Consider the following 144,179-nt stretch of genomic DNA (forward strand, 5'->3'; position numbering starts at 1 on the left):
TGATGAAATCTCCAGGAATTCATGCAACCAAAGTTGGCAACCCTAATCCTTAGGCAGCTCTAGGTTTGTTGTGGGGATGGGCCTCTGTTTAGCAATGTTGCATAATTCTTATTATGTGAACAGCAGGGCAGCATCGCTGAGGCCTGCGCTCATTTGAGCCCCAACCCAGTGCAGCACTTAACTATGTGCTTAGCTTCACTGGGGCTTAAAATTAAGCATTTATTATATGTGCTTTGATGAACCGGGCCTGTGGCTTTGACCTGAGTTTACCTAGTCTTGTGCCTCAATGGATTGCAGTATGTGTGAGCCTTTTGAAACATTGATGTCTTCTGGGCCTCTTTCTTTCTCCTCTATTCATTTCTTTAAACCAATCCCCAGTCAGGAGAGGGAAAACCCTATTAAATTACCCTAGAATATATCCCCCCATTTATGTCTCCATCCTTCCATTAACTTGGGACCCCCTGCGATAGCTTGCATCGGCAGATATGGTGTTGCGTTTTGCTCCCTTTCATCTGCTCGGTGACATTCACAAGCTGGCATAAGTGGCAGGAAAGGATTTCCATTTTTAAGGACGTTGATGAGATTCCAGGGGCTTACCATTAAAAGAGGGGGTGGGAGGTGGACAGAGAGGAATTCATCCTTCCCTCCTCCCCAGCCCCCCCAAATCAGAACTTTCTAATTGGTCTGAGCTCTGCAGGCTCCTCAGACCCCTTCTGGATTCCTGGCCCCATAGTGACCCCACAGGTAGTCCACACACCAGCCTTGAACAATCTTATGTCCAATGCCCAGCCTATATTAAGTTCAAGAGGATGGGGAGAACCCATAAAAGGAAAATAGGGTGCATGCTGTTTAAACATATATAAGCAAATGTGTGTGTGTGCTGTATGCACAGTACATCACACATTGTACACTGTTCTATGTGCAGGTATGTAATGGATACACTCAGAAGTTTCCTGCCCTTCCCAGGGTACATCTGCATTTCCCCCCTTCTATTTATGAGTCTCTCTTCCTCCCATTTCAGTCCCACTGGAGCCATTTGTTTCTGCAAAGACATGACCAAAAAGGTGGAATAAATAATTGCAAGGACCTGAAAAAAATCTTGCAGTGGGAAATACATTTGGGGGAAGGGGGGGAAAAAAAGCAAAGGTTCCCAAGAACCTATGAAGAAAACAAGGGCTCATCAGAGCATCCCAGAGAGACTGCGTTTCCCATTAATGGAGAAAGCAAATTGGAAGCTAATTGCTGGATTTGTAGATTTTTTTAAAAAATATTATATGAAAAAGATCTGTGTTATGATTCATCTGTTCTGCAGAATAAGCCAGTAATTTAAAGAGACAAGCTGCTTTAGCAATCATAGTATTACAACTATTAATTATAATAATTTCTTAGGTGGCTCATTATCGAGGCACCAGAAGTGTGCTAAAGAGTGGCTGGGGAAGATGACACAGACAACCCACCCCAAACTCCCCTTTGCCATGAAATTGCCCTAGATCAAAGAACAAATGGGCCTAATTTAAACCTCCAGAATTTGGTGGCGGGGTGTGGAGTGTCTGGATCTGGATCGGAACTTTGCCGCTTATGTTCATCTGTGGGTCAGATAGTCAATAAACATTCTTCTGGGCAGCTGCTCCTTTTTACACCAGCTGTGCATCTGGCCCTCTACATGCAAGCTGAATGTTAGCAGCAGAAGTGCTCTGTTGGCAGTGAGCGAGGAAGGGCTACTTCACCATTTGATCCCCACCTGCCTCTGCAGGGTGCTGCAGCTCTCCTGGTTCTGGCAGTGTGAGTCTTATACACTGTTTCACTGATTTGTAGAGGACTTACTTTTGAAAATCCAGAGCTCCTCTTAATCCCCTCAGCTCTTTTTAGGTCCTCTTAGCTCATAAGGGACAGTCCTCTTACACAATTCCCTGGCTTGCTCCAACTCCACCCATGGCATATTCCCCTCAACTGTCCTGGCAGTATGGCTGCAAAATCTCACTTCTCCTTTGTCCCAGCGTTTTCCTGACTGGAGCGTTGTCCAATGTGTATGAGGAATGGTGGGGGGAGATGAGGAACTAGGTTTCCTGGATTCTCATTCTAACTCATTGTTTGATGATGGACAAGTCACTTCACCACTCTTTATAATACTTCCCTACCTCCCCGGGAAGGGAGCTGTGAGGGTTAGCTAATTAGTGTTTGAAAAGCGCTTTCAGATCCTTGGTTGAAAGCATGATTTCCCTGGGAGACCTCTTCCTCCTGTTTATTCTCTCACTAATACACTAAACTGTAGACACGATGGGTAAGCTGTTCTAGCTGAGGGACCCTCAGCCTGTTGCGATGATGTGATAAGGGATTTATTTCTTTGCCATCATTCATTCTTCCCTGTCATGCCTATGGCAGGAAACCGTCTCCAGAGGAACTCCCAATGGCAAGAAAAGGGGATATTGCAGCAGCAAGGGGGAAACTGACAACATGCTAGTGGACCTGGGGAGGATGTGCTCCAACATATTTATTGCTCTTTTTGAAGAAAGAGAGAGAAGAGAAAGACCAAGAAGAGGGGGATGAAAAAGGGAAGGTGGATTCCACTGAGCATACATTAGTTTCCAAGGCTGCTTCTCAGGTGGTGACATCCCTTCCACAAATAGTTCGTGGTAAACAGATACCAGATGCTTGGTGGCTCTCTGTGGCCCTCACTCGAGCCTCATGATTTCAAATGGCTATTCTCCAACCCCGGCATGGGATCAATCACTCTGATAGTGAAAGGCACTGCAGAGCTGCCTTTTCTGCACTCGCCTCTCTTTGTTTCAGCTCAGAAACCTCTTCCTGCTTTGTAGGGAGTGAATTCCAAGGGTCCTGAAAGAGTGAGGCCAGTAACACTGGCTAGAGATAAGCATGAGGGAGAGCAGGTGCTGTGCAAACTTCCCCACAAAGTACTGTCAGTGCAACTCATGCCTGGGCAGTCAGTCCAGCACTCATCAGCAACCCTATAATAACAAACCAGTGCACACAGCCCAGTGCTGATTTGCTGTAACAAGGTAGTGTGTACAGCCCAACAATGCTGTAATGCTATGATTGTAATACCAGCTTTTATATAGCAGCCACAGAACCCAGAACACTTTACAAAGGAGGGTCAGAAGCACTATCCCCATTTTACAGATGGGGAAACTGAGACACATGCATTTGAAGTGACTTGCCCAAGGACAAATTAGCATAGCAAATTAGGGTGCAATACCCAGTGCCCAGGGCAACTCTGATATGATGATAAATAAATAGCCTGATGACAAATAACAAGGGAAAACCATTTCCATTTCAAGCCTCCAGGAAGTTAGTGACTGAAAAAGTAGACAACGATTGTATAGATTATGAAAAATACCATGGCAAAATCATTTTAATATATACATTTGTACTCAGCATCATGTAGGAAGTTGCTTTGGGAAAAAGTTTCATGAGGCAGAGGGACTATCTTTGGATTCTGTGTTTACACAGAGCCTAGCACAATGGGATCCTGGTCAAGACTAGGACTGCTAGACCCTACTGCAATACCAATAACAAAGGGTAATCCAAGAAATATCCTGCAGCCTGCTGAACCAACTAGCTTTTTCCTGTTCCTAAAATATTTGTATATATGTTAAATGCCAACTAATTATTAAGAACATATTTAGTGAGCATTAACAGCTATGTAATCAATGCAGATCTATTATGCCTAATTATATACATGTATCTGTTACATAGCTCCTAATCTTCTATAAATATGTTTTTCATAATCAGTTCATTAGCAGGTAGCTAAATTAATGCAAAGAATTCGCCACACAAGTTGGGTCCTGGCTAAATTCCAACTCAGGTAATTGCAGTCTGGTCTCCCTCAATCCCTCTGGCATTTCCATGGGGAATGTATTTATTTTTAACTTCCTATCCTAAACTGCCCAATAATGTCCCTGATAACCATATGCCAGATCCCACCCCAAAGGGGGTTGTGGAATTTCAATGGAGAATGAAGTGAGTGATCTCTATAGAGTAACGCTCAAAACATATCGTGTACGTTTAGTCCATCAGAATTTCAGATTAGGTTATTATTAATCTCCACAGTAGATCAATAGCAGTACTCTAGTCTGGGAGAAAAGACACTGTTAAATAATGAGATGGATTAAATCTATCAATCTGTCTCTCTCGGCTTTTATATCATACTCATCTCTGTGTTCCCTGCGTGCTGCTTGCCTTTGGAGACCAGGGCTCAAATCCTGGTTAGATTACAGTTTGATTGGTCTCCTCCAAGTCCACATTGCAGAATCTCCATACAATGTAGAGGAATTTAGCACATTTGGCCAAGAAAGAGGCCACTGGAATGGAGAGGTTCCTGTAGCTCAAGCCTGAAGTCCATTGACAGAGCTATGTGGAGTCCCAGAGATTGCAGGCAGGTGGACTGGAAAAGCTCGGGGGAGGGAGGAGATTTAGGATTAGAGTAGCAGGGGCTGCCACAAATCAGGGTTGAGGTGCATTGGTAGAGCTGCACGGAAGACCTAGAACTAGGCAGTGAACGTGTTGTACCTTCAGGGCAGAACTGAGGTTCAATGGCGTGGCTGCGTGTGGGAAGCTTGCATCCCACCGGCCTCTTACCAGTACTATTGGTTTCTCACTTCAGTAAGCACTGATCTCGGCTGATTTTTTTTTCTTTTTAGTGAAAATGACCTTGCCAAGCAGCATGATGGGGTGCGATCTGTCATAGCCGGTAAATGTGAAAGAGATGGCAGCTGTGCAAACGCCAGGCAGTCCGGAGGGCTTGGGAAGCAAGGAACAACATACATGTTTCACCACAATTCAAATTATGTTGGGGTTAAGTTTGGCACTTCAGTAGTCAAAACATCTTTCAAACGTCTCCTCGGGCTGGAAAGTCCCCTCCAATAGCCGCAGAAAGAAAGAAGCGTAACCCAATCCACTGCTCCAGATTATTCAGTGTTCAACCATGTAATTGAGATTAATCACTTCTTCCTGTGATCCCCGGGAATACCTTTCATGTCTGGAGCTCTCTTCCCCCTCTGCAAGACTTGAACTTTGATACTGTAGTGGAGATGCAAATGGAGGGAGAGAGAGAGGGCAAGGCAGGGATGCTTCCAACTCTAGGATGTATTCGACACATTTACCATGCCCACCGCACAAAAGAAAGGGGGCCTCTTGGCATCATGAACCAACCCTGAGGATCACTGCTCCTTTCAGCCACACTTCCTAGCTTTAATTAGAAAGGGGTCCAAGTCACGATGGTTAGATCTGGAATGGCCTTGAAGTATATGGATCAGAGAGCGTAGGTGCCGGAACTAGGGGTGCTATGGGGTGCTGCTGCGCCCCCTGGCTTGAAGTGGTTTCCATCATATACAGGGTTTACAGTTTGATTCAGTGGCTCTCAGCCCCCTCATATACAAATTGTTCCAGCGCCTCTGTCAGAGAGGAGGGGATTCAGGGGCCTTATTGTGACCACACCAGACCTGGGGCTTTAGTTACAAAGCTCCTAGCTGGAGCTGGATCTGCACATGCCACAAGGGGAGTGAGAAGGTGGGAATCACATCAGCTTCTCTCACATGGCGTTGTAGCTCACTGGCCCTGGGCCAGACAAAGGCCAGGCATTTGTAACAAATCTCATTGCTACCGGCCTGTCACAGCCATGTGTTTGGCCCATAGTTTTATGCAGAATGGCAGAGACAGTTTAGACATCTATCAAATTGACTTTGGCACATGTAGAATTCCTCTCTGTGTATGAATTAGCCAATTAATTGAAGACCTGACAGGAGTGAGTCTCCAACTACTGGAGTAGCAGGCCATGAGAAATGGCTCTCTTGCCTGCCTTCTGCTCCCCAGGAGGGTTCTGCAGTGTGGGAGGAGACAGTGCTCCAGGGGCATCCCCCTCTCTAGCTTGCACTCGGCAGCTGTAAAAAGGTCAAGTGCTTATTGTCAGGGGACCCCTGCAGAGGTCCCGGGGACACCCAGAAGGAGGGGTAGAGCAGGCGGCACGAAGGCAGGGGATGGGAAAGTCAAACAGGATGCTGTTTTGTTGGTTTATCTCATACCCTTCTGGAATCTGGTAACAGGAGACAGGGCGCTTGAAATAGCTTGGATAAGTGTCCTGGTTTGGCCAGCTCACTGGGTAACATGAGAAGAGGTCAGGTAAGCTGTTGTAGAGACCCAGTTTGACATCATTTCTTCCATTAGCAAATTGATTACTGCGTTATTGGGTCTGCTTTCGGGAAATACAAACTCACGCACTTCTCTGTCTTGTGTCGGGCCTAAGAGTGGTCTCTAGACTCTCTTGGGGCAGGGGTTCTCTCTCTTTTACATGCTTAAAGTTTAATAAAGGCATGAGAAGACAAGCAACATATGGAGTGTGGGTGAGGGGGTTGCAATGACTTATATACTGCTTATACACACACAGGTTTGTATAGAAATAAATGTTAATAGAGCAAATCATCATTTATCCCCACCTGCCCCTCAACCTCACCATTGTCAGGGGCCTGATTTCCTATAGAGACTGCCGCTGAAGTGGGTCTTGAGGAAGGATTTAAAGGTGGAGATTGTAGTAGCTTTATGGAGCCATTCATAAAGGGGCAAGATGGAAGAAGGTGCAAAGATAGCTGATTTAGAAGCATATAAATGAATTGTCTCGGTTGGTATCATTATCTCAGTGGGTGGGAGATGACTGAAATTTCTGTCCTAAATCGTTGCTGTGCACTGTTCAACAGATGCCGCACTCCAAATCAGAGGTGGCTGCACTTCCTTGGTTGATAAGCTAATTTCTATTTTATAGTGTGTAAAGTGCTTTGTGACTCTCAGGGCAAAAGGACCGAAGGAAACACAAGATCAATAGTGGTAAAAGCATCCCACTATATCTTTGGGATCCGTGTGGAAGCATCAGGCTGTGCTATGTTGCATCATCAAGGCATGGGGTTTGCCTCATGACACAACGATGCCACGGCAAGAGGCTATGATGCAACAGCTCTGTCCCATGGTTAATGACCCTAGATCTGAAGTTGTCTGATGGCATGCAAACTGAAGCAGCTAGACTCCAAAGTGCGGCATTCAACTGCACCTGCCATGGAGAAAAACATACAATACCAGGTTAATAAGAGAAACCCAAACAAAAGCTGTGTGTGCCTGCAAAGCAATTGAGTGCTGTGGAAATGAGTAAAGATCCTACAGAACTCACTAATGGCTTCCACCATTTGCCTCTGTCTCTTACAAGGCCTTCACTGTGCTAATTTGGACACATCCCGCATCCCACAGATCCTCATTATCCTACTTACGTTCACTGCTGTTCTCCATAAATATTTTATAAGCATCCTCTTTGCAAATCTTTCTCTTGGATTTGCCTGATGAAGCTTTTTTGCACTGAAAGATAAAAGAAAGGAGGGGGGAACAGTGATCACATTAAAGAGCGTTGCGGGCGGGGGCTGGGAATGGAAATAAACCTGTTATTTTACCCAGATAACTAGGTTGCCTTGTTTGTGCTGTCATTTAAAAGGTGAGTGCAGCCGAAACCTTTAATCAGAACAATCTTGTGTGGGGCTTGTTTTCAGGTGTGCTTAGATTCCTCTGTGTTGTGCAGGTTCCCTGAGGGGGCAACTAATCTTAGTACCAGCCATGCCAAATCCTGCTGTAGGAGGAGAATCTGGAATGTGGGCAAGGGAAACAGAGCTTAGATTTTTTCTTTCCTCCCTTCCCCACTCCCCCTTGGAGACCCATCCACCTGCTGAGCAGAATGTGGCTGCCAGACTTTATGGCTGGGAGCAACCCCGCAGACCCTCAGTAGCTCCAACAGATGGGAGCATTTAAAGGCACCTAATGCTGCACAAGATAGTTTCAGTCTGAACCCCCAGCCGAGCAGGGCTTCAGGTGCTCAGTCCCGCAGGAGAACTCAGCAGATGGAGCCTCTTGCAGCTATCACCTCAAAGGGCAGCAGTTCAACCAGCGGAAGCTGACGAACTTTCTTCTCCCAGCCAGCTTCCATAGTGAAACTCTTCCCTCACTGTGATGGAATCTGACCTTGCCGGCTTGTTTCCTCGTGCACATGCTGCAGCTCCAGAATACCTTCATGAGCTCTCCCTTTCCCCGCCCCACCTTGCCTCCCCCCAGCCCCAGATGCCCCAACTATTGGTCTCCTGTTTTTCTCGCTGTGGTTTCAGAGAAGAGATTCTAGGTGATGATTAGAAGAAACTTTTTCAGCGCTGCATGCTGGAGCACAAAATGTTTCAGAGATGGGGCATCCATGCTGCCAAGGCATTTGGTGTGAGGGGTTTTAGGAATAGATAGGAGCTGCTCTCCTGGAACAGAACAGTGGTTCTTCTAATCCAGTAGCCTATCTCCAACAGCTGCCTGTGCCTCGTGCTTCCCAGGAAGGTGAAAAAACATGCACCTGGCCAATTATGCAGTATTCCACCAAGGACAGAGGGGGCGGGGGTATCATTCAGTTTATGCCCCAAAGTTGAATCATTGGGGCCACTGATCTGTTGGTTTCCCATGTTCATTAGATGGGTCTTTGGGCTTGAAGCTCAATGGACTTTGTTGGTTAAAAAAAAAAAAGGGGAAGCTAAGAACCTGCATGTCAAGGGTAGTGAAAGTAGCTGGGATCTTTCCCTAAGAGCAATGCCACGGGTGCATGTCATCCAGGGCCATTAGCACTCGTGTGGATATTTCCCTACTGCACACACAGTTGTCACACACTCCCAGATGTACAAATCCCATCAGGTAGAGAGAGACACATATTACTCCATTCCACCAGGGTTCACTCCAGGGTTCTTCTCAATAGTATTTTCTCTAGGGCTTTGCCTAGTAAAGTTTTAAATGCCTCAAGTATTGGACTTTCACCTGTTCCCTTGGGAGATTACTCTACAGTCTCCTAGAGCTCCCTTCTGGGGAATCTGTTCTACCAACATAAATTTCTAAATAAAAAATTAAATCATTTCCAGCCTACTCAGCGAGAGGATGAAGTAGGTGACCTAATAAGCTTTTGCTGTCTCTGCTTTCTTTGTATCTAATTCTAATCTCACCCCAGTTTTACCACCCTTAACTCCATCAACTGCAATGGATTTACCCTCAATTTACTTTGATATAAGCAGGAGCAGAATCAGGGCCTTAGAGTAGAAATTTTCCTTTTCTGATTTTAATCCCATTAAACCTTGGACCTCACCTGGAACTGAAAAGGCCATAAAGCATGTCCATGTATCCCATGTTCTCCGCCCCAACCCTCATTCCCACTTCTACAGCTGTCAGGAAATGGGCTAATCCAAGATGCTTGTAAAGATGCCCATCAAGGTAAACTACTCAAAACAAAGCCAGATGACAGAGAACATCACTTCTAAAATGCAAAGCACTTTATTTTCAACCCAGACTCTTGACACCTATCCCTTCTCTGGGTTATGTCAGTGCAGTGCACCCTGTTTCATATGGTATAGTGCACTTGCACCTATAAGTAGGCCACATATCCAGAATCCATTCCAGGCCGAAAAATAATCCAGGAAAGGATTTATTTGTGACTGAAATGGAGGGAAACGTAATGATGTCCTCCTGACCAGACTGAGTCAGACATCAGTGTCTGGTAAATCACAGAGAATAAAAGTAGATCCAGAGCTGGATTTCTGTCACTGTTGGAATGGACTTGGCATCCCATTCATTTATTTAAAGGAACGTTTTTGCCCATTGTGCTTGTCCCAGCATTCCAGAATGTGTTTGCTCATTTGTAACTCCATCTCATTCTGGTCTGAGGGATGGGATGCTTTTCCTTTGATGGATCTTTGTTTCTGAGCTGAGCAAAAGGGGCATAGCTATTTTAGGACCTGAAGAAGCTCCTAAACTCCCACTGACTTTAATGAGAGCAGGGCCAGACCCTTAGAAAGGGAATAATAATGCAAGGAATGCTCTGTTATTCAGTCAACTGAAACAATGATTGCTGCCTGTTATTCCTGGCTTTTCTGAGAAGAATCCAGAGGTGTAGGTAGTTCAGTTGGGGGTGGCCAGACTGGGGTGGATAAGATAAGATCCTGTCCTGAACTACAACCTAAATGGATAAAGTTGGAGAGAAGCATCCCAGATTTCAGATGCTTCTTTATTTTATTTATTCACTGAGTTTTCTAAATCAGCTTTTTCCATAAAATATACACAAGTATTTTCATAAGGTCATAAAATATTGACCCTCCTGGAGAATTCACCTACCAGAAACATGTACACAAAACGTGCAAGGAAAAGTTTCACCAAATAAAATAGTTCTTGCAGATTTCAGGTTCTCCTGATCCTTTGTTATTCACCCCATGCTAATTTCAATAACATCCCCATAGGACAAGACATGCTATATGTGTCGCACATAGGATGTTCCTTGTATAGAATGGGCCAGATCCTCAGCTGATGTACGTGGGTGGAGCTCCACTGAAGTCCACTACATGGTGATTAATGCCAGATCATATCTGGCTCAGTATTTCCTAACGCACATTGCATGCATATGAATAAGGTGGATGTGAACAGAAATGTGGTGGAGGTTATCCCAGCTACATAGGGTATACAAGTCACTGCTTATTTCTAGAGGTACATGCCTGCATGTTGGCAGTGGTGAATGTTTAGTATAGCCAGTGCTGTGGCAACAAATTTTACATTGTCTGGATTGGTGGAATTATGGAGTTATAGAAGCTGAAGCCAGGTTACTAGCTTGTTCAAGAATGCAGATGCAAAGTCCATCTTCATCATCAGCCCCTCAACTCCCTCTTCCACTCCTCTCCTCCATCACTTTAATTGCTTCCTGAAGTATCCATCTCCAAATCCAGTTCTAAATTACCCTCTTGGTTTCCAAAAAATCTCCATGGATTTACTCTACTCCACCTTTCTGTCCTCATATCTACCCACTCTCCCTGCCCTCTGATCTTCCAGCCCCAGCTTCCTCTCAACACCCTCCCCACAATTCTCCACAGATGAGGGGTTTGTTTTTTCGCTTGTGCTGTCCTTTCTCTTTGCTCCCCTAGGAACCTGGCAGAGTAGAGGGATCTTGGAAGACAATAACAGTTCCTGTAACAGTCAAGACAGGAAGTGATTAAGACCCGGTTAAGTATTTCAGCAGAGGCAGAGCAAAAGCAGGGATAAATCTTGGCTATACCCCAGAGATGGTGAACAGGCAGTTACAGAAAGGAGGAGTGGAGTAAAATGAACGTTCGTGGTCAAGGATGTCTCCAAGATTTCTGGTCTTGAGAACAAAAAAATAAATGGTCTGAGTTAAGGAGAGAGGTGTCAGAGTCAGAGAGAGAATCTCTGAGTCTGTGATACAAAAGGCCCTGCTAGGTCTCAGACATCTGGTCTCTCTCCCTGGGGCCAATGGAGGGTTGTTCCTCACAGTATCTTTTCTAATGTTTTGTCCAGATTAATTTTCAAAGTCCTATATCAATGGGCTCCCACCCCTTGCCCTGGGTGATGGTTTCACAGCTTTTCACATTGCACTATCGGGAAGACATCCCTGAATTTTAACCCATGTTTTCCTTTCCTTAATTCCATCCTCCTAGTAACACCTCCTTATAGCTCCTAAATAACACCTCTCTCTCCTCAGTGTTTGCACTCTTAAACTGTTTGTAAATTGTGAGCCCGTTCATTCTCCCCTCCCCCAACATAAACATCTACATATTTGCCTCTTTTAATACCTCTTCACAACTCCCCCTCCAATGCCCTCCCCCAAAATACTCTCTACTTTCCATTCTCTCCAATTTGTCATGGAGTCAGAGGACTTTTTACCCAGAATTCTTTCTGCATCGCTATTCAATTGATGAGCCGGAAGGGAAGGAATTGAAAGAGCTTTTAGATGAGACTAGATTCCATGTAACCCCTGAAAATGCATGAGATCCTACCCTTTGGGTCAGTGTGACCTGATGGACAGTACTTTTACTCCTGCTCCATTCAGAAAGTCTTAGGCTCCAGACTCACACCAAGAGCAGGGATCAGAAGGGACGTGGGCTAACACTGCAGGGACATGGGCTAACACTGCAGGGACATGGGCTAACACTGCAGGGAGTGTGCTGAGCCATTAAAGGCATTACTCTTTGGATGAAATGTTAAATCTGGCTCATCTGGCTGTTCGCTCAGCAGGTGGGAGTGATAGTTCCAATGGCAATTTGCAAAAAGAGACAGAAAGACCCCCAGCTTCCTGACCAGCATCCCCTCTCAATAAAAAAACAAGTTCTAAGTTCCCTTTTGGGTATGGGTTATGGCAGTGTTGAATGTTTGCTGTGCATGCATGTGCTCTGCACTGTAGATATATGATTTGCTGTTTTGAACAGCACTAATTGTTCCTCTTAGTCAGAAAGGTGTCAGAGAGCCTGATGCGGTTCTCTCTGTCTTTCATTTCTCCCTCCGCAGCCTATCCACTTTACACCTGCACTTTGAGAAACCGTGACACATGCGGTCATTATGGCAAGCCTCCAAACACAGTGTCTGCACAAGTCTCTGCCTGGACCCAACCCTGACATGGTCGGAGACACAGCCAGGCATTCCACACCTTTGCACTTGGCAGGTGTTGGCTTTGATGCTCGGAGGTGTGTGGAAAGGAATGCTCTTTTTGAAGGCTGTTTGGATTAGTCACACCAAGGAGTTGTCCCCAGACAATCCCAGCCGGCTAGAACATCTGCCAAAGGATCCAGATGTTCCCTCTTTCTTACTTCTCCTCCTCGCCAAACCTCCTTGTGTAACGTTCTCGAAGCTCTGTGCTGTCTCATGTCCCCAGCCTGCTTCTCATATTTTAGTGGTCTCTCTCTGTTTATGCTCAGCAGCTAAATTCTTGTGTGTGCGTGTGTTTGTTTTTTGTGGTGCATTAACTATGTCATATTTAAAAACAAAAAGGTCTAGTTACTAATGGAAGACATACAGACACCAGCTCGCCCTGGGGCAGGGTGTGCTTTCCATTAGGGCGGCACTCTGTGCTGACTCGAGTCTGATCCCTGCTGAAATTTGTCAAGATAATTCATCGTGGGGTTTAGTGTGTGGGTGCTAGGTGGTGGTGGTGGCCTGTGATATGCAGGAGGTCAGATTAGGTGATCTAGTGGTCCATTCTGGCCTTAAACTCTGTGACTGTAATCAGTTGGGACACTTGTTACCTTGTACATCCCATTCCCTTTTGGTGTATAGTGCAGGGGCTTCCCCAGTTTGGATCTTTGCCATATCATTACCATTCATTATGCACCTGCAATCTGGTTGCTGCTGTTTGAGATATGATAACAAAGACAGTCCCTGCCCCAAAGAGCTTTCACTTCACAGGAGTGAGAGACAGAAGATGAGACACTGGGAAACTCAGAGACGGGAATAACTTTGAGATTTTAGGAGTGATTCAGTAGTTATTGACTCATTTCCTTTGGGAATCATGGAAGATGTGAGTTTCTAGGAATGATTTGAAAAAGGAGGATTGGTGATGTGGCTAACTGGGCATGGGGTGGCTTTCACACATAAAGGATAGCATGGGGAAAGGCTGCCTGTCCATCTGTCAGTCAATGGCTCCAAAGGGTATTTTGTTTCACTACATATAAAACCAGAAGGTTCGGCTAAACATCCTCTTCTCTGGACCTTCATCAGTCTAGATATCCCATGATAATCGGGCTCTCTCCTGAGATTCCTGGTAATATTTGGATCTGGCCAGACAGCAATATACCTTCAGAACAGCCCTTCCCTTATAGCACAGTATTTCTGGATCTCTGCTTCCAGGCCTGGAGGGAGTGCAGAAGTTCAGAGGCAGCCATCAAAAAGAAAAATGATTTTAAAAGTGTTGCACTAGCCTTTTCAGGGTCATAAAACATTCACTGGGCACCTGATTGGTTGATTTAAATTTGGAAAACAAAGGGCTCTGCTTCACAAGCCCAAAACAAAATTCATATTCCTAAACAGACTCTCCCGCATTCTCCAATCGCCAGCCTTCTCCATAGGCCATACATCCCTCAGCCCTCCCCAAAAGTGGGCTTGTGAGGCTCTGATTTTATCCAGGCTGGGACACTAAAACATTACCAAGGCAAAGCAGCTACAGAAGGTCGGAAGGCTGTAAGAGTGGGGGTACCCCAGGAATGTGTAGGGAAGGAGTGATGCCCAGGATGAGGTGGTCAGGAGACAAGCATCTGGAGGGGGAGGGAAGGAAAGAGGGCTAGAGCGAGAGTGGGGAGAGTTTGTCGATAGGGCTCATGTTTGGGCCCATATTCGTTTTTTGTCAAAAGCAGCTAGTTTCTTCTTTGCCCTAAGAAGGCTGCCACCTAACCCAGTTCAGTCTTGCCAAGCAATGGGAGGAGACAGCCCACACTGGAGATAATACATAGGGGCAGATTTCTGTTATGACATTTCCCTTCACTCCTGAGGAGAGGCAGGACAAGCTACTTGCGGCTGTTAAGCCACATGTGAGTTTGTGTTTCTCATGAAGATAAATTTCAGAGCAGAGCCCATTCATCATGTGTTATACATATATTTATTTTGGTTTGCTCTTTAAGCGTTTTCACTTTTGACAATTTGCTTTTGCACTTGGGGAAAATCTGAAGAGAATGAAAATGAGGGCTGGATTTGGGGACTAATCAGTCACCAAGCAGGGCAGGATTCCAGCCTCTCAAGGTGTAATGGTGGGGGGGAAATTGAGCAGTGCCATTATATGAAACACGAAGCTGTTACGCTGGGAACAGCAGGGGAGGGGAGCAGGGGCCAGAGGGCAATCTGAGTTTAGAAAACATTCTTCTTACCAAAACTATGGGATTGGAATTTCAAAACCCCACATGGGAACAACATTATAACAAAGAGCCAAGGAAACAAGCTGACACTGTATGTAGCAGAATCTGCGGAGTGGAATATGAGACCCAGGACAAAGGGGAGATGGGGCACAGTGGCACAGGAAGAAAATTCAAACAATGCATCCGCTGGTGGGGTGGAGGGACGGGGGGAGGTTTCATGAGCATCCTGCTTTGTAGCTCACCCATTTTTCAGTTTAATCCTCAAGTAAGGAAGATTCTACCCTTTTAAATTAAGTCTTACTGGAGAGCAAGGGTGAAATCCCGATCCCATTGGATTCAATGGGGCCAGGATTTTACCCCAATGAACAGACCAAGAGTTTGCAATAAAGCTGCTAGGGAATTGGTCCTGCTCCTATTTAAATCAATGGCTAAACCCTATTAGTTCAAGGGCCCTTTAGGCTGGCTCGTTAGGAGTTCTGTTATCCTGAGTGGGGAAAGATGAGGGGCTAGAGTTGATTGAAAATAGGGGTTATTTTCTGCCAAAAAACTCAAACAAAATGAAATATATTAGTTATGTTCAAAGAGTTTCACAGATTTGTGTTTTTTGTTTTCCCACCAGAACAAAACAATCAGTGTAGGAGGTTTGATTTTTTGGTTTTGGTTTTGGTTTTGTTGTTGTTCCGCTCCACCCACCCCCTTTCCCTCACTTTTTTCAATGGGAGAAAGGTGGGTTATGTGGGAGAGGGAGCGGTGCATGTTATCGCCCCCGCCGCCCCCCGCCCAGTTAATTGCATTGGGGAGGTATATTCGGGTTCTAGTGCTACCTCAGTATAGAGTGTCACCATTTGGATGGCTTTACTATTGGGTGTTTTCCATTGCTCCGCTACCCACTCCCCACCCAAAGAGTCAGAATGTGCAGGAAAAGGCTTCCATAGCAACGTGAAGAAGAAGAAGAAGCAGCAGTCAGAGAGAGGGTGTATCAATACCAGTGATTAAAGTGGCATTGGGTGTCCTGTGCCGGAATAGAAGAAAGGAAAGTGAGCCAGGCCAGAAAACGTAAATAAACAATCACATATGGTTCCTGGGACCCAGGCAGGGAAACCTCTAATCAGCTTCTATTTAACAAATTGTCTAAGTAACACTATGAGCTCATGCCTCAGAGACGTAGTAACTGGCTACATTAGGGCTGCCTGAGCCAATCCAGTCCCCTGAAGGCTGACTGAGACAATAATAAAACCACAAAGAGGCCTGTAAGCCTTTCCAGCTGCTTGCTGATAGTGCCTCGCTGTACTGTATACCTCTCAAGTGGAAAGGACACAGAGCTCCTGACCTGCCATGTGGGGCTAGGAAGGTTGTACCTGCCCAGTGAATGCAGTGCATTTGCTCTGTCTGAGGGATTGGCAAGGAAACCAAGTGCTCCTAACTTTGCCTGTGGTGACCAGTCACCAGAATTTGCCAGGAGCTGAAGCAATGAAGGGAAAAAAACCTGGCAGCTCATTTGCCAAAACAATCTGGTCCCCTCTTGGGAAACATGGGAAAAGACACAAGGAGAAGATGGTCTTGGAGGAATAGTTTTCTGGGCTGTAGCCCATCCGCTCTCCTTTTTTGTGGAGTGTTTGTCTTGTGCAGGATGCCAGTGATGTCTGGTGTTGCCAGAACTTAGCACAGAAAAATAAATGTTTCCACAAGGGAGACCTGGTTGATATTCCAGAGGGAAGTAGTGGTTCTGGGAGATTATCCCTGATGATACTAAACAGGGCACACACCTCTACAGTCACCACACTGTCAAACTCAAACACTCACCAGCAACCCCGCAGACTCCACATGGGATCAGAGACCAGCAAATTGCATGAGCTAAATCCATTCCCAGTGTAACTCCACTGAAGTCAACAGACTTACACCAAGGATGAATTTGGCTCTGCTTGCCTTTCTTCTTTTTTATTCCCCTTGTCATGAGCAGCAGCATCTTTGCTGCTCTCTGCTCCTTGTGGACCAGATTTGTGAAGAATCACTTCTCCATGAGACTTACATGTGCACAGGCAATTCCTGATCTACATGCAAAACTCTCTGTGTTCATGCACATGACTTGCACAGGCACCCTGGGAATTGTACATGGAAGCAGGGCTCACACAAAAGTGCATCTTTGAAAATCTGACTCTTGATGTTGGATTCTAATCAGGACTCAACATTTAAGGAACTGCATGGGGGGAACTCCTGTAGTCCACAGCATAAATCTGTCTTGGGGAGCAGATGTAGTACAGGCAGCCACTACAGATCTTCTCTCTTTGCTTCCAGATTTGGCACTGCACCCTAACACTGACTTGTGGGGTGGAGGTGGTACTACATGACTCTTACAATATAGTTCAGTTGTGATCTGCAATAGGTCCTGCTGTTCCAAATAGTTCCAGTGGTACACCACAATGGTAATCTGCACCACGCCATTGTTCTTTCATCCCTCAGTGTGCTAATCTACGCTGCCTCAATACAGACCTGCCCCCAGATTATACTGTCATTAGAGCACAGCCACAGCTCCATTCAGCTAAACCAGATTTTTTTATTCCAGGAACCTCTAACCAACAGCAGGGATCATCTTGCAAAGAGAAACCTCAATCTAGCACCCCAGCAGCCTGTTCTCATGACATCTAGCTAACTCCCAAGAGAGTTCATGTGACTGCAAGCACTGCTCAGTTACTACAGTTTTGGAACGCTTCCAGCAAATAGTTTGAACTATATTTTGGTCCATAGTAGGAATGGACCTGAGGCCAGCTAACTCATTTCCCTTGTGAGCTAAGCAAGGTTTGAGCCCACATCTCCGGCACTGAAAAGGCTGGGGCCCTAATCCCTCCACGCCAAGCAGCTCCTGACACTTTTTTTAATATATCCTGCCTAAATCTGGGACGAGAGCTGCAGACGGGCTGCATGACTTGAGTGGAGATAAGACCGTTCTCACATTACCCGAGCCTGGCTTTTTGTGACTTGATAATAATTATGACTTATTCTAACATAAAAGAAACCCTTCAGAAAGTTTCCCCTACTTTGCCTCTACCCCATGCTCCATCCTGAATGCACCCCTTCCCCCACAGGTCTTCCCAGTTTTCAGCAATCTGAGATACAGGGGTTTCTTTGAAAATGCTCCATTCTGGCATGTTTCCCAGCAAAGTTTCAAATGGCAGCAGGTAATATTCTCCATGCTCCTTTATGGAAACCAGAGATTCTGTCTCTTCCACAAGCTTGACGTAAATTCCCACACCTTAGCATGGCATTGGTGTGCATATAGGGAAGCCGGGGAAGAGTGGTTTCTTTGGTGGGGTTGGTCATTTATTAGCAGATATTAAACAAAGGGGGTTGTTTGCTAACATTCTACTCTCCTCTCCCTAAGGATTTGATGTCAATCAAATCTCACTCTAAAGCTGCTTAGGGATCCTTAAGAAACTTTACAAGTGTTTTTCCTCCACACACACAAGTATAGGATGGGACTTTGGCGTTGCTGTTGAATTTACTTAGAAGATGCTCAGCTACTACAGTGATGGGCAGTAGGCTAGATAGATAGATGTGTGGCTCTGGTCCTGTGCATTGAATTACTGCTTAGTCATTGAAATCGGAAACATATACAGGGCAGCTGGAAAGACACCTTTTCAATGGTTAATAATCAAGGTAGAATGACAAACCCACTCAGTGGTGTTGGGAATGGAGCACAAGCCAATTTCTGTCAATACCTCCAAAATTCCCTATTCTCCAGTACTCAGGGCTCTGAAAGTCACAGATCTCAGCATCAGATTCTATATTTCTACAGCCCCAAGAATGGGCCATGTCTCCTGCAGATAATATGACAAGAGTCCCATGCTCAGGAGTCTCCAGTCTAAATAGTAAGGAATTACTTTGCAAAAATATGGTTCTGAGAAGTGACCTGGTTACAAATAACAGATTCCCTTTGCCATGAATTTCCTTTGCTGTCCCTTCCTTCCCATCCCCAGCATATGGCTGCGGCCTCACCAAGTGGCCCATGTGTTCAGCACTGCACATAGATTCTTCAGGCAGTGAAGGGGAAGACTGTTCGGTCCTGTACGGGGTCATTTTGGAAGTGGATTCTTTTGGATTGTCCCATTAACACAGTTGGTGATATTATGGTGTTCTCCAGGGACAGCAGTGGTGCACTGAGCACACAGAGGTAACATAGGTACAGACGAAGCCTGCTCCAGTCTACAGCTGAGAGTGCGCCCATGTGTTACACAGTCCCTGAAAGATTTGCTGCTCTGTCACTGTCTCAAATTGTGAAGTTTGGATCTGGAATCAGATTTTAATCCAAATGTCCCCAAAGTTCGGGGGGGGGGGAGGGGGGCGGGAAGTGGATTCTCTGTGTCTGACCATTGTATGGTTCTGGGGAGGGATCTTTGAGATCCTGAAGGAAATCACAGAGTGGTTTCTCCAACAAGGAGAGGGTGTGCTCCAGAACCTGCTGTAATTTCCCTTTACACTGCTTCACTTGCCATTGGGCACCACCAGGGTAAAGACCATCGCAGTGCCAGGTTCTTCTGAGCCAACTCAGAATGACATCTCTACTTTTTTGCGGAGCTGCTGCTTCCAGCATGTGTTGGTGCAGGGACCCTGTGCGTGGTGGAATTGAGCCAAGAAAAGAGAGACGCCCTGTGTTAATGTAGGAAATGGGGTGTCATGTCCTCAAGGTACGTGCTCAAAGAGCAGGAGAAGGGAGTGTGCAGTCTTTATCTTTTAATGGAGCAGTTTAAGATGGTATCACTGGTTTATGTGCCAGCAATAAAAGTGAAAAGTCAATGGCAAGGCTGCTGCCCGGCTGAGCATGACATGACATCCTTCGTTGCCATATAATTTATAAACAGGCTTTGTGTGTGTAAAGATAACTGGGTCTGACGCTCCCAAGCACAATGTGAGGGGGGATAGATGGCAGAGAGGCGCCTGCATGATCCCTGCAGCTCTCTGGGAGAGGAGTTATTGCTCTCAAAACACAGGACGGGGAAGGAATAAAGTAGAAATTAGCTGAAAATAGCCGTTTAGTGCTATTAAATTCAAATTCAGCCCTGGCACAAGCAGGCACGGCTGTCATTGGCTTCAGCGTGGGCCTCATTGGGGGGTGCACACGCTGATGTCAAAGCTGTGTTTGCCCCTGCATCTCAGGTTATTTTCTTTTTAATTCGTGGGCAAGGAAAGAAAGAAAATGATCAGATGAACTAAGGACACAGGTATGAAATTCAGCCCCGGTTGGCTTGAAGATACGTTCAACATCTTGACCCATTAGAGCCAGATTCCCATTTACACTAAGGCTGCTTTGCAACACCATGGCAGCCTTTTGTGGCCTATACTCACTTTAAGCTGTACAAGTCTGTGCTCACTTTAAGGCTCCCTTGCACAGCCCACAGCCCTAGCATAAAGGAGAATAAGGCCCTTAGAATGGACTTAGCCCAGAACTGGATTCAAACTGAAAGTGAAACACCAGGGTGTGAAGCCAACTTGGAGCAAAGTTAATTAAAATCTTCCCTTAAACCCCTTTGAAGTTAAACGTCCAGGCTTCAAGCTGCTCTTAATCTGCATCACATTGAGTAGCCAAATACATTGGCAGCACAGTACAGCAGGACCTTGCTAATCTGCCCTTCATAATTTTGGACACACAAAAATGGCCATCTCTCTCTGCATCTCGACACAGGTTTAATAGCAGAGCCATCACACTCAAGGTCTCATACTGCTAAGACTTCATCATTTTGACAGTGATGATTACTGCATATTCACTAGGACATTACAAAGCATGAACATAAATAATTGAAACTAAGCTACACTTGTCACAGCGAATGTACAAAGTGCTTTTTGTGATGCCCTAACCTTGCTTCTTTATTTATTATGTTTGTTTGCCTATTCGTTAATTTGCAAAATGGCTCTCCAAGTCATCACTGCCAATTAGAGAGGTTCTACTCTCAGTGTGTGCATAGCAAACTAGTTGTCCTCATCATAAGTGAGGGACTGGAAAAGGCCTGTCATTGCTGTTTTCCCATGCAAATTGTACAAAATCCAGGCCCAACAGCCCCCCTGTAAAGATTGTGTGCAGTAGCCAAACTGTTTGCTTTGTGCTTTGTCACGTATATCCAGCTAGTCCTCATCTTCCACTCCCCATCTGTACATTAGCATTCCCCAAATCCTTTTAATGCAGTGACTCCGATAACGGATCTGGCTGTACTGGGGTTTTTTTTTTATTTCCCTCTGACACATAACCCAGCTGGCTGGGTGGCAGTTCAAGGAGGAATCAAACATTCAGAAACAAAAAAGTAAATCAAGTCACCATTTTACATCTCTTTAAGCTGTTTCCCTCTTAGAGTTCCCCAGATTCTGTCCCTGGTAGCAGGAGGAGTTATGATTTGGACTTGTAGGGAGGGCTTGCCAGAGGCTGTCATGCTTATTAAGAGGAGGAATGAGTTCCACCAGGCGGAAGGGATCTTTGTTACATTAGAGAGAAAGCTAGTGAAGAGTTGTGCTGGGAAAAGGAAAGCTTCAGTGGGAAGGGTCCAGTGGACAGCCAGTCATCCTTTAGGTTGCAGGTCCTGAGTCACAGACTAAAGTGAGGGGGAGAGAAGGGAAGGAGCAAAAGACAGCAGCTTCTTGTGGGCTTACTGTTGAGGAGGGGGAGACAGACAGAGAATGTGAATGCGAGGGAAAGGACGTGCCTGACACCCCAAGTAAACACAAGCAGGTACCTGGTTTGCATATTCCCCATTTACTGGCTTCCTTGGATACAGCTGGAACTTGTAGTCCCCACAGAGAAACTAGGTCCCACCCAGCACTTAGGGGCTCTCTTTCCTCACAGTCTCCGGAGTTCAGGCAGGCCAAAGGCTGAACAGAAGAGTAGCTCTCACAGGTGTCTGCCCAGCCTGGCTGTACACCAGGTTCTATTGTCTCACAGCACCTCGTACTTCCTCCCCACCAGACAGAGCTGTGGGGTGAGATCAGGGTTTGCCGCTAGAATGCAGCATGCTGTACCCTGTGATCGTTCGAAATTACTGAGGTTGGGATAGACTTTCCCAGCTTTTCATGCACAAGATAACAGCGAGTGGGGATACTTAGATAGCCATGCTTATTGTCATGTCATGGACTGTGTATCCACAGCCATGGGAGAAGCAAAGACCCCTTCAACACGTCTCTTCCAAGCACAGGAACGGACTGGCCTTGTTGCATGTGGTCACTGCTGCACACAGAGCCCTTGTCTTTGGGCATACCACACATCTAGTACATGCCTTTGGACACTCTACTCAGCTAGCCCATGCATTCTTCTTGCAGGCGCGAAGCATATGCTCACACTCTGCCTGTTTTTCTTGGGGGGTGGGGGACCTTTGGAGCTTCTGCTGGGCCTAATCATTTTTCCCCAAGTCACTTAATATAGAAACTTGTTGAGATTTCCTAATCTAAGAGATGATGATAACCTGAGGAATTTCCAGTCAGGCTTCATTGGCCATGGCATTTCACTGCTCTTTCAAAAATCCCTGGTGTTTTCCTATCCCAAATCACAGAAAAAACAGAAAACAAATCAATCCATGTAATAACAGCATGAACAGCTTCTCAGTAACCATGGAGCGGGATGGAGAGGAAGGGAGGAGAGGACAGATAGGGAGAAAAAGTACAGAGATGGGGAACAGCAGCATTTATGGACTCATTGGAAACTATCAATCATTATTAGTGCAATAGGCTATTTAGAGCTGGTGAGTATTAAATTCCAACAGAAAGGGAGTCAGTTTGATGAATAACAGAGGGAAAACACTCCCACTGGAAAAGAATAAAAACAAGAGTTCTCCTTACCTCCACACCTCAACTCCAAGCCAAACATTCCCCACCTGAGAGAAGCTACTACGGGAAACACTGAGTGTCTGAGAGAGGAGCCAAGAAGGAGGAGAGCAAGGGAAAGTGTGGGGAAATCGTATGGTGAAAGAAGAGAAAGCTGCAGAGAGTCAGTGAGCTCTGGGGACTGTGTATGTTGTTATGGGGACATTTAAGGGCCCCCATCTTTCACAGCCCAGACCGCCATCCAATGGGGAGGGGGTCATGCTCTACCTTAATTATTAGTGACTGCGGCAAGTTGGTTCAGAAAAGTTAAGACCCCCGTCTTCCTCCAGACCTTTCCAGGTTCAAAAATATTCAGTTAACCTGCTCTTCCAAGCAGGGTCCACATCTACATGTGTGTCTGTAAAGCATCATACATATCTAGAGTCATAAATATTGTTGAATGCCAAGACTGGCACGGCTCAAAGACCAAGAGAGACACTGTCCCTGCCCCAAGGAATGTATAATCTAGTTCAGACTCAGGCTGAGCATTCCAGGCCGATATAACACAGCTGTGTAATAATAAATGGAAATCATTTATAACGTTCTCTGGTGCCTCTGTGCTTTCCTGTTTGTGGCTGTTCTGAAGATTCACGACCAATGCTAGAAGGACTACCCTCACGACTTTTCCAACCCCCAACAGATATCTCACACTGGACTCCACACTGTGGTCACCAGAGCAAGTCAGTAGTAGCACCGCCACTTAAATACACCTGCTAGCAATGGGACCTGAATTTTTGCAGACCCTACAGACTCCTCTGACTTCAGCAGCATTTGGTTTCTGGTAGGCATAGAGGACTCTGCTGAGATTCAACAATCCCAGAGAAGTAAGTAAGTAAATTGTCCTAAAAGAACGGACTGAATTCAAAGGTTGGTGCCGTGCCTCTCCTTTATGTCTCTCAATAATGGACTAGGGTGTTGGAGTGCAGGGGATAGGGTAATGTTAAACTAGACAAATTATGAAAAGAGTGAATAATTACATTCGGGGTATTTGATTTTACAATGAAGAATTAACTTAGCACAAATGTAAATTTGAAAGGGAAAGGCTGAAAGAGCTTAGGTGACCTTTTCCTGGAGCCATGTGGGTTGTCGCTACGATGAACGGAACACAGTGTCAGCACAAAAGTTTGCTAAACAATAAGGGAGATGACCAGTGAGGCCAAAGGCTAGAGCCCAGCACTGCCATGGGGAGAGACGTAGATTCCAGCCTGGCTGCCCACTCTCCACCTCAGTGGGGATGGGATGTGAAGGTCCTTTCCAGGGTTGGTGAGAGAGGACACACTAAGGAATGCCCCTCCCCCTTTCAGCACCCACCACCAGCAGGGGGGTCACTGTAGAGGTGCAAGAGAAGGTTTGATACTGTCCATATGGGGCATAGTGGAGTCCTACAAACTAGGGTCAGGAGAGTGAGCTCAGGGTGGTGACCTAAGTCACTTGGTCCCAAATGAGGGCTATACTTCCCTGATGTTACTTTTCCATAGAAACATTTGCTGTAGTTGGCCCAGGGACACTGTGTAATCCCTACTGGGAGGAGAGGGCTCTGTGAAGAAACCTTTCCATTAAGATGTCAGCCACACTCTGAAGCAGTTTGAGAACTCATGACCCTTGTGATGTGCTCTGTCTCTGCTCTCTGTGATGTGATTCCACGTCACTGAATGCCAGATGCTGAAAGAGTGGGGGCTTCCCCTTGATCCCATTCTGGGGCCTTCCTGGATGTGCAGACCCTGCATGTGGCATGTGTAACTGCCATATGGCAGCGGGCCTGGGGACAGCTCTGGGATGGGACAAAGACTCTTCTGTGGGTGTGTTTCAAATTAGGACCATTAAAGTCCCACAATTAGGAATGTAACTAAACCATAGTGTGAATCTTTAATAGAAAACATCCACACATGTATAGGAGAGGCCCTAATGAAGATGCCGACACTCTGAAGAGCCTCTCTCTAGTTATTGTGTGAGATCTGGTGGGATGGCTCCCACATGACATAGGATCAAAGAGACATACTCCAATCCTGAGGTCTCTCGGCCATTTCTGCCAACTTGGATCAGGGTTTTCTTCTGACTCAGATACATTTTTTCACACTTGTTTCCCCAGTTCCTAAATGCCTGGAGTGAAACTGGAAAATCTGAGACAATTTCAGATTCTTTTGCAGCAAAGCCAGGGCCAGGACAATAGAACTTTGAAGTTATTGACATATTGGCTTGGAAGGTTGTTTGGGGTTTTTTGGGAGGGGGATAAGAGGGGCTGTGTTGTTGTTTCCCGCATTAGGACAGAACATGGGGCTGCTGCTCTGCTATGTTTTATTTGTAGGTGTTTGCACAGCAATTGGAGAACATAAAGTGCTCTAGGTGAAAAGAGTGATCCTTATTGTTATACCTTCCCTTATTCTCTAGCTGTATTTTCATTAGAGCGTTACAAAAAACAAAGCAATTTTAGTTTAGTTTATTTAAATGTAAAATAAAACTTCAGTGCTTATGAAAGGTGATGGGTTGACAGCCCTGGGGAGTGAAGGGTTCTATCTACAGAACAGGGACAGCCTGGGCACAGTAAGGGTAAGCATCCCCTCCTTTGTCACCCACTACCTCACCAATGTACCCTGGCGGGTCCCACCTCTTGGAGATAAGCGGGGAGTTCAGTCACCAGGGACCATTCAGTCCTTGGCCTCTGTGCTGAAACTGCCAGCAACAGGCCAATTGGCATCAGTCATGGAGGATGTTCATTTGTCATGTGGACAGCTGTTAGCTAGGGACTGGGCTGACTTCCATGCACTCGTTCCACATAAGGGTCACCAGGCAGCCACCGGAGAGGGATCACTTTCAGCTGCCACTCCTCTGGGCCGAAACCCTGTTTGCCGCGCTCAGAAAGCCATTCCCTGCGATGCTGTTTGGGCCTGACTGCACAGGGACGTTGGAAATGAAGTCCCACCTGTGAGTGAAGTTGGTTAAAGGCTGAAGGGGATGGAGAATGTAGCAGCAGCCCCTACTGATGGCAGAATAACTGCAGACTGGAAATGTTGAATCTTCTTTCTGTCACAGTGGTTGTTTTAATGGATTTAGTAAAATATTCAAGCTTATAAGAGGGAAGCCCTCACATTCCAAACCCCTCTCCATCTGGATGTTGCCCAAATCCCATATTCCAGAAACAAGACATGGCAGATGCTCCAGCCTATGATAAAACTGGGGGATGACAGAGCATGGGGTGTGCATACATTGCTTAGCCTGGACTGATGAAAGATCATGAGGAGTCCTAGCCTAAGGCAGAATTAGAATTGGAGGACATTCTTGCCTCGTTTAGGACTAGAGAGCCTCCTTTGAGGCTTTGACGATGGTCTGACAAGTAGTAGGAATGCTGCTTGTAGTGGGGGTGTAGTTGTGTTGGGTGAGGTAATATCGTTTATTAGACCTACTCCTGTTGGTGAAAGAGACACGCTTGTGAGCTACGCAGAGCTCTTCTTCAGGTCTGAAGCTGGTTGAGTAAAAGGTATTACATCGCCCACCCAGGTTCTGGATGGCCTTTTGTGAGTAGGAGAGGCAGGCATCAGTGAGAAGGACTGGAGAGCTTCCTACAGTAGGTATGTAGGTATCCCAGTGGTGCGAGTGAATGGCTTCCCAGTGTTGAGGGTGGCCCCATGTGAGACCCAGAGGCAGGCATCCCTGAGGCAGGCCTGCTGCACTCTCTCTTGTCTAGTTTGGGTTGTTGTTGTTTTTTTTTTCATTTGACTGAGATTTATTCTCATTGTGATTCCATTCCCTGCTGGTGATAAAACGTTTGATGAGCTGCACTAACAGCCCAGACTCCGGCAGCCCCACAACACCCCTCTCTTCTCCCATCCCTGCCCCCGTCAAATATGTTTGTATTTTTTAACGTTGTAGGCAACAATCTTAAACCAAAACAGATGTGACAATGGATATTTATCTGCAGCATCTCAGTATGGGATTTTCTCTTAAACTCGATAAAATAAACTGCTCATGCTACAGAACAACATTGCTCCGAATATACAATACACAAGGGGCAGGAGGGGGAATTAGCAGATGAACTCAGCATTAAACCCATTTAAAATCAAAAGAGCAGTGAGATTTATGTACAAGGAGACTGGTTGGTTGCTTTTAATGAGATCCTGTTTTGTTTCTGGAGGCATGTAAACTCAGTGCAAAAAGGTTATCATTGATGCTGAACGCCACAGGTAAAGAAAGGGCCCGTCTGTCCAGGTGGGGAGCAGGGGATGTGGTGAGGGGTGAAGAATAGAATACCCACTTCCCGTAAAGGAGCAATGAGTCCTGTGCAGTAGGGGGAAGGGAGTAACACACAGGCAGTTCAGGAATATGCTGACTGACTAAGGAACGGAGGCGGAGAGGAAGGGGAGTCAAAGGGGAGGCATGAATTAAAACTAGATGACTATGTCTGAGTTTCACATACAAGCCTGTTCTAGCGGCTGCGCTAAGCGCCTGAGGGGCAATTTCATTTTCCATTACTCTCCCTGCCTTCTGGGATTGACTCATAATGTGAATGGTTTAGCACGAAGTCAACTTAATCAGCACACTGGCTGCCAGTATTACCTGTAAATTCAACACCTCAAACTTGCCTCTTTAGAAGCTACCATGGGCTTAATTTAGGGGTTCGGCCACTAGGGGTATGTCTACACTGCAGCTAGCAAGGACCCTCCGGCTCGTGTAGACTGATTCACGCTAGCGAGGTTCCGGCTGGGACGCCAAAACTAACAGTGTGTCCACTGCAGCCAGGCAGCTGCTTCAGCTCTCAAGCGCACCCCACTCTCTAGGTCTGGGTCGGGTAGCTAGCCCGAGGCTCTGCCAGAGGAGCTATATCCACACTGCTGTTTTTAACATGCTAGCCTGAGCTCTGCTAGTGCACATTTGTCAACCCAGGCTGGGATGCTCGCTCCCAGCTGCAAAGGTAGACATGCCCAAAAGAGCTTGATTGCAATTGTGTGTTAAGAATTGTGGGGCTCATGCTATGCAGTGGGACAGACCCGTAGCGTGACAGTCGAAGGGGAGGGAGATTGCTGGGTTTTGCAGTTGTATTGGTCAATTGTATGGAGAGTGGATGGGCTTTGCAGTGGGCTATTGGCAGACCAAGGGGGAGACTCTCAGCAACATGGGCTACCCCAAACACAACAAACCTATCCTGCAATCCTGTTCCGGTTTCCCATAGAATTTCCAACCAAGATCAAGATCTTGGTCCTTATCTTGGTCCAGGCACTCCATGGCTCTGGGATGAAGCATTGACCACTCTGCTTCTGGGGCACAGTGGAAGTGAATACCAGAAAGGTAAAGCTGATCTCTGTGTAGGACACAGCTTTCTCAGGGGGGCTGGTCCCAGACTATGGGACTAACTCCCATGAGAACTAAGGGTCATCCCATACTTCACCGCCTTCCGCTCCAAGTACCTCTCAACAAAGTAGGACATTTAGTATGAAGTGCGAGGGACTTTTGGTGATGTGACTAGACTGACATCCACTCACTCATTTCACGCAGGCCCAGCTGGGTTGGAAGAGATGTAGTGAGAAGGGGACTGACTACTGATCTTGACCCACAGAACATGGGCTGGTTTTCTGCTCCTAGAAATGTGCTTCAGTTCCAGTCCACTCAGCAGTCCAGCCCACAGGGCTCTAGTCTGTCACCCCATCTGTTCAATGTGTTTATATGGGGCAGGAGAGGAGGGCTAGTGAGGAAGCATGGGCTGTGTGCAGATGGCATCAGCTTTATAACTACATCTCTTCTGACCCAGCTGGTGCAGTTGAGTAACTTACCCACACTGCACGGGCAGTAGAGATTAGGGTGCAGATGAGGGTGAACAGAGATGGTGAGGAGGAAGGAAGCTGATTATACAAACACCCATCATTAGTTATGCCCATATGAAGGGAAGCAGGTGGGGAGTGGAGCTATGTAATAAAAAGTAATGTAATTATCAGGATGAGTGTATACCTTACTGACCCAAACCTCCAGCCCCATCACTCCAGTCGCCTTCTCTCTCCTATGTCTGCTCTATAACTGTAATTAGTTATTGCACTTCAGCTACAGCCTATACACCTTCCTTGTCCTCTTCTGGGTAGGGACCTACTCTGTGTGTCTCTCTGTGAGGTTCCTACCAGGCTTCTGGGTGCTTGATAAATAGTGAGTCGATGAGAATAGGCCACGATCAGTCTGGGGGAGAAGTGGGAGGAGATGTGAGAACTACCTACAAGCAAGGGCATGGATATTCCAAGCAGATAGGGATTGGTTATTCTCATTAGTCAGGGAAGGCAGAACAAGCAAGAATGGATTTAATCCACAGTAGGGAACATTTAGGATGAGTATTGTATTAGAAGATACTATATAATTCTAAGGAAGAAGATAAACTGTCAAGGGAGGTTGTGGGATCTCCTGCATCTGAGATACTGGATTGGTTGCTATCACCAGAGAGTGTAAGAGAGCATCAAATTCAGCTGCCAGAAAAGGCAATGAAATGGGGTAGCTACTGCCACTTCCCAGCCTCTCAGAGTCTGTTACCATGGCAGAAGATTTCCTACAGGGCTCAAGAGGGAAAGCATGTGCCAAGTGGGGGAGTCTTGGTTTATTCTGAAGGTCCATCAAAAAGGAACATCCCCCTGGGGTTGCTTTGCCAGCTGTGAACATTTGCTACTGAGGTGTGGGGGAATTGAAGTGAGTGGATAGTCTCAGTATGGGTTACATTGATTTGCAAATGGTGTGCTCAGGAAACTGGGAGCGGAAAAGGGCTTTCTAGAGCCTGGCAAAGTAGTGTGTAAGCTTCTCTCCATGGCTCTGCCAGTGCACCTGAGTCCTGACCAACCACCCTTTTGTAAAGGGACCACTCAGTGCTCAAGAAACACTACCTACAGTACTGCGGGCTGGGAACGTGCTGCTTCAGACAACCGTATACAACAGGGTAGGAGGAAAACACACACTAACTAAAACAGGATGGAAGGAAGGGTTGGAGTATGACCTCAACCCATAATACTCTGTGTAACCCAGTTAACCCCTTGACGACCATTCTACTACATGTCTCATTTTCTATGGATGTCCTGTGCTCTCACACAGCTCTGCCCATGTCACTCAGTCCTGACCTGCAATTCCCCCTGCTACTGCTACTCTATAACTAGCCTCCCCGAGTACGTACCTGCCAGACCCCCTGGGTTCATACTCGGGGGCCCACCTGAATTGCTACCCATGCTACCTGGGCTACACTGCTATTTTTCGTGGACTAGCTCAAGCAGAGCCAGCGTAGGTACAACTATGCAAGCTGGGAATCACACCTCCAGCTCGAAGCGTAGAGGCCGCCTATGATCCCACACAGCTGCGCTAATCCCTTTCGATTCTGTCTTGCAGAACCCCCTGCTATTTGAGCTCTGGGCTCCCCGCACCACTTCCAGGGGGGTTGGCTCAGCCTTTGTAACAGTATGTCTGATCCCGTCAGTTTGAAAGCAGCGCCCCGGGACACTGACTGATACTACCAGCCTCCAGCCTGCATCCAACATCCTGAGATAAGTTTCTCTCATTCCCCAAACCTTGTAAAAGTTGTCTGATGTTATGATGTAGCCGCATAGCATTCCTTTGTAAGGAAGTGAAGTGTCAGGGGCACAGCTGTGAAATATATGCCCAGCTTTCTCTAATTCGGTAGCAAGCACAGGGCAGAGAGAGGGAGCGGGTTCCTGTTTAGGTTTTCAGTTACTATGTTTCTAAAATATTTATTTTTCTGGGTGTTTCTATCATAGCCTTTTCAGAGTCTAAATATTTGGATGATCAGGCAGTTGTGGCCGGATTCAGAACGCTGGCCTCGGCATTTCGCTGCTCGCTGAGTTACAATATGTGTCAGGCATGCCAATGCCCCCCGCTCTGCACTCTCATTCCACAGGTCCCCTCAGTTCTTGCATAAAGATCAGACGCTATTTAAATGTAATCTCTGGGGGTGGAAAGGGTGATGTGAGGAATTGAAAGGCCTGATTGGGGGGAGAGAGAAAGAAGCAGCATATAAATGAATAAATAAAAAAAAATATCACTGGAAAGCAATGGAAATTCTTTATGGTGCATTAATGTGTTTTCTCAGCTGTTCTCTGTACTTTCTCCTAGTTCTCTTGGTTCCTAACCCAAGGATGCTTTCTGCTGGAGAGCGGCGGGTTCAGGAAAACTGCAGTTTATTGCTTTGCCCACAGCCACCTTCCTCTCTGGAAACAGCTATTTTCACACTTTGCATTGCAGTGACAGAAAAACATCAAATGCCACTGAGAACAGACGCCCTAACCCTGATGCGTGGACAGGAAAGGTGACTGCCAGCAGGTATGGCAGAGCTCAGAGTAGCCTTGAAACCAGGCCCAATCCTGCAACACTTACACACAGAGGCGTTTGTGTGTGTAGGGCCCTTCTCATGATGGTATGGGGTGGGCTAAAATGAAATCCCAAGCAAGGCATTGTAACAGTGAAGCTTGGGGGCAAAGCCATTTGGGCTGGCGTGAGACTGGAACTCTGGCCTCTGCTTCTGGGATGGCAGAACTGTGAGTTCTGGGAAAGTAGCTTGCCCAACTCTTGCAGGGTGAGGAATGCCATTCAGTCTTCTGTGCCAGCCGTCTGGCCTGTTATGGAGTGGTGGCTGGCTCCAGAGAGGAGGTGGATTAGGCCTTGGTCTGTCAGAAAGCCACATACTATTTATTTTGAGTAAAAGAGTAGAGTCTGCTTTATGGGTGGGACAAGTAACTGAACAAACAAACAAACTAAACACTTAAGCAATGACACTGTCAAGAATAAAATGTGACTGGCTGTAGTCCTCCTGCTTCAGGGCACAATCTAATCACCTCTAGCTCACCTGAGGGTCAGGAAGAGGCTTTCACCATGGGATAATAGTACACACTCAGGAGTATTATGTGGGTTTTACTGCTTCTTCCAAAACAACTGGCATTGGCCATTCACTGGCAGAGACAGGGAGGGTCCATAGCTGAGAGAGTTTGTGCAAGGAGATGAAGTTTAGTGTCACAACTTTGTGATGTCATCTTTGTGTGATGCAACATTAGTCTGTGCACTGAGGATATCATCTCACTGAGTCTAGATGTTACCATGTCATGGCCTAACATTGCAATATAATGATGTTTCATAAGCTCTAAACTGCAATTTGGACACCTGTGAATGTTCATAGGGTACAGGATCACTCCTGGAAATGAGAGATGGGTGGTAAGCCTGGACTCTTCTAGGATGCTGTACCAGATGGCATATGTGACCCAAGGACCTCTTGATGCTAACTGGCAGAAGGCACAGGGGAAAATAGGGATAATCCTGGGTTCACCAAAATAATGTCATGTAAGGTCTCTAATGCAAGCTTGTGGCAAACTGGTCGTCATAACCATTGTGAGATTTATGTACAGAAAACATATGAAGAGTTATGTTCATATGCTGAAAATTGTGTCCACTGGGCCTTGTAGTTAAAGGGAGATCACTCAGAGGTTTAGTATCTTGAGACAAACTTCTCCTGATAGGCGGTAGGAGACACTTATCTCCTTGGTGGGCCATTGTGGGGTGTGTGCCTTTCAACAGAAACCTGTTGGCATACTGAGTCAAACACTAATTAAGAGCTTGCGGAGACTTCAAAAGGAAATTAACAGGAAGAGGTACACCGCAGCAGAGGGGTGAATCCTATTTTCAGGTCACCATCAAAGGTCTGGTGTGGAATACCAGCAAGACACCCTTGCATCCTTCAGTCTGTGTGGACAAGCCAACAGCAGGCTTGATCTTATGAAAGGGGGATCTCAGCCAACTTGGCTGAAAAGACATGGGAAAAGGACTCGGGGTAAGCAGTCTTGCAGCAGATGGAGGAAAGTCTTGTGAGTTAAATTTAGGCTCTAGCAAAAACATTATGATTTTGTTTTATTGGTAACCACTTGTTTCCAATGTTATTACTATCACTCGAATCTCTGTTCTTTGATAATAAACTTATTCTTGTGTTCACTACAAATATATCTAAGTGCTGTGTGTCAAGCAGAGTGGTGATCATGAGCTGGTGTATGCTGTTCCTGTGGGAGTAGAAAATCGGAGAGTTCTGTGAGTGATCAGAGGAACAGGGGTGGGGAACTCCGGATGGATGCTCGGAAGACTCATGGGTCAGTGTCTGCCTATCGCTAACCTGCACAGAGAGAGCGAGACCTGCAGAGGCCTGCCAGAAAACTGATCCAGAGCAGACCCAGACAAGACTTCTTCATGCTATGGTTCGGTAGTAGCAAGGTGCCTCACGATCCTGGGCACCCTGGAAAACATCACAGCATGGCAATTCCTAAGTGCTGACTGAGTGTTAGTCTTGATTCCTAGCATGACCTACCCAAATGAGCCTCTCCAAACATGCTGTGGCCTACCAGCTATTTCAGGGAACAGATATTAGGGTTCTATTCCTGGCTCTGGCTCGCAGTATGCCCTTGGGCAAGTCACGTCCCAGATCTGTGCTTCAGTGTCCCCACCTGCAAAATAGGGATAATGATATTGACCTAGAGAGGAGTGGTGAGGCTGAAGCCATTAGTGTTTGCAAAGCACTCTGAGATCCTCAGATTGAAGGTGCCATACGGAGACTGGTAGTATGGCTCCACCACATTAGTGGATTTTGTTCTATCAAAAGCCACCAAGGTGGTGGCTGTCCTGTCTCCTGACATCACAGACAATCTCCTGGGGAAGGAATTCAGTCCAGACACCCACGGTGGAACACAAGTCACATTAGGCATAGCTTCTTATTTGTTTGCTGCCAGCATTGTCCTCTCACTGTGACGAGTGACGCAAATGTTATCACACCTGCTCTCCAGGTGTTCCCTGGGAAATGCTTTCGTTACTCGGGGAAGTTTCACAGCCTTTATTTTTATCTGTTTCCTTTTTCTTTTTTCTTCAGCCCTTCAAAAAATCCTTCCTAATTCAGAACTGACACAGGCTCCTCAGTGCAGAGGGCTCTCTGCTAGGACATGCTCTCTGTATGATCAAGACAAGATGGACTGCACAGCACCCCTGGCCAGAGGGAAGCAGGATAGTATTGTGATTAAGGAACTAGGACCCCAGAGATATGGCTTCTGTTCCTAATTCTGACACTGACTCACTTGGGCAAGTCACTTTACCAGGCTATGCATCAGCTTCACCACCTGTAACATGGGGCGAAGATACCCACCCGGGGAGTGGGATTGTTGTGAGGCTTAACTTATCATGGTCAAGTCTTGCTCCCATTAATTTCAGCGGTGCCAGGGTTTGTTCTCCCATGTTTGCAAAGTTCTATGAGATCATCAGACAAAAGCTTTGGGATGATTTTATTTTCCTGGCTGCTCATCATCCATCTGCTTATTTACTTGAGGTTTTCTTCTCCTAACCCATTTTGACGTCTGCAACTCCACTGACCAATTGACTTAAAAGCACGGCTAACTTTGCCAATCTCTTTTATGCATGACCATGGGGAGAGCAGGCACTGCCTCAGAATGGCTGCTGGGTCTTGCATCAGGAGGGCAACATCGTTCTTTTTTCGCTTTGCAAGCAGAGACAGCCATGAAGGAGAAAAGTGTGTCCTCAGTTCATGGGGGTCTGAGTTCTTCCAGCGCCCCTGCAACAGATAAACACTCAGGCTGCTCTGGCAGAGCATCCTGGGAGAAGAATTGTAGGACTGTCAGGAATGTCTCTGTCCCAGCCTTGGCATCAGGCAGCGATGCTGCTCCATGCTGCAGCTACTGTGTCCCGGTTTGAACAGAGGAACAATCCATCTTTGTTCAGGTTTCTCTTTGCAAACGCCTGCAATATCCTGACCCGCACAACCTACCCCTTATTATTCTAGGGCCAGGGCCCCTTCATAGCTGTGCCAGTGCACTTCGTCCTGACCTAATCCCGGCTTTACTAAGCCAGTCGCTAATCAGGGGCTCCCACACACAGCTCTACTAATGCGCTTCTGTGCTGGCCTGCAGCACCTCCCCTCCCATCACAGTCACAGGCTCCCAACAAAGCTGTACCAGTGCATCTCAGACCTGACTTTCCACACCCCTTACTAGACCACGCTGACTTCTCCCTCCAAGCTCTGCCAACACACCTGCTTTCTGTCCTGCAGTAGCCCCTGCTTTCTGGGACCCACCACAGCTCTACTGATGCTCCTCCGACGCAACCCACAGCCTCCCACTCCAGCTATTCCATCCCTGGAACCTCAAAGCTCTGTCTAGGCACTTCAGTCATCACCTGCACAGTCCCCTGCTATTATGGGGTGATCCCCGCTTGAGACCACTCCGCACTTTGCCCGAGTGTGGTGGCAGATCTGCAGCATGGATAAAAGTGGCGGATGATTTAGGCTGAACCAAACTCTTCTCACATGTGCCCTGCACTGGACTTTGCCCTCAGCTGTGCTGACAGGAATGTGTAACACCCCAGCCCCACTCTATGGCACCAATAATGTGATTGAAAATGCAAGCCCGGTAAGATATGCTCAGGTTCAGAGAGATCTGGGCCACACCTGGATGCCATCAAGCCGTTTAATTTCCCTTTTAAATTACTCAGCAGGCTAGATGATTTCCAGTGATTTTCAGCACAGGCCTGTCCCTGAGCCCTGCCTTTCCAACAGCTGCCTGGTGTACATCTGATAGAACACCTGCTGCTGGATATGGGGCCTGGACTGACAGAGCAGGCAGCTAACTACTGAGCAAGAGAACGGGTCGGAACCAGGCACAAAAGGCAGAAAACTGACTGCGGAGCAAGGGGATGGGTCAAAACCAGGCAGGAAACTGACTGCAGAACCAAATAATCCAGATGATACAAAAAGGGGAGGGAGTGATCACATCACACCCCCTTGTCAGCTTCCCACGCTCAGGGTTTACCAGTTTTGTTTGGGCTCAAGGGGCAAACATGTTTGTCTGAGTGGGGGCTGCATGACGGGGAGAGCCAAGGATCAGAGTATCTCAGGAAATCGAGGGGAGGGAGACACACAAATCTGTGCTCTGAAAGTCAGTGCCCATCTAGCCTCTGTTCCCACTCTGGTGCCCACTGAATGGCTTGAAGGCTCATCGGAACTGCTGTGTCCTCGTTGACGTTCTTGGGCCTCATTCACCTCTCTGTGACATCAGTGTAGATCACGGGTAACTCCACTGAAGTCACTTTAGCTGCAATTGTGGCAGGAAGAGCGGAATCAGGACCCTGAATTTGATGGGTTCGGGCCAGTAGTGGCTACATGGGGAGATCATTGTTTGGGTGGCCGGGCCATGAGTGCTGTGGGAGAAGCAGGCTCTGGAGTGATCCTCTGCTCTCCTTGCTGGCCCCAATGTGGGTGGTTCTATGGGAAGCTATGGCCACCCTGCTTGGCTGCAGGGAAGGCCTCTGTGATGTTGGGAGGTGAAAGTCTAATACTGGGAAGCAGAGCAGGGCCTCCTGCTGGTTCCCTCTGTGGTTCTGGAAATACCCAGTGTACGGTACAAAGATATCTGTGTTTTCCTCTCTGCACAGGAAACACCCCCCATTGACAGTATGGACAGGATCCCATCTCACCCCCAGCACGACTCCAAAGGTCTCAGGTTTAGTGTGTTTACTGAATTTTGACTGTACCAAAGTCCTGGCCTGTGTGTAACAAGGAGTCTTCCTTGGATACAACTTAAGGGCCTGATTCTGCCTTTACTTTACACTCAGCAACCCTAGGGACTTCCTATGCAAAATAGGTCCACCAACTGCCTACTTTCCTGGCTCGGCTTTCTGAAAATTGGGCTGTAAGCCAAAAGATACACAGGAGGCCTCTGACAGAGCCAGAAATAGAGCCCAGGTCTCCCGCCAACCTGTCCAACCCTCCCCTTTTTTAAAGTATGATCAGGCATGTTACAGTACATCCCATGACACAGGCAGTCCAGCCTAGTGAGCAGAGCTGAACAGAGTCCTGGGGGATTGGGCTCCAGCTCACGTGTGACTCTGACCAGGCACACTTCCTTCATCACTGAGGGGCAGCATTCATCCCCCAGAGAGTCTCAACATGGGGGCTGGTGGATGGGGGGAGCTGGCCCGGAGCCAGACACACAGCAGATGCCTCCATCACTGGGGCACTGGATACTTTCTTTGACTGAAAAAGAACAAGGGAAGAAAATGGACATGCAAAATGTAGGGCAAGTTAAATATGTTACACTGGCAGCAGATCAGTGCACTGTTTGGAGAGAGGAGACGCTAAAGATAGACCCAGAATTAATGGCCTGGGCCCCGTGGCGTTCCATGCTGATTAGGCCTGTTGTCTATTGGCAGCAGCAAGCCCAGTCCGGAGGGAGCTCGGACGAGTGATTGTACGGTAGCTGCAATGCTTTGCGTGGTTAGGGATTCGCTGCGCTCCTTCCTGAGCCTGTCAGTTTCTCCTGTAAAACTGTCAGCTCGGGAAGGTCCCAGAAGGGTCTGTTCATGCAGCACCGGAACTGGGATTATTTGGATTGTTCTTCTATTTTTCTTCCTTAATCAAGTGTAATCTGATTATTTGGCTCTGCATTTAAATTGAATTTAGCAAAGGTGAAAGGTCCAAGAGTGACAGTTCTGGAGAGGGAAAGCTGTAGTACCCAAAGAGCAGGTACAGCGTGGGCAATGTGTGGGAACCTGGGTGTGCAGGGCACTGAAAATAAGAAGGGAGTGAAGGCCCTGGTCGGTCCTTGGACTCTACTGAGCCTGCTAGCAAGGGGATTAGTGAGGGCCTGACCAAAACCCAGGCCAGCTTTTCCACTGATTTCAATGGCCATAGGGTCAGCCCCTGAATGCTAGTAGCATGTGTGGGTTTGGGACATCTGTCCTCTGAACTGGGAACACCCAACTCATAACACAAAGGGGCTGAGCAGTGGTCAGCTGGGTAATGGCAGAGGGTGGATTTGAACTGGGGCCTTTGAGATGAAAGGCTCCACTGTTGTTCCAGCAAAGCCATTTTCCAACATCCGTGCTATCTAGTCCCCCTCTTTTCCCCCCCTGCCATATATTCTTGTATATCCATTCTGCAAATCAAATCGGCTCCACATAAGAACCAAGGAGATATCTTGAAAGAGAATTTGAACTGAAATTCAACCTGTTCTGAAAAAAAAATCCTTCAGATAGAAAAGTTCTAAACAAACTTGACTTAAGAGTCATTTAATACTTTGCCAACTTCCCTTTCCAGAGCTCACAGGCTCCGATCAGCAGAGGGGGCCTGCAACCCAGCCCTGGCTGCAGGTCGCAAATCAGCCCATGGCATGATGCCATTTCCTTCATTCTCACTTTACCTGTTCTGAAATCTGTAAACAAAATCAGAATCCCCCACGCAGCAGCCGCTGACCTGCAAATACCATTTTCAAGCCTATTTTTGTCTCAGATCCCTGGCCAAATGCCATCTCGGGTCATTAAATTCCACCTTCTTAAATCCTCCTGGCAGTTTCCATTGGCTGTGTTTTGTTTCTTCACTTCCTGTCTTAAATAGTAGTGTTGCTGATAAACAGCTGCCATGTTCCACCCCAGAGGTGGCTGCATTTCAGTGGTGGGTGACAAGATGACTGTGAACTCCCCTGGGGATATCTGGGATGAAAGCGTGATACTGATGATGATAGGAATCAAAGTGGAGCAGACTGTCCAGCAGCAGGAGGTGCAGCAGCTGGACCGTCTTGGTTCACAGAGTTTTTCAAACCCAATATGTTCATGACTAACCTTCCATTTCCTCTTCTCCTTCCCTGTAATCTCTCCATTTTGTCAGCAGCCTGAGTGCCGAGAGGGAATCACTGGCTTGGAAAGGCTCCTGAGTTTCACTGAACTAGCACTTGCCTTGCAGTCAGGTGACCTAATAGGGAAAAGAACAAGCAAAATCACCCTGATGTGCTTCAATTCCCTTCCAAGCCATCCTCCCTGCATTTCCTAGGGTCACCACGCTGTTGTAAACTGAGCACAGGGCATTGCTGGGCACTCCTGAGCCCTAATCTCAGCTCTGCCATGGCCTCATAATAGGACCTTGACTGAGTCACTTCCCCGTTCTGTGCCTCAATTTCCCCATCTCTGAAATGGGGCTGATCATTCTTATCTTCTTGATGATTAACTGGATAATGTATGGGAAGCTTGAAGATGGGCGATGCTAAGTGCTTGGTCTTACAACAGTGTCACTAATAAACACTCACCCTCAGCCTTCCACTGGCACTGAGACTGTGAATAAAAGAACTGACTGCATTGCAGATCAGATGGGTTTCCAGGGATCCCAATCCAATCCAGGTTCCCCTCACTTTCTCAGCTCCTGTCTTCCTCTCCCGGCAGAGTTATCGGTACTCAGTATTGTAAGGAAAATGTCATTTGTAGGGTTCAATTGCTAGAAGAACATGTGAAGCACGGAGGCGGAGTCTTCCTGTATCCCTTTTATTTCTTCTGTCTTCCAATTATCTGTCTGGGTGAGCCCACCCAACCCTTAATTTCTGGACAGAACAGTGGGAGGACTGGGGGGCATTCACCCCTTTTTCCCTTCCTCATAACAGCGAACATGGGCAGGGGGAGGGAGCCTCCCAGCCCCCGGAAGGAGTCCTCTGCAAAAGTCCCCAAGGGCCTGACAGAGACTGCCAGTCTCCTAGGATGTCTGAAGCCTGCAAAGCCATCCCCCAACACAGGCTTGACAAATTCCCGTCTTCTGAAGGCAAAGAGGCAGCAGCAGACAACAGTCAAATGCTGAGAAGACAGCATCCCTGCTGGGACTTGAGCCCATGATCCCTGGTTCAGGAATCCAATGCTGTATCCATTATCTATGCCCTAAAGATTTACCATTGCTGCTGGATGATTCTCTTGCATATTTCCTGTGCCGTGTGAACTTGGAACTCACGCAGCAAAAGACACCCAGAGTCTCCCAATTTGGTTCCACCTGGCGCCGCTGACTCTGGAGAAGTTTTTTTGAATGGGGTCCTCCTTTGGGTGGCATCTAAAGTGGAGTTGTTGGCTCAAGAGAAGGGCACTGGCGACCTTCCCTGCCAGGACTGCCAGGCCCAGGCATGCTGTGAGGAGAGCACACTTCGCCCCAGGCATTAGAAAGAGAAGGAAGAAATTTTCCAGTTCCTCTTGTCACCCTCTCTTGACCAAAAGACACATTCAGTCTCCGGTGACTGGAAGGATAGGCCACCTTGATGCAGAGTTGTCAAGGATGGCAAGGGAGACCCAGGGCCACATGCCATCTCTCACTACCTCCACCCCTTCCCTTGTCTCATTGTGACGAATGCCCCTGCAAGCAGAATTGTCAGTGCCTGGCCTGATACCCAGCCACGTGGCTCCCGGGGTCCAGGAGAAGCTGCCATGGCAGCAGCTCCTTCGGGCACAATGACTGCTAGTCCAGCCTGCCGGGGAATCTCTAGATGTCTGTTGTCGCTGTTGCTGCCACAACCCACGGATGGAGCAAACTGTTAATATTCTCGGCTCACTTTGGTCTGTTGCAGCAGCTGGAATGCGATGCAGGCAGCGTATCCCTAATAAAGGCAAGAGGGCCGAGGCCCATTACACGTGTGTTTTATCCTAAATGAAAATGAAGTAGCTATATAATTGCTGCTGTGAGGGGCCCGGAGAGTTTTGCTTTTTCTTTCTTTCTTTTGTTCTTTTTGTCGGTGTCGTTGCTCAGAATCAGAAGAGTAACCACAGACTTACAGCTCTGAAATCTCCTTAGACGAGATCTACACCTAGTGGCTACAATGGGATATGAGACATGTACCCGGCTGAACACGAGCAGCATTTATTGTCCAGTCCAGCTGCAGGCCTGAGCTGCAAAAGCTGGATCTGGATTACAACCCGTTTCTTCGAAGTTTGGATTTCTTGTCAGTAAGGGACAGAACTGGGAGCCAAGAGGCCTGGCCTCTGCTCCTCGCTCTGCCACTCTCTCCCTGTTTCACCCCTCTCTCTCTGGACCTCATTTTCCCCCACATGTAAAATGGAGATACTAATATTGGCAGGGGGATCATTAATAATGCGTGTAAGGGGCTTTGAGACAGCGCATGATAGAGATGGGTAACTGAATTCAATCCAGAGCAGACACCCCACCTCCTGCCACATCACTGACGTCCCATCCCTTTTTAAAACGCAGGTCAACAGCCATCAACTTTGTGCTGCCTGCGGCCAGTGAGCAGTCAAGCAGTTAATTCCCCTACCGGTATGAATTATTCCAAGCCCTTCATGCTTCTACTTGTCTCCTCTCACCCTTACCTCCTGATGGATCCGCTGGAGTAGCTCCCATGTGCTGGGCAGTAGCTGCATAACTGATGTTTTCCAGTGTTACGTTGTATTACAGGTGGATGGACAGGGAAAAGGCAGCCAGGACAACTGTCAAGATGAGCAGAGACCAGAATGTGAAAGGGAGAGAGAGGATTCCTGATCATACATACCAAACGAGAACAGTTCCATCCTAGTGAAAAGTATCCTCTCACTTGACTGCAACGCCTGTAGCCTCCGTGGGCAGGTACTGATCAGCCCCCAGACTTTCTACAAGCAGACAGAGATGATTCAAAGGTGTCGTACTGAATGAGCTATTGGAGAAATCAAAGAGGAAGATGTCTGGCTGCTCATCCTTCCAGGTGGCCTGGGGGAAAAGGTTTATAAGTGAGCCCAGCAGATTTTGGCTTTGCCCAAATGCTGCAAATGGAAGAAACATAAGTGATCTTTATTCTCACACATATTCAGCCATAAACATTTTTTTACATGTAGTAAGAGAAATTTTGCAACCCCCGCCTCCAAAAAAAACACCCCAGCAATATCAAGCAAATTACTTCATTATTTCAGAGTTTTGTGGCAAATGTTCAGAACCCATGGATTTGTGAAATGTCTTGTAATTCAGTGACTTCAATGAGCACCCTGATCAAAGTTAACTAGTTTGCCTAGCTCAGCCCTCACAAGCAACCCTACAATAATAAACCAAGAGGTCAGATATTGGGCTGCACCTCCAAGAAGCACAGTATAGTAGGCTCAGCCTCCAGATTCTGAGTTGGTGCAGGGAACAATACATCCCCTGGTGTAAGTTAGGCAATCTAGGGACTGCTCTAAGTTAAGCATCTCCAGGGTTTGCAGCACAAGCCAGAATGGCCATAGTGGTATGAGCTATGGCCCCACCCCAGCATGTCCGCTATGCTATGGCATGTGGAAGTGCCAGAGTAGGGAGGGCTGCCAGAGAGGCATTTAGGGACCAGACCTGAGGGCCGAACCCCTCCCAACATGCCTAGCCTGGTGTCCAGGTGTTAGCCCTATAATAACTACCCAAAGTGCATAGCACCCATAAGGAACCTACTGAACCTGAAGTTGTGTGTGCTACCCCAGGACTCGTGAATGATAACAACAAAGAAGTCAGCCTGGCCTAGAGCTTTCAAACAACACCCCAATAACAATCCAGCATGCTTGTGACTGTCCCTAGGGCGGCAAACCAGAGCACGCAGAATGGAAGGGAAAACAGCGGGGGTAAGATAACCGATTACAGTTTCCAATTTCATAGTTATTAAAAACAACAGTGAGTAAAAAATGGGGGGTTTTAGTGATGAAAAACACCCTGACAGTGTTTCCTTTCAAGTTTTATTTTGATATTTAGGAGTACAAAAGGGAACTGACTCCTGAGCCCTTGTAGAGCAAGCATGATTTTCACTTTATAAAATATAAATAACCCTGCTCTGCCATTCACACCAAGCCAGTGGAATCTCTAAGTTTTGTCTCAGATGTGATTTGTCTGAAGCAGGCAGATAAAACATAACTTATTAAACCCAAATTGTCATGAGTGCTAGTCCGGATTCAGATCCGGGAAGACCCAGCCACCAGAAAAGGAGGAGACATGTAGCAATGGGGGAGAAGCCATGATTAGAAACCAGCCCTTGTTCCTTGCTACAGCTGGTTGGAGGGCTAAAAGGAGGACTGGTGAATGTTTTTGAGGATAAAATCAGGGAGATAGAATCACTGGTATTCCTGGGGTCTCAGTGTGTATTACCCATGAATGTTCAGCCACCTGGCATGAATGTTCAAAGGTCCTAACGTTTCATTAATTTTAGCATTGATCATTATTCACCTAAATATTCACACCAGAAAGTGCACCCTTAGCTGTTCACTCTTGGTTACCCTTCTGTTTAAAAATGTTTTGGTCCTGCAATCATGGAGCAGAAATAATGTTATGTGACCAACCACACAACGTGCGCTCAGATACAATGGTACGGAGCCTGTATGAGAATCTGAGAAGAACATGTGTAACGAGCAACAGTCAATGACTAGTTTCAGAGTAGCAGCCGTGTTAGTCTGTATCCGCAAAAAGAAAAGGAGGACTTGTGGCACCTTAGAGACTAACAAATTTATTTGAGCATAAGCTTTCGTGAGCTACAGCCCACTTCATCGGATGCATCAGTTGAATGCATCCGATGAAGTGAGCTGTAGCTCACAAAAGCTTATGCTCAAATAAATTTGTTAGTCTCTAAGGTGCCACAAGTCCTCCTTTTCTTTAATCAATGACTAGTCAGTCTGAAGCTGGATTCTCCCAACGGGCTTTCCTTTTTGCAGCCATTTCTGTCCTGAACCACAGAGGGGATTTCACCTCTGCTGGGCTTCCAGTGACTGTATGTCAGACTCATGAATCTGCGACTGTAACCGTTAGAGAACCCAAGAGTGGAAGCATCGCTTTCTGAGCTGCACACTGACAGTATGGGACAGAGCAGGGATTGTTCTCAGGATAATGGGAAGGCTTTTCATTGGACATTACAATGGCACGTATACATAAGAAATGTAGGAATCGCCACATGGATCAGACCAGAGGTCCATCTAGTTCAGGCACCACCAGATGCTTCAGAGTAAGGTACAAGAAATGCTGCAATGAAGGATTACGGAATGTCCTTCGGGAACGTTTCTTCCTAACCCCATAGGTTAGTTGTTGGCTTATACCCGGAAGCAGGGGGGTTGTATCCCTGACATGTTTAATCCTGTCTTAAGTCACTGTGGATGTTCTCATTGTCTGTATTAACATCTGATCCCTGTTCATATACCACGAGGCAGTGGAGTGGTGTGTGCACACCCAGAACCTCTGCTGCCACCACAGCACTGATGCGGACTGGGAGAGGCTGTCGAAGCTCAGAGTGGGCCTGCAGAGCAAAGGCTCAGTCAATGTCCATGGGAATGTCGGTGCCAGTGAACCAGCCAGACGTGTTGAGACAGGTCTCAGAGTGATGCAGTGTCGCCCAATGTCACATTAAGCTCCCTACCTGAGCTTTCCACATGCATCCTTTTGAGTAGGTGATGGGCAGCGCTGGCCCTGGAAATGCAGAATGAAGTTAGACTTTGCAAGTCGCCCAGGAGTTCTGTAAACTTCTGTAAAGACTTGCTCCTATCTACCACTTTCCACCTGAGACATATGGGTCCTCAGAGAAGAACCACATTTTAGTGATTGGCCTGAGCCATGAATTTCAGATCTAGAAATGGACCCAAATCCAAATTCCCCCAGTGTTGGGGGTCATTCAGACCTTGGCTTGTGGTTCAGCCCCATTTCCACTTTTCACTCACTTGGCTGCTTGGGGATCAGGATTTACTTGCTTTCATTTTTATTTTCTTGTATGTTTCTTAACGTTGCCTATGAAAATGAAGGACTGAACCCCCTGGCTAGACAGCCTTAGTGCAAGCAGGTGCTATGCAAACTGCATTCGCCCCGCGCCACTGCCACACCTCAGTCCTGATTTGCAGACCCCTGTGCTATTCCAGTCCAGGGCTCCCCACAGGGATCTGCCGGCACCGCTCACTATTAGCCTACAGCCCCCTTGCTATTCTAGTCCTGTGCTTCCCTGCACGCTCCGCCAATGCACCCACATCCTGACCCGGAGCTCCCCCTGGACGTCTCCTGAGAAGAAGGCCCCGGCTGCCGAATCGTGGAATGGATATGGTGCATACCGAGAACCTGCCAAACTCATTGTCGCATGTGACCAAAACTAGTAAGTGAACCCAGGCCTCTGCAGGTGAAAACTGCTGCCATACGCACTGCAGCAGCTGTCAGCCCCTTGTCCCTTTGCTATGATTTCTTTGCTGTTGTATTCCAGCATGTGGCATTAGGTTGCATAACACAGAACTGTCAAGTTCTTCTATTATTAATATCCTAGGGTTCCGGCCAAACACAATGCAGAGATTAAAAAAAACCAATGGCTTGTGCCACAGGAAGCAGCCCAGAGAACAGTCTGTGCTGCTGAGCGAGGTGAAGGAGAGTCACCGTGAAACAGAGAGACCAGAAAAGCCACTACTATACTTGGACTTCGGCTGGAAGCGTTGTCTCCATACTTCAAGAGATTTAATTCACCACAGGTCAGCCCCTAGTGCACCTCGTGGCCAGTACGCCCTAGGGGGTCAGCCTTACAGTGGCTTGTGACAGCACCCCCTGCAGGAACAGACTGAAGAATTTATCTCCAAGAGTTTCATGGGCTGAGAGGAAGCTTGGGAATTTTGCTGCTGAGGACAGATGCTGTTGGCAGCCCCTCCTCGGTGGGCGGCGCTGATGGGCAGAGGTGTTATCACTGGGACTAAGGAGCCAGTGCAGGAAGTTGGAGACTCTATCGGCTGCCAGTGGGTGGTCTAAAGCCCACGTGTCCTGGCAGTGGCAATGGGCAGCAGCTGGTTTAAGGGGACAGAAATGGGTTATGTAGGAGACAGTGACCCAATGGCATCCATGTGCTAGTGAAAGCCCCTTCCAGCTATTGCACATGCACAGTACCCCTAAGGGCCACCCCAGGTGTAAAGGATGTCTGGTTAAATAGCTCCTACCTCTCCAGCAGTACATGAGAAAGAGAAGCAGTGTGTCCTCCTCAGAGGCTGGCCTAGCGCTTTCTGCCTCACCTTAATGATGCTGATGGTTTTGATCTGAGTGAAGAGCCTGAGGAAAACGAAGACATTAGCTCTACTGTGAAGAAGGAAGAGAGGGAGGAGTGGGCCAGAGGGAGGTAGCAAGAAGGCCAGCCCCCTGTGCATTTCAACAGAAAACAGTCTTGTTTTTTCCCGGCCCCGTTTTCCATTTCAAATCAGCCCTGACACTCCTGCTAAGTTCTTTTAATAAGTCAGGTTTGTTCATTAAAAGCCATTCATCGCAAATGTCACAGCCAATTGCAGAGAAAAATAACATTTGAAGGAGAAGGAACACCCGCTGCAGTACCCATCAGCCTGCTCTTTGTCAGAAGCAGAGAAACACGGCACAAGGACACACTGCAGGGTCCCTTCCACTTGGGCTTCTCCTTAGTGACATGAGTTTGCTGGCCTCAGCTCAAGAGTGTTGACTTGGGAATCCGCATCGCAGTCATCTTTTCACATTAGAGGCTTAGGACTCAATTGTGGCCTATAGTCACAGCTCTGCACTGGGAGCGCTGCACTGCTGTATCACCCCAGGGAGAAGGAGAGCTCTGGGGACACCCTCCATCCCCAAGGAGCTCCGTGGAGAAAACCTGCTGCACTACCCTTGGAGAGAGCCCACCTCTGGCCATCCAGTTCTGCTGGTCATTGTAGATGGGGTGAGCTCATATTCTTGCCCCTCCCCACCCCGTCTATAGAGGTTAGCACCAGTGGGAGTCCCTGAACACAAGGATTCACACTGTGCCAGGCCTGGGAGGAGAGACATGGAAGATAGGCTCCTTGTACCTTCATCACCCCTTTCACACCCCACATAATCTGCACCAAGGGAGCAGGGTGTACTAGCAAACCCTGCTCCCATAGACCATCCCAGGGTCAATCCTCTCTCCATGTGTGACCCCAGCATAGACCCCACTGGGGAATGCTGTTCTGCTGGGACAGTCCCTACAGAGTATGTCTGAAGAACCCTTTCCCTGAGCCCCGCTCACACCCGGAAAGTGAAGGCAGTTCACCCAAGAGAGCTCCTGGGAATGCCAGCCTGAGAGGCCCTCTTCCCCAGCCCCATCAGAGCAGACTGTTAGTGAGAACTAGTCCCGTGGGGACCTGCAGGGGATTCTAGCCCTCATCTAACTCTGCTCCTGTGGACATCACAGGGAATTCCTGATGAACGCCACTTTTGTTGGTCCTAGAACACCTAAGAGAACCATCTCCAAGCCCCTCAGCTATTAACGAGCTATGTAGATATATGGACGTTTCTTTTGTAGAGCACTCTCGTAACAGCTGCTGTACTGTGAGGGCTGGGGATGAAAGAGAAATAGAAAGGAGGTGGGACCAGAGACAGTGGGGGAAGGAGGAAGATTAAAAACAGGGAAGGTAAAATATAAATCAGGGGAGAAAGCCCGATCTGAAAAAAAGAAATGTCTGGAAGAAAGAACAAAATAACCAGAAGCCTTTATAAAGGATGAAACATGACAGAAACATTAGCCTGAAGGGGATACAGATGCTGAACATAACTAACGAAAGGCTGCACTGAGAGATAGAAGGGAAAGTGGAGATTAGGAGAAAGAGAAGAAGGGAGGGCTAAGGGATTCCTAGCAGGTGATTTTTGTTGCTCTTATTTCAGTGACTGTTTTCTTTCTGTGACACTCTGAATCTATGATTTAATAGCAGTTTATCTGCTTCTGTAAAGTCTCCAGTGTTGGCCCAGGCAAGGGGGCGGGGGTGACACACCCAGCTCCGCAGAGAAAAGAATGCATGAGAGGAAGGATGGTCCAGTGGTTAAGATACTAGCCTGAGATCTGGGTTCAATTCCTTGCTCTGCCACAGATTTCCTGTCTGTGCCGTTGGGCAAGTCACTTAGCTTCTCTGTGCCTCGGTGGGATACTAGCAAGGGGATAATATCATTGGCCTTCCTCACCATGGTATTATGAGGATAAATACATTATAGATTGTGGGGTGCCCAGATACTACAGTAAGGGGGGGCCAGAGCAACCTGAGTAATTTTTTTAAGAATTGAGCAAGTGTGTAGGATGGGTGACAGGGTGAGGCCTCCTATATGTTAGCCCCCTTAGGCCCACAAGATGACTTATATTTTGCAATGCCTGTCAGTCTGGATGCTTCAATTGTATGACAGTGAACCACAGAGAAATGCCAGTAAATAAATGCGTGGCCTTAAACCAGTCAGTCTAGCTGGGAGCATGTTCGGCACCCAAGCACTCTAGCCACTGTCTACGTGCCATAATCTCTTCCTCACATGTTGCTTTTATTCTTCCTCCTTCCCAAGCCTATCTTTCTCCCTTGCCCCTGTGGTAAATGGCACTTAACCTTAAGAGGTTGTACAAGGCTTTGAACCCTGAGGATAAGACTGTAAAAACTCTGGGAGATAGTCACTGGCTCGCAGAGCTGTAACTCACACAATTGCCAGTCGACATTATTTAGCCTGGAATCATTCCTCGCTCACTTTAGCGATGAAGGGCAACATCCTATGCAGAATGGGATGATGCTGAGAGGGCCCTACAGAGAGCTCTCTCCCAGCACCCTACTGCCAGGGTTCCCCAGAAGCTCATCGATTGTATCCCTTTGCTATTTTTTCATTCTGGTTTCAGCAAAGAATGCCCCTTCTATACTTGCTCACCCAAGGACTTCACTGGTATTTAATAAAGTCGATGGGCAATCTCCTAATTTGCTTTCATGATGAAAACATAATTGTTTCTGCTGTTAAAACTTAGTGACTCTCCAATGCAAATGGAAGGTTCTTGGAGCAGTGCAATAAATCACAGAAGGGTGCAACATTCAGGGAGGTTATTTCTACCTTCCCTTAGGAAATAAACACATTATCCCATCGCCCAGGGCACTGGTGTTCTGGAGGAAGAGCAAAGAAGGAAAAGTCATTTCTTTCAAATGTTTCATAAAGGGAGAGAGGCAGGGTTTGTGGTTTAGGGTGATTTCACTCTCTTTTGTCTCATTCACTCACACTTTGTATCCACCTCTCTATCTAACACACGCATGCCAACTCAGGCCATGTCCACACTAGCGCTTATGTCGGCAAAACTTCTGTCACTCAGGGGTGTGAAAAACACATCCCGAGTGACATACGTTTTGCCAGCATGAGTGCCTGTGTGCACAGCGCTATGTTGGCGGGATTTGCTCTCCTGCCAGCGTATCTCCCACCACTCACTGAGCTGGTTTTATGACGTCGATGAGAGAGCTCTCTCCCGTTAGCATAATGCGGCTACACAAGTGCATTGGTACAGCTGTGCTGCTGTAAGCTTGTGAGTGTACACATGGCCTCAGACACAAATCCCCCCACACCTACACACACACCTCACCAGACAGACACACCTCTGCATACACACAGGCACTCAGACACGCTCATACTGCAATCTCTGTGTAAATGCACACACATGTACCTGCACACAAATACACGTGCACACTCCCATCCTAACTTAAAGCCCCACATATGAGTCGGGACACACACACACACACAATCCGTCTCCTGACATATATACAGATGTGCACTCCTACACAAGCCCCCTCTCACAAAGCAGCCCGGGCCCACACACAGACATCTCACGGTAACCTTAGTACGATGGTGGGAAAATAAGTTATATTTCAAAGTGCGGTGTGTCAGCCATTGCAAGAAGTTGGGTATGGAACTAGATGAGCTTTTGGATTATCCCCATTTGGCAATTCCTAAATCACATTTTGAGATCCATTGTTCCCAGCAGAAAGGAAGTAGCACCATCAGTCACCAGAGCCTGTCCTTCAATATTTGACATGTCCTCTCTGAAGGGCATGTACCCAGTGTTTGCAAGGAGATGGAATACATCTAATGGGTCTTTTCTGTCTCTGATTCGTAGGATCCTGTATCATGAGCCCATGTTGTTCTCCCTGCTTTGGGGTGCCTGCTCATCAACAGAGGTGTGGGGTTCATATTATAGCAGCCTCCAGAGGTCCTCAGACCGGGGCCCCATTTTGCTGGGAACTATAGACTCAGCAAGAGAGAGAGGGTCGGTCCCTGCTCCAAAGGGCTTCCAATCTAAGGCCCCTATCCTGCCAAGACATGTGTCCTGGGACACCTCACAGGGCTTAAGTTCAGCCCAAGTATATGTCTTGGCAGGATCAGGGCCTAATTTAAGACAAATGGATGTATGACACACAGATGGGATGGGGAAAAGAGGGGAAAGGTGACAGTGACTAGCTCACTTTTTGTGTGACTGGGTGGTCCTCAATCATTTTATGTCATTGCTGTTTTGCTAATTATAAGCTATAATTAAATGAATACATCAAATAGATCCCAGCACTCATCTGGTTTGGCTGTGTGTCCCCATCTCCCCAGTGTCATCGGCTTCATCTCCCTGACAGTGCAGGTTTGTTCCCCACATCACGCTGAGAGCCATCCCTACAGCAGAGGGTTATCCAGCTGGCCCAAACACAGGGGATTCATGCAGAGATAAAATTGCAAGACACAGTCCATGCAGTAATATTTTTTAGAGGGGGAAAATGAGAGAGGAGAAATAAAAGAAACCTGCCTCTATAAATCACTGCCATGAGACCAGCATGAAAGGGCAGGTGTCTTCAGACACAAATAAGCAAAGGGTAGAAGTGAAGAAGGCATTTGCAGGCCCAGCTGTTAGACTCTGGAAAGATACGTCAGGTGTCCCTGACACGGTGTTGTTAGCTTTCCTATGCTGAATTGCTCAGAGATACACTTGGGGCTGGGAGAGAAACCAGAGAGATTATTGTCAGTTCTGGCACCGCCACTCACTGTTTTTTCTTTTAAACCAGGAACACAAAGGAAATTCATGGCATTTCTGCAGCTAATACAGCAGGAAGCATCGGTGGGCTTGAAAGGGGAGATGGAATTAGCGGGATCACCAGACAGTGGGATTTGACTGGAGGGGGGACAACAGGAGGAAGGCAGGGAGGGAAAGAGCGAGAGGGTGAGGGGAACTGATAGGAGTAAAATGATAGTTTGATGCATCAGTGGGAGGGAAAAAAAGAAACTTCAATAAAACAAATTGAATTTAAATCCTTCAGGAAAGCTGGTTCCCAGCAAATAAGTGCGGGGAATGGCCGGTTTATGTTACGCTTGTATGACCATGTGGCTTCTCATACACAGTTTGCTAAGAGGAGGTGTGGAGTGGAAAAATGAAACTGCAGGACATGTGCAGCACGGGGCAGTGAGTGGGGAGCTGACAGTTCCCCCGCTTGACACACACGCACAAACACTTCAGACACATTTGCTTTCCCCCACATTGCTCATCAACTCCTCAGGGCTCCCTGGCCCCCCACTTGCCCCTGATACCAGACTCACACCTCTCTTAGCCCCCCACATTTCCCCACCCCACCACACACTGCAGCTTCCTAGAAAACAACCAAGCCCCAAGCAGGTTCCTGTAACTCAGCTGAGTCCCCACCTCACACGCAGCCCCCCAACCTCTCCATCTGCCCACTCAGCCCCTGCACAGCCCAAGGAGCTCCCCAGGTCAGTTCTGCAAACAGCCCCCAGCCTCCTCCCAACCCAAGCCCACCCTCAGCCCTACTTTGTTGGTTTTAATGAAGTGAACCAGGCTCCTAACATATAAGTCATGAAAAGGCAAAGCAAATGTTTGGAGGATCTACCGGGCCTCAGTGCTGGGCGCTGTGATGCTGGAATTCAGGTCAGTCCCGGCACTGGGGCAAAAGCCCCAAGCTCAGCAAAGCAGAAGCCTAGATTTTGCGCTGGGCTTTAGTCTGATGCCATGAGGAAGGAACAAGGGAGATTGGGAGCCTGCACTGATTTCTTCTGAGTTTCTAAGAAGAGGCTGGATGAAGAGGGATGATTTTAGCTACACTCTCATAAGCTCAGCCGATGCACCTCGGACCTGATCCCCTACAACATACAGCTCAGCCAATACACTCCACCGCCCACCTCCAGCACTGCCTGCTTGTCAGCCCTGGGCCCCTCCAGGCCAGCAATAGGCTGCTGATCACGCCTAATCATGTGATGATCCCGTGAGGTCAGTGGACTAAAGGAGAAGTCACCCAGCTCATTGTCACTTGTAATGAATAGGATTTGATGTCAGGGCTCCAGAGAGGTGAAAGCCTGGTGCATTAACTCCACTATTGCCAAGTTAACTACCCATATCATTACAGATACCATCAGCAATAAAGACTAAAAATAGCCCAAAGCAATTGTCAGCAGTGTAAAGAAAGAGTGTGGCGCACTGTGGAACGGGGATAAATACATCAGATTCATGGCTCAGCTCCCTGTCATGCTCAGGCATCCTTCCCAGCAAGTGCCTCAGTGGTAGAAGTAATCACCTGCACACTTTGTACAGAGGTTTTGGTGGTACCTATATCCTGAGTAGACACGGATGTGTTTGGGTGATACCTACATGGGCAGGTTAGTATTTTATATGTATACTCAACCAGGATAAGTCATCCGTGGAGCAAAGAATGACCGCTAGGAGAATGGATCTGAATGGAGCATGTATCACCTGCGCTCTGTCCCAGCACCTGCAAAGTACCTTTTATTAAATCCCTGCCAGAGCTGGGTTCAGGTATTTCCTTGTGCTGCTTTGGGTGGCCGGGAGGAGAGAGTGTTGCATAAATCCTTTGGTGGGGAGGAGTAAAAATCCTAGTTAGGAGTTCCCTGAGTGAGAGGTTGTTTTTGAAGACTGCATCAGTTTACCACGTTTCAATATTTAACAAGCTCAAGAAATAGGGGGGTTTTTGTGGGGGGTGGAAGAGAAGAACAAACAAACTAAACTTTTTCCAAGTTTGATAGTTGTTTGTGTATTTTCACATGTAAATTAGGAGAGCCCAGTCCTGGAATAACAGGGAGCTCTGTGGGTCAGGAATGAGGGGCCTTGGAAGAGTTATGTGGGGAGCCCAAGATCTTCAAATCCAATGATGATGGGTGGTGACTTTATAAAACTGGGATAGATATATAGATGGGACGGCATAGCAGGGGTGCTGCAGAGCAGGAGTTAGGAGCATGGGCATAGTTGGGTGGGGAGTCCAGGACTGAGGTAGCAGTTTGGGAATCATGAAAACATTTGGCTGCTCTTCCTTTTCATTTCATGTGGATGTCCGCTAGGTCAGGCCAGGCTGGAATCAGATGTTTTTGTGATATTTCTGACCTGTCCCAAACCAGGAGCTACGGAACCAGAAACCTCCCAAAGGAAGACCATTCTTGCATCATTTCCAGCCTAATTTGTGGAGCCATGTCATTCAGATTGTCAGGAGAAGTATCCCAATCTTTGGGTGTTAATTCAAACAAAAAGGACCCTCCAATCCTTTTGTAGCTGGCCAATCAGCAGCATGTGTGTAATATCCTGTATGTGCTATACAGCGTGGTGTGTGCATTCCTTCTATCCCTTTGCATCAGCCAGACGGGTCTTACAATGGGATCTTCTGGATTTTAGTGGCATGAAGGGAAATCTGGAAGCTATTGCGCTGGTGCATTTCTCGAATGGGAATGCCATGCCCAGTTCATTTCCTTTTAGGAAACACAACCCCGGGGGATAATTAGAGCTTCTTTGCGTACACAATCCCATATTGTTTATCCAACACAAATTAAAAAATGTGGTCCTCAAGACCATGGAGCTGGGGAGATAAAGAAATGATCAGCTCCCAGACGGCTTTCATTACTGGCCTGACACACCGGGCCTCCCCTGAAATGGCTTTGTGTTTTAATATAACAATGGCAGGCAAGTCAGGGCAGTGGGTGTGTGTGTGTTGGATAGTTGGTTTTTTAATAAAAATATCCTGTCAAAGAGACTGTGAAAATACCAGCAGTGTTATTCACAAAGAGGAGCGTTGAAGATTCAGGCCTCTGCCCATAGACACCCACAAGCCATGTGAAAGCTCCATCATACTTTTTTAGGAAATGCTGGTACTGTCGAAATGAATTTGCTAACTTATATGTGTGTCACTGCCTTTTAGTGGCTAGAAAGAGAATTTCTCAGAGGTGTGTCATAGCCCCTTTACTGCTATTAGTTAACAAAGATTCTCCAGTCACTCAAGCAGAAGAAGTTTGCTGTTTTGGAGCAGGGGGATCTGAGTTCTATCCCTGCAGCTGCTGGTAAATTGCAATAGTCAAGCCTTTACGGAAGTATTTTTCTTCCAATTGTCACATTGTGGTCCTCAAAAGAAAAGAAATGCTGCCATCCTGGACCTCACATGAAAACCCTTTTACAAGCAGCCATAACTAATAAAAAGTTTATTTCTATAGCTGTTTGCCAGGGAAAGGGATGAGCTGTAACAATGAAGCAGTGAACAAGCTGGCCCAGCGCTAGAGCACGGCCAGGCTGGTCCATATGCTTCATGGCAGGGCAGGGAAGCCACTCCCCAGAGCTGATCTCAGCTGCTGGGAGGGAATCTTAGTGGCTCTGAGTGCTTTTTCTCTGGCCTCAGGATTTGTTTGCAGTCCCTGTGATGGTTACCCTGCTGCAGAGCCCTTTCTCTTCTGGATGAGATGAACCCAGTACCAGCCAATGAGAAAAGCTCAGGGCCCAGTATGAAGCCTGCAAGGTTAAGGGGTCTCCTGGAATGACTCTGGCTCCCTCAAGCCATCTGCTCTGCAATAAAACAATGACTGAAGTAATGAGTGAAAAGCTCCTGGAACATGTGGGGGAAGTGCATGCAAATAACCGCATCAGGAGTCCCCAAACAGCTCCCCTTGGATCATACCCTGGGGCTCAATTCTGGTGAGCCCAATGAGGGCAAGGTTTTGGGTGCAAGGCCAGCGCACTGTCCCAGAGTAGGGAGAGGGGTTGCAGCCCCCCTCCCTGGCCCCAACTCAGGAACAAATGGCAGTAGAGGCATCTTTTAAAATCTCTCCTCCTCCTCCCTGTCCAAGCTGGAGCTTGTTATGGGCAGCACTGTTTGCTTGTTTTGTTAATGCGGCACGGAGAGGCCCCGTCTCAGTTTGCAACACTTAGCATCTCTCTTCAGAGCCCTGGCTCCTGCCCTGACAGCAAGGAATTCACTGTACATTTTCCAGTGTGGTTTCTGTGGCATGGAAACATACTTTGGAATCTTAGTTTAGAGACTCCTCTCAAAATCCCTCCTCTTCTTGCTCTTTTGTCCTTTGAATGTGACATAACAGATCTCCCTGGGCTTGGTACACCAGTGAAATCACCTTTGAAATACCTGCTTGGCCTCTCCTGCAGCTGAAAAGAAAAAGTCACACTGAGCATGTCCGATATCCCTACATTACTGTCTGAGGAAGTAAGTGCAGTTGCCCAGCCCCTACAGACTACAGATTCCAGACCCGTAATCTGTTCATCTGACGTGACTCCCCATTTGTTAGAATTATCTTTGTGGCCATATATGTACTGAAGTTAGATAGATAAAGATCAGTGATCCTCACTGGCCCTCTCAGCAGCCATTATCAGTTGGCAATTTCCCGGAGGCATTATAGGAAAGTGGAAGTTGAGGACAGAATAGTAGCTGGCTTTACCGGCTAGTTTGGGGAAAGTGCTCCATGCCTATGGTGCAGTGTGGAAGAGATATGAAGCCACTTGCGGGAGAAGACAAGAAGGTGTTTCAGGGTGATGTTTTCACTGGCGAGAATGTGTGAACATCAGTGTTAACAGGAAATGTCATTTTGGCAGGTTCCTCTGCAGTGTTGGAAAGCCAAATGTTGCAGCATTGTGCTAGTAGGTGCGAGTGGCAAGTGAAATTGACTAGAAGCCAAAGTGAAACAACTGACTGGTCTGGTTCTGCTGACCCACACCTGCATCTCACCACACCTGCATCTCGCCACACTTGAATGGCATGGGGAGAAATATAAAGGAGGCAAAGCCGGCATTTGTACTCCATTGAAATCAGTTGGTTGGGGAGATTTTTTTGAAGAGGAAGAGAGGAAAAAATGTTATTTATTCCCCTAAAACAGAAGGACCCTCTCTCCTGCTGCACATGAGGGCAGTTAGCGAGCGAGATGGCAAAAGCAAACAAGCTGCACAAAGGAGAAGAGTCACTGGCACATTTAACATTCTTTCTATTGTAATCATCTCCGGTGGAACTGGAAATCCAAGCAAAGAGCACGAGGGTTCTCACTATGATTCTCACCCAAATTCAACAGCATCCACCAAAGATCAGCATCAACTAGCTGCAGTTAAACCATTTGCTCTGAGGATGACTGCAGTGATTCCTGTCCAGGGATCTGTGCATGGGGCTCCCTGTCCAGCTGAAGGAGTCACCACACGGCTTGATCCGAGGTGAAATTCTCCCTGGCTGAAGCAAAAGGAAGTTCAGAAAGCCCAGAACACATTTCCATTCTGTCCTGCGGCACAAAAGAGCGACCACTCAGATCTCCCATTCTTTGTCTCTGAGTTCAGGGAACATGTGGCTGGCAGATTTCTATTAACTGTGTAGCCTTCTCTCTCTCTCTCTCTCTTTTTTTTTTTTTTCTGCTTGCTTGACAGAATTTAGATTAGACAAAACATGAGATCATTTCTGCCTGGGAAAAGAAAAAAAAACCTCACCTCTCTCTCTCTCCGCACCGCCCCCCCAATCCCGCTTAGCCTGCTGCTATCCAGAATTTAGGGCATCATCGAGATTAATGGCAGCAGACAAACTGCTTACCGCAACCTCATCCCCAAACCATCCTCTGACCATGTCTAATGAAGCTGTTTGCTCACGCTGCTGCCTTGCTGTGGTCTCTCCTGGATGGCCTCATGCTCTGCATTGCATGGGCCCTTGCTCTCGAGAGATAGTGGAAGGAACTGAGGCTGCCAGTTTTCTCCTCAGCATCATGCTCTGCCAACGTCAAGGCTTGTCGGGGGGTTTCTGGCAGTCACACCCTAGGACTGCTGGAGGTTACAAATGGCATCCCATCTTATTGGCTACAAGCAGAATCTTTTATCCAGCCTCCCTCCCTTCCCCTCCTCCATCAAACATTGGTGGTTTCCAGCAAAGTGGAACCCAGATCCAAACCAAAGCCTGGCAGAACACGTTCCGCTAAAGCAAAACCGCCCTGTTGCACTTTGGGGGAATTCAGCAAGTGGCCAGGAGGATTAAAAATGAATTCTCTATTCAAGCAACATCCCCAAATGCCACAGCTCTCACCATTTACTTTTCTCCCTAATAAAGAAAGGGCTACATGGATCTCACATGGCCCCTGCACTCCCCAACTTCCAGAGGTGTCATTCTTGCAAGTAGATTTGGAGGTGATGGTGGTTCAGATTCATATCACAGAGTTGAAATGCTTCCCTAGTTCAAAGGCCCTTGAATACAAAGATCATCCCAGTATGAGCAGTTGGGTATTCATCCCCCACAGTTCAGAGCCCCAGGAATTGCTGCTGTCATAGGCATCCTCATCACTGTGCTCCTCCCCTGTTAACCCACCTGGGCTGTCACTAGCTCCACACAACCATATTTCTAGGGGAGTTGAGAGTTTTGTTTTCCAGATCTACTTCTACCCACTGTGCCATCTTCACTCTTCATAGTACTGACCTGCTCTCTGGCTGGGGAGAACTGCTGGCAGCTCTTGTGTGCCAGCTGCACATCAGCTGTGACATGAAAATGCTTCCTCCCTTCCCCTGCCCAAAGTGGAGCAAGCTGCTTCTACATGCCCTCCTTCGCACAGGGTGCAAGGGCTGAGCAGTGTGTTTTTAACTGAGAAAATATCCTTTCCCACTCCGGGCTGCAAATATTTCCAGGAGCTGGGGATGGTACATCCTCTGCTTCCAGCAGCTCTTGTCTGAGAATTGCAGGTGGGGATTTTCTTCTTTCCTGTGCAACCAAGAAGGCTGTAACATTTTCTTTTGAGCCCCCTAATGCAGACAAGATCATTGCTGCATTTTTGCCTTAAGCAGCATCAGAAGCTGTTCCCAGCATTAAGCGACTCGATGGGGAGTGGTGGGCTAGCAGCACCAGTGGTCATATACAGTTATGGAGGCATCCCATTCTGAGCAAGCAGGCCATTATTCAGTGTGTGCAGATATGCTGCGTCTGAGCCTCATGCTCCTCAAGGGGAGAGAGATGAGGCAGCTCTAATCTGTAGGTTTTATGGCAGCCAGCTCATGAGGTGAACAGGGGTAGGAGACTGGGGAAGAGGACACCCAGCGTACCCGGGTTATGGAGGAGTGTAAAAATGGAATCCTTTGCTAGTCACAGAGGGAAAGTGCACCATCCTAAAATGGCCCTGCCAATGGCCCTCTGCCAATGAGGTTAGTCCCCAGCACAGCTGCATTTCTAGGCAGCAATGGGGATGGGCTGTCCAACATACTTCACCGACCCTCTTGCCTCTGCCATGTTGTGCTGCAAATCTCCACTGAGATTCTCACCCTTGCCCTAGTGGGACTGCAGCAGGGACATCCTGGGCCACTGTATCATTGCACTTCCAGTTTCAGACCCAGCCAGGATGGGGGAAACAGAAAGCCAAAGGAACTGTTTTGCTCTCAAGTTCACGTTTTCATTGAAGAACCAGCTTAGTCCTTATTTTATCGAAAAAGCTTTGCTTAGCCCTTAATATGCTTTTTCATTGATGCCCATGCTGCTGCTATCAAAACTCACACTACCTAAGAGTAACGAGGACAAACTCATACACATACATGGGCGTATGAAAGGATGCATATGTGTATCTGAGAGCTTCTCTCCCAATTTCTTCTCCTGTTCCTGACCTTCCCTTTGAACAAGATACCTGTATGTGTAACCAAACTTTAATGAAGACAATTTAATAATCAACAGGAGGCACTCAGCCTGGATTACCCTACAGCCATCAGAACATAACGTGATCGTGCCTAACAAACCCGCGGCTTTGTCTTAGGAGAGTTTCACAAAGGTTTTAGTTTTGTTTTTTCTCTACATGAGTCATTCATACGCCACAGAAATGGGAAGTGGCACGAGAAGTTCATTACCTTAAATTCAACAACCTTGGGATTTGCCGAGCAACATCTGAGCTGCTCCAATTTCCATTCCTGGCACAGGTGACTTTGGGAAAAGGAAACCAAATGATCTGGTCAAGCCTGCTGTAGTACTCATCAGGAAGCAGGGTTTGCTCGGGTCTTAGTAAACACTGTATTTAGCAGCATCATAATGCATAAAATAGCAGCATGGCCAGCCCTAAGAAATCAAAAATTACAAGGCAGGTCTCAAAAGAGCATGAGGGGGTTTTTTATAACAAAGGTGGGCTCTTTTGCTTTGCCTTTTGGTTTCTGAGCCTTCAGGGTGCACTTGGATTGTGTTTTCAAGTTTTCTCTACAACCAAGAGGACTAGAAACTTTTTTTTAAAATGAAAGTTGAGATTCTCATGTAATCACTTGACTCCAGGACCTGGGGTTTTAGGAAAAAGGTGAAATATTGCAATATTTGAGATAAAAACATAGGAGTTGGCAACACTGAATATGGTTCATTGTCTGCCTCAGAGAACACATAAATGTCCTCTTTCTCCCAGTCTTAGGGTGACCAGATAGCAAGGGTGAAAAATTGGGACGGGGTGGGGAGTAATTGGCACCTATATAAGACAAAGCCCCAAATATCGGGACTGTCCCTATAAAATCGGGACATCTGGTCACCCTCCCAGTCTCTCTGTAGCCCACTTCCTTTTTACTGTGCGCTTCCTGTTAACACTTGCGGTGTCCACAAGATGGTACTATGCCGCATCCATGAGGTCAGATGAAGTGCTGGAAACCACAGACTACATTTAGCCTCTCAGTTAACACAGTTTCCTCCAGAGCCACCAGTAATTGCAAATGTATTTGCTAATAGAGTTGGCGGAAGAGTATCCCCATTGCTAACACAGGAATGTCCTTTATGTGCCACTAATCCCAGAGGAGCCCTGGAGATATGCAGTTCAGGTCACCCATTGAACTACATCTGGATGGGTTAGGTCATAATGTCACAGCACTGAGCCACACCAATTGCCTGGCACAGCATCAGCTGTCCTATGAAGCCCTGTGCAAGATATTCACAACAACATTACAAAACATCAGAGCTTGAGGTCTCAGATTTGTTCCAATTATTTGAAAACTCTGCAAAATATCATATTTTTCTCCTCAGAATAATGGGACTACTGCTGAATGAAAAATATGCAATGATCCAGTGAAAGTCTATGAAATTTTCAAAGGCTAAAATTCCATTCAAGATCAGTGTTCACAGAGATGCTACAGTGCTGCTAAGCATTTCACAAAGAACAGAAGTTGGTCCAACAAAAGATATTACCTCACCCACCCTGTCTGTCTAATATCCTGGGACTGACACAGCTACAGCTACTCTGCATACAAAGAGAGGAGAGAAAACACTGCCGTGTTTGCATGTTTCACTGTGAGAAATACTTAATCACAAAATGTTGGGGGCACAAACTTTTATTTAAAAGTGGCACCACACTTCACACGGCCTGGGGAGCTGTGGACTGGCATAAGCCATGGCAAATAAATAGGGTGGAATCCTTGGAGCTACTTAGGTGACTAAATCCAAATTTAGGCAGGTAAACCCCCATTTTAGGTGCCCATCTCCCCACTGGGATCCACAAAACTCCCACTGAACCTTGTAGGCACTTAAATTCACTGGGCGCCTACGTTTTTCAAGGTAAAAATTCCCTAGGAGACCTAAGTTATTGCTTACGGGCTTGTGCACTGCTCTCTCACTCTAGGCATCCAGTTGCCTAAGCCCCAGAGCAATTCACAAACCAGGAGAAAACAGGTGTTTGGCTGCCTAATTTGCCTGATCCAGTAGATGCATCACTGGATTGGGCCTCATTCAAAATACAGGAGGTGGTGGTACCACTACCCTCATTATAACTTTTAATCCAGTAGACAGAGCAGTCACTAAGGATGTGGGAGATCCAGGTTCAATTGTCCTCTTAGAGAGGGAGAAATAATTGGCCTGGGGTTACCCACCACTCAGGAAAGTGAGCTAACCATGGGGGTTTGGATGTTTTGAGCTGGGGCTCCCTCAGCTTCTACTGTTGAAGCTATTCCTCGGTGGGCAAATAATGAAAGAGCGATTGCAGAAGGGGGATTTGAGCCAGGATCTCCTGTCCCCCCAGGTGAGTGTCCTAACCTCTGATTACATAGTCATATGCTCTATCTCTGGTCCCATTAGTCTTTATTTATATATCCAAAGTGGAGCAGTTTCAACTGGAGAGGCTCAGGGACCCTCTCCCAGCTCAGCTTATCCCATAGCTCAGTAGGTAGAGCATTCTCCTGAGAAGTGGGAGACCCCTGTCCAAATCCTTTCTCCCCATCTGGTAGAAGAGGGAATTGAACCTGGATCTCCCATATCCCAGGTGAGTGGACTTAACCACTGGGTTAAAGTTATGAAGTGAGCACTAGTACCACCACCACCACCTCCTCTGGCTGTTTTGTGGGGAGCAAGGCAGGCGCCTAAGCCAGAAGAGTGGTTCCCATTCATGGATTATCAGCAGAGCTAGGCACCTGTCTCTTAGAAAAGGCCGACGCTTAGCACATCAGCATTTCCCATTGGCTATCTTAGGTTGGGAGCTGCCATACCCACCTTGCCTTTGTGGATCGCCGCCTAAGGCATCCGTCCCCATTCATTATATAGGGATCCTAGGTGCCTAACCCAGCTTGGTGGATTGCAGTGTGTTCCGGTGATTTTCGGGGCACCATGATGCTCAGAGTTGTACCACCCAAGTCCCTTCATGGATTCCACCCACACTCTTCAATAGCTTTTTTAAAGGGTCGGGGAGAGCAGGGGTAAATGGCGGAGTGCTGAGGGTTTGAACTCCAAAGAGCCTGAATCATCCAAGCAACACATGCTTCAAGTTTTCTTTAGAAAATAAAGAACACCCCAGACTTTTCTCTGGGATATTTTATTTCCTGCCAGAATCTCTAGCCTCCCCTTTGTGCTCCCGAGGCTAGCATTTACCAGTAAAAACTGCAATGAACGCAACCCCTTTGTAGCTGACAGACGCCCCTCAGTAAAATACTAACTCCATTTCTCCTTGGAAGGGAAGTACTTTCCCACACACGCATTTCCTGAAGGCTGTGCTAGTTGTAGGAGCCTCAAAATCCATTTACTCCAAGTTGCTCGTTTCCTTTGCCTGCATGTTTTCTTGCTGGGGTAACGCTCTCACCCGAAGCTTCACATCCACTCACGGCTCTGGCAGCCGCTGTGTTCTGTGTCCAGCCTGCAGATTTCTCAGGCTTCGGGGGCCTCCTTTGCGGCCCATAAGTTAGAGGCATGGTTAGCAGCACACAAGTCTGCTATTACGGCTTATTAGAGGGCTATTATAGACTCACTCATTTAAAGAATTACTCATTTTTTTGGCCTTTCAGGAACTGTAATGAGCTGTTTTAAACACATGCAGCAGCAGATGTGGCCATGGAATGATCTCTTATGAAATGTCCCTAACCTACCCAAGCAGAAGTAAATAAAGCTGCAGTGAAGATTTCATGTTAGGTGCAGGGATGGGTGGAAGTGGCTGTGAATAGACTCGACGCTCATCATCCTTTCACTATTATTAGGGCTGGTCTCCGTTTGAAAGACAGGTCGACAGAGCTGCATATGGGTGTGAAAAATTCACACCCCTGAGGGCCATAGCTACGTCAACCTAGCCCCCACTGTAGATGCAGCTCAGTTGATGGAAGAATTCTTCTGTTGACCTAGCTACTGCCACTCAGGAGGTGGATTAGCGACAGAGATGGAATAAACACTTCCACTGCTGTAGGCACCACCTCAGCATGGCTGTAGCACTGCAGCTGTGCTCTTGTAGCACCCGTAGAGTAGACATGGCCTAGATCAGTTCAGAGTCTCCATTCCATCCTCCCACAGAATTGCCCTGGGCCTAGTACCGCTCGCCTGTCCTTTCATTCAGCTCTATATATCCAGCCCAAATGTGGTCCAACCCAGCCCCTTGGTATCCACCCAACTCTCTATATGCATCAGAAGAGGGTCCCAGTTGGAGATGAAATAAAGGTGAGGTAATTAAAGCAGGGAGGAAGTGCCAGCGCATGTGTTTTAGCTTTTATTAATCGTGAGGTCAGCACTGGTAGAGCTGTACAATGGACCCCTCCATGGGGAAGGAAAGGAATAATCCCCTAATATTTTGGGATCAGCACCAGGTGCTGCTCACAGAAAAACCAAAAGGACTTAGCACCCAGGACTTTCTGATGTTTCAGATTGGCTGATGATGAGTGGGGGGAAGTCACAAGATTTTTTATTTCCCCAAGAAAGCCACCACACAGGATTAAATTGCAATTTGCTGGGCATGCAGACAACATGAGGCACTTCCCTGAGAAACAGGGGCTCCTTGAACATGCAGAGACTCCAGCTCTGTTCTCTCTCTCTTCTCAGAAGCCTTTTTAAAAACTTTTTTTTTTTCTACTCAACAATGGATTTGCGAAACCTGGACCAAATTATAGCCCATTACCTGACCCAACTCATTCCAAATCCCTTGCATTAATGCAATCAATAAAGGGAAGCAGGCTCATATCACAGCTGAGTCCATGAGCCAAGTGTGTAGTTCCCAGTCCCACTAAAGGTCCCTCTGTCTGTCTCTCTCTCAATGCAGGGCATCTAATTTCTGCCAACCCACAGACCGCAGAGATCAGGATGGAGTTGAACAATATAACAAAACAAGAAAAAAGAAAAGAGGGGGTAGGCGGGGGGAATCTTCAGACTGGGAAGGAATGTAGGTTCCAATTAGAATTTATTTAAACTTCTATAGATTACTACTTGGATACACAAACTCATTTCATATGCACTGCAGTGATCCCTAGAAGAGATAGCAGCAGAAAAATGAGAAAGATGAGAAAACAGGCCCGGTTCAGATGTATGCAAAGAAAGGTCATGAGGCTGAGCAGCCTGTACAACATGCATGCTTAGGCTTCCCTCTTAATTTGCCTTCTGTTGATTGTTGGTATAGAATTTAATACATGTCCTACCCAAATGGGAGAAAAAGCAGGGAGAGATAATGTATGTACCTCTCATTCTTTGAATCCCTGAGTGTTAAATATACTCTTCAGTGGTCACTGTTTAAATCTTTCTAATTTGCCTTTTCAAGTACACAATGTTAGCATGCTATAAGGAGTGCCATTAATACTGAATGGAAGACAATTACTTGCAAAGACGACAGTGTAAAAATGTTAACAGTGACCACCGTATAAAAATGTATCTATCATTGAAATGCGGCAACCTCTGGGGTGGATCCCAGAAGCTGTTTAACAGCACACAGTAACCCTACTGCAAAGAGGAAGTAAGGGAGGCAGAACATAAGGACCCAAGCTGGAATTTCAGCAACCCTGGAGTCTTTATAACCACCTAGAGTTTGGGCCTCATTTCACATCTCGTCAAAAAGACTTTGCCTCCCTGCTGTATCTGTTCCTGTTCAGATGCAGTTCTGCCAGACTGGCTGACAGAGTTAAATATTTCTATCTACCCCAGGACCTGTAGCCTTATCTTGAATAGCTTTTGTGCTGCATGAGCACTGGCAGAAGCAACCATGACATTGCAACTCATAGGCAGATGCAGAAGTTAAGTAGTTCCCCAGAAATTCTCCCCTACTGAAGATTACTGGGCAGGTGGGGAGCAGGGATGGTGAAAGCAGACTACACTGCAACTGAACTGGGAAGGAGACTGATCTTTTTTTGCAACTACAGCTTACTTTAACTTGGCACCAAATCACTCTGAGCTGGGGAAATGTTTGTCCTTTGCAAGAACGAAACACTGAGCAATAAAAGTATTACAGGTACACATGACCCAAAATGGTTCTGCATGCAACAAAACAATACACCACAGAACACCCAGGTGCAGAGGGTAGCCGTCATTGAAGGGGCTATCGAAACTACCCTCATTTGATCAGACCCATTTCCTGAAGTCTTATATGCAGAAATAGTGAACGCGGAAGCAGCTGCAAGGTGCACTGTAGAACTGCTTCTCCATTCTCCCACCTACTATATGGGGTGAGGAGGGGAGAAGACGTATCTCTGACACGCCCTTCCCCCAAGCAGGGAACTGCTTCCAGCACCCTGTATCCACTCTGGATTCCAAGACACAGGAGATGCTAGCAACACCACCTTACCAGTGAGGGATACCATCTATTAGAGTCATGGGCATAGGTCTGGCAGTGTTCCTGATTCACAGCCTCACCAGCCGCACATGGCAGCACTGCAGTTTGTCCCACTGAGATGAAGGCAGTGACGGATTAGCCACTGGGCCAACGGGGCTCATGCCCAGGGGCCCTGGCCAATTGGGCACCTCCATGCCCTGACCTCACTTTGCACTCCTCCCCCCCCCGCACAGTGCTCCTGCCCAGGGACTGGAGTTGGAGAGCTGTGGCTTGCCCTGCTCCACTTGCCCACCTGGTGCTCCTACCAGGAAGAGGGGGAAGCCCCCGCGTCCCAACCCCATCCCCTGGCAGGAGCAATGGGTGGGCGGGGAAGCTCCCTGGCAGGAGTGCTAGGCGGGGAGGGCGGGGGGGACTGCAGGTGGAAGGAGTGTGGAGGGGCCCCCACTTGCTCTGGCTCAGGGCCCCACAAAACCTCAATTTGCCTCTAGATGAAGGGGAAATGACTAGTTCAGTTTACTTGATAAATCTTTTTTCCCCTCATTCCTCTTTGCTCTGTAGCCAGGTGGTGTTGGTTTCCCCTGCTTTTCTGCTGCCCAAAGGAGGTTTGGGGAAATAAAGGGGTTTAGCAAAAACAAACAAACAAAAGGGAAAAGAAGGGAACGTTTGGGAGAAAAAGCAGGGATAGGTGGAAGGTGTTAATTGGCCAAAGTCACAGGGAGGTGGAGCCAGGAGGAGCTTTTAAAACTGATCTCCAAGGCCTATGCAATCAATTTAGGCCAGGACTCTGAGCTGCTCTGAGCTCTTAGTGCCTGCCAGTGTTTGTCAAGGGGTAATGGCTCATCAATTAATGCCATGCTGGTGTAGCGTTCTTATTTTATAGTGCCCAAAGATTAGGTAGGTGTCTCACAGAAGCCATGAGAAGATAGTGTTTGCCCCAAATATCTTGCCAACTAAACTTTAGATGTGGCGTAGTGGTGGGGGGGTGTGTAGTACAGTGTAGGTAGGGTGGGACAGGGAAGGGGGAGGATTGTAGCAGATATACTATCAAGCAGATGTTCAGTTTATGCATTGTCTCTCTCCTGGAAGTTCTGTACATATTTTAAAAATGAAATATAGCTAGGGAGAGCGTTCTTCACTCACTGATTGTGGCCATTATGGAAGAAGGGAGTTAGGGCAATTGGTACCTAAACTACATGGAGGGAAAAGTCTCCAGCTCAACGAGCAATTCCTATGGGGCCTCCCACATTGTTGCATCCAGCTCAAATTGGTGATGCATTTAATGCGATCCCAATGCAGTGTATGTGGGCTCCACCAGCGCCCTGTGAGGTGATGCAGCCCCGGAGGAAAACCCATGGAAAGACAGCAGGGCTTTGCAGGAAAATGTATTTAGCCAAAAGCTCCACGTCACCTGTGTTGCTGCTTTTAGGTTAGCAGCAGCAGCAGCTCAGGCTTGGCCAGCCAGCTCTAAAACTACATGCCCCATTAACCTAGCTACATGCCCAGCAATAACAGGGAACAACAATTTGACTCAATTTCCCCCAACAACAATGCTCTGCCATCACCTCCCTCCCCCGCCCCCAGAAACAAACCCACATGCAGAAAATATATGGTGCTCTGGGACAGCTGCCAGAGAAATACAATACAACTTAAACCAAAAAACCGCTTCCCCAAAAAAACAGTGTGGCCTGGTTTCTCTTGCATTTAATTTTCTTTCTGTCTCTCCCTCCATTTCTCCCATCATTTCTGTCTCTTTCTTTTCTTTCTATCTGGTTTCCTCTCTCTTTCATTTATCCTCTCCCTGTATCTGTAGGTGCCCTAGAAATTAAATATGTTAATGATGGGTATTAGTGAATATTTAATAGCCTCCTCTCTTCCAAGACTCCTCCTTCTGCTCCATATTGTTTCCTTCTCCTGCATGGTTACCGCCATGCCCCTTCATCTCTTAGCTTTCTCTTGGGTCCAGAGAACCAGCTGGAATTAAATGGGAGTTGAACAAGCCAAACTCAGTTTGGCCTGAACTCTGGAAACAGCTCTGGAGCTTTGAAGTTCTCCTCCTCACGACCTCACCGTATGGTAGTTTATGAGAGGAAAGATGGTCCAGTGGTTAGGGTACTAACCTGTCTTGCCACAGACTTCCTGTGTGACCTTGGTTAGCCTGCCTGTGCCTCAAGCTCTCCCTCTATAAAATGGAACAATAGCACTGCCCTGCCTCACAGGGGTGCGGTGAGGGTTAACGGCATTAAAGATCAGGAGGATCTCAGATGCTATGAGGATGGGGGCCATCAAAGTACCATAGCTAGCTATGTGTCTAGACATTTAGGACAGGCAGTGAAGAAGAACCCCTTATCCCATTGAAACAGCTGGGGAGATTTAGGGGGATGCAGAGTAAAATGTGCACTAGACAGTGGGTGTGACATCTTGACTCCTGTATAAAGCACCAGGGGATTTTGGCTGGACACACGCTACCAGGAACCTTAGCTTTATGTCTTTTTTCAAACAAAGAAGTGAAGTCCTGCTGGCTGAGCACTCTGAGGTGGGGAATCCTGCATGGCATGGCTTATACTGAGCTATGCTGGAGAGAAACTGTCTGCTGCTGCCTTGAGACCCTGCAGAAAATGAGACACAGCTCTCCGGGGGCTTCCTCTGGCTTATCAATAAACAAATATATAAGAATCTTAGAGGACAACCTACAGACCTGGAGGAAACCACATTCTGCTCCACAGACCTATGTGCTAGGTCAGGCTAATGCACTGAGACTAGCAATATCCATCCTCTGACTCCTCACTGTCCCCTCAAGCCGCTTGTGTGAGGAACTGGGCAAATCATTCCTGGGCAGAGTTTGATCTATAAGTCAAGTATTCATCTGCACACCCACACACCCTTGTGCTGCACTCCACATGTGCATTTTCCATAGTCCCCACTTATGCAAATACTGCTTTTCAGAATGCCACAGCTTGTCAGACCTTGTAAAGGGAGACAAAGAGGCAGTGGAGAAATATAATGAAGTCTGAAGGGCTGCGACGAATACCAAAGCATGGGAGGGGGAGGGAGGATGCACGCTCAGTGACTAGCCCCTGCTACACACACACACACACACCAGTTTTGTGCCTTGTGTGCCTGATGTAGGGCTTATTGAGTTCCAGTTGAGTTATAAGCCCTGTTCCTGCAGGGATATGAGACGCACAGATGATTAGTGGAGTTTTCATTCTGCCCATGGGAGCTGAGTTCAAGTTCCCAAACAGAACCACAAGAAAAAAGTTGAGGGATTTTTTTCCCCTTCATCTTCTTGCAGAGTTGGCACCTCTCCTGGCTTGGTTACCTCTTGCCAAGCTGAGCACCAAGTGATTTGCTCAGCTGGGGAGCTGCAGCTGGATAGCCTGTGTGTAAAACAAACAAATAAATGCATAAACATCAAGGAGAAAAGTATGACTCAGCGAGAAAACACCCACACAACAATTAAAAGTATGGTGTTAAGGGGGAGGGAGTGAGCTCTTTCAGGAGCTATTTTAAGTAGAATGCAAATATATAAAGTATCCTCCTCATCTAGTTATCCCATGAAATAAAAGGTGCCCCGGCTCCACAGCACAACAGTGCAATATTTTCAGTTTTGTGTCATCACCTCATGTGAATGCCTGACAACATCCCGTCTTGCAGCTTCACCATGTGATGATGCAACACCACAATGACACTGAACGAATGACGCCCTCATAGCTCTGTGGCTCTGCGCTTGCAAGACAGGCCTGTCCCAGCTGTGACTGTCCTTCAGATTATAGGATGGATGGTGGCACCTAACAGCAGGTCCCCCAAGTAGAGACATTTGGGAGAATCTATTTTGGGGGCTATTGGACAAGCAAGTCTGATATTCCATTTCCAAGCAAGTCCTCCATTACAGACGTTTAGCGGGCAGGGTCTGTCTTGTATTTTAGGATCTGACAGAAGTTCATGGTCTCTCTCTTCATCCCAGTGTCGCAACTGAGAGAAGCAACACTGGGTGCCTAAGATGCCGTGATAACTAGAGGCTTCCTCAAAACTCCCTGCTCTGCCATGAGATTGGTGGCTATAAGAGTTTGGGGTTGATGCTGAATGGAATAGCAGGGCGGATTAAAATGCTGTCCCAGCACCCTGAAAAGAGGGCCACAGTTCTCATGAAACAGTGAAAATAAGGACCAATATGTTGTGGCAATGCCAACTGTGCTGCTGCTCAGTGTGATGTGGATATCTGCTCTCTAGGAGTTGGACTGAGACTTCTCCCAGCTCCTTTCTTGCAGGCCACGCTCTGATTATCTGGTGGGGATGACTTTCACTCAGAACCCTTATCCGGAGATCTAAACTGGCAACCTAGAATAGAAAACTTCTGTATCTCATTTCCAGTTCTCCGATCCAGCCAGGGCAACCCTGCAGTAATGGCTGTTGACTGTTTGCTCAACATGGCTACATGCTTAGGAACTTCCATACCAAATTGGACCTCGTTCAGTAACCTGTCAGCAACTAGATGCTTCATAGGAAAGTGCAAAATCTCTATAATGGACAACTATGTACTAACATGCTTGTAGGGGCAAGTTTCTTCTTTCACAGAAATAGGGATGAAAGATGTCAACTCCTCAGAGCTCACATCTGAGTCAGGAAAAAGTCCAAAACCACTGACAGGCTGAAGTGGCTACTGCCTCAGCATGCCCAGAGTAAATCGAGGCTTGTGCTCAGCTTCACCCTATTGCCCAAGGAGGGCTCATCTCTAATGTACCATCTCTAATCTGTTTCTCTCTGCTTGGCTCAGTCCTTAGGCAAGAAGCCGGAGCCCACCTAAGAGGCAAAGGTCCTTACTGCAGAGAAGTGGATCTAATGACTTCAGAAAATGAATGAATATTTTATTGGGTAGCACAGACCACTAGAAAGCCTAGTCTGTGAAGAAGCCCTTCAGATGACTGTCCTCAGCAAAGTTCCTATCTAGGGGACAGGAGTACCTCTAAGTATCATCAGAGCTCTGCAACCCACAAGCTATAATGCAGCAATCACATAGTAGTGTTCACCTCAGCTGCAGAGAAGCAACCACTGAAATTCTTACTGCCTTTATATGATAACCACAGGCTGCCTGCAAGGAAAACCAAGGGTTCCAGCCAGCAGTGGCCTTAAGCTTAACATGGTACCTATGCCATCATGTATGGTCTTATGCCCTACTCATCCAGCAGCTGTATCTACATGCACTTGACACACACCAAGTACAGTACCATTGACCTGGACACTGACTGGGAGAGGTCTGGGTGGGGCCTAACATATCTTCTTTTATTTAAGGTCCTACCAACCACAAGGCTGGCTCTAGTTTTAACTTAATTGGAGGCATCTGCAGGCATTATGACTCCGATCTGATCAGATAGCTGTCTACAGGTGGAGGAAAGATCCAAGGGAAGCTGTGGGATAGAGTAGGGGAGACCAAGGGGGATGACAGCCTGGAGTAAATGGGATAAAATTAATCAAAGGAAAATTTAAGTTAATGTCAGCCAAATTGTCTAGCAGAGTGCTTTGTTAGTCTGTGGCACAGTCTCCCATGTGAATTTGAGGAAGCTGCTTAACTTGGGACATTTCAAAACGAATTGGACAAACTATTAGACAGTACATTGGAGGGAGCATTCATGCATGTGCTGAACGGACAAGATGGGCGCACTGATCTGGTATCCAAGTCATTAGCACATAGCATCAAAAGTTTCCTCCTTGATGGGTCGTTGGCAAGCGAGCAACCACTGCAGGCAGGAAGCGGGGCAGAGCAGCTGACAAGACCTGTTAGAAAAGTAGTCAGTTTTTAAAAAATGACTCCCACAGTGCTGTTGCAGATTCTCATGTGGAACATGGTCGTGCACCTGCGGCCTGAGCCTGAACATCAGGCTGAGTTGGCTACATGCCTAAGAAGGTTTCAGAGTGGTAGCTGTGTTAGTCTGTATCAGCAAACTTCAGAACTGGAATAATTTGCAAACTGGACACCATCAAATTAGGCCTGAATAAAGACTGGGAGTGGATGGGTCATTACAAAACCTAATTTTACCATACTAATTTCCCCCTACTGTTACTCACACCTTCTTGTCAACTGTCTGAAATGGGCCACTCTCATTACCACTTCAAAAGTTATTTTTCCTCCCTTGGTATTCTACTGTTAATTGAATTGTCTCGTTAGACTGACCTCACACTTGGTAAAGCAACTCACATCTTTTCATGTATTTATACCTGCTCCTGTATTTTCCACTCCATGCATCTGATGAAGTGGATTCTAGCCCACTAAAGCTTATGCCTAAATAAATTTGTTAGTCTCTAAGGTGCCACAAGAACTCCTCGCTGTTTATGTCTAAGAAGGTGTCACTGGCTAATGTTACCCTGAAACATCTACTCAGGCGGCAAGGAAACAGCAGCTACACAGCTTCTGTCCCATGAATTCGTGGGTAGGAAAAGTAACTTGGGGAACAGCCCCTGAGAGTAATGTCCATGCTGTGCCTCCTGCCCATTGCAAAACTCCCCCCTTGCCGATCCCGCAACCAAGAACTGAATGGGTCTCTCTAAACGTAAGCCTTGGTTTGAGCTTTGGGGGTTTCTTTCATGCTTTCAGCCAGATCCTCGAGTGTGACCAAAATGCAGAGACAGAAGCCAGAGGGTTGTGTGCCTAGATGACTTAAAGCTCTCCCTTATACTGCTCTGCCCCGGTGCTGTTTTACGCATGTCATAGTAGTCCCTCATGCACTGTTAGAGCAGCTGGAGGGCTACTCTGATGTACGCCAGCCTTTATTACCCACCGGGGGCTGGAAAGACAGGGATGATCAGCGTGGCATCCCAGCCACCCCCCTTCTTCCAGCCGCACCTCTCTGCCTTGTTACACCAGCTGCAGGGAGAGTGTGTGGTATAGTAGTCCCTACATGAGCACTATGCCACTGGAGAGACCTCTGACTGCAGGAATCTTCCCTGGGCTTGTTAAACTGAGTTGAAGGCCTGATTATGCCAGCAGAACTCTACCAGGGGATCTGGCCCTTAGCCATACCTCGTAGAACTTTGCTAAGACCGAAGGGAAAAGAGCTCTTCCATTTTTGTGTGTTTGGGACTTTTGTGTGAGGGAAAGTTGCAAGGCTGGAGTACCTAGGACCAAAGTCCTCCATGTATCCCTAGGAGAGAGAGGTGAGCTTCCCCATGCTCCTCCATGCTAATATGCCTCAGCCTTTACTTACAGCAGAGGAACTGTATGGGTAGGAGACTTTTTCATTTTCGGGTTTGTTCAAGCCTTGGCAGTTAGCAAAGAGACCGATTAGCACCGGCTGCAGCGGTGCTCTATGTGATATGAACACCGGTCTACTAGGAGCTAGATCGAGACACAACAAATCCTTTAATATAAGCCACCAAACAACCATGAGATTGTCACCTAACCTACATGAGCTCGATCTGAGCTGATGAAATGGGTGTTAAAGGCTCCATATTTCATTTTTGTTCATTGCTGTTCAGTCCCCAAAATCCAGTCTCCTCTGGAAATATAAGTATTTTGTTTCCTAGATGGGAATCTCCATGACACCCCGAGCACCTCAGAAGGGACGCCTCCCAGATGGAAGGGAGGTAGTTAGAGTGGATTTGAGTACGAAGGAAATGCCTGATGTTGTATAGTTCCACTGATTCCTTCCTGAAGAGCGGGTGGAAGGCTTAATTTTGCAGGTGACTAGAAAGAACCCCTTGGATTCCCACGACTGATAGCATTTGGGCAAGTTACTATAAGGCCAGCAAGCATCAGGGTATCAGCTACTCATTGCAGGGTTCCAGAAAGAATTTCCCTTCTCTATTGCATAATTTGCCTGGTTCATCAAGGGTTATTTTGCCTTCCTCAGATGCATCAGGTATTGCCCACTTCCAAGATACTGAACTTGATTCATTAATGATCTGCTCCTTTATGAAGAAGCCCGTGTTCCTCTTTTTCAGCCTCCAGGATAGAGGGCATATTGGTGGAAGTGAGAGTTGGGGAGTCTGGTGTTATAATGGCTGAAAAGTTCAAATAAAAAAAGCTGTAATAAACTAATGAAAGCTGACAATAGCATCTGTTCCCAGGTTTGATCTGCATATAGATCAGGTATGTGGTGGTTCCAGCCTGAGGAAACAGGCATTTTGATGAAAGAAGAAGATAAGATGGAAAAAAATACCAGATGGAAAATGAAGGAAAGAAAGGTTGAGGCCACGAAAGTAATGGGAGATTTTAAAAAATTACATACACTAAAGCAGATTGGTCTGGAGCCTTCCCTAGATCTCTGCCCATCACATGGGGCATAAAGAGCTTGTTGTGTGCAGTCTGGAGGGGGCGTCCTACCACTGTGCAATGTCTGTCATAATCTGGTTTTGTTTTGTGCGGTGGGGGCAGGTATGTGTGTTGGGGCTGGGAGAAGTCCTTTTGTTTTGCACTTGCACTCAGTAGGGATTTATGCTACAAAGTTAAAGGATGAGGTGGATCCTGAGAGGCTGTCAAGATTTAGATGAGTACCACGCATAGCCACCATGACGCAGCTTGTTAAAGAGCCACTCTGGTGAAGGAAGAGGTACGACAGAGTGGAAGGGGACCTCTGCAACCAACAATAAAGAGAGAATTCAGCTATTAGCAATGAAGTCTGTGGGGAAACACTGCACCTCAGCAGCTCCTCAGCAGCGGGGTCATTTCAAACTTGGCATCAGCAGTTTCCATTTCATCCTGGGCATTTGGATCCTTTGAAAGGCAGTGTTCAGTCAGCTTTTCCTGGGCATTGCCCCAGCATGGACATTGTATTGGTACAAAGTAATTTTTTGCTACTATAGTGCATTGCGTCTAGTCTGCATGCCCCCAAATGCTACTGAGTTCAGACAGTGACAGGGCAGTAGCTGCAGAGGCAAAGGCAGCAGCTGTTCTCCAACTGGTAAATACTGTACCTTTTACACCAGAAACACAGGTGGATATTAGAACATGTGGTATCAAAACCATGATAGTAAGGCATTGGGAAGGCATGCAGGACTCACTGGGTGAAGTTCTATGGCCTGTGTTCTGCAGGTGGTCAAACAAGATGACCAGAATGGTTCTTTCTGGCCTTCACACCTATGAATCTAACGTTATCCTCTACTTCTCCTGGAAGCACCCATTGGCCTTTAACTTCTCCCTAGATAACTTCTCCACCAAAGGGCCACATCTTCAACAGCAGAGCACTTCACTGCAGCTCCCTGTACTGCCATGACACAGCCCTGGGTCTGAGGCTGAGTTTTAATGTCAGACTCAAACCCAGACTCATGTACCCAGGGTAGTGTGGGTGCCCATTGAGCTACACTGCTTGGCCCCGCAAAAGAAGAAAGTATTATTCATGACAGGGTACATTTCTTCTCAGAGAGGTTCGCATTGCCTCTTTCCCTGCTCTGACTCCTGATTACTTCTGCCTCGTACCCAGAGTTTCTTCAGAAAACAAGCTGCTGGGATGCATTGAAAGTTCTCTGACAAGTATTCATTTCACGTACAAGTCACCTTCTGCATCCGTTCTCAGGACACAGTCTGCAGATCAGCCATGGTCATCAGAGTTTTCCCTCGCGGTCTGAAGAATTAAACATGTTCCAACCAAGCAGTGTGGAGTTTCTAGGTTGAGAGAAGAGATGGCCAGTGAGGGGATCTTTTTCTTACAAAGTGATTTTCAGAAGGAAAGCGCCATCAAACCACAGTGGTATGTCATGTACAATGTGTGTTATTTTTTTCTAATTATATAATATTAAGAAAAATTGCAAGAAAAATAGGGTCTCTGGTTTTTTAGAATCTGCTGCCTATTCCGGCCCAGAAGTCAGGATCCTTGGCAGCATTGCAAGTGGTTGCTCTGCAGCTAGTTACGATGTCATACGGAGGAATATGACCTCATGTGAGGGGCATAAGCAGTTTCTGAGAAACCAGATGACGGCTTCAGCAAGAGAGTTGCCATTTTCATGCAAATATCCCTCATAATAAAGAATGAGAAACACGGAGAAAACTGATGTGTTATCAGAATTCCTTCTATACAGAATAGTTTGCAAAAACTTCCATGATGCAACAGCAGCATTTGAAGAAGAGAGTATGTGAACAAAGTAAACACAGCTGCATGTCTACAGTCATGAAAGAAAGCAAAATGCCCAGTTTGTATCAGTCTTATGACAATGCTTGCTGAATATGAAACATCAGGTGAAACATGAGGAACAGGTTAAGGCAAATAATGCAAACATTTTTCAGCAAATGCATGAAGGTTTAAATGAGGTTACTTTGGCCACATTTGTTCCTCTTTCGTGTTCTCACTCCACAAACATTTATTGAGTTTTACTGGCAAGAGTATTCTTGGCAAGTGACATTCATAGTCCAATTCATGAGTATTTCAGGAAATAGAAGTAAGTATTTTCATGCTCAAACAATGAAACATTTGTGTTCCCTGTTCAAACAGTCAGGGAACATAAACTATACCATGTGACTTTTTTGGCCAATTATAACTTAGCTGCGTAGCTCAAATGTTGAATAGTGGTAATCAAGCCAGAGAGTTAAAAAAATTCCAAATAACATTCATCAAATAAGTTAGACGGTAACATCTTTGAATAAATTATTTGTTGCAATTATTGGTCCCTCAGCTCTTATCAGGAATTACTACCAGGGTTCCTGTTGTGTACAGTGGGCCTGAATCATCCTGGGGTATCACTTTTGACTTTACAGGAGTTATATGAAGGATAAAGTTGGTTGACTGGTTGTGACATTCCCTAGAGCACTGGACCATTAGACAGCTGTCTTCTGTTTTCCAGCCTGAGATGCCTTTTACACTGCTTTATTCTGAGAGGACCCCTCTTGGTCTGCTCACACACAGCCTCCAGCATATAAATTACCCCCCAGCTATACTGCAACAGTGCCTCAGTCAGCCAGCCTGCCACCTCTGAATTATACTTCAGAGCAACACCAGCAAATTCCCAGTCCCAGACTTGGCCCCAGAAAAGTGCAGCTTGTACTGCCCAGCTCTTTCCTTCTGGACAATACAAGCTCATAGAAAGTCTGTCGTTTTATTAATAGAAAATGATATGCGCAAATCCTGTTATCTCAAATGAAGTTTTCCAGACACTTCAATCCAAACACACACTGGTTTAGATCAAGCAGGTTTATTAAATACAGAAGAAAGCTTTTAAGTGATTACAAGTGAAGAGGCATAAAAGTCAGAATTTGGTTACAAGAAAATAAAAGGTAAAATGCAACTAATATCTAACTTGACAAGCTAAGTGAACTTAAAGCAAAAGGGTCTCTCTAACCACATGTTCTTTTGTAGTCTGACTGGTTGGATGCCCTCTGGCCAGAACCCCTCCCCCAGTTCAATGCTCCTTTCCTTGTCCTTCAAGCATTGTGGATGTCCTGGGCAGAAACAAAGGGAGGAAAGAGGTAATCTGGGGAATTGGCTCCCCATTTTTATAGCAATTCTCTTCTTTAAGAATCATCTCCAGCTGGCATTCAGGCAGTAGCCAGTCCATTTGCACGAGAACCTCCATTGCCAAAATGTACATTTCTCGCTCATGCCCTTCTTCCTGCCAAAGAATGGCCACTTAGCCAGGTGATAATCCATTTGATTTTTTTGACACCTGGCTGAGGCATCAGTTTGCCTTTTGTCTCTGAAGGATCGATTTGTGTCTGCTCCTCTAAACTTGGAGCATGTCTCAGTAAAGTCATACAGTAGAATTTTATAAGTTTACATAGAATGTTGCCACACATATTTTACCAGAACAATGATGACCAGCAAATTATGAGTTTTCAAATGATACCTCACCAGGCATTACTTTGTACAAAATTTATCATAGTCTTGTAAAGAGGGTGAACATAAGGCTACAGACTGTCACACTGGATATGTATAAGCAAGAAGAGGAATACAAAGAACATTGCTGCTGTTGTGACTCTAAGAGGTTATTTATGTCCTATCAGTAGATACAGTGATAGACAAACTGGCTATGGGTAAGTTCTGAATAGAAAAAAGTAAAATATTTCCAGAGGTTCAGTTCAAGGAAGCATCCCACAGTTCAGATAACTATCTTGAAACTCTTTAGTCTAGAAATCAGTCCGCAACTCTGGTGCATAGAAGTTTTCTCATGACATTCACAGCTGTTCATGGTTTTTGTTCAAACTGGAGACCCCAAGAATAGCTTCAGTAGTATTTCAGTGTTTTCATTTCTGGTTCTGGACAAAACCAGACAGAACAAAGGAGCTTAGGGAAATAATATTGAAAGACTTGGAAAACTTTTTCAGACTTCCAAAAATGTCCTCAAGTTCAGGTTCATGACCTGCACAATGAGATTAAGGACTGGGTAGGAAGTTGTGAATCTGAGATTAGGGTGATCTGTTCTCCATTCCTGGTGGTGATTCATTGGAACTTTAATGATAGTAATGCCTTACAAAGCTATTGCATCTTTCTTTCAAGGATCTTGAAGCACATTATATACATTAATTAGTTTGCAAGTTCTTTGGGGCAGGGACTGTCTTTGTTATATGTTTGTACAGCACCTAGTACAGGGGGGCCCTGGTCTGTAGGAGCAATAATAATAATAAAAAAACTAATTGTCTCAACACTACTGTGAATTCGGTAATATTACACCTATTTTATCAATGGACAAATTGTAGCAGAGAGGGTTAAAGGGATTCATGTGAGGTCATCCAGCATCACATGGGCTGTGTGCTCGGTGCTTTTCCTGTTTGTTCTCTCTTGTCTAGCTTTACTCTTTCCTCCACTGATACGTTTTTTTCTTGGTCTTTCTCTACCCCAAAAAATGTTTGCTCCACAGGTGAAATTTTAAGATTATGAGTTCCAAGGTGTCTGTGTCATTTCTTTCAGTTAACCTCCTTTTCAAAAAGACGGTACAGTGTGCAGAAAGTGTTTTTAGGGTAAATGTTAAAAAAAATCGATACTGATTTTTCTTTCTTTTCTGTTATGCCTGGTGGCGTCAACACATGCCTGTCACAGCCTTTCGTTCCTATAACAGCTCCATTCCTGACAGGTTGAGTTTCTTATTTTATTTTATTTTGCAGCCACTTCTGTTTTCTACCCTCCTTGTTCTGATGTCTTAAAAATATTTTCTCTTTCTAACTTCTTACCTAGTGGCAGCAGGAATCCGTCTGTACTCAGGGGAAATTCTATCGCATTCTTGTCTCTTACCGTGAAAGCAATGTACTTTATTTGAAGCTTTAACAAAAATGTTGCTAGATACCGTGAAATATCTTTTTTTCAAGAGAATGTCATGCTGGCCTATTTCAATCCTGGGATGATAGGCAGAGCCCACCAAAACAACAAAAGGGCCTGTCCCCTCAGATGAGAGAGGAGCCATGTGACCCAGAACTTAACTGAGTATGGAGGACAAAAAATGAACAAACAGGAATGATGGTGCAGGTCATCCGGTCAAAACAAAGGAATCAGAGGGGGACACTGAGCAGAGAACCTTAGCCATCATCCACTGCTCCCAGAATGACTTCAAGGAGTCAGTGGAAGGTGCCTAGAGGACAGCTCTGGATACTGGGGTCCCCTTTTTGCTCAGAGAACAAGTATACTGTGGGCAAGTTTTCCCAATGACTCACCATGAGCCAGATTTTCTCAAGAGCTTAGCTCCCATTCAGGGATCCAAATAAGTGGCCAGATTTTCCAAAATATTCAGCATTTTGGGTCAGGTGCAAGTTTTTGAAAATCTGACTATTGGTTGTAATTGTATAAAGCTGCTGAGCTCTTTTGACAATTTGATCACACTTGTTGACAAGAAGTATGTGAACATCTGGCACTGACTTACTTGAAAATCTAGGTTCATATACTACAACTCTGACCTGGAGGGACCAGATCTAATGGACATGTTCATTCAGTTTGGGCCTCCCTACTGAGATTGTCAACAAGAAGGTCAGTAGAGGGTGTTGGGTTTGTGATGTGGACGCTCTCTAGCTGGGAAATGGACTGAGCCCAACCAATTCATTTGACACCAAATGACTCTCAGACTAACATTATCCTGTCACTACCTAGCTAATTTAGATGCAAGACAGTGATTAAGAGGTAAATGATTCACCTCAGCCATACAGCCCTGAGATGTGGTTGGTTTGATGTTGGATTTTTTAAAGATAGCAGATATATTTATGGTGACCCTCCTGAGACTAAGCACAAAGATTCCTGATGAGGGAACTTTGTACTGCTGTGCTCACTAGACTTGTGAATTCCAACCAGTGGGGAATTCCAACTGAAGGAATGTGTTTAGGACAAAAATAAATAAAAGAAATAGCAGGAGATATTGGAGATGGAGCACACCAGCAAGTTCTACTCTAGCTGCGGTGGGACTGTCCCCTCAGACACAACAGGATCATGGTGGGGGGGGATGCTAGCAGACTACTATTCCTCATAACTAAATCAAACTCCATGCACTGGCATTGAAACATAGGTTCCCTGAATGTATGCTTCTCTCCTCTCACCTCACGAGACATCCCCTGGAAACTTACAGGACAGTTGGGTAGTTTCTTTCAGGAATGAGCCTTCCTCCCAGAAGTCAGTTATCATCTCACATACCTCATCTGGTGTTACACTGTATGGTAGCAAGAACATTCATATAGATTCACTCTCACAGTTAACAGGTTACATGCAAAACAGTCATATAAGGTTTTTACTCAATCCTTATGCCCACTGACAAACTGAATCAGGACTTCACGGTGTGGCCCAAAGGAAACAAAATGTCAGATCTACCCTAGTAGCTGTCTAGAGATGCACAGGTGTCCTCATGGTCTAAAGGAGCTGCCTGTCCCACAGGAATGTGAGATTTGTTTGAACTCTGGCTATGGTGTAAATGACTGACTGGACCACGTACTGTATGTAAAGCTCATAATTGGTTCAAATTGGAGGACAGACACAATTTTCATTTTATGCTGTTTATTCACCAGCAATTATCCCATATGGAGGGCCAAACAATTTAATTGCATCTCTTCAAAGACTGGGTCTTTGGGCAATTTTCTGCAGCAGAATTTTTTTATTTTAATTAAGTTTTGTAAAAGTTGGGTCTGTTAGGTCAAAGGCCTTTCTCTATTGCCCTGGATCCTATTGTCCTTGGATTTGTTTACCGGGTTACTTTCATTAAAGGTGAATTAAAATCCAGGTTATTTTAGAGTGGAGATAATGAATACAAAACACTCTTTAAGATCATAGGGGGCTAACTTATGCCTCCCCCTGGACAAGTGTACTCGCATGGAGATTGGGCACAAAGTGCACTAGATGACAAATAAATGGTCTTTTATTACCAAATGCAAGAGTGGAATTGAGTCACTCTCCTCTTTACTTACCTACCCAGCCCTGTGTGAACCGTTTGGCCTTTTCCCCACAAGAGCAGGATGAAATCACTAGCACCTAACGCAGCAGGCACAGAGAGGACTGTTTTAGGTGTTAGTGGCGTCATCAATTGTTGCAGGAGAAACACAGCCGCACATTCAGGTCTGCGCAGGAAAAAGGGCTTTGGGTTCACCTTTCAATGCATTAATGTGTAAGTCTGCCCTTGCATTCTGTTAATGATGTGGGAAACAGTGCTTATCAAATTATTTACTTTATTTGGGGTTAAAGAAAAGTAAAAAACATTTCTGTTTATCGCTAGGAGCTTCTCCCAAACCGTAGGACACATCAGCATCTTCTTTATTTGCTGTTCTGATCCTTGAACTTGTGGGAATTAATGGCTGTAAGTTCTGAATTGCAATTATAGGCTTTGCAGCAGTAATTTTGCTTTTATTTCCCACTGTGTTTGCTGTTGCTCTGCAGAGAGAAGAGGCTTTAGTTAAAGTTCATGTAACACAAATGTACCTACAATTTGTTTGTTTCTTTAAAACCCCTTTTTTATTTCCTTTTGCAGGCTCTGGGTCCTTGGGATGTTTTGCTTCTGTTTCAACACAAATAACTATTGGGGAGCTGGATGTCTTGGACTGGTAATGGGATAGGGAGGCTTTCACCTCTGGGTCACTTGCTGATATCCAAAGCAAGTCAATAATAACCAATGGCTGATCCAGTCTGACAGCAACCAAGGCCTGTGTGTGTGTGAAATGATTCGGGGGCCTCAGTCCAGTTCCTTACAGGCAGGTGTCGATGTCACAGAAAACAGCACCACAGCTGGCAGTGACTGGCAGTTGCGAGAACTTTGCTCATCACTCTCCATGGAGAGGTCAAGCCCTGGTGGGCGAATCGAAGTCTGACCTCTCTCTGCCTCTGCAGAACAGGGCTGAGGAACACCAGGGACACAGAAGGGAGGATGCTAGCATTGCCTCTGCCCGAGCTGTAGCTGGTGTGTGGACTTAGGCCTGATGTCTTATGGCTTCACACCAGGGTAGCTTCTCTGATTTCAATGGCATGACACTAACATAAAGCTGGAGTGACCAGGGATCAGTCAGGCCCTTGCTCTCCAGAGCTGACACTGTACCTGGGACAAATTCATCTAAAAATGTCCAGTGTCATCATGGGAAAGGTAAATACACTGGACTAGCCATCTCACTTCTATTAAAGTGATTTCTATGCATAGGGGGACCAACAAGCTCATGATGATGTTCTCATTGCCATGCAGATTTACTGCACCTTGATTGATGTGTCCTGGCCAATAATGACACATGTTCAGAAGGATTTATACCACAAGACTGCAATGGCTCAGAAGGGAAGGAGCCAATCGAATTAATTGGGTCAAAAATCTATAGCTGTAAGAAGGTCCTTAAGTCGAGGTTAGGTCAGAGTCGTAATGTCACAGAGTTTAAGGCCAGAAGTGCCAATCTGATCATCTATGTCTGACCTTTGGTATATCACAGGCCACCAACAGCACCTGCACACTAAACCCAACAATGGAAATTAGGCCAAAGTGTTACAGCCCTCAGGAAATTAGACTATTATGTGTCACAGGCAGAGAATAGAAGGGACCGAGGTGCACCCATGCCCAAGGCCCCCACAGTTGCAGAGAAGTGATTAAGTGAGATATACCCAGATTATCCTGGCAAGTGACCCGTACGCTGAAGAAGAAGGTGAACCTTCCTTCACCACTCCAAGGTCACTGCCAATCTGGCCTGGGGAAAAATTCCTTTCTGACCACATATAAGGTGATCAGTTAGACCCTGAGCATGTGAGCAAGAACCAGAAAGTCAAGCACCTGCTGCTAGAGAGACTGCTTGGTGCTACCTCAGGGCCTTGGCTCTACCTGTCCAATGTCTCATCTCCAGCTGTGGCCATCCCTGATGCAACAGAGAAGGGAGATAAAGAAAAAACCTCCCAGAATATGTTGGGGGCAAAATCTCTTCCTGACCCCTGCAGGTGGCTGGCTGAAACTCTGAAGCATGAGCTTTCAGGAACATAAGACATAAACCAGGAGTGAGCCCCAGGGCTGTTGAGCCCTATTAGGCCTATCATTCTAAGTAAACATCAACTAAGATTCAACTGATATGTTTCTCACAGTTTCTCTAACTCAGTAAGAGTCAGGCAGCATTGGAAATATGCCACAAGAAAGTCTATTCTCATGAGAACCCAATTATACAGCAAGAAAATACAAGGAGAAACCTGGCCCCTCAGTTCTGCAGTTTGTGCAATCCATACAGCTCCATATTGCCCAGCCAGATGGGATTTTGTTTTCACCAGCTTCACTCTATGATTCCACTTTCCCACCACTGGATTGCGTTTTGCTGCTTGCTGTCAGAAACCAGAGCCTGGCCCTCCTTGTTAACATTCCATATTAACTGCTGGCAATGCTGTCTGTGGAACTCCATCGACTGGCGGCCACTTTGTGCTGGATTAATCATGCATTACCCAAGCAGTAATTTGTGATGGTATTGAACATGTCGCAGCCCTTCGAGGCATCAAGAGCACAGTAACTTCATTATGTATCTCAGTGAGTCAAGCAACACATGCTGAATAAGAAAATGTCTCCAGCGTTTTGAATATCGCTTCTATCTTGTAAAGGTCGGGAGACCTGGTGGGGATAGACCATGACAGGGCTACAGGAAGACAGGGAGCAGAAAGGAGAATAATAATTAATGTCCCTCTCAGAAGAGGAGAGTGGGCTTTTCTTTTTAAATATACAGTCATAGAAAGCCCCTTCTCTTTCTCTGCCTCCCCCCGCACCAGGAGGCAACTCCAATGCTAGCCAATCCCTGATTCCCCCAATGCCTTTCCTTTGATCCTTTCCCTTCCCATCTTTTCCCAAAGACAGGTACACCAGGAATGGAACTGGGTCAAGCTGCAGTCAATCAAGGCTCCCAGCAATCCCTGCTTCAGTCAGGGCTCAATACTCTGACAAGGGCTGAAGGAAGATTTGCTGAGGGGTGAAATACTGTATATACTATGAATTCCTGGGTTTCATTTCTTCACTTTGCAAGTCTCCATAAAGCACATTGAGATAATGGCTCCAGGTGCTTCTCCCTGAGTTAAATTAAGAGCTACCCTCTTATCACAAGCAAGTGGACACTAACTAGGCCTTGTGAGAGAGAGAGACCTCCAAGGCTCCAGCTGCTCAGCCAGCCATTCTACCACTCCTTCTATCCTATCTGCCTGTGCCTGGTTTGAAAAATGCCTTGAGATGAAAAGAGCAAGGTAAATGGGGTAATTCCAGATACACAGACGGACTGCATAAAGTATATGTGCAATTCAGAGCATACCTGCCTCTGGGCTCAAAAGCATCATGCCACTGTATATGTTGGCGTAAATAAATACTGTAAACTGAAATCTTGCTCTTCAGTTGACCCAAGATTTTGTTTCTGGCAAGTATCCCTGATAGTTTCTTGTGCTGGGACTCCGGGTTCCTGCAAAGCCTTTTAAAGCCAGAAAGGCCCATACTGATAATATAGCCTTCCCTCCTACATTAGAGCTAGGCAGGAAATAGATTTCCCATCCCATAAGCAGTTGCATGGAGGTTGCCATTTTGTTTCTGTATAAAATAACATCCTCCATGTGGCATGCCCTCACATGCCCAGTATCCTCTATGCAGCAAAAGTGCCGGTATGCCATTTCAGCATGATCTGCCTCACTGCAGCATAGGCCGTAAGAGTGTTCAAGATTTCAAAATTATTCCCCATCCTGAATCAAGATGAAAAGTCAAAATCTAAAAAAATGTTCAATCTGATAATCAGCAAAGAAAAATTTGGATTGGGTCAGTTGAAATATTTTGGTTTGATTTAGAGATTTGCAAATAAATTTAACCCTTGTTTACTAAAAATTAACTGAATGTTCAAAATGAAAGCCATTTCAAACAGGAAAGTGAGACTTTTCGTTTAGACAGTATTACAGCTTTTATTTTCAGAAATGTTTGAGCCAGAAGATTCCTCAAAACCACCCTTTTCCCATGAGCAGTTTCGGTTTTAAGGAATCAGCATGTTCTGACAAAAGAATGTTTTGTCAGAAAATCCCCATCAAGTTCTATCCCACATAACACAGGCCATAGAATTTCACCCATCAATTCCCCTGTCTAGCTCAGAAATTCTGGTTAAGCTGGAGCATTTCTCTTAGGGCTGATCTACGCTTCAAATTTAGATTGATGTAGCTATGCCAGGGTGTGAAAAATCCACACCTCTGAATGCTATAACAGTACAACCTCTAACCCCTTGTGTATATGAAGCTAGGTCATCGGAAGAATGAGTCTGTCAACCTAACTACCTTTGCTCAAGATGGAGTTCCTACAGCAGTGGAAAAAACCTTTCCACCACTGTAGTCTGAGTCTATACTATGGTGTTATGTTGGCATAGATATGGTGCTGTCGCTGTGCCGCTGTAGTTCTATAGTGTAGACATGGCCTTAGAAAGGTGGGCTCTGTAAACCAAAGAAAATAAAGACAACAGAGATGGGGTAAATGAACTAAAAATAAGTGAGGAGGAAAGCAAGCAGGGTTACCCTACATGTTCAGAGGGAACATAAATAGCTTGCCTTCGAGTGCTGCATGCTCTCAGGAAAGTGGCTTGTCTGAAATTTGCAGCATATGGCTAATTCAGCCGTTCTCACCCTGCGTCCCGTGGGCTGCTTGCGGCCCAATCCGCACAGAGCTGCGGCCCATGTGACATCCTCAGGGCCATACAGGCGTATTGGATGCAGCCCACATGACACACTGGATGCGGCCCACAATGGTAAATAGGTTGAGAACCACTGGGCCAATTAAATGGACTCTGGTGTATTTCACTGGCTGTTTAAAAAGGATTTTCCTCGATGTTGGTTGTGAAAGGCTTTATAAAACACGCTCTGTGTGTGTGTGTGGTGTGTGCACAGGTAACACCCTGTGGTGAGACACAAACAAGACACACATACTGTCTATATAGAAGGCAATAAAAGCAGCCTTTCTGCCCGTTGCACTGGGCTGGGTCACTACTAGAATGCCACTTGTGTGTTACACATCACAATGATGGGGAAAAGTGTGTCATTCCAGCCTTCAAACGGAGTACAAGACAAGTGGATTGAATAAAGAAAAAGGGCATCTGCAAGAGAGAGATCCAAGGAAAATGCAAGCTCTCGGCACCAAATTAGATCTCCTAGAGTACATGGTGATAATGAGGGTGAAGCCATCTTCAGCCATTAGCTGATCACGAACTGGAACGCTGACAGAAGAAAGCCCTCTGCACAGGTGTGCACTGAAATGCCTTCAGAGTGAAGTTTTAAACGTGTCACTCATTGAGTCTGATCCCAAACAAGCCTCTTACCTTGGCCAGTCAATAGTTACCAGCTTGTCAACCACACACACAGTCAAGCTGTTGTAAGAGTTTTAAAAACAACAGAGACTGAGGCTTCAGGGCAGGTGTAACTTTTTTTCTCTTCTGTGTTACTTAACATACTAATCCCACTCCCGCCTCCCAGCATTTTAATACCCGTCTGTCAGCGTCTCCAATAGGCCTGCTACATAGGAGGCTAGTTCACTTCTCATTGGACACAGCCTACGACTCCCCTCACTACAAAGGAGAGAGAATGAACAGTGATATTGCCCCAGTAATTTCTCTTCTACCCTTCCTCATTTCCCCCATCCCCCACCCAGAAATCCCCCCTTTAAACCAATATTGTCCTTGAAGGCCAGGGTGACTTTCTAGTTGCTGCAGGTCACTTTTTGGCCACTGTGTGTGAACGAGTGATTGAGATTATACATGTAGGGCAAGGTATAATAGGAGGATCCAGCAGGTGCACTACAGAAAGCTACATCTGCATGAGAAACGGGCATTTGCATATGGAAACTGGGTGATTACATGTCGAAATACCAATTTTTGAGGGCAACTGCCCACTTTGTGCACCAAGGGCAGGTTTTTTTCAGTGTGAGAGGTGCACACAGATAGTTGTTGGTGTTTTTGGCAGGTGTTTTAGGTGTTCTTTTTAACAACGCATGGGCAGGGGCATGCCTCTGGGAATGAAAGGGTGCTGTGCCTAATGATTAGTGCAATGAGCACTGCACGCTTTTGCAGGTGGAAGAAGTGACCATGTAATATCGCAGGTGCAATGGTAAGTACCCATTTTTGTGGTGCAGTTGGTACTGGACATGTTTGCTAGTGCAATGAGGGAGCCTGGAGTTTAGCCTGGGCAAGGGGTAATGCACGTATTTTGAGTCAATGAATGCTGAAGACTTATTGTGAGCGCTCTAGGGAGACAGCATCTTTGTTGGGCGAATCAGGGAATGAGCACTGATGCAGGTTTAACGGGGGAGTTCTCGTTAGGGCAGGTACAGATGGCAAGTGTGTGTTTTTGCAGCCATATACATTGCTCCCTACCTTCAAACTGTGGCTCTTAAAGTTCAAAGGCTTTTTCTTCCTCTTCCTCCCAGCTGCTTAAAATAAGAGGGTCGATGTATATACACTCCTCATAATAATGACAATGGGAGCTGCTGGAGGAATGCTGCCTCCAGATGAACTCCAGACAGAGACAATCAACTGGAACTCAAGGGTAATTTTGGTTTCTGATCAATCTAAAAATCATTTTGACCCAAGGTATAATTTAAAATGTTTCTACCTCAGTTATTATAGCCCCAGGGCGCTGTTGATTGTTTTTGCTCGCTCGGCCGCTTGTTCTTGCGCTCTCTTTCCTTATAAGATCCCAGGAAAGGTTTAATGAAAAATGAATGTGTGGCTGGAGGGGGTCACTGGTTAGTCATTTTGGATCCTTTAAAAAAAATAACCAAGTAGAATTTGGTTGTGTTGTAAAGAGGGCTTTGCGCACTACCGCAATAGACAAGGATTTATGCACTGATAGATTTTCTGGCTGTCTTTTGTAGATCCCCTTCATTAGTATTATCCCAAAGCAAGAGATCGGCCTCCCTCTTAGCCAGGCTTCTGCTTGCAGAGTGAAGGTGTCTATGTTAGTGACATCTCAGGCTGCTGTCACGGTGCCACAAATGCACCACTATGGTTGCACTGTGTGGGATATAAAGGGTGGGCTGGAGGCTTGAGCGTCCCTCTTTCAACAGATTTCTGGATAACCAGTAAAATGAGTCATAAGAAATGCTGAGAAACAACTGAAAAGTCAACGGATTGACGTTTGTCTGACATGTTATCTCTAGGATTGGAACGGCCTCATTAAGACACTATGGGGGGGAGAGCATCTCTGTAACATCTACAACAGAAGTAGACAAAGCATGCCCCAGCAGCCAAATGAAATCCAGAGTCCTATGGTAAGACCCAGGCCATGCTGGTTCTCAGTGCAGAGCTGTGGTCTGTGGAGAGTGCAAGTACCGATGTGCAATGCTTGCTCTTGATCAGAGCAGTCTCTGTTTGGATCCAGATGAAAAATGTAAACTGGGGCCCGCAGTCTCCATGGGCCTCACCCTCTATATTAATAATGAAGTTGGCTACAATCAGCCATGCTTTTTGCACATGGGGTCGGACCCTTGGCCTGCTGGCAAAGAGCCAAATGCAGCCCTCAGCCTGGTCAAATCTTGATGCTTTGAATTCTGTGGACCAAGTTCCTTTTAGTGATGTGCAGCTCTGGTTTCCCAAAGGGAAATACCCGTTTCACTAGAAAACAAGAAGCGATGCCAACGAGGATGTGGCTGATGGAGACAGACAAACCAAATGAATATAAATGCATCACCATAAAGTAAACTTGCAAACTGGAGCTGGAGAAATGCTTTGGCGAAGGCTGCATCAGGTTTAAGGATGTCAGAGCGGGTGGCTGGCTGGCTGGCAGGGTAATTACTGCAGGCAGAAAACAAAAAAAGAATGACAATTTTTCTGTGGATGGATTCAGCCCGCATGCTGCTTGGTTCCCTTTGAACAAAGCCCTGTAATTGTCCTCAACAGTGAGGAGGGGAAGAAGCTAATTTCCAATGTGAGTCAGAGAAGCTTTCAAGTAAGGGGTGGGTGGAACTATTTATAATGGACCATTATGGAAAATCAGGTTTCTACACACAGTACACAGAGCACATAGAAAGCTATTTACACTTGCGTCTGGAAAGCATGTCCTGTGTAGCAAAATATAACAGAGTTCACAATGAAAACCTTTAGTGCTGACACTGAGGATTTGCCCCTGTGTGGCACTGGTATATTTTTGTATGTAATGATAGAACTGGGTGAATAACACAAAGCATCTTCTGCAGACATTCATTTGATTTTTACACTAATTTGCTTTGTATATTTTATGTTTCCTTTACAGGAAAGTTCAAATGATTGAGTTTTGCGGGCAAAAACATTTGCAGAAAGTGACTGTCAAAATCACATGCTCAATTAATTGAACATAATGAACTGAAAATTTGCACGAACACATGTTTTCACCAGGCATATTTGCATACTCATCCAATCTGGAAACATAAACAATCCCATGTGATTTGTCTGATTCATCACAGTTGAGTGTTGATCAAATATTCACAATCATTCCATCATTAAATTCCAGTAATGAAAGAGTAGCAATCTGCTGACCATTCCCCATGAGGAGGAGGAGGAGGTTAAACTAATGCCATGAGTCTTTCCTTGTGCTTACCGCAGCACAGGGATTGGAATGTTTCTTGGTGAAGTGGCAAGATATCCTTGGCAAAAGGGGATCCGTGTGACAGAAGACACCAGGAGGACGATGTGAAACTTCTATGGGCTGCAGACACGGGAATTGCGTATCTTGTTTTGTCTTCTGGGAGAAACACAAGATGGTGTTTGCAATCCCAACCGAGCCCATTTGCAACATGGGGCTACTGTTCCTTCTGTGGCAGTATGTTGGGTTTTTTATTAATGTTCATGCTGTTGAAAAGCATCAGCCAGAGACCAAAGCCTTCTGTGCGTCCGCAGTGCAGGCTGTGGCATAGGCTTGGCTCAGGTCTCTGGGTGTAGATTTCTCCGATCCTCAGAGTCCCTCCGTATTTGTGCCTCCAGTGTCTTGGCAGATGTTGGCTATAGTCCTGATTTCGGTGTCTGCAGGCTGTCTCTTGCTGAAACACAGTCTATATGGAGCCCGACTGTCTCTTTTATGCACATTTTGATAGCTTTAAATGTACATCTTAAAAGAAATGCATAAATGCACCTGAATTTCAGTTTCAACTTCTCCTTCTGCTCTTCCACAGCCAGCCTGCCCTGCATGCCTGGCTTTGGGAACACCAGGAAATGGGACACGTGCCAGTGCTAGAGTGAAGAGTATGACTCTCCAGCCATTTGTTTCTAATATGAAACCAGACTTTCAATCCAAGGGGCGCTATATCACTACCTAGAATAGTGTTAATTGGTACGAAGCACTTTACAAAGGTGAAGTATCATTTAGCCCTGTTTTATGGATGGGGAAACTGAAGCAGAGAGGGGCAGTGAGTCAGCAAATATGGGACCCAGATCTCGTGACACCAGTCCTGTGCTCTTTTCCAACTCTAATGTCTATGATTTGATTATACCGATTTTCCATTGCAGAGCCAAATCCCAGCTGATGAGATGGCGAGCTTCACTGTGGAGCTTGAGCTGCTAGACCGAGTCCATTAGGGAGGGAGCACTGCTCTCTCTGTGATGTACCCTGTGTGCATGCAAACCTGATTTATATCTCCTCCAACATCCTGCTCACTGCTATCATGAACCAACAGGACCCATAGGGTATTACAAGACATATTACATGCAGTCAAGATCTTTAATCCCCCTGGGGGAGTGATTACAAACAACTACACACATCCCAGAGTTGCTTAATCACTGTTAAGAAATTTCTTTATAATCTGACTAAATTACTTTAATTACTCGCAACTACCAATTAGTGTTTGAATGCTTCCACTGAGAAGTTTGCAGGCATTAATCTGCTCCCTTGGAATGTTAAATCACCGATCGGAAGACAGCTTTCGTCTACGCAACACACAGCAGTGTGCTGGGGCCAGTGCAAATACAGGCCGAGCACTTTACCCAGCATTCCCCTCTTCAGCCATCTTTCCTCCTTTTACTTTTAAATATTAGTTTAAAAGAAATGTTTAATCCTTAAACGTGTTTTAGTGGCTGAAGGAAATTGACAGATTGTCATTTCACCAGATGGAAGAGCCTCTGTTTATCACCACCACTGGCAGGATCGGCACGGCAGGCTCCCACATGCACTAGCCCTGACCCAGAGAGTCTAGTCCCTAGGAGAAGGGACCTAGTCGATTCAATCCTTGGCTCCTCTGGATTGGTTCTCCGAGGAGAAGCAGCATTGTTTACTGGATTGCGTGCAGGACTGCGAGTCAGGAGTTGTGGGTTCTATACCTGTCTCTGCCACAGATCTCTTGTGTGACCCTGGACTTGTCACTTCCCCTTTCAGTTTCTCCTCCTAACCATTATCTGTCTGATCTAATCAGATAGTAAGCTGTTTGGAACAAAGACCATCACTTGCTATTTGCTTATACAAAGCACATAACACAATGGGTCCCTGACCTGGGATGGGGTCTCTAGCTGCTACTTTAATACAAGTTATAAAGAGACTTTTTATTGCCTATTTTAAGGTGTTTGTCTGTATTGTGGAGGCCTGTGCACTAGGAAACTCCAGCATCTTTCACACAGGCCGCTGAACGTTCACCAGTTAGTGGTGACTTCTGGTCACAACCAGAGGTGCACCTGAACCTAACCTTAGGATGTGAACCCCCATGAGATGCAGAGGAGCTTGAACTCCTTTCTAATTTCACTGCTGGTGGTGTCTGTATAACAACAACCGCCAAACTTTGGAAAGGTTAGTATTAGGGGCTGGCCCATCTCTCGGCATTATCGATATGGGCTGGCTTCAAACCATCTTTTCTTTCTCTGACAGTCGTTCCTGGGGTGACTGCCCTGATCTCATTTTTTGGTTTGTTCATTCGTCAACAGGGATGCACCTGTGTGAGGCGTTTGGACAAGAGACCAACCTGCCATTGGCTGCTCTCCTAATCGTAGCAAAAGAGACCAGCTGCTGCAGCATACACTGAAACCTGCAGCCGTGAGAATCTAAGCAAGCATACCTGCCTGGATTACTACCTGGATTAGTATGAGACCTTTTATACTGTGCACCTAGGGCTGCATAGCAAACTGTACGATTCGTAGCTTATTCTTCTTGAGTTACCTTAGCTTTGTTCTGTGCTGAGTGATAGCTGAGGACCAAGAATCAGTAGGGCATAAATACTTGCAAAACAGTAGAGGGAGTTAGAGAGAGAGAGAGAGATGGCAGCATTTCCAGGAGTTAGACCACAGCACCAGGACTTTGAGCTAAGAAGTTCCTGAGAAGCGGGAGGGCAGAGGAGAAACAAGGCAACATGGAGAATCAGCAGTCAGCAGTGCCGTCGGATGAGACACGAGGGACAGATTCTGATCTCACTGACACTGGTTTATACCTACTTCAGTAGAGTTGCTCCTGATTTCCACTGGTGTAACTGAGATCAGCATCCCATCATAGTTTAAAATCTGTAGGTTTATAAATGTGCAGATTTCCTTTGGGGAACCAGTAATTTATGCTGTTTGATTTAAGATGTGAAGATGATGCTTTCAGTGTGCCAAGTGTCTAAATTTTTGCATTAAAATTATACTGATGTTGATGATAATACTTGCAGATTTCTAGAATTGTAATTTTTTTAAGAAAAAAATGAACACCCTCCCTCATCAACTACAATAGAATACTCCATTGCATTTCTTTTCTACAGATATGAATGGCACAGTATGAGACAGTATAGTTTGGCGGGTAGGGTATGAGAGGGGGAGTCACAACTCCCGGGCTCTCACCTGGTTCTTCCACACTGACTCACTATATGATCTTGAGCAAGTCACTTGATTTTTTTCTTTTTGTATCTCAGTTTCTCCATGTATAAAATAAGCATCATGTTTACCCATTTTGTGAACTGCTTTGAGGTCTACAGACAAAATCAGGAGCCTCATCTCCAAAAGTACAGGACTCTCTTCCATTTGAATTGGAGGAATAACTCCATTTGCTAATACTCTTGCATAGACAGCCACCATTAGAGGGAGACATACATACACTTGGCCAGTGTGTTACACAAGTGTTATATTAAATAGGCGCTATATACTGTTATTTATTATCTGACCAGACAGAGGGTTAATTTATTTATTTAGATGTATTTAAACCTCTGTATGCACCTGTCCAGTGCTCTCGGTACCCAATACATTGATGAAAATCTCAGCACCACTATTTGTTTCTCACCAGCCACCCCAGGTAAGAAAGAGGCTGCTTGAGCCCTACCAGAAACCATTCTCCAAAGTCCACTGCTCATGCACCTGAATTGGTGGGGCTCCTGCATGCGGCTCTGCTCTAGGTGGCAGTGGTAGGCTCTGCCTCCAGGGAGCTGGCTGTTTCTGATGTGTTGGGGACCATTCCCCTCGGTTTCACAGTAGAGTAGAAAGGATGAGTGGCATTAGCCAACAGGGAACACAGTCCAGGCCAGTAAAATCAGGGAATTTTATAGTCAAGTTGCAGCAAATAAACAACCTGTCAGTGCAGTGACTGAAATGACAGTACAAGTAACATGAAACTTCTGCTGGAAGTGTCCATCTGCACATACTACTCGACAGCTGGTAAGCACTGCTAATAAAGGAGTTTGCTTTTAATTTATTTTATAAATCTTACGTAGATTTCTGTGGCTAGATATACCTTGTTGTGGCAGGCGATGAAAAATATTCGGACACAGTCCTGTCAGTGCACTTCAAACCTGACCTGCATCACTGCCGCTGGTTAATTCTGGGGCCACCACACCGCTCCCTTCATGAAACTCAGTCCTAACCTGCAGCATCTCTGCTAGTTTGGTCCTGGGACTGTTATGAGTCAGCAGTGCCGAATTGCATGGTGATTTGTTGTTGTGCACAAACGGGGAATTAGCAAGAGAGCCAACTTGTCAAGTTTTGACACTAGGTCTCCAGAAGTACAAAGTAAGTACATTGCCACAGGGCACAACAACCCCGCCTTCCCTTCCCACTAAAGATTGTTGCTTAACAAATACCCGTTCTAAAGAGAGTGCAGTAATATGGGGGGTGTGGTACAGAAGCCACTGATATACCGCAGTGGAGTAGATTCTACTGTAGAGCACTAATAAAGTGTATTAGGGTATCTGCCTTTTTGAGCTTCTCCCTCTTTCCCCCTCAGAGACAGAGCTCTGGGTCCAGCAGTATCTCTTTCCTTAGCAGCTCTTAGTCTAACAGAGCTGTGGGAAAGCCAAGCATCTGCTGATCTGATGGAGAAGCAGGGGCAGCAGACTCCTTTTGTGCACATATTCACAGGAGGAACCCAGAACTCTGGAGCTCCCGGCACATATGCTGAGCACGGGGGGGGGGGGGGGGTAGCATTGGTTAGGAGCAGGTGCTATTATCTGACACAGATCTCCATGTCTGATCATCTTTACACTCCCTGCTAAGCAATAGCTGCCAAATGGCAGGTGAGAACTTTAACAGGATGGTAGGAATATGACCCACCCTCCCGAGAGCACAGCCACCGGTGGGATTGCTGAGGAGGGAGAAGGAGCCCCATCCCCTAAAGACTGAGGAGCTCATGCTGGAATGCTGCATTCCTATCCCCTTCAGATATTCTTTATCCCAGATCCACTACTTCCCTGAAATGTCTTGCCAGCCTCCTCCCCACCCAAGATTGCCATGCAGATGACAAGCCTGTTGAAGTAACAGGATCAAGCCCACAGTCTGGTTCCCGCTGCTGCCATCAAAGGATCAGGCAGCAGTTCCAGGATTACTTTGCCTGGCCTGGGGGCAGTCATGCCAGCAGAACTGCATACTCATCAGCAATAGAAACAATACTCAGTGACGCCTGTCACTTTGAAACACCTGGGTTCTGGCTTCTCTCACCATCCATTGCAGCCAGGGACAGTTGATTCCTTTTCTCCCTGTTATCCCACTTTTGTTTTAACAAAGGAATTTGGGTGAATCTGCTGCTAATTGGAGTGATGAGCAAACAGCATTGGTTTGAAATGAGGAATTGTAAGGTGCCATGTGAATTTGATCCACCCAGTTCTGCCAACTGGGTGTGAGGAGTTCTCTCACTCCTGACCTCCAGCACTCCCAGTCCTGGGCTTCCCCTCATACAGCTCTGCAGACAAACCTCACTATTGACACACTGCTTCTCTTGCTACTGCAGTCCTGACACTCTTGAGTAGAAATGGCCGAGGATGCCAAATTGTGGGGTTCTTCAGTGTAAAGAAATGGAGATTCTGAAGTGGACCCAGAATATTCATTTTCACTCGTAATCAAAATGGTGTGTGAACTGAAGGGTTAATGGATTGCTTAGAACTATTTACAGTGCTAGTTCAAAGGGAACCTTTGCATGATTTATAATAAATTATCCTCCCTGCCATCAAGGGCACAGTACATCTTAGTGCATAGGAGTGCCCTTTTGCTTTTGGTGCAGATGCCAGACCACTCAGTTCCCCTTTATGATTCTCAGATCCACACCACTCATGAACTGAATTTCTGAATTTTCCAGAATGTATCCCCCAGGGTAAACAGCAATTGTATATAAGCTCATGAAGCAATGTGGATATGAGCAAGCAGGCACATACAAACACACACTCTCTCTCTCTCTCTCTCTCTCTCTCTCTCACACACACACACACACACACACACACACACACACACACACACACACACACACACACACACACACTCTCCTAGTGTATTTCTGGTGCAGACAGTGGCATTAAACTTGGAGCGAATCTGGCTCACAGAAATCAAATATGCTTCCAATCACATACCCAGATTTGCAGGTACACACACATATAATCTTTTCCTGACTAGTATTCACTGAACAACTAGTGGAAGCATTTCCCTTTAACATAAAAAGTAAAAAAGCACCAAAGCCTAACTGCCTAGCAGTTACTGGAAACTGTATTTTAGGGGTAGTTAAGAAGAAGCAGCTCTGCTGACTTTGTCCACAAGTTACATGCCAGCCCTTGGGATGAATTCTGCATCCTTCTGTGATTTGCCAGGCTCTCTTCGGTAACTCTGTCCCTCCACCCCACGTGGGCCTCTCTTGAATCGTTACTATATTGCCTCTAATATTTCTTACACTGTTATATTCTTCCAATGCACCCAGCATCCTAGCTGGCGGGGGTTAAATCCTTGATGTCTCTTCTCTTCTAGAGAGAGATGGAGGAATTGCTAGTGACACTTCTGTAGGTCAGTAATTTAGGAAGAGAGCTGTCTCTCAGGATGGCACTTTGACTCTGGAAGGTGAAAGAAGAAAGGAAGGACTTGGAAGATCATGCACTTTAAATACAGATCAGTAGCTTTTAATACATTATGTGGATCTTCTGAAGATTTTTGAACAAGCCCCATGGAAACAGACAGTAAGGAAAGATCCTGGAGTCGACGTGACCTAACAGGGATTTTCCTTTTCTAATTTCTATTATTCTGTGTAGCTTGGAACACATCACCAGATGGGCATATAAGAGGCTCAGAGAACACTATTTGCCCCTCGCTCCCGGAAATCAGGATCTGAGTTCAGCTTCTAAACTCTATTGTAGGGATCTGGATTGATCCGCCCTGAACTGCCCAGTAAGCAGGAGGGTGTATCCAGTTAATTGCTTTTCCTGGCTAGGAAAGCAGGGGGTAGAGGAACACCTCTATTGAACAAACCCCAATTGTAGAAAAGGTGGGGGGGGGAAATCCCATTTTAATCCTGTGTCTGATTTTTAGTTTCAAGGAGGTAGGAACATCCCACTGGGGAGAAACTTCATGAGACTCCAGCCCAGCCACCTGAGTCTCCCTGGGCACTGTTAGAAAATGACGCGTCTCGCATAACCTTGGGGACCCCTGGGAATGAACCTGGTCTGAGAAGAGGCCGTCGCACACATTAGAATTGAGTGAGAAACCAGAACTCTTGAGACATGCCACCAGGGGACGGCAGAAGCGCACTCGTGTAATCGCAACTGCTTCCCGCTCATCGAGAAAGCAAGCGGCATTATTATCGCTGCTGTTGCCTGCCGATCGCTGTCCATGCGTCCAGGGCTGTACAGTCTATAGAAGAAACCAGCCCCTGCACCACGCCCATTATCCTCTTGACTGGACACAAACTGCAGTTCAGACTCATAATACACTATAGCCAGTCTCAAACTGGCGCAGAGGTCTTTTTCAATGTCCTTGCTTGATTATTATTACAAGGATTATCTTTTGTCTCTTGATCATCAGACAGAGCCCCCTAGGAGTGGGGACTTTCTGGATACCTTTACCCTACCCATAAGAGCCTCCATTTGAAATCCTCTGGACAATGAAGGAGATTTACTTGATTATGAAAAAAGAAAAGGAGGACTTGTGGCATCTTAGAGACTAACCAATTTATTTGAGCATAAGCTTTTGTGAGCTACTGAATGCATCTGATGAAGTGAGCTGTACAGGGAGTGGGAACGCTGTCTCCTTAAGCCTGTCCCAAATAGCTATAAACCAGTGCCAGCAATGCGAGGGCAGTTAATGCAGAAGACTCTTCGGACCCTCCTTTGAATGTGAGATGCATCACAACCGAACAGCCCATTTCCATGTTGTGTTTATCCATTGTCATATTTTCACATGAGAAACAAATAAAGGCCGACACTTTCTCCAGACAAAAAAAAAGAAAAAGAAAAAGAAACTATTCCCTGACCTGATTAATGCAAATAACCTGAATGGAATCTTGTTGCTCTAAGCCTGCAAATTTAATATCTGTTAAACTGATTCATTTCATGCTGTTTTAGCCTCTCGCCCTATGACTGCAATTACCTCCAGTGCTCTCTAGATGACTGGACCCCTCCCACACATACACACACACTTTGTCACATGATAAAGTCTGGGCTGTTTGTTTTTTCTCATTGTTGTTCAATTTCCTTCAATTTTATTAATTATGGCTCCTGGGAGGAGAAAGTAGGAATGTCTGAGTAATGCTCCCTCTTTGCATAGCATGGCACTTCAGCCATATAATTCACTCTTTATTAGCTGCCCCAGGACGGGATTAGAGCAAATGGAACCGGCCCAGACTGTAGGAGGAAGATGGGAACCTGGGTTGCTTCTGTAGAGGACCTTTGACTCTGTCTCCCCTGCATCTCTCTCAACCCCTTACCCTGGGCCTCCTGTCTTTCATCACAGAAGATGATTGCTCTGTGGGAGGCTTGGGAAGCATGTCTCGAGGCTCAGATTAAACAGGGACTTGTAGAGCCTCAGTTTGGGTCACTGGATAACGCAGACACTTGACCCTGCATCTTCTCGTCATGCCTGCAAGGTTTCTGGTGATGGTTGCACATAACCTGAGATAGGCTCCAGATGCAGAACCAGATGCCGCCCGAATTGCAATGTGAGGACTGGATTTTTATTCAAATGCTGAGAGCAGCCAAGATCCAAATTCAGATCCATCATCTGAACCATCATGGGAAAAATGTGGTGAGAACAACTGTTTTAAGGAGATAGCTGCCCTCTCTATTATCTGTCCCACCCATGTCAACCCTCTCACCCTTAGTGGCTCCCCCTGCTTACTATTAGGAAGGAAACCCACAGCTGTCCACTCCCCTGCCAGGCACCATTGCTAATCTAGAGCATCTTGCAGGTAAAGCCTCTGGCCTAGAGCTTCACTTCTTTAGTCTCTCTTGAAAATCCTAGTCTACACTTTTTATTTCAGCAGGTTGACAATCTATGGGTTCAATTCATATACTCAGTGTCACATCTGATGCAATACATCTGCCCCAGAAGGAATCTTAGAGGCTTGTGTTGTGTTGTGTGTAGTGCGCATTTAACTGAAACAGAAGAGATTAAGAGGGCTAGGACTCCTACTGGAGAAAGGAGAAGAGTAAAAGGAAATATGATACAGGTATAAAAGATGAATGACATAGAGAATGCCCATCAGGGTCCAGTTTACCCTTCATGTAACTCAATAACAAGGGAGCACTCAATAAAATTAAAAAGAAACAGTGTAAATGCATAAAGGACATGTTCATTTAAACAACATGTAATTAATTCACTGCTGCAGGATATTGTTGAAACATACAATTTAATGAGACTCATATAGGCATTTAGACGTATAAATAAAGAATATCACCTGCAGTGACACTAGTTACTGGCAATGACATGGGCTCTCAGCTCTCCTGCTTACACCAGTCACCAGCTGGGGTAAGGATAATGAGCGCCAATGAAATAGTATTACCCAATTGACCAAGGGCATTATGGGCATTTCATGAGAATCATCCCTATCTCTGCATTCATATAGCTTTGAGTACACTAATGGCATGTGTTCCATAATGATTTTCCAGTAGTTTCCCACTGCTTCACCTGGGAATTTTTGGAAAGCAGTTTGGTGAGAAGTGATAACTCAGGGTTTCCAGTCCTCACAAGATTTGGTGTTTTTCTGAAAGCTCCAATTACTGGAAGAAAAAATTATACAAGAATCTGAGCTTTTTTTTTCTTTTTAAATTAAGTTTCTGGGCATCATGGTTGCAGATAAAAGCCTGGAATATGACCCAAACGCATCCTAAATGCTCAGAAACCAGAAGACAAATAAAAAGAACCCATCATTTACATTAACAACCTGATGATTTCTGAAACCAGCCTCATCATTTTTGAATGCCTGAGGTTGGCAGCACTGCAGTTTCCCCAAACTTTCTCTCACTTTCTACATTTGTTCCCATTCAGCAACTGGGCCCAGTAGCTCAGTGGCCCGTACGAAATGAGGTGGTTATCCTCAGTCCATATTCTAATGGCTGGGCATCCCCATCATCAAACAAAACCATTCCAGGTGGCATTAATTCTTCCCTTGGTTGGCAGTCTCAGTAGAGAGGCCAAGAACAGGATGGGCTGTGGAGACGAATCTTGGATGCCAGCTCATGGTGACGGCCCATCAGCACAGGCCTGAGACACACCACCAGCAGCGTTTCGTGTGCAACCGTAGAGATAGAGCCAAGCCAGTGCAACATTCAGGCATTACTCCTTCCTCCATGTATACTGTCCTCTCTCATCAAACACTTCCTGAAAGAGTCCTCTAAGTTCCTAGACATAATCATACTATAGCACCCCTGAATAGGAAACTATTTATTGTAACAGCTGGGTGTGTGGAGGGAAGTGTACACTATCCTTGCCTGCGTTGTACCTGTCCCATGGATAAATAGAGGGCTTCAGTCTCTGGAGCTGTCAATCGGCCTTTCACCAGCACAAAATTTATTTTAAAGGGAATAAAGAGTGTCTGTGAATGGCCTTTTATCATTCATGAGCAGGATTGAGAACGCAGGCTCGCCCTCTTTCTGTTTGCTTACATCTTACTTCAGGTTCCGAGCTGTCATAGGAAGTGAGCCTAGAGAGAATGCACGAGCGTGCACACAAATGCATACACACACACACACACACACACACACACTTTTTAGTTTATTTTGCATTTCTTGTTTAGTTTGAGGCACCAGAGCTGCCAATCTCTCCCTGTGTTTAGAGCCTCTGTGCGGAGTCTGTCGTGATGCTTTAATGACTGTATCACCTTGTGAGACTCAGACATCCTTAACTCCTTTCATCAGCGGTGGGAAACCTGCCAGCCACTGACAGGTTCTTCTAAACAAATCACAATGAGATTTAAAGCTGGAGATGTGACCGGTGATTTGGCAAACCTCCAGGTGCTCAGGGAACGCAAATCCCAGGGCTATCTGTGCTGCAATGCACAGCACACACTCTGGGTCCAGGGCTGGCCTGAGATATGGGCTATCTGCTTCTGGGCTACTCTTTGGCCTTTCACCAACATTTTCAAGAGATTTTGGTCTCAGGCATTTATTGGCAAGATGTGTGTGTGTGTTCTCCCCTCCTTTCCCAACATTCTTTAAATGGTTTGGATGTATTTGCAGAATTACAGTGGTCATGCAAATGAGACTGATAACTGATAGCACTAGGTAGTGGTGGTTAGCGTGTGAGCAGGAGGCAGTCACACCTACCACACAACACATGCACAGCTCTGCCATGCTGCCGAGGCCAGGTTCGCAGCCCCTCCTGCTAATCCACTCATTTGCTCATTAGATGCAGCTCTGCCAATGAACCTCACTCCTGACCTGCAGCACCACCAGTGTCTTTGTTATTCCAGTCCTTTCCTTCCACTTGCAAACTCGGCCCAGTTCGCCCTAATCCTAATCGGCGGCTTCTCTTACTGTTCCCATCTTGGACCTACACACAGCTCAGATAGTGTTAACACAAAGTATCTGAATCTCTTAGATCTGCAAAATTTGTCTAGAGAACTCAAAAGAACAAAAAGAAAAGGAGTACTTGTGGCACCTTAGAGACTGACCAATTTATTTGAGCATAAGCTTTCGTGAGCTACCGCTTGCTTCATCGATTGCATCTGATGAAGTGAGCGGTAGCTCACGAAAGCTTATGCTCAAATAAATTGGTTAGTCTCTAAGGTGCCACAAGTACTCCTTTTCTTTTTGCGAATACAGACTAACACGGCTGCTACTCTGAAACCTGTCATTATTCAAAAGAACAAGTTTTCCAGGAGATTTCTGGTTCTTCCTGCTTCTGACTGGGATGGAAATACTGGAAGAACAGTCTGATTATGAGCTGTGTCCCCATCAAGATATTTTTGCTATAATTTCCACTAATTCCATGACTGGCTCAGCTCCAGTAGTGATAGCAATCATGGAAGAGCTAGTGACCATTAGAGTTTTAAGCACCAGGTGTTCCACCTTTTGCTCAAAGCAGGTCTACATGACATCATGTTCAAAATCCAACAACTTCCAGTGCTTCGTGTACACTAGCTCTCCCATTGCTGCTTCCATTAGTGAGGCTGAACAGTGGGAAATGTTAACGGAGGTTTCCTTGTGTAGACAAGGCCGTGGCATTTCAGAACTTCCGGGTCCAGACAGTTGCAGGATATGCTCATGAATCAAAAAGTGCACAATTACATGGATCAAAGCGTTATTCAGACTCTTCAAAACCACCCACTTCAAGTTTGGGTGAAGGTTCAGGTTTGTTCTTTTTATTCCCCACTCCCTTGCCCATCCCTAAAACAAACATCTAAGAGAAATATGTGGAGGAGAGAGAACATTAATCACAAAACAGGATGTATGTGAATCTTGATACAACTAGAAAGACAAATACCCATTGTGCTGAAGCTAACCCCATGAAAAGTTACTGAAATAGCGAGATGTGGGTCTGAACAGGAACTCTGGACCCAAACTGCCCCAGAACATGGGGATGTTAAATCAGGATCCAGGTAATATGCAGTGCTTCCAAAACACTTTCTAAACCTTGCGGTAAGTTTACTTTGATATAGGGCCCTAGCCTGCCTTCCTTTGAAGTTAATGGCAAAGCTCCTATTGATTTCAGCAGGAGCAAACCTGGGCCCATAGAATATGTGCTCCAGTCAGTGAGACAGTGAATATTAAATTCCATCAACAATCTCCACCAGCATTATGCAGATTCTTCAAAACGAGAATCATTTTGCTGGCTAATAAAATCAGAATGAAGCCCCAAGCACCACAGAAGGTTATGTATGCAATTTTAGGGTTAGGAAGCCCAGGGATTGCTTTAATAGGAGCTAGCATTTTGCAAACATGTGATTAGTCATGTAAAATGATTTTATGATTTCGTTTAAATGAAAGTTTTCTGGGAGTGACCTGGGTTTTACTTTGAGCTCTGCCCCAATTTCCCTGGGTGACTTTGATCAAGCCAGTTAACCTCTCTGCACTTCAGCTTTCCCATCCCCCTTTGTGAAACAGAGATCGTAACACTTCCCTATCTCACAGAGATGATGTGAGGCTTAATTCACTAACGACTGTAAATCACTTTGAGACCCTCTAATGGAAGGTGCTAGGAAAGGGGGGAATGTTATTGGTAACTGGGCCACTTCCTGTTCTACATCTGACAGCAGAGGCAGAGCTGCTAGACACTCAAGGACTGAAATGCCCCTGTTGGCAATAGTCTGTTGTGGTGAGATGCTCGGCATCTGGGGAAAGGGTAGGGTGACCAGATGTCCCGATTTTATAGGGACAGTCCCAATTTTTGGGTCTTTTTCTGATATAGGCTCCTGTTACTCCCCACCCCCTGTCCCGATTTTTCACATTTACTGTCTGGTCACCCTAGGAAAGGGAAACAAGAACTACTTCTCTTGTTTCAGAGTAACAGCCGTGTTAGTCTGTATTCGTAAAAAGAAAAAAGAAAAGGAGTACTTGTGGCACCTTAGAGACTAACCAGTTTATTTGAGCATGAGCTTTCGTGAGCTACAGCTCACTTCATCGGATGCATAGCATATTGTGGAAACTGCAGAAGACATTATATACACACAGAGACCATGAAACAAAACTTCCTCCCACCCCACTGTCCTGCTGGTAACAGCTTATCTAAAGTGATCATCAAGGAGGGCCATTTCCAGCACAAATCCAGGTTTTCTCACCCTTCCCCCCCCCCCCACAGACACACATACAAACTCACTCTCCTGCTGGTAATAGCCCATCCCTCTTTGAAACCTCTCTTTATAATGCGCATGATAATCAAGGTGGGTCATTTCCAGCACTAATCCAGGTTTTCTCACCACCATCCCCCCCCACACACACACCCCCCTCCAAAAACCACACACACAAACTCACTCTCCTGCTGGCAATAGCTCATCTTACAATGTGCACAGCAATAATCCAAGTTTAACCAGAACGTCTTGGGGGGGGGGTTTGTAGGAAAAAAACAAGGGGAGATAGGCTACCTTGCATAATGACTTAGCCACTCCCAGTCTCTATTCAAGCCCAAATTAATAGTATCCAATTTGCAAATGAATTCCAATTCAGCAGTTTCTCGCTGGAGTCTGGATTTGAACAACATAATGATCCACAGAGGCCTGCCTACCAACGTTACAAAAAGAAGGATTCTAGGTGGACTCCTCCTGAAGGTCGAAACAGCAGACTGGACTTCTACATAGAGTGCTTCCGCCGACGTGCACGGGCTGAAATTGTGGAAAAGCAGCATCACTTGCCCCATAACCTCAGCCGTGCAGAACACAATGCCATCCACAGCCTCAGAAACAACTCTGACATCATAATCAAAAAGGCTGACAAAGGAGGTGCTGTTGTCATCATGAATAGGTCGGAATATGAACAAGAGGCTGCTCGGCAGCTCTCCAACACCACTTTCTACAAGCCATTACCCTCTGATCCCACTGAGAGTTACCAAAAGCATCTACAGCATTTGCTCAAGAAACTTCCTGAAAAAGCACAAGATCAAATCCGCACAGACACACCCCTGGAACCCCAACCTGGGATATTCTATCTACTACCCAAGATCCATAAACCTGGAAATCCTGGGCGCCCCATCATCTCAGGCATTGGCACCCTGACAGCAGGATTGTCCGGCTATGTAGACTCACTCCTCAGGCCCTACGCTACCAGCACTCCCAGCTACCTTCGAGACACCACTGACTTCCTGAGGAAACTACAATCCATTGGTGATCTTCCTGATAACACCATCCTGGCCACTATGGATGTAGAAGCCCTCTACACCAACATTCCACACAAAGATGGACTACAAGCCATCAAGAACACTATCCCCGATAATGTCACGGCTAACCTGGTGGCTGAACTTTGTGACTTTGTCCTTACCCATAACTATTTTACATTTGGGGACAATGTATACCTTCAGATCAGCGGCACTGCTATGGGTACCCGCATGGCCCCACAGTATGCCAACATTTTTATGGCTGATTTAGAACAACGCTTCCTCAGCTCTCGTCCCCTAACGCCCCTACTTTACTTGCGCTATATTGATGACATCTTCATCATCTGGACCCATGGAAAAGAAGCCCTTGAGGAATTCCACCATGATTTCAACAATTTCCATCCCACCATCAACCTCAGCCTGGTCCAGTCCACACAAGAGATCCACTTCCTGGACACTACAGTGCTAATAAACGATGGTCACATCAACACCACCCTATACCGGAAACCTACTGACCGCTATTCCTACCTACATGCCTCCAGCTTTCACCCTGACCACACCACACGATCCATCGTCTACAGCCAAGCTCTGCGATACAACCGCATTTGCTCCAACCCCTCAGACAGAGACAAACACCTACAAGATCTCTATCAAGCATTCTTACAACTACAATACCCACCTGCGGAAGTGAAGAACAGATTGATAGAGCCAGAAGAGTTCCCAGAAGTCACCTACTACAGGACAGGCCTAACAAAGAAAATAACAGAACGCCACTAGCCGTCACCTTCAGCCCCCAACTAAAACCCCTCCAACGCATTATTAAGGATCTACAACCTATCCTGAAGGATGACCCAACACTCTCACAAATCTTGGGAGAAAGGCCAGTCCTTGCCTACAGACAGCCCCCCAACCTGAAGCGAATACTCACCAACAACCACATACCACACAACAGAACCACTAACCCAGGAACCTATCCTTGCAACAAAGCCCGTTGCCAACTGTGCCCACATATCTATTCAGGGAACACCATCACAGGGCCTAACAACATCAGCCACACTATCAGAGGCTCGTTCACCTGCACATCCACCAATGTGATATATGCCATCATGTGCCAGCAATGCCCCTCTGCCATGTACATTGGTCAAACTGGACAGTCTCTACGTAAAAGAATAAATGGACACAAATCAGATGTTAAGAATTATAACATTCATAAACCAGTCGGAGAACACTTCAATCTCTCTGGTCACGCAATCACAGACATGAGGGTCGCTATCTTAAAGCAAAAAAACTTCAAATCCAGACTCCAGCGAGAAACTGCTGAATTGGAATTCATTTGCAAATTGGATACTATTAATTTGGGCTTGAATAGAGACTGGGAGTGGCTAAGTCATTATGCAAGGTAGCCTATCTCCCCTTGTTTTTTTCCTACAAACCCCCCTCCCAAGACGTTCTGGTTAAACTTGGATTATTGCTGTGCACATTGTAAGATGAGCTATTGCCAGCAGGAGAGTGAGTTTGTGTGTGTGGTTTTTGGAGGGGGGTGTGTGTGTGGGGGGGGGGTGGTGGTGAGAAAACCTGGATTAGTGCTGGAAATGACCCACCTTGATTATCATGCGCATTATAAAGAGAGGTTTCAAAGGGGGATGGGCTATTACCAGCAGGAGAGTGAGTTTGTATGTGTGTCTGTGGGGGGGGGGGGAAGGGTGAGAAAACCTGGATTTGTGCTGGAAATGGCCCTCCTTGATGATCACTTTAGATAAGCTGTTACCAGCAGGACAGTGGGGTGGGAGGAAGTTTTGTTTCATGGTCTCTGTGTGTATATAATGTCTTCTGCAGTTTCCACAATATGCTATGCATCCGATGAAGTGAGCTGTAGCTCACGAAAGCTCATGCTCAAATAAACTGGTTAGTCTCTAAGGTGCCACAAGTACTCCTTTTCTTTTTTCTTTTTACTTCTCTTGTGAAACAAGCTGAGGGTTTTTAGCCCAATTCCGGTCTCCACGGGTGTCCCTATCACAAAAAGCACCATCACAGTTGGCCCTAATTGGTTACTTATTGGCAGTCTGAGCAGTCAGGGCAAGAAGCCGGCTCCCATCAGCTCAAGAGGTCATCTCCCACCAGGGCAGGATTGAGATCTATTGGTGATGGGCAGTGTATGGAAGAAGCATTCACATGCTCTGCCTTTTGATGAATGGAGCCATTGTAGTATGGCCCTGATCCTGCAAACATTTGCTTAACTTCATACACATGAGTCAATGGGACTACTCAGATGAGGAAGAATAAGCATATGCCTAAGTGTTTGCAGGACTGGCGGCTAACTGCCCAACCCACACATTGAAAGGCACCAAGTGGGTAATGCCATATGTTTCCTTCCCCTGTAATTTTATGGCTGAAGGTATTTGATCAGGCCAGTTATTCACTAACCATCTGTCTCTTGCACAAATTCAGTCCATTCCTGTCATAACTCTGTAACGGCAAATGCCCTTCTCCAATGCACTATAGAAATATTCCCAGATTAACAGCATTTTAGCCATTTCTGAAAATGCATCTCTCAGTAAGAGCTGGTGCTATCAAGCATTTACATGAATGGCGGCCAGCATCTATGCTGATTACAGTGGGTGGATATTTACAGCCCATTCTGCAAATCAATGACTTGGATACTAACATAAATAACTTTAAAAAAATAGAAAAAAAGGAAAATGAGGAGATGAAAAACCCCCACATCATTTACATTTCTAAGGAATATGAAATTGTGCTTTTGAAAAAAAAGCAATTTGTAAACTTTAGATAGCAGCAAATTCCTTGTTTTTTTGGACACAATACCAGCTTTGCATATGTGCTGAAAGAAAGAGAGAGAGAAAATAACCCTAAAGCATCCTGCCCACTGCATTAGCTTTTAAAATAAAACCCATTTATATATAAATGTTGGCTTTTTTCCCAGTCTCTGTAGAAAAGCTTTTCTATATTAAACGCTACAATGAATTAAATTAACCATAATGATTTCTTTGTGAATGGAAACTCTTTTTCCTGTGTGACATGTTTTTGATCATTTTTTTCTAGTTACAACAACCCATACTCCTATCAAGTTGAGGATTTTGTTTGTTCTGCTATTTGCACAATGCACTACAATTATTATTTGCACTTTGCGTTCCTAAGAAAAATAAATCACAGTTATTTCTTGTGCCTTCTTTCTTTGCAGAGGGACGGAAGCCTGTTGCCAGAAGCATTGTACCTGAATTCTGCACAGATGAGACAGATCCATTTGCTCTAGTATTCAGAAGCCAAAAACAAACAATTCTAGTGGTGTGAAAGGGGAAATTCCACTCTGGGCCCCTGCTGCTTAACCTGGATTACGGAGATGATATTAGAAATAAATCTCCTCTAATTCAGGGTCACTCTTTTCCCTATATCTGCTGTGAAAGGAACACTGCATGGGTCAATTTTATATTTTTGAAAATCTTTTCTTCAGTGCCTTTTTATAATCCTCCAGATTGACATATGGAAATTGAAATCCACTCTCTTCCCAAAAATCTGTTTCCTGGCTGGTTTGTTTTGGTAGGGTTACTCATGAGCCCAGAGCTATGCGTACTAGTTTACTGTAACCAGGGTTGCTCATACGCACCTATCTGTTTGCACTGGTTTGATATTTTAGGCTTGCTGCAATGCTTAGAAGCAATTGGGTTGTAGTTGCAGATTTGTTATTGTAGGGTTATCCGTGAACATTACACTTGTACATATTGGTCTGTTACTGGAAAGGGTTGTTCATGAGGGGGGAAAACATTTCATGTACGAAGAATGATATGGGTATGGGAAAGGAAAAGTAGGTCAAATTTGGGTTTGACCAGGCCAGTCGTCATCCCACTTATTTTAGATTTCCCCAAAACTCCTAATCAGTGCTTAGCTCTCATTTCCCTCCTGTTTTGTTCCTTCCTTCTCTCCCCTATTTCTTTCCTTCTCTCACCTGCCCCTTCCCCTTTGTTTGTTCTGAATACAGTGGAAGGTAGTATGAGTAGACCCCTTGTGAAGAAAACCTCTGAAAAGTGGTTACCTCTTCAGATCTGGACTGAACTACATAGCAGAGGCCTGGCAGGCAGTCTATACTGAAGCTTAATTATCTTGGAAATTTTGGGGGATCTGCCTCCTACCTAGCTCTGGGTTCTGAATATCAGTGAACTGAGCTGAACTAACAAGACCTGGGAATATAAAACATCTTTTAAAGAGAGTCCCTAATCTTTTCTGTCTCCGGGTAAATCATACAGATCAGAGGTGGAGAAAGACCTCTTAGACCTTCTCTAGTCCAACTCTGAGGCCGATGCTGGATTGTTCCCCTTTCCCAATAGAGTTTTTTAATTATCCCACATGATGGGTCAATGAACATTTCCCTCGGGAGACCAATCCACAGTTTGACAGGAATCATCAATAAGGTGTTTTTTTTCTGGCATTCAGCCTTAATTTACCTTTGCTGAATTTAACCCCATTACTCTTAGCTAAACCCCTGAGGCAATCCCTTTCCCTCCTTGGACTTCATGTCCATCATATGCTCTTAGGCAATTATTACAACCCAGTCTTCCTGAAGTCTACCTTGATCTTTGTAGATACTCCAAATCCCAGAGGACTGTCAGAGGGCTTCACGTTCCTGAGTTACTGTGATGGAGCACTGCCAATGCCATAAATATTATACCCAATATATATTGTCCCATGCCATATGTTTTAAATATTTGAAAAATTTACCATATGGTAATATTTTAAGTTTATTTTATGTATTGTCACATACATTTTGAGTAGATGAACAAAAGCATTTTGTCACAATGGTATCACAATACTCATACTTGCTGCATGTATGTGTTTTCCATCAAAGTTATTGCTTCTCTGTATAGATGCAAACTCTTGATGATCTGATCCATCATGGCAATCTGTTTCCTAAGTAATATTTGATCTCTATCTCAACAACCAATATAATGAACATTTTTTTCCTGTATAAATGACACCCGAAACAAACCCCATTTATTAGAGAATTACCAAATTGAGTGAAAATGCTTGAGTCTAAGAATCCCCCTAGGACTTACTCTTAGAAAGAAGATGAGCTAACGTTCCTTAAAGTACGATTTTTCTGCTCTCACTAGAGTAATAAGGTAATTGTGGAAAGAGTAAGAAATGTCTTGCATCAATTCCTTATGGGAGTCATGGATTGCATACTTAGGATGAATTTCAGTTAAATGTCTGAGTGTTTGCCACGCTCACCATTCATGAAATCTATATGAATACATATAAATGGATATGGATTGTACCTGGGAGGGAAAGAGAAAGAAAATAAAGCCTCCTAGATTTAAAATATGTTTAACAAGAGGGTGAGATCTGACATTAGCTGTTGTCCTCCCAACTATTTCCTGTCCCAGGGCCTAATGAGAAATGTATCAGTTACCCTGGTAGCTATGGTCTGTCCCCATGGATTTGATTGACTCAGGGCTTGGGGGCAACCTGCCCAGGAGGCAACTCTGATCATTTGTTCTTCTGTTGATGATATGTATTGGGTGAATTTTGCAGAGTTCAGTGTCTCTCACAATCACTCTTCATCCTAGTGTGTAGTATGGTGCTTCCTGGCTGGTCCTCTGAACTGCATACAGGTCCTATATTAATATTGGTTGTTGGCTCAACACATGCAGATGTTTATGCTTCGCGAGCTGTATCACCTATTAAAAGGTTAGGATGTAGAGGCCTCTCAATACACTGAGGTAATAGTAGTTTACCCTTCTCTAGTGCCTTATGGTCAAGATTGCAAATTCACCAATATCAATTATTTTAGCCTCATGATGACCATTCTGAAGTAGGTCAGGATTATTATTGTCATTTTGCAGAAAGAGAAACCGAGGCACAGAGCGGGTAAGTGTCTTGTCCATTGTCATCCAATAAGTGAGCAGCAGAGACAAAAGTAGAACACTGAACTTTAGAGTCATTGGGAATTGTGCTCCTTACGAACTTTTGAAACCCTACCTCCAGTCTCATGCTTTAACCACAAGACCATCCAGAGTAGAGGAAACAAACTGGGTTGTGTGATGAGTGTGATGACAATTCTGATGAACAAAGGGTGAAGCTGTACCGTTTGGGACGTTCATGTGTGATTATAAGCACTCCTAATTTTGAATACTTACCCAAGGGTTTTGGGCTTGCAAGTCTCTTGAGAAGAGCCTTTCTTGCAGGATTTCTCTTACTTCCTAAGTTTCAAGTTGGATAAAAATAGCACGAGAACAGCCTTTCTCACTGTTTTTATCCCCTACTTCACCCCCCCCCCCCCCGCCCAGAACAGGGAAGCACCGAGGCTGCCGGGACAATAAGATTTTTAAAAAGATAGTGTAGTGAACTTCTTGAAACCTGAGGTAATTTCTGTGATTTCAATTTTTGGAGGTGATTCTAGGCAGCTATTTTTTTTATCCAAACCACTTTGCCCTTCTGAGTCATTGATTGCATTCCTCTCCCCAGCATGAACTCCTTGGCCCTGTCTTGACTAGGAAAAGGCACTTTTTCAAATCAAGTTTGGTGTTTCGAGTTAGCTAATATAACTAGAAACATCACGTATCAACAAAGCTAGGCACAGATTAGCGCCTTTACAATCATTTCACCTGGTTATGTTGTGGTAGAGATCACTGGTGGCATTCCAACAGTTCAAACTTCATTTTAGCTCCATATCAGTACGAAAAGTCAAAAAGTCTAAATTTTTGACAAATTCTGAAAAAATTAGATTCTGAAATGGAAAACCTTTTGTTTCAATAATGTTTGAAAATTATATAATATAAAATATTGAATTTCATATTTATGTACAAATGAAATGATAAAGTTGAAACTAAACATTTGACACAGTCGAAATGAAAGGAGACAATCAGAACAATTCATGTTGACACTTTTCCAAAAGTAACACATTCCCCTGAAACGTTTTGATTTTGAAAAAAAAACACATTTTCCAATGGAAAACGTTTCTTTCGGAAATTCTTTGACTAGCTGCATGTTGTAACCTAGGCTCCACCTCACCCCCTGGTGTTCTAGGCTCTCTCCTTCTCCACCAGGTCACCTCTGTGCTAGCTACCACCTCTGCTCTCCTGAAGGTGGCACTTCCCAGCCACTCACAGCAATGTGTTCTCCTGACTGAGGTCACTGCCGCTGTATACAATAATATATTGTCTCCTTTCTTCCAACACCCTTTGTCCTCCCTGCTGTTACATATCCATGCTGGTGGCTGGGAGAAAAGGAGCGAGTGAATTGTTACTCAAAATACCCCCTCCCCCCAGCCCCTTTCCCTCCTCCAGCCAATCTTACAGGGGAAAACATTAAGGGCAACTCAGGCCTTAAACAGGTACCATTGTCAAGTTTCCAACACACAATGTTTGAGGAGATTTCTGTAGCTCCCCACAACCCATTCATTGCCATAGCTAACTCAAAAGAAACAAAAAGAAAAGGAGTACTTGTGGCACCTTAGAGGCTAACAAATTTATTTGAGCATAAGCTTTTGTGAGCTACAGCTCATTTCATCGGATGCATTCAGTGGAAAATAGGTATCCGATGAAGTGAGCTGTAGCTCACGAAAGCTTATGCTCAAATAAATTAGTTAGTCTCTAAGGTGCCACAAGTACTCCTTTTCTTTTTGCGAATACAGACTAACACGGCTGCTACTCTGAAACCTGTCAAAAGAAACACAGATCCCTTCTTACATTCAGCAGCCGGGCTACAAAAAGACAGCAGTATTACAATTATTTGCTATACGCCACTGATACCACATGCTGCGTGCTCCTCCGAGCTTTAATATGGATGATTTAGGGACCTTTTATTTAGTTTTAGTCCATTTACTATTGAAAAGAAGCTCCAAGCCAAGACACTGGTCTCTGTGTATATTGACGTAGCTGATCAATTACCCACTTCTAGCGGGAGGGGGAATGATATGCTTAAGGTAGGAAACAACCATTATTTTCTCTTAATTGGGTGCTTCATTTGGCTCCATAGGTGCATGTGTTTCAGATAACAGGGGTGATATTTCCAACTCACAAGGCTGATGTGGGAGGGGGAGGAGAGCATGCAGAGAGCTGGGGAATGGGGTGGACACTGAATCTCAAAGAAACGTTTTCATCTCATCCAAGATGTTATTCTAAGACTCTATTTAGTTAGAGCCTGACATCAGCGGGGAACCAGATCCCCAGCCCTTTCAGCCTCACATTTCATCTATTTATTAAGATGAAAAAGCACTGGGAGTTTGGACACTAACTAATGCAGCATTGTCAGAGGAGGCAGCGGAAACCATATAATCAGGGCAGGCAGGGATCCCAATACTTGGTACGGTTCTAGAAGTGGTTATCACCAAGCTGAGAGGGAGAGCAAGAGAAAATAAAATGTGAAAGGGCGGGGGGAGGAGTCTATCGGGAAGATGAATGGGGCGGTGAGGAGGAGGAGAGCTGGGGGTTCCGGCATTGAGTCTCTGAACTTTCCTGGATGTCTAGAAGCAAATCATTGCTGCATCAACAAACAAACAGCTGCAAAAACATGTCATAGGCAAAGAACTTCAGAAAAATGGGAGCTAAATATGTATAAAATGAGAAGATTAAAGGCAAATGCACCAGAATTACCAATTGGTTCCAATATTTTTTGCCTCCACACTGATTTAATATTGCCAGCATGTCTTTGATTAACTCAGTTCCTTTTTAAAGCTGTATGTGTATTTCCTCATCCATTAGACTTTGCAACATGCATCCCAGAATTAACTACTTGAGAGCTGAGCAGCATAGTAGGGGCGCTTCAATGTGCACGGTCCTGGAAATTGTCTGTGCTGCAACACCACTTACCCAGTGCAAGTCTGACATTTCAGCCACTCTCTTGCCTGAATGCTCTGTAGGAGAGCATGTTCTGATAGGGTTATACAATTAGAGGGTCTTTATTTTTAATACAGGTGACTGAGCGAGAACTACAAATGTCACTTGCTGATCTAAATTTCAAGCACCCAAAGTTCAGAGGCGTTAAGATCCAGGGGGTTGGTTCTGGCTCATCTCTAACTTTTAATGGCTATCTTTAAATATTAAACACTGTGTAGAACAGATACAATGGCTGACTTCACATCTTTATGGTTGCTCGTCAGCACATGCCAAATTCAGCCTGGGGTTATGCCACTAATTTACGGGGATGCATTTGGGTCAGTTACCTCCATCCCCAGCTCAGCTTCAATACAAACATCTCTTCCCATATATCAAGCCACATTTTTATGATGAGAGAAAACAAAACCTTTCCCTTTCTTTTCAATCTCCACACTCCTAGCGGGAACTCAAGGCATTTTCTGTGTAATAGTAAATGAAGCACTGCGTCCAATGAGAACATGTCAACTGCAATTAGAATAGGATGCATGCGGAAACCTACCAACTCAGCTGGCTTCTTTAGAGGTAGAATCAAGATTTGTGTTGAAATTTGGACAATACACCCTGTGGAGGCAGATCACACTCCAGTCCCAGCATTGAGGTTTAACTTTTGGATTCAGGAGTCCTTGGAATAGGTTGAAGGACCTAGGGCCTGATCCAAAGCACAATGAAGTCAACAGAAAGACCCGCGTTGACTTCCCTAGGGAAAGATATAACTAGTAGGATTCTACTACAGCATGACAAGAACCATGATAGATCAATGTTATCAAAATATGCTAGTGGTTATTTATAGCACAATGTGGCTAGCATGAAACTAAAGAAATAGATATCTGTTCACACTAGTTAGGGGAAAGATTACTAGAACCCTTCTAGCAACAGTCCTGTCCAAACTTGGTTTTGGAAACTATGACCCCAATCCCAACGTGGCAGAGCCACTAACACAAGTGTTAGTATTTGAAAATGTTGCACAGAGTGCGTCAGAGTGTTATCTAGCTTGTGCTAAAATCTCTCTGGCAATTATTCTATCTTAGTGCCATAGCAAAGACTCTTTTATTAAACAAGCACTTCCTACCAGTTGGCCCCACGATACTCCCAAATGCACCAGCTCCCTTCAGACACCAGCCCACTGCAGGTGACTGTTAGTCTCGGCTTCTGGCACCAGCATAAAAAATGAGCAGGGCCAAGGGAAGAAGATCATTACTGCTTTTCTGACTAAAATCCAGTGGCTGAAAATGCTGAGAGGTAGCACACAAGGAGCTGCTGCTTTTGTTGTTCTTAGTTTCCTCTGTTTTTCCCCCCTTACCATTTTCCAGATGCTTCAGAATTCCCAGATGCTGCCACAACAAAGTTCTTATACTTTTGACTTTAAAAAACATAATTGGGTAACTGAGAATAAAGACTAAACAATGTAATAAATCATGTCTACACCTGGCTTAGAAATGGGGGGTGGCAGAGAAAGAAAGGAGGGCGAGAGAAGTGTTCCTTTCCTCATTAATAAATGGAACCGAAACATACACATAAAAGGCTCCCAGTCAGCAAATGTGTTCCAGTTTTCCCACTCAGACCCGAGCAGGTTTTTTGTGTATTCAGACATCAGGAAACCCAAAGCACAAGTGTCACATTGTGCCATGTGGCCAAGCAGGGTAGCTAAGAAGGAACTTCTTGTGGGAAATAATCAGATTCCTCAAGCCTATGCAAAATGGTGAATTTCATGGATAAACAGGTTTCTATGTCACAATGAACATTTTCTGTCTCCAGAGCACCTTGCTCACGTTTGGTGCTCTATAAATCAGCTAATAACAGTTGCCACCCAGCAGCACCATCTACGTAGCATAACAAACATCTGTGGTCACCACGTAGAACCTGGTGGCTAATGTTGATTTTTTTAATAGCAAACACTTCATAACTGCAATTATCACTGGTGTGAAGAGGATAAGGTGCCAGACCAACAACTCCTGAAGGGGTCCGTTCATCCAGAGGGCAGGTGCACTCTGGGAGCAACTGCACAACCTTCCCACGCACACTGCCACCCACCAATGGGCTGCAGCGTTGCACTGAAGTATCAAGGCACCAGTGCAACCATGGCCACCAAGGGATAGAAATTAGTGAGCACCAATCCTCTGGTATGCAGGATAGGGAGTCTCCAATTCATCACTATAGTAATAAGTGCTATATTAAACCCTAAGGAAAGTAGGTAGATTTCACACAGGCCACCAAACTCCCTATGGTCTCCAGTTTATGCTAGATTCAAACCAGTGACCTAGAAGTGAAGGAGTCTGAGCTAGCTGTGATAAAGGGACATAAAAGAAACATTATCACATCACAATCTCCAGCACATCAGAGCTCCCCGTTCCTTGTTTTTTACTCTTATTGTCTCCTCCAATGTCCCCGATGGGTGGATACGGGAAATCCCAGACTCCACCTCTCTCCTCACTGCCTCCAGGACAAACTGAATCAAGCACCGGTGCACCTCCATGTGGGACAAATCATACAGAAAGTCTCGCTACTCACTCGCAAGTGACATTGCCCACTGTGGTAATAATCCTGTCTCGAGGTGGTGATTGTCTTTACTGTTTGCTGCCCCTGAGCCGAGGGCAGTGGTCGGGGGAGCCGGGGCAGCAGAGGGAATACTAATTCCTCGGTGTCTGTCAGCGTTGTGTTTCTGTTGTCTTGGTCCCGGCCTCAGCAACCTGTCTGTCTTGGCTCAATGGCTCCCTCCTCCTTAGGGTGTGCAGGGCACATGCTGTCTCAATTAAAATGGCATGACGAGGAGACACATGGGAGCAGGCAAGACGGGAGGGCAGACTGCAGAGAGCTGGGGGTTGGCTGCTTATCATCATCCGGAGCAAAGAGAGCCACAGTCTGCTAGTCTTTAATGTGGAAAATACCTTAAACCCACTTATCGAATGTCCTGGTCAGACAAACCGGTTGCTGGCAGCTCAGAGAAGCTTCTTCATTATTATTCGGTGTGACACTTTGCAGGCCCTTCTTAGCTTCCTGAGGCTTTGTGTTGCTTAAAGGGGATGGGGGGTTGTAAAGTTGGGGGGGGCACTTGGTTGTTGTAGTCAGATGCTGAGAAGACCTTGACTAAGCACCCATTTCCTGCCACTCCTGAGGCTCAGACACCAGCCCCGCACTTCAGAGAGCAATAGTTCCTCTGACATGTTAAATCCATATGTATTTTCTGGGGAGTTGTCCTGCAATTGCAAAATCACTGCAGGTTCCAGTATTTTTGCCCAACAAGTCCCAAAGTAACCAACCATGCCAAGGCCCCTGCACGCCAGGTCAAAAACCAAAAATACCATTCCCCGGGCTGTGTATAGAGTGACTGCATTCTAATATATGGCACTGCTTACGTTGTGCCTAATTACCTGCTAACGCACGCTACCCTGCTAAGGCATGACACATAATCTGCTCCACCAAGCATACCAACCCTGAGCTGCAGTATCCCCTGCTATTCTGAGATTGGGCCCCATACAGCTCTGCCGATGCCCCTCAGTTCCAACCTGCAGGAGCCAGTGCTATTGCAGTCCTGGGCTCCCCACAATGCTGCCAATGCACCCCAGTCCTGTGCTCCCTTTCAGAGATCTATCAAATACCTTCTGGCATGACCTTGAGAGCATATCTGCCCAACCTCAGGATCTTGGCTTGAACCTCAGAACAGCCTCCATTGCTCAGGACTTTCACTGGTGCCAGGGCTATAAGGACTGCAGCTGTGAAAGTGATGTGGGATTAAACAGAGGAGGGGCAGGGATGGTAACTAACACAGCTAATAATTCTTGTGTTCCTGAGCCCCACTGTTATCCACATTCACTGTCAGCCTAATTCTCTCTCCCTGCCAATGAAATCAATGAGAGTTGCAACAATGTAAATAAGAGGACAGCTGGGGGCTTCAGGTTGGGAATATATTGTTTTCTTGAGGTTTCCCCCCAACAGACGTTAAAGACAAATGGAGACGGGAGGGCAGCGGTCAACCATAGGGGAATCTCAGGCTTGTGTGCTGCATCATCCCTTACTGTGCTCGTCCTGCGTTTTCCATGCAACTCTGCCAAGGCACCCTGATCCTGACCGACAGTAACCCTTACTATCGCCATCTGGAGCTTTGTCATCACTATGCTGCTCCGACCCTTCCCACTAAAAAATAAAAAAGTCTTGCCTGTTATTTGTTGTTAATCACTTAGAAGTAAAAGAAACTTATTTTGGGGAGCGTTTGACATTTATCTGGCATTATATCAATCAGAGATGAGTTTCTTTGGAGGCCTGACCCCAGAATATATCACTTGGGCTGCCTTTGAAATCCTAGGTTTCAGAGTAACAGCCGTGTTAGTCTGTATTCGCAAAAAGAAAAGGAGTACTTGTGGCACCTTACAGACTTAACCAATTTATTTGAGCATAAGCTTTCGTGAGCTACAGCTCACTTCATCGGATTCATACTGTGGAAAATACAGAAGATGTTTTTATACACACAAACCATGAAAAAATGGGTGTTTATCACTACAAAAGGTTTTCTGGTGGTGAGGTGTGGCAAGTTGTGGAAAAGAACTTCAGGGGCTGATCTCATTTGCATAGGCACACCCACCCCGCCTTGAATGAGGCCATAGCTGCCCAAATGGTCACTTTGGCCGCTGTGGGATCCCCAGTGTCTCTGTTATTGGGGCAGGAAGAATAAATTGTTATTACCCTGATTATGGGAACTGTGCTTGGAACTGTACTTGGCCTTTTGTTATGATGGAGGGACTCACCATCAACTAAGTAGCACTCGCTAGGCAAGGGTCATGGGTTCCAAAACTCTGTGAATTGAGAGAGACTGGGGATAAGTATTAATACTTGGTGGCATGGGCCCCTTGGTGAGGGCCTTACATGCTAATTGCACTTCCTCCTCTCTCCACTGTGGAATATCAGAGCTAATTTTGATTCCATTAGGGGTCTAGTTACAGGCTGCTGAGCTCACTTTGGGCTAATGGTGCACCAGCACTGAGGCTCCCCTACTACAAGCTGAATTCACCAAAGAGCTGAACTGACTAAGAGCTGAAATCACTGAGCATTGTGTTAAGTAGTGGGGGAGCCTGAAGATATATTGTGGAGCAGTTTGCGGGATGGCAGGAGCTGCTTGTGGGACGCGGAACAGTTCGTGGACCGGCTGGTGGAGCAGTTTGTGGGATGATGGGAGCTGCTTGTGGGGTGCAGACTGGTGGAGCGGAGCCCTATGGAGCTGCGGGGCAGTCAGCTTCAGATCATGTAAGGTGCCCCTTACCTCTCTTCCCCCTCCTCCCCCGATCTCCACCCAGGTTGGGAGGTAAAGCTCTGCAGATAAACTTTCAAACTCTGGGGCTGCCCTGACCAGGGACAGAGACTTTTGGGTCATTGGACTTTTGGGACTTTGGGTGATTTCGGGTTGCTGGACTCAAGAACCAAAGGGAAAGGACACACCCCAATTTGCTTGGGGTGGGTTTTTGCTCATGGGTTGTGTTATGAATGCTGAAACCTTTTGTAGTGATAAACACCCATTTTTTCATGGTTTGTGTGTATAAAAACATCTTCTGTATTTTCCATAGTATGCATCCGATGAAGTGAGCTGTAGCTCATGAAAGCTTATGCTCAAATAAGTCTCTAAGGCGCCACAAGTACTCCTTTTCTTTTTGAAATCCTAGTGACACTGAGAGAAGCAGGCCCCCCAGTAAGTATGAGAATATGCAGCAATTCCGAGGAAGGAAGGGTCATTTATAGACTACCTCTGAGCACTGTGCTGACCAGAGGGACCTGCTGCCTCCAACAGAACCTGAGACACTGGAAAATTGCTGGCTTACTACTCAAAACCATTGAGGAGAGAGGAAGAGAGCTTCCTTGGGCCTTCAGCTAAGGCTTCATTAGAGGAAAAGTCTAGTGTGCAAAATACAGGCCTCCTTAGCATCACTCCGACTGAGGCCAGGGACATGTCTGCAATGCCATGTTTCCAGTTTAAAAACAAGGATGAATGAATTGGGCCAGAGATAAAACAAGGACCCAACCAAAATGTCACCCATAACTTGAACTGCATCCCTTCTTGTAGGTTTATTGCCAACCCAACTGGAAGGATCCAGACATTGCAAGTGACAGACGGCCTGAGCTGGTGAGAATTCCAGCTCAGTTGCACTAAGCAGAGTGGGGCTGGGAGAGTTTTGCTTGTATATCTAAACTGACCTTCCAAACACCCTGCTTGATCCATCATTCCTTCACTGTTTGTGTGTTACTGTCTGGAGCTACAGTGAGAAAGACCTTCCCGTAACCCAGAAATGCGCTGTGAAGGGAGGGAGCTACCCTTTGATCTGAGGATCATAGTAAAACAGGCTGCCTGGCAGCAGAATAATGGCGAGCCTTACAGTTACTTAGATATTGCTGGATGTAATTAATTAGGGCCAGATCAGCAGGGAATGTTTGGTATAACAACTGGTAGGCGTGGGTACACAGAGAGGCAGATGGTGCAAAAAGAGCTAATGGATTAACCAAGTTGTTAAAGACAGGGTCCTTGCATTGCGTGCATTGCCTGGTGAATGGTGCTAAATCCCTTGGATCAGTGAGGAGCAAAGGAGGCATTTCCTGCCGTGTCTGTGGTTATTGCAGTCCCCGACTGGGCAGCCATGAAATCAGAGGGATTGTGTGGCCACAGGCACCATTTTTTTTTTCGGAGCGTGTCTTTCTCCTTCTCATATGCTGCACCAATTAGAAGCGGATAATAGAAATGTGGGATACAGGAGAGAAAGTCAATGGGGGTGGGGAGAGAGAATTGTGACACTTTTCTCGAAGGGCCAACAAATCTGTCTTGCTTCACAGCTGTTTTATTTAGTGTATTCCATGTACGCAACAGGAAATTTGAAGCACATAAAACATACACGGAAGTGATTGGAACGAGCATCTGGAGCATGGGGAGATGGTTCACGTGGGGTACCACAACTGAATCCTCGGGGATGGTCCACAGTCACTGCTCCAAAGAGATGTCAAATTCTCCCCACTCCAAGGTCCCTGCCAAAATACTCGAGAGGAAAATTCGTTCCAGCACTTATGTTTGGCTGTCAGTTTAAAGTGATTTGTTCAACGTGTCTATCTGCATGAACCTTACTCAAGAGGCTCATCCAGTCCACAGATGTTTGCTAGTGAGGCTGGTGTCTGAGTGCTGCACTGGCTGGGAAGTTTAGAGTAAGTGTGCTAGAGGACATTAACTGTGCTCTGGTATTGAAAGCCAGATTCAAGGCTTTCCTGGCTTCATGAGGGCCCGTTATTCTTTGAATTTCTTACTCTTTCTTTCACATTGTTGTCAATTCTAAAATACTGTATCAAACCAATGGCCATCATGGAATTCACAGTAGTCTCTATGCTACACCGCATAGCTGCACATGGAGGTAAACCTCACACCCTCCTGCTCCAAAAGCATAGGCCTCTACTGCTAAAGATAAAGACGAATCTGTGTGAGCTGTACAGGAGCTATGACACAAATCTGACCGGTTCTCATTCTGCAGATGCCAGTAGAGGGCAGTGGTGCACAGGCTAACAGGTTTTACATCTAGCACATGGTCATAAAAGTCAGATGCGTTTCTTCTTTTCAAATGTTTTTTAATGAACTCCATGATGGTGGGGATAGGGCGAGATGAGGACCCAATGATATCTGATATGATAGGACTGATATCCCCTATCCGCAGAAGAGGGACCGCACAGTTAGCAACAAGGCAAGTTTCCCACACATACTACCCTCTACTAGTGCCTCTGAGCTGTGACCTGGTAGGCCTTCTTCTGGGATTAGAGAGCAGTTCAGCCTACATGCATGTCCTCGGCTTCTCTGCTGAGTCTGCCAACAGAGATCCCAGTTGTGCTGGTGGCTTTCTTGACATGGGCACCTCTCCATTCTGAAGTGGACTGAAACACACAACCAGTTTTGCATGGGAACTGTTGAAGAGCTGTCAGGTGAGAATGACCCAGGGTTACAGACTTGGGCTGGATCAAAAGTTTTCCCCATATACTTTGCAGTACAGCCTCCTCTGTGCCATCTCCAATATTCACGGATACAGAGCCTGGGCAAATCCCAGATTGATGGGGCATTTCATAAGCAGCCATGCTGAGGCAGATAGCACTGGGGCTGCTTATCCCAAAGCAGGGGGCCTCATCACTGAGGAGTTGAATGGTTTGCTCTGGGGGAGTTTGTACAGTGACGTTAGCCAATTATAAACTTCACAGAACATTGTAAACAGAAATAGCGTTTTGATTGGCTGCCATAACCCAGAAATGCCCCCTTGCTCCATCTTGAGAGGTTTAAATAAACAGTCACCTTGTGTTCATCCAATCTAATCCTCCCATTTCATCCCAAACTCTCTTACCTTCTCAGGTTTGTCACTTAGACTTTTCCATTGTCACACAATCTGTAGGGAGCAGGCAGCAGAGTGTGTACATGGTTTATTTCCTAAGAGCTGCAAGGACAGGAGTAAACAGACAATTTTTAAAAAAATGAAACTTTATAATAGCACTAATGAAAGCATTTCCTTCCCTCAGTTGGTCATTAATCCCCGGGAAATGCCCTTAGGCCTCCATCATTATGGCTTAAATAGAACTGAGCGTAAACTCCTGTGATTAAACATGGCCTTTACCAGCTCACACTGATAGCTTTTTGTCTTAAAGCAGTGGGTGCCCAAACTTTGCCCAGTTGATGGCTGCACGGGCAACTTATCAGGACACAGAGGATCACATCTAATCTGCATTAAAATGGGAGCAGATTTCAGCTGGCTGCCAGCCTCAAGCCTTTAACAGGAGGCCTGGCCTGTGGAGTTCACAGGCCCCAGCATTTGAAAATCAGGGTCAGGGCTTTGCCCCCATTTGCAATATTAGGCAAACCTTTAAGCCATCTATTCTAGCGTCAGGGGATTCCTCAGTATAGGGAAATCCTTGGTAGTGTAGAACCACCACCCCAATTCTGGTGTCGGGAGCATGCCAGGTGCATGGCTGGTGGTAAGGGGTGTGGTCAGAGCACACTCTGGCTATCTCCAACTGCCGCAATGGCCCACTGGGAGCCACTGAAGCCAAGAACAGTATATAGCAGCCCTGAGACACCTCTAAATTGCACCAGAATCTGGCCTGGGAGGAGAGAAACAGAAAAGCGATAGGGGAAAGGTGATGATTTTCTATGTTGTGGTGCAACTAAGGCAACATAATCTTAATCCATCTTAATCCAAGCAGCTAGAAAAGTCATCGGCACTAGCCCCATCGGCTGTATTAAAGACAAGACTAACTGAAGCCTCTGCATTGTAGAACCCTAGGGGCCACACATTGGCTATACTGCTTTAAGGGCACTTCTGTGGACACAAAGAAAGCTCTTCTGTTCAATGCAAGGACAGACAATTTTATGGTGCACATTCAGAATTTTAAATTGAGTGGTAGGTTCTAAGCCAAGCACTGCCACCGACTATGAGTAAGTGAATTTGGGAAAGCCTTCTAAGCCAAAATATTCAAACTTGGCTGCCTAATTACCCAAGTTTGAACATTAATAGTTTCCCTATCTGTAAAATGGAGATCAGAACACTTGCCTTGAGACACTTAACTCATTAGTGTCTATAAAGTGCTTTGAGATCCTTCCATGAAAGTGCTATATATGGGCAAAGTATTATATTTATTGCATTTTTAAGCTCTCCAGCTGATTAATCAAGATCTATACTTTGGCAATCAATTATTTCAGTGAGTAGCTGCATGAAGAATTTAAAACAATCAAATCCACACAGACAAAAAAACATTAATGGATAATTAATTGTTCCAGTGTGTGAAGTTTCAGTGCAAAGAGCCTGGTGAATCAGAGTTTCCACCCCCTCACGTTATATGTCTAACCAGTGACACAGAAACTGTGGACTGGATTGGAAGGGTTTGAAAGGGAAATAGCCCTGGACATAGCAGACTTTAATAGCTGAATGCAGCATAGTCCGGAATACACTGAAGGAGAGGGGGTTTGATCTGCAATGTGGTGGGCAGCTGCAGGACTGAGGTCAGCATAGGCAGGGTAAATCTACTAGATATATCCCGTCTGAATCTGTACAGCCAGATAGTCAGCAATATGTGTCCAGCACCCTAATTAATGTAATACCCAGTATAGTAGAAACTGCAGATTTCAGCCCTGAAACCTGAGCTGAGAGTGCCGGGGATGGTAAAACAGAGTTTACAGACAGCCTTGGGATATGCTATGTGCAATGTCAGACATTTAGAATTTATTGTCTTTTGGGGGCTTCTGCCATAGTCATTTGTGTATTCACACACAGCTGATCACTTGTGAGACTTGAGTTAATACATTTTCACCCTGAGCAGGTACATTGGCATTCAGCTGTGTTTAAGGGACTGAGGACTGTGACATATACTGTACAAAGCAGGTATATAATCTTGGTTTGAGAGAAGAGTGCTCCTTCTGGGCTCATGGCTAATCCCAACCCTTTCCATTCCTTGTTGGGGAGGGACCAAACCAAGGGGAATGTTAGGATAGAACTGAGAATTTGTTCCACCTTCACAAATCTGTGATGAAATCAAAGACAAACTGAAACCTGGAGGAGTCCGGATGCTTTGGAAGTTACATAAATCTGACAAGAGTCTTGAGCTGCCCGTAAAGCCACTGATTTCTCACCCAGCCTAGGCCATGACCAAACAAGGAGACATAGAAGAGGGATCTGAGCTTGTTTGGACTGTCATTCTTCTCACTTTGAAAATATCTGCCATGGTCAAGTGGCATCTTCTACAAGAGCGTAGTAACCAGCTTCTGCAAGCTCACTTCAAGGAGGCAGAGAAAGGCTCATCTATTGCACCCAGAGGGGCCCACCCCACACCTTTCTGATAATGTTTACTGTGCCCTCTCTCATTCCTGTTGAAGTCCATGAGGAGTTTTGCCATTGAGTTGAGAAGGACTGGGCCCTTTGGTGTTAGCCGGTATGGTAAAGGTGAGACGGGGCAAACACTGAACAGTTAATACAAAATGAGCTTGTCACAGTCCAGCTTGTTTCCAGCTCTTTAGCGATGAAGGTAACTAGCTAAATCATTGAACCTGCAGATTGCCACACAGCAGTGTTTAGGCTATAATCCTTGCATAGGAATAATCTCCTCACAGAATGTAGGAGCTGGGATCACGGCACCCTGTGCAGTATGTGGAGTCAAAGCTGTGAGTTTAATTGGCACCTAGAAGCTGATTTGGTGCCGGCATTCCTGGTATGTGCCATTGTGACTGTATAATCACCTCTTAAGCCAACAGCTCCCCCTAGGCATCTCACACCAGGGAAGGGGGCTATCCCTCTCCACAGTGGGAGGAAGATGTAAGAAGCAGAATGAGAGAAAGTGAAGCGAACTGCCATAGGTGCACAACTCCACAACGACGTGCTGCCAGCTGTGGGGGAGGGCATTATGGGACCCAATGCCAACCTGTGACGAGGACAGACACCTTTCCAGCCCAACCCAATTACATTGGCATTGCTCTGCTCCCTTAGGGGGGAAATAACACCCCACACACACACATTTGCATGCACACTAAACCCCCAACCTATGAAACAAACATACACACAGCTACGAAGCCAAACGAATCTAAAACAAATACATACACATATATGCCCACCCACCCCCGCCCCACCGCCAAGCTCACAGACACACAACACAGATACTAAACATACAAAGCACACGCACGTGTATCTAACCTCTAAACTGAAATATGCATTCCTGCCTCTACCCTAAGTCCATACAGACACATAACAAACACTAAACATGCACTAAATACACTAACCTACAATGCACATCCACACAACACAGATGCCAAACACACACGGGCATACGTAACACACAGGCAATCGATACAAGAGCAACTCCCTGTACACACACACTAACCACATACATACATGCATATTAAACACTCTTTCTCTATCACCCTCTCTTTCTTTCCTAAACTGTGTTTAAAACCAAAGAGATTAGCTGATCATAGCTAAATGCATGCTACAAAGCAGACTTCAATGGAGTCCGAGTATAATGGTAGATTACATTAGAGAGACCAGACAGACGTGTCCTTGTCATCCCAGGTTAATATGACTGTAGATTAATGCTGTGGCTGTTGATTGTTATGGAAATCCCTCCATTTAGCTCGTTCCCAAAGCATTGACAGTTCTAGCCTTGAATTCAGAGCAGGAGTGGAACTTGTTAATGGATTTCATTTTCCTGCAGGAAAGCAGCGCATTTAAAGGGAGAGCAGAAAGCAAAGCAGCCGACTCTCTGGAAGCATTCCAGCGCGCGTCGAGTCAACATGGACGTTTAATCCCTTGTTCAGACGCACACCCGTGCAAAGCACAATGCTGGTCTGGGCTCCCTGCGGGAAGGGGAGGGCTGCATGGTTGGTAAGCGAGCTTTCTCAGCCTTCAGCCCCCTCTGAAGGACTCCCCTGACATCTCCTGACATGCTCAGACACACACTCAGCACTGCACCTGCAGCAGGGCACTGCCAAGGCCATCAGAGAAATATCCGCTCCAGCAGGCTTGCTGCTGCCGCCCCTCTGGGCTATGGGCACAGGGATGAATCAATGCAGGGAGGCCATAACACTTTCGCACCCTCCTCTTCCTTCATCCTTTTGTCCTGGGGCTAAATAATGATAAAAAACCTCATCAGACTCTCTGGGTGCCCCCGCCCCGTGACCTTAACTGTGTCTTTTGGGCTCCAAACATTCTGGAGGGAGGAGGGGCTCTGAAATTAGGATTGATGTTCTGCCTCCATTTTTGCCTGGCTTAGAGTGACCATATTTCCCGACCATACTCCCCCTGGGGTCTGGCCCTCCCACGCAGGGCTGTCCCAGGCGGCTTGCCCAAGCCCCCCCCACCCCACCTCCTCCCCCCACCATGGGCTGGCATCGTTGCTCACCTGAGCCCTGCCTGTCCCCCGCCTGAACCCTGCCTCCCCCACTGTGTGGGGCTGGCATCACCGCTTGCCCCTCCTCTGAACGTTCCTCTGCACCCCACTTTTGACAGAAGTGGACATTTGCCCCATTTGCTCGTACCAGCGGATCCAGTTGGCAAGAGCAAATGGGACAAAAGCCCGCTTTTGCCAAAAAAAGTCAGGACGGCCGAGACAAGGCTTAAAGAAGGGACTATCCCGGCCAAAACCGGATGTTAACCCTAGCTATTCACGTGTGAAAAGGTGAGGCTCCCAGAAGGTCTCACCAGAACCTGCCAGTTCGCCCGAGGAGCAGCGCAGGGTAATTTATTTCATGTGATCAGGCTTTGATGCCTGCTGGACAAATTCTGCCAGGTTGTCTGACTTTGATGAGTCAAGCTCCCGTCTCCCCTCCCCTGAGCAGCAGGGTACACAATAACCAGCCAAACTGCACGGAGACAAAACCCACAGAAAGTGCCCTCCCCCCCCTTCATGGGATGATGGGCATTTGCACTGGAGACGTGCTTTGTTTTGGCACAACCTTTTGCAGGGGATTGAAGGGCTGCGGGAAGTGGCTCTGAGCCCCACCATCACACGATCATGTTTGGGTTCAGTTCAGCATCCAACTCCTCCCTGTTGTTGGGGGAGAGGCTGAAGTTAATTAAAATAAAGCTCCGGGAGGCAAAGACCATCTTTTACTGTATATTTATACATCCCCAGCACAGGGAGTGCCTGGCCCTGATTGGGACTGCTAGGAGCTATTGCAATACACACAATAAATAATAATAATCAATTCCCCCTGCCCTAAGAACTTTTTGGTCTCCAGTAAAGCAGCAGTTGACACCCACTCACAGGCCTGAGACCTCAGTCCTGAGATCTCACTCTTCCATGTGAATGTTCACTCAGCTCCACTCTACAGCGTGGGGCCCCAATGGTTGCTGTGGAAATGACTGTAGTGTCCCACACAGGATTGTGACTTCAGGTGGAAGAATAGGCAGGAGAAGCAGATGAGATTTCAGGGGAACAAAGCTCCTGTTTTCATGCAAATGCCTCTCATGGTGAGGAAGAATGCGAGGGAGAGAAACACAGGGACTCAGAATATCAGGTAGAGAGGCCCTATTGTTTCTAATTAATGAGCATGTTTTTCAAAGCTTTGGAGGAGGTGTCAGCAGCTTTTTAAGGGCATCTTGCCAATGAGTATTTAAATGGAAATCCTTCTGCGCTGCTGTATGTTCTTTGCAGGGACCCAGTAGAAGATGCATTCTTCCCAGCGGGAAACAGCCCCATCTCCCCTGTGTCATATGTGGATTTATTCAGATCTCAAATTTGGGGAGTTTGTTCCAATCTGGAATCAGCATTCTTGACTGACAGCTTGAGTCCAGAGGCTCTATTCTTCATTCCTAAAATCCTCCTCCCACATTCATTTAATTTTACAACACACACACAGACAAGTAGAAAGGGAGGACTTGTGGCACCTTAGAGACTAATCAATTTATTTGAGCATAAGCTTTCGTGAGCTACAGCTCACTTCATCGGATGCATTCAGCTGTAGCTCACGAAAGCTTATGCTCAAATAAATTGGTTAGTCTCTAAGGTGCCACAGGTACTCCTTTTCTTTTTGCGAATACAGACTAACACGGCTGCTACTCTGACACAGACAAATGTTCACACCCAGACATGCAGCAGGCATACACAAACACACACATGCACCTATATACGCACTCACAAACACAGTCACACACACAGAGTAAACCTGCTAACAAAATGTAAAAGTAGTTTGGTCCTACTCTCTCCACACAGTCGCTGCTGTCACTTGCGCAGGGCCCATCGTTCACCTGGGTTTTGAGTACAAGCTGGAGCAACAAGCAGATGTTGCACTTTAGCCATTCCGCATGCCTTGCAGCAGATTTATTGCTGCTCACTTCCCGCCCCATGGAAACGAAGAGTCTAAGCAGGGGGCTGCAGTCTGTCAGCGCCACTGGAGGAAATATATATACTGCTGCAAATTATAAGCGCTTTAGTGTCCCAGACCTGGCTTCTCTGGAGCGATGATGAATTAAGCCTCCAAATGAACCAGTCAAAGCGAACTCTATCAAAGGAGATTTCCAGGCTGAGCTTATTGGCCCATGTTTGTTAAGTGAGAGAGACCTTGTTTAGACACTAACTAGAAGGACATATTTGTCACCCAAGGCCCTTTATTTCCATCCACTCATTATGATTCCAAGCATGAGATCAACCAAGATGAAAACAAAGCTCCCCACTTGGGTCTCAGAGGTTGTTCACAGTGCTCAGGTGAGCAGGGTCTAAGGGATGTTGAGGACTGGCTTGTTACTTCATTGATGATTACACAGAGAGAGAGAGAGAGAGAGAGAGAGAGAAAGAGAGTTTTGCAAGCATGACATCAGCGGAGGCCAGCTCAGCCATGAGGGTTCCCATAGTACACCCATAAACCAATGTTTGCATATCTGGATGTCTAGAGTTAGGGCTCCTCAATTAATATTTAGGCGCCTGTATAAAAATAGCCTGATTTTCAGAAGTGCTGAGGATCTGTAGCTCCTATTGATTTTAGTGGGAGTTATGGGAGCTCAGCAAGAGTGAAAATCAGGACAGGTTTACTGAGGTGCCCAAATATGGATTTAGGAGCTTAATTTAAGATACCAGGGTTTGAAGAATTTAGCCAATGACCATTGTTCCCGGTATGAATCTCAGCCCCAGTGAGGTGCAGGACATACAGGAGGGGGGACTGCTAATGGGTTAAGATTGCTCTGGTGAGTCGCCCTGCCCCCAAACACTCTGCCGAGATACCAGGGTGCAATTCAAATGACTCTTTAAAAGAAGATTATAAATTTTCCAAAGATCTCCAATGCTATGCTCAGGACCAAATTGCTGGATCTGACTCAAACACACATTTTTCACTAATCAAAAGAAGCCGCTACTGCGCTATTTCACTGAGGACAGGGAATTTCATATTGCTTTGTTGTGCAGCCGTGTGTTTGTGAGATTTTCACGGCCCTGTGATTTATTCAGGGGCCTGAGTTATAACTCACATTTCTGTTTAAAAGCTAAACACTTTAATAGCGGCAGCTATTACTGTCATCACGTACCAGCCACACTTCTGAGATTCAATCTAGCCAGCGCTGGTCTACGCGATATTATCTGTGTATTTGTCTGCCTGATGGAGCCTCCTTTATTTTTCCTTTCATATATTGCTTTCTCAAGGACTGTTTTCTGAGCAGCAATTCATGTCTTCTTCAGTCGTCAGCAAAAACCATCAAGCCCTCTTTTACTTTTGCTGGAAATCAAATGCTAAATGAGATCACAGAATCATAAACAAGAAAGATTTAGACAAATTGGAGGGAAGTCAGAGAAGAACATCACAGATGATTAAGGGGCAGAAGAGACTGACTTATAGGGAAAGATTAGAAGAACTAAATACCTATAGCTTGGCTATGCGAAGAATAATGGGGAATATAATAGCTATCTAGGAAGATCTGAAGGATGTAAACACTAAGGAGGAAGAAAGATGATTTAGGGTGGATCAGAAAGATGTTGTACTCGGAATAAGAGGGACAAAATTTAGATTCAACACTCGGAAACATTTCCTAACAGTGAGGACTGTGGAATTGTCTCCAAAGGAGAGTGGGTATAAATACAATTGCTTGAGTTCTTTGAACCAGACTGGACAAAGCAACGGAGAATTTACCATGCATAACTAATTCTTTACTGGACATTTTTTCTTTCAATTTTGTGCTATCTTCCCGAGTTGAGCTGAGTGAATAATCCATGACAAATAATTTACTGAAGGAATTTTGCCTCCTACACTGCTCGCAGTTCGCTTGTGAGTGACTAGATCACAATCTGCGCCAATTCATTAGCTACTCAGAGACATCTGAACCCATTTTTTTTTGGTGAATGTTATTTACTCTGTGGACTGATTGTCAACAATGACCTGTGAGTATTCAGTGCGCGGCGTTAGAAACCCAAACTGCATTGGATAGTTGTTGTGATTGGCCACATAAATCGTGCTTTTGCTTCATAACCAGGCAATGTAACTCTTCTAATCAGGAAGAGGGCTCGAGGAGACCACTGGGGCTTTGAATCTCTCAGTGAGGGAGCAGTTTAGGAAGAGGAAGCAGATAAGCAGAATTAAGGTACTTTAGAAAATGGAAACACTTTTCTTTCCACACACCTTGCTTCCAATAGCGTCAGTGAAAGAAAAATTACACCAGTGGGTAAAGAGTTGAAATTCTCTTTTAGCACATTCACACAAAGATTATGTATGTGGGTCGTAGTGGTAGATGGGACCAGATCCTCATCTGCTTGCTTAACTGTCTCTGTGCCTGGACTCTGGCAAGGAATGGGGGCTACACTATCCTCCTGCTGCATCAATAAGTCACAGAGCCACAGACTTTTTCCCCACAGATTTTGCCTAGTATAATTAACTGCAAGAACTGTGCATTTATGAGTCCTATGAAAATGAAACCTGATCCTTTTGAGGTAGGTGAGATTAAAGTACAGAGGAATCACTCACCTACTAGTGAAATGCAACCATCCACATAGGAACTGTCATACTGGGTCAGACCAATGGTCCATCTAGTCCAGTATCCTGTCTTCCAACAGTGGCCAATGCCAGATACTTCAGAGGGAATGAACAGAACAGGCAATCATCGTGTGATTCATCCCCTGTCATCATCCACTCACAGCTTCTGGCAAACAGAGGCTAGCGACACTGTCTGATCATCTTGGCTAATAGCCATTGATGGACCTGTCCTCCACGAACTTATCTAGTTCTTTTTTGAACCCTGTTATAGTTTTGGCCTTCACAACATCCCCTGGCAATGAGTTCCACAAGTTGCTGTTCATTGTGTGAAGAAGTACTTCCTTTTGTTTGTTTTAAACCTGCTGCCTATTAATTTCATGAGGTGATCCCTGATTCTTGTGCTATGAGAAGGAGTAAATAACACTTCCTTGTTCACTTTCTCCACGCCAGTGATGATTTTACAGACCTCTATCATATCCCCCTTAGTCATCTCTTTTCCTAGCTGAAAAGTCCCAGTCTTTTTAATCTCTCCTTATACGGAAACTGTTCCATACCCCTGATCATTTTTGTTGCCCTTCTCTGAACCTGTTCCAATTCTAATATATCTTTTTTGCAACCACATCTGCAGACAGTCTTCAAGATGTGGGCGTACCATGGAATTATATAGAGGCAATATGATATTTTCTGTCTTATTATCGGTCCCTTTCTTAATGCTTCCTAACATTCTGTTGGCTTTTTTGACTGCCGCTGCACATTGAGCAGATGGTCCCTCTGTGGTAAAATGCTGCAGCTGCTAACAGTGATAAAGCAACACCACCAAATGGGCTAGGACAGGAAGTGGAGAACAATGCCCTACACAGTTGCAGGAGGAACTTAGGCAGGCAGAATGTAATGACCTGCCATGGACACTTATGTGACCACAAGTGGTCAGGATCTCAGCGGTACATCTCATGTGACATATGGTACTTTCAGACACTCAGCAACCTCTAACACGATGCTGGGCATTGGTCCAATAGAGGGAAGACAGCCACTAGCTGAATCAGCAACACCACTTCCTGCGCTGATGTTCCTTGGAAGTCTCCCATCCAAATGCTGACCCAACCCAACTAGGCTTGAACCTGTGTCGTTTTATGAGATGGGAGCACAAAGTGGCATGGCTTCAGGGTGGGAAATACTGAAAGCCTCAGAGGCAGGCACCTTTTTTAAATGGAGTATTGGGAATCATCAGTGACTGTTCTGCAGCAAAGTGGTGCCATTCTCCTTGCTCTTTCCTTTGCCCTCCTTTTTCTTTTCTTTTCTTTCTCATACTTCAGAGAGAGAAAAAGAAGGAAATACAAAATTTCAGTGGGAGCTGCCAAAAGATCTGAGTTCAGACATTAAAAATTCAGACGAAATGCTTGCCTGGGACATTTCATTGGAGCATTTCAAAGAAAACTATAAGGTGGAAATCTGTAGGGCCATACGCTGAGCTACTGAAACATACTGCTTTGGAGAGAACTGGCCATGTTCTGCTCTCATTTTACATAGGTGTAAATCTAGAGTATCTAGTCTGAAGTCAGTGCCGTTCATTGGGATTTATGCCAGTGAGACTGAGAGGGGGATGTCGCTCAGTGTGCACTGAGCTAAACTAACAAGGTCAGTTCTCTCATGGCAGACCAGTAGGATGCAGCAGAAATGCTAGTGTCATTAATGGAAGGAGTTGCCACTCGGTAATGTCATCCACTCCCTGCCCCTACCAGTGTCTGCTCCAGAATAATGCGGTGCAGGTCTCCCCAGAAAGGCTGAGTTCCATCTCAGCTCAGGCTGCGTTGAGGGCTCCCGAATCCAGGATTTGAATACATGCGTTAGATTGAGCTCCCCAGTACACAGGCAATGCTGCTGCTGCTGCCCTGGTTATTCTGAAATTTGGAAATGGTTTGGCTGCCTGGCCAGGTTAATCAGCAAACAGCCAAAACTTGCATGTTAAATAAACGCAGGCCGTGACCCAGCTGGGATCCTATTAAAAACGTGCTGGGGCTTTTTGGATCAGCTGCTGCAGGCAATAACACAAACAGGTCCCTGGCCTGTTCCCTTCCCAAGTGTCTGTGCTCCCATTCCCAGTGGGGAGGCCACAAACCTCTGAGTGTCACTGCACTGGCACATCCCACTCCCACACCTCTTTCCCTTCCTCCTCTCCCCACAAGGACTAGCCTGAAGAAAATTCTCCGATTCTGGGGTCAGTGTGTGGTGGCTCCCTCACTGCCTCTATCTGAGGGATGGCAGCGTGACTTGGAACCTTCTGTCGTTTTCCTATGGAGGAATCAAAGAGAACCCTCCTCTGCTCTCCAGTGTTCTGCATGTAGCACCCCCTCTCCACCTGGTTACCTCCTTTAATGCCAATCCAGGTCTGGGTTCTTTTGGATCCCGCCACCCACTCAGCAGGGTGTATCTTCTTTCTTTTTTCCTATGCATTTATTTGGCAGTGCCTCCACCCCCCTTGCTCCTTCCTGGCAGGGTCACCAGGGCAGCTTGGGCGGAAAATTCGAGCTACAGGATAATCCCCACTTACTTGCCAGATAGTTGGAGACTTCCAAGAACTAACACAAACACATACAATATATTCAACTCAATAATTATATTAAACAGGAGACAAATACAGCATAACAGGGTAAAACACTATTTTTAGGGTCACCGGTGCCCACACTGAAAATACCCGTGACTTGATGTAGCAAATGTAAAATTAGTGTCCCGTTGGTACGCGTACTTTGCTGGGGCTCTTGATGACCTATAACCATAAAATTCTTCTCTGCAGTGGTTTAGCAGTGTGGCTGACTGGGTTCACTACAGCCCAAAGGACTCACAAGTGGGAGAAGGTGGTAAATCCCTCCACAGGTGTAATATGCAGCAGGTTATAAAATCCTCAGATCCTTACTCCCTGGCTTGAGGACACAGTTCAGGGAGTAGGGGGTCCTCAAAACAAATTCCCTGACTAACTAACTAAAAGATGGTGCACTCACAAACGCCATGAATGATCCTCAGGTTCGAAGATGACTCTGGACTCCTCAGTCACTGCAGAGGGGGCTGCTCTCTGCTGGCAGGGATCCTCCTCAGGCAGGAATCAGGCTGCGTCGGTCCCAGGATTTCCCCTCACCACAAAGGGGTGCAGGGCTCAAGGTGCAGGTTACACAACTACACTAACATCAAAACTGTAGCCTCCTAGCCCAGCCTCCAGACACACTCCCAGCAGGCAGCTTCCCTGGGCTAGCAGCCAGAGCAGAGCTGACCATGTGCTGACTGGTCTCACCTAGGGAGCTGGAAGGCGAACTCAGCCTGGCTGGGGAAGTTTCCCAGCAAACTCTACAAACTGGGAATCATCAGCGGGGAAGGAAAAATCCCTGCTGAGGGATCTGCTGTCAGGTCCCTAGAAGCCTGTTCTCAGGGGGAACCCTGCTTGCAGGCCTGGGACTCACCAGCTCCCCACACAGCCAGTCCTGGCTGGCTCCAGACTGACTCCAAAATGGCTTCTCCCCTTGTCTCAACTCCCTGGGCAGGCCTCTCACTCCATATTGGTTGCTAGTCAGACTCTGAGTCTGCCTTGGCTCCCCCTCCCTACCAGGGACAGTGTGCCTCTGCCTGAGCTGCCAGCAGGTCCCAGGAATCTAGGTAATCTCCTTGGGGGTTATATGCAGTTGTAGGATATGTGTCTTGGACCTTTATCTCTGGTCATGTCCCATGCTTCCCCTGTGGTGCCACATTCACTTCTCAGGGTGGGTGCTCCATCTCCCCACTCTGCCACACGTGATAGAACAAGGAGTGCCCTGTGAGAGCCAAGCAGGGAGAGAGCAGTCCCAGCAGTTTGGGGAGGGACAACTGTTGCCCCCATACAGAAGGTAGGAAGAGGTGAAGAGAAGGGGAATGATTATCCCACTATAATAAGGTATATGAGTCTCTTGAAAACTGATCAGCTTCCACTACGCTGCAGCAAACCTGGAACTGAGCAGAGAAGCAGAAAGGACACAGTGCAGAGACAGAATGGGGCCTGGTCAGAGAGGGACTAGGAAGGGATAAGGACAGGTGTCACCCATTGTGTTCCATATTCATGGATCAGGGGCCCACAGTGCAGCTTTGGGAGGCTGAGAGAACTACGTGAGAGCCATAAAAGCAATAAATATTCAGGCCTATGGTCTTTTGCTTCACTAGAGTTGGTCAAATTACTCCCTGCAAATATGTTTTTCACCTCATTTACCTATTTTCTCTATTCATGCAGCCTTCATGAATTGATCCTGATTCCTGCAAATCTATTTGTTACTCAAAACAATGTGCCCAAGAGTTCAGGCAAACAAATGTCAGCCAAAGGGTGTTCACAAACTGTTCCCTTCAATTATTGGTTATATTGTTTACGGCTCTTTTAGAACATGACCCCACTGTGACTTTCCCTTTGTGTGGAGATGCAGTTGGATGGTGCATGATTGGTCACCTAAGGCACATCGTATTGTTTCTGTTCCTTGACTGGACGATTTGAAGCTCTTTAAGGAGGAGAATAAAAAATAGGGAGTAACAAATGATGAACCTGCTAGTACAACATTTTGGCCAAATAAAATGTTTTGCTAAAATTAATGAAATGGTTGAGATTTTCTGAACCTTTATATGAGTAAATGAAGGATTGTCTGAATAATCTGACCCCAAAAATAACAGCAGGGTGAACTCATTGAGTGTATTTGCAAAAATATATGTGAATAACTGTTGTTTGCATTATTTGATCCATTCTATGTATTACCATGGTCTTTGAGTTTTGTACAAACGACAATATTCTACACTAAGATTCCAAAATATTATGCCTGTTATACCTCTGTGCTATGTTTGTTGAATACTGTAGCATATTTTTAATAAAGCAAGAGGTAGGGTTTCCTATAGAGACATCACACAGGAGTGTCAGGAGGTGGGACTTCCTGTTTTCATTCTGTGCGGAATGGGTACGCGGACAGGATAGATACAACAGTGATGAACATAGTATAAGGACTTGATACAAAGTCCTTAGAAAGACTCTGACTGACTTCAGTGAGTTTTTTTTTTTGCTGGTCACAGAACTGAAGCCAGTCTTGTAGTGACAGGAGTATGTCCAGCCCTCCAGCAAATTTCAGCCTTGCCTGGAAAGAATGATTGGCTGTTCTTCCGCAGGAGAAAGGGCAGCGGTGAAGGCCGACAATCATGGCTACTGCAGTAAGCAGTCAGCGTTTTCTCCCCCTTCCCTCAGGAGCCAACACCATTCTCCCAGGAGGGGAGTGAAGAGCGGAAAGAGCACAGCGGTTCAGAGGCTCCACTCCCTCCTTCCCTCATGTGGTGATGCACTGAGGAGCATGAGGGCATAGTGCCAAGTCGTCATTAGGCCCAGTGTACAAAGGCCTGGCCTGCTTTTCCTCACCAAGCCATCAGCAGGCCCTGCATATCCCCCTCAACCCAGGCCTGAGGAGAATACCCAGGTTTCCTCAGCCCTATCCTTCCCTTAGGCAGTGCCTGTGCTGTGACAATCAGGGTCCAGACATCCCAAGGGAAGAAAAGAAGGTGTAAACCCCCAGAATATGCAGTTAAATCAACTGATTTTTACACAGTGTTATTGTATTGTAAAAATATATTGAGTAAGCTCTTTTATGAAAGCTTGCAGTGTTCTAAACTCAGTATGAGATATAAGATACAGGCTCTGCTTTGAATTTATGAATTTGTGTGCTCAGAATTGTGCTCATAAACTTCTGATCCATCTCACATCAGGGCAATGAGTGATCAGACAGGGGAGGCACTTCCTGAGCCAGGTGTTTACACAAAACTGGCGTCAAGTAACAATCCACTGTACAACCCTGGAAAAGACAATGATGGGCCATTAGAGTTAATGGAAAGACATTGAGACAACTTGGGATTTCCCCACTTTGAATATCTATAGTGACTAAAGGGGAAAAACTACAAACCCTTTTAAAATGGGAGTGTTTTTAGAGAAATGCATCAAGAAACTGTGAGGGACAGCCTCTAGGTGGGAAGCTGTCCATAAAATGCTGGATCCCCCTTATTGCTTGGGTGTACACTGGGAAACTTATATAAACGTGTAGAGCCTGATGTTGCATCTTACTGTTTATTTTCTGTGTATCTTGTGTATGTTTGCTTCCCTTACTAGTTCTTCTTTGAATCTGTGGTTTTGCTATTAAATAAACTCTCTTGGGCAAACTGTGTGGCGCGTGTATGCCAAAGTGAACTAACTGGAGGGCTAGTTTCACGCCTTCAGGGTGACAAACCAGAGGGGAACGGTCCAGCTGTCTGGTACTTAAGAACTCGGAAGGAGGGATTCGGGGAGACTCCAGATGGAAGGGCTGTTGGTGTCACCCTGCAAGGAGTAATGAGGCTGGTGAGAGCCAGGGTGAGACCTTATGTTTGCACTGGTGTCAGGGATCTGAGCTGTAGCAGCACACCATTAAGGCAGACCGAAGTTACAGGGCAGGTGGTGTCAAGAATCCCTTACTGGTCTGGGTGATCCCCAAAAGACACAGCAACCCCTCGTCCTGCTCCAAGGTGGGTCATGCTCCCTCCCATTCTCAGGGTGCAGACTCAGCAGGGGACCAAACCAAGGGCACCTCCTTGTTCAGAGCGAAAACCCAGTGGGAAAGGTGGGCCAAAGGCTGGGGAGCAGGTGGTGACAAAACCCGGGACTTTTAATGTCCTGGAAAGACTTCCAGGTATCCTGGGACACCTACCTCAAAAAAGGGATGATCCTGGGAACACCTGGACAGGTGGCAACCCTGGGGTGAGAGCCCCTGCACCAAGGGTCAGAATCACCTTACTCAATGTATCTGGGAGAGCTGAGACAAATTATCACACACATACACTGGGGATGGGGAGGGGCAGTTCAAAAATCAAAAGCCAGGCCAAAACACACAGCATAGTGTTTATTTGCAAATCCCATGATTTAGGGGGCAATCATGATTTTTTGGGGGGTCTGACTCACAATTTTTGAACCTCTGGAGGTGGCGATATTGGATATCCACGGAGCACTAGTGCTCCAGCTTCACTCGTCCCTAAATGGAAAGCATGTTTGTTTACTGCTGAGCGAAATCCAAATCCTGAAAGGCCCCCTTGCATCCCACCCATGTTTGTTTGTCTAAGCTCTTGCTGCAGCATCCTTTCACCCACACCGGCGGAAGGACGAGGCCCTGCACACAGATCCTGAGATCGACTCACCCATACTTTGAATGGAAACGGAGAACAACACAAATAGAAAACACATTGCGTCTTAGCAGTACCGAAAATGACAGCAGACCAGCCCAGGCCTGGGCTTCATTACTGCAAAATCACTGCAACTGCTGCTGTTTATAATTCCAGCAAAAGTAATCATTGTATTGTGTTTTCCTCTAGTTTTGTTTCTGGTTTTATTGTGACATTAAAGGAACCTTGACATGTAGTTTAGGCCCAAAATGGGACCTGCCAGCAAATTATTTTAACCTGATTACAGGGGAATGTCCCCCAGATTTGAAACATATAATTGCTTTAATTCCACTGCACTGTTCTCAAACATCCTTAAAAACAATAATTTAAAAAATAAATCTTATGTAGCCTGATTTCCTGTAAGTAAGTCTACAATATTTCTGCCCTGCTGCCTGGGAGCTCTCCCACCAGAGCACCAGTAGAGGGTGCTGTAAATAACTGTTCTGGCACTGTGATAACATCATCCAAGATCAAAAGCTACCTGCAGAAACAGAGTTTGCTGAGTAGAATATATACCATGAGAGTAAGATTCGAAACAGTGGAAGGAATGGAGATTAGCCCAGTGTAGTGCTAAGGATTGTGAAGTATGGCTCTGCCCAGGGATCCCTTTGCAAAGCTGGCCAACTGCTTAAAGTAGAGCTGGAGGCCTGATAGTCTTCTCACTTGCACTGGTGTGAATCAGAAGTAAGTCATCAACAGGGCGTAAAATGGGGACGGTGAGAGGAGAAGCAGGCCCATAGCCTGAACCGTGACTATAAAAATAGCATTGTGGGTATCCATACTAATTTGTTCTCCACTACTTCACATCTAGTTGGCTCCATTATTTTTAACCCCAGAGCCAGAGTCCCAGAATCCTGTGGGATCTGAGAAACCTATTGGGTTCCCTCCGCTTTTTCACACCATCAAAGATTCTGTAGTTGGAGTTCAGCCAGCAACGCTGCTACTGAGTCAGGAAGCAGAATGAAATCCAGCTTGCTTCTCTGTATCTGTATGGTGCTGAAAGAGGCAAAAGCTTATTTATCTCAGCAGAATCAACGATACACCTCCAGGACACACAGGGAGAAGTCATTCCACACACACAGTCCATTTTACTTTAATCACATTTTAAGGTCCAAATAATGGTACAAATCGTGGGTCACCACAAGGCAGTGGCAAATTCAGCAGCTTTGACGAGGAAACCCAAGAATCTTCTGTTTGCCCACTTCAGCCCCTAATTACACAGGTGCAACTCTTTTGAATTCAGTCGTGCTGCATGGGAGTAAGCAGGGCAAACATGAGCCCTCTACCTGAATACCTACTGCCTAATGTCCCTGTCTGACTCTAGGTATATGTTGCTTTCTTTTCTGTATGTTTACACAACGATGTATTCCACAGTACAATCAGCTTTTATGTTCACACTACAAAACTGGGTGAAATCATTGCAATAGCAGTTTCTCGTTTCCAAATATTTCTAGTTGGAGAATGAAGACGCACGGATTTGTTTTTTTCAGGTTCTGGATAAAAGCAGATTATCACGTGGAGACCATGATCATTTCTGCAAGGAGCTGAATACGCAAACAAGTTGACATGCAGCCCAAGCTGCATCTTCAGTGCAGATTCTCTCATGTTGCTTACATACAGTGGCAGAGCTTGCACAGCTGCTTGGTTACTGGGGTGTCAATAATGGGTACTCAATGGCCAGTTTGTAGGGCTTTTATTTGCAAGCCGGCTGATAGCCAGCATTGAAAATTTGAGCTACTGGTATGACTGACATCCACATACCCAGCTATGTGAATAGCAGGGGCCCCCAAGTATGGTAAGGGGGCGAGGAATTTTTTTTAAATCGTTTTTGTTGCAGGACGTGTGTAGATCTAAATTAGAATTATTATTATTATTATTAATATTATTACTTGTATTGCAGTAGTGCCCGGGAACCTCACTCATGGACCAGTAGCCCATAGTGTTATGTCCTGAACCAACATGGGACAAAGAACCCCAAAGAACTCACAATCTAAGTATAAGACAAGAGAAAACAGATAGATATAGACAAACGGGCGTACGTGTTAAAATGAGACAATATTGGTCAGCATTATAGGGTGTGGTCCCAGCAAATGAGCAACCTATAGAAATAATGAGCTTTGTCCTTTAAGTGCTGAATGTGAGAAACAATTGTTGACCCCAGCTGGGTCACCAGTGGGTGAATAGGACCCCAGCATTTTGGGAGTGAGAATTCAACCCTAAAATCAGACCCATTTCTCATTAGCCATGTGCTTTTTTCTAACTGTCCATCTGTCTCGCTCTTCTGTCTGTCTAGATCTATCCCATTTTGTTATTCATTTGTCTATACATTCTTCTCTCTCTCTTCCTCTGCCTGTCAATTTCTCTCTTCCGCCATACCTGGGAAACCTGAATAAGAGGGCTTTGAAAACCACTTTAAAAGACAGCCATCACCCATTCTTTTTCCAATGGCATATGGTGATAATACCAGTGCAGCTGCCATAGACCTCCTGGCTTCAATTACCATACAGAATCAGCTAATCCCAGTTAAAATGACCTATGTAACTGAAGAATAATTGTACAGTGGGATCTCCTCTGGACTCTGGTTTTCTGAAAAACCGTTATTGAGTTGCTCCTTGTGCCAAGGCTGCAGAGGATCAGCAGATGAGTAACAGGTTCAGGGAGATGTTGTCCAAGAAGATTGGTTTCTCTTTCTTTTCAAAGCAAACTCTAAACAGATGGCAGGATCTCCTTCATTTTTTACAGCTCTATGGAACAGACAGGATTGAAGCAATGGAGGGCAGAGGTCAGATTTTATTAGTTCATTTCTCTAGATGGAGCTCAGTGGAGGAACTTCTCTTGTAAGATTGGACAGCATGAAATCATGGTGAATCTCCACAGAGATACAAGGGAAAAAATACATTAGCTCAGTCAGGAAAATATTGCCAATTCAACTTCTGGCTGTAACAAGGGCATGGAGTGCTGTTTCCTAAAAGCCAGGCATGTTTTCTAGAGTATGGACAGGTGAACCAGGTTATATCACATACAACGCAGCAAACTGAGCCTTAGCCCCAAAACTCTATGCAGATATTGTATGAAGTTTGGGAAAGGATGGTTATTTTTTGTTAATTAATTTTCATGTTCACCAGACAGAACCACCTGCAAAAATAATGAGACATCTATAAATGAAACTGCCCTGCTAGTTACTTATAAGTTCACAACTGAACTGTTTTTACCCTTATGATGACTTCCATGCTAACTTCTTGCATATAAACCCACTTTACTCCTTGAATTTGAAATGAATTTCAAATGAAGACAACACAGCTCTTGCGTAGGCCAACTCTTCATACCCCACTTATTCTTGGTGCCTCTAAAGGGTAGCTGGCATGCTATAGCAATTCACTAGCTGCCTCAAACTAACCAATTTTTCATGGCAGTCATGTTGTAGAACCTGATGAAGGATCCAATGGACACTGATTGCTGCTGGACTCAATAAACTTTATTAACTTTTTGACAGGCTGCCTAATAGACGCCTTGCTAGACTCTATCATAGCCCCAGGTTCAGGGTCAGCTCCAGCTTTTTTGCCTCCCCAAGCAGCGAAGGAAAAAAAAAACAAAAAAACAAGCCTGGTTGAGTTGCCGCCGAAGTGCCGCCAAAGAGGAAGAGAGGGACTGCAGGGCCCACCGCCGAATTGCTGCCAAAGACCCAGACATGCCGCCCCGATGACGGACGGAGTGCCGCCCCTTTCTATTGGCAGCCCCAGGCACCTGCTTCCTTCACTGGTGCCTGGAGCTGGCCCTGCCCAGGTTACAGGCACTGTTTGGCATATCTGGCGCAGAACTCCAGGCCTCAGACTATTTGGCACATATAGCTGTCTGTCATAGACACAATACCTATGGAAGATGCCCCCTCTCCAATACCACCAAAAATGACATATGCTTATTTCTAAGCACAAAACACAACTCATGCAGCCTTTGTGATAGACACCTGTCACTCCAGGATAGCAAGTGGACTTATGCCACCTTTAGAATCTAGACATTAATGAGCCAGTCCAGGCCACCGCTTGGCTCTCCAGCCAGTAGGTCTAAAAATATCTTGGCATCTTCAAGTGTGCATTGTGCTGTGGATGGTTAACAATGCACTTGTGGGAGAAAAAATATCTCCTACCTACCATTGTGGTGTTCATCCCATAATAACTGGCATGCTGGGTCCATTTCTGTAAGCCAAGCCTCTTACCCAGGGCTATTTACCAAACAGTGCTATCTGAACAGTACCAGACCCTTACAACAACTATGATCCATAATGATATCTTTCACTAGAAGGTTCTTTTGATTCAGCTAGTTTTCAGAATGTCATAACCACAATGTTGGCTGGATTCTTGGAAGGGCTGATATGTCTCCTGGATGCTATTTTCCCTGGGAGCTCCACAGCATGTCACAATATCTGTGCTTATGCCAAGTCCTAGAGTAGCAGCCCATCCACGCTGTCTACGGTATGAATGGTTCATCAAGAATTTGCTGCATAGATCAAAGTCAAGTAGCAATGTAGATGCGAGGGACACTTATGGATCTGGATTCACTGTTGTATTGTGTTGGTGATGGAGAAGGACTCACCGCAAGCAAGGGCAATCCTCCTCATCCAAAAACATTCTCAGACAGACAGGCGATGCACAGAATCTTCACTGCAACCCTCCCACTAGGAATTCCCTTACAACTCACATCCACACCATTGTGGTGTTCATCCCATAATAACTGGCATGCTGGGTCCATTTCTTCCATGCTTCCTTAGATTCACAGTCTTCTGGGCCTCACAATCTTTCACTCCAAGCAGGAGTAGTCTGCCAACACTACAAAGCAAGAGTTATCTCGAAGGAGCACTAGCACCCTCTAAATGCAGTGAGCAGCAACACAATATTTTGCACATAATTGCACTTCCGTTTAAATAATTGTATTAAATTCCTTGTATTGTCCAGGGTGAGCTGAATAATTTTGCAGAGAAAAATAAAAATGGGAAAATAGTGCTGTCTGACCAATGCTGCCATTTGGTCATCCTCAAATTGTTTTTCTTCTGTGGGTGTAGGTTGGCACTTCTGCCATTATTACTCTTCCCTATTTTTCACTCTGGTTTATGAAAGCTATTGATCCATCAGATGCTTAAGGATCCTGCTTTCCTGGCTGGGACACCTCATCTGAGGTTATACAGACTCTACACACTGCAGTGGTTTAGAATCAATAAAGTTATACACACAGACACACACACAAGCTAAAGTATAACTGAACTGATATGTTGGTTAGAATATACTCAAGGATACTTATCCTGCAGCCGGTATATCTGAAGCTAAAGAAGCATGTTTGTTGATTGGAATCCCATAGTTAAGAGGGGGGATGCTGACAACCAGCTGCTGACTGTAAGTTGTTAGTTATCTTAATAATAATTGATTTGCCTGTTATCAGCAGGTAAATAACTGTATGAAGCCAGGAGCTTGCTGAAAGGAAAGATGGAGTGAGAGCGTAATTTTCCTATTTCCAGGTGCAAATGGTTGATGTACTTTGGGGAGGAAAATAAAAGCACGTCTCCAGTGGGGAGAAGTCTTTCCTTAGTTTTTTTAAATATTCCTTTCTTTCACTGTGCCCATCACCATGATATCTGAGTACCTTAGATGTGTGATGAAAATGGTGGTGGTGATGATAATGAGAACAGATATGCATTCTCTGCTGTGTTTTTAAGTTTGTTTTTAATTCAAACCCCCATTCCTCTGCATTTTATCAAATGCTGGGCAAGACCCATGGGTCAGGCCAAGTTGTACGCAGTTCAAGATCTGGAGTGGACTTAGCACAGGACTCCTGGTGTTCCTAAAAGCAACTTAAAGACTGCGCTGAATTGTGCTGGTTGGAATGGTCCCAAAGAGATTGATCTGTTGGCCAGGGATTGCTGGAGTGCATTGTTCTCTGACCATGCCCTCTCCCACCCCCAGCCATGCTCTCTATCCCACCCAGGAATGCCTTATATGTTCAGCAAGGGATAGGTGGCATAGACCTGGCTATGCCAGTTTTATACCTCCCAGGCATTTCACTACATCAGATGAATTGCTACCTGCCAAGAATCTGGCCCTGCTGTTTTTGCAGAGGGATGTTACACATATGTATAGAGTAGTTTGCAAGTAAGTGTCACATGCATCCAGTCCATGTCCGGGACTATTATTGTTCAAGGGATTCTGCTGGAAGTGGATGAACAGCTGTTCTCTCTCCCAATATCTGCTGTAGCTCTTCAGCACTTTGGGATCCATTGATCCTTGTATATTCTCAGGAACACCTCTGACTTTAAAATTTGAAAGACATTTTTTGCATGCTCACTTCTACCACCATTGCCCTCAGGTGAACTCTCTCCATATTCTGGACCAGGACTTTGGAACAAAGGAAGCAAGACAGATGCCCGGAAAATACATCTGAGGTTTTACACTAGTCCCACTGAGTGCTGGGACAGGATGCTATGAGATGCTTTTGTTCTATATATCTATCTATACATGTCCAATCTGAGTGGATACAATTAGAAAAGCAGATAGTGATGTACATTAATACTGGTGTATTAACTTCAGTCAGATGAGACTGAACAGAAGTCAAAGACTGGGGTGATTTGCACAGTAGATTGTGGGGTTGGCAACTCAAAGGCACTTGTGAACTCTAATCCCTACCCCATTGCTGAGAAAAGAAAATGTGCTGATCAGCAGATAAGCTGAAGTCAAGCTGTAGCTCTGGTGTTATTTAGAAGCTGGGGGAGCCGAATGGCTTCATGAGGAGGGCAAGGGCAAGGAAGTTGCATTTGTCTGGAAGAAATGTGAACATCTCAGAAATAGGGGGGCCCTTCCCCCCAGGATTTGGGAAGCATGGTAACTTTTCAAGCTTAAACGGTCACTCTGCTCCCAATGCCACCCTGGTGCTGATGAGCATAGTATAAATAACCTATACAGACAGATAGAACAGACTTGTTCTCGAGACCTAAGGGACTCTTCGCTGGTACTGCGGAGCTAATGGATTTTTGCCTGTGGACTGGCAGCACTCTATTCACTGCTGGAGACCTCTAAGGGGTTCCTCCTCAGTTCTGTTCTCGACCTTTCAAACCAGCAGCCTGCTTTTGTTCACAGAAATAGACAAGTGGCTATGGAGAGAACGTACATTTGTAAGGACTGTAGACCTGTATTGTGTGTGCTCAGGGAGCCAGCAGGATAAATTGAAGAGTTTATAGAATTATGTTTTTGAGAGAAATTATGCCAAGTGGTGGCACCATGTTTAGTCTTGCCTACCTGCGGCTGCAGGGCTCTGTCTCCCTCCCTCACATGCCCTGAAGCCATTTGAAAGCTCAGTGGGTTTAGTACAGGGCAATTTTCCCTGGAAAACATTTACATAGGTACATTATTGCTGCTACAGGGAAATACTGATCTTAACATACTTGTTAGCAAATAAATAGATAAGGGAACAAAGTTCATTAATGGACCTGGGGCTCTCAGGTATATTTCCTTTAGCTTTAGGAGCTAATAACACAAAGAACTCCATATAAGAAGTATATTTTTATGACAAATGTATTTATTTTTTAATATATCTTCTATCTGTCTGCCATCTAAACAGCAGTTGGCTTTTCCTGGGTGATCCTAAGGCACACACAATTGAATATGTATATTCTGAGTGAGGATACAATGCATTTATACAG

This window comes from Natator depressus, chromosome 9, assembly GCF_965152275.1.
Source record: "Natator depressus isolate rNatDep1 chromosome 9, rNatDep2.hap1, whole genome shotgun sequence".
Classification (NCBI taxonomy): domain Eukaryota; kingdom Metazoa; phylum Chordata; order Testudines; family Cheloniidae; genus Natator; species Natator depressus.